Raw genomic sequence first — 144,179 nt, 5'->3', positions numbered from 1 at the left:
AAAAAAAAAAAAAATATATATATATATATATATATATATATATATATATATGCATGATAACAAATTAGTAGAGCTACTGGACCAATTTAAATACCTTGTTGGATATGTTTCTGTAGACTTGTTTCTTTAAAATGTAAATCAGCCAGGCGTGGTGGCACATGTTTGTAATCCCAGTATTTGGGAGGCTGAGATAGGAGAATCGCGGTTCTAGAACAGCCTCTGGTACTACTTAGGCTCTTTGCAAATCAGTGAGACCCTGTTTTAAAATAAAGAATAAAAAATAGGGCTGGGGGTGTAGCTCAGAAGTAGAATGCCCCTGGGTTCCATCCCCAGTACTAAAAAAAAAAAAAAAAAAAAAAAAAAAAAGTCAAATAAGTTATTTACTAATCAGGAAATTACACCAGGTACATTGGCAGGTTAGGGTTAATATTACTAAAAATGTATGATTCAAAGGAGCTCATTTTGGAGCAGACACACTTTTATTCTATCATTGCTTGCACACCTACATGAGGAACAGATATCAATGGCAGGTTCTATTACTTTGCAGTGTTTTTGTTTTGTTTTGTGGTTTTTTTGTTTATTTGTTTATTGGTGGGGTTTTTTTTTCTTTTTTTGGCTTTATGTCCCAAGTACATCAAAGGATCCAGTTGCTGCTAAGGTATTTCAGTGGTAAGATTCTGTCCTTTCTATATGCTGCTTCTCTCTCTCTCTCTCTCTCTCTCTCTCTCTCTCTCTCTCTCTCTCTCTCTCTCCTTCCCTCCCTCCCTCCCTCCCTCCCTCCCTCTCTCTCTCTCTCTCTCTCTCTCTCTCTCTCTCTCTCTCTCTCATGGTACTGGGGTTTGAACCCAAGAATGCTCTGAGCTATATGTTTTCATTTTTCATTTATTTTGAGACAGAGTCTCAGTAATTGCTCAGATTGGTCTCAAACTTGAAATTATCTTGCCTTAACCTCTCAATTTGCTGGGATTACAGACATGGACTGTCATCTTACATTTAAAAGCCGACATTTAGCATTCAATTGGCTTCTCTTTCTAACCTACCTAAAACTTCTTTGTTAGTTAAAAAATATACTAATATATAAATATCAAATTACAGAGCTTGGAACAGGCCCATCTGACTCACATACTCATCTTTATACTCCCATTTTTTAATCTTTTCAACAGGCACGTTAAGAGATTTCTTAGCCAAGCAAAGGTGGCATACACATGTAATCCCAGTACTTGAGAGGAGGATTTCAAGTTCAGCCACAGCAACTGAGAATCTCAGCAACTTAGCTAGACTCTGTTTCAAAAGAAAAGAAAAGAAAGCTGGATGTAGCTCTGAGGTAGAAGCCCCTGGGTTCAATCTCCAGACCTGAAGAAGAGAGAGGGGAGAGAGGGGCGAGGGGAGGAGAGAAAAGAGGAGAGAGAGAAAGAAAGGTCTTGAACAATATCTTACTTGAATTTAAATATAAGAATATCTTAAGCATTGATTAGGCTTTTGAAATACATTGAAGAATAGAAAGACAAGTGACCTGATTTTCCATGCATCTGTGTACTGGCTTCGTTTCAGGACTTCTGTCTAAAAGCATGTGTGCTGGCTCACATTCCCAGGAGCTCTCATCTAGCTCTTGTTGTTTTACTGGATCACTACTCAGAATAATACACACACACACACACACACACACACACACACACACGAGGGGGGGGAGGGGAGAGAGAGAGAGAGAGAGAGAGAGAGAGAGAGAGAGAGAGAGAGAGTTAGTTCTTGATTCAATAGCTGAAATTCCAACACTTTGGAGGCTGAGACAAGAGGATCACATGTTCCAAGCCAGCCTCGGGAATTTGGCAAGACCCTCAACAACTGAGTGAGATGTTTATTTTTTTTATAAAAAAGAAAAAAACTGGGGCTGAATCCCAGAGGCAAAATGCTCCTGGGTTTGATCCATAGTACAAGGAAATTATGTCACACAGAACAGGTGCCAAAATAATGATGCTCTTACCTGTAAACTCCTTTGGGGATTTCAAGATTTACTGTTACTGACCCATCACCCTTCCTATTACTCTTTTATGCCAAAAACTACAAAAAAAAAAAAAATACAGCACTCACAGGGAGAGAAGCTAATTGCCTCATTTTATTTTATTTTTATTTGCAGCATTAGGGATGGAACCCAGGGGAATTCTACCTATGAGCTACACCCCCAACCCTATTTTTTATTCTTTATTTTGAAACACGGTCTCGCTGAGTAGTAAAGGGTCTCACTAAGTAGCTGAGGCTGTCTGTGAACCCAGATCCTCTTGTCTCATCCTCCCAAATGCTGGGATTACAAGCATATGCCACTATATCCGGCTCTAATTGCCTTGTTTTATTTATTTATTTTTATTTATTTATTTATTTATTTATTTTTATTTATTTATTTTTGGTGGTACTGGGGTGGAACCCAGAGGCTTTCTACCTCCAGGCTATACTCCCAGACCTTTTTTACATTTTATTTGAAAACAAGGTCTCACTAAGTTGCTGAGAGCCTCACTAAGTAGCTGAGGCTGGCTTTGAACCTGTGTGATCCTCCTCTCTCAGCCTCCCAAGTGCGGGGATTTCAAGCGTGCGCCACCACCCCCGGCTTTAATTGCCTTGTTTTAAAGAAGAGGGTTGAAAGTTATATACTACAGTAAACTGAGATCATAAAAACAACTATTTTTCAGAGAATAGTAAAATTTAAGAACCCTAAACAATTTTTGTTGTAATGGAGATTGAATCCAGGGGCATTCTACCTCCAAGCTACACCCGCAGCCCTATTTTTTATTCTTTATTTTGAAACAGGGTCTTACTGAAATGCAGAGGACATCGGTAAGTAGCTCAGGCTGGCCATGAACCCTGATCCTTCTGTCTCAGTCTCCCAAAGGTGGGGATTACAAGCATGCACCACTGAGCCCAGCAAGAACCCTAAAATATTTGATGAGGACATAGTCTTACTTCTTTATTATCTTCTATTATCATAATCATGCAAGTTAATCATATTTATTTCTTTAAAAAAGTAGAAATATAGAAAGAAGCATAAAAATTCCTACAATTCCCCATAATTCTACCTCCTAAATAAAAACATTTATAGGGTATGTATGTGTTAATATAAACGTGTGTATATAGAATGCAATAAAGACATATGAAGGAATCATGTTATATAAATACATGTTATATAAATTGACTTTCTTAGCCAGGCATGGTGGCATATGCTTATAACCCCAGCATTTGGGAGGCTGAGACAGGAGGATCTGGGTTCACGGCCAGCCTCAGCTACTTAGTGAGGCCCTTTGCAGCTCAGTGAGACCCTGCTTGAAAATAAAAATAAATATTGGGCTGGGGGTGGGGGGTTAGCTTGAAGGTAGAATGACCCTGGGCTCCATCCCCAGTACTGCCAAAAAAAAAAATTGCCTTTTTAATTTAACAATGGATCAGAAAAACTGTTTAATCTCAGTAAATAAGTATTCACTATGTCATCATTTATGGTATATAATATTCTTTCATGTGGTTGTACCATAAGTTATTTAACTAATTTCTTATGATTGATTGATTGAGCTTTTCTAACTTCAGTAATAATCAATAATAATCAATTCTACAATAAACCTCCTTCACGCATTTTGTACGTGTCTGATTACATTTTGGGGTAAATTATCAGAATTGTGATTTATAAGTCAAAGGTAATGCTTGTTTTATTTATTTTGGTTTTGAAATAAATAAAACTCGAAATTCCAATCCCTATATAGATTTCTGTTCCACTCTCAATGTATGTATGCATGCATGTATATGTATGTATGTATGGTTTTGTTTTGCAGTACTGGCATTTGAACAACATGCTAAGCAAGGTGTTCTACATTCCCAGCCCTCTGCTAGTGATGTAAAAGAACTGTTTTTCTTGCTTGGTTTTGCCATCATTTGGAGATCATGTGGGGAGCCATTAAGGCCTTCCCCTAGATTAGTGTCTCTGATTCAGCTGACTGTCCTTCACCCAGAGTCAACAAGGTTTGGTGTTATGGAAAGTTCAACAAGGTTTGGGTAGAAGATCAGATGGTGATGGCACGAGGATACTGATTGACCTATCTGTAATGTATGTGCTTTGGATTGGTCCTTATTGTATTCCAGTGGTGGTAGCACGAGAATGTTGATTGACCTGTAGCTGTGTATAAATACCTCTGGAAAAACAAACCCAGCGTCGGCGTCGGCGCAATAAAGATGAGATTGATCCAGAAGTTGCGTTGGCCAGGAGTGTCGGCGCACTAGAGAATACTAACCCAGGCATAGTCGTCGACCCGTAGGAAATATTGACCCATGAACAGGGGTCGACCAGTAGACATAGTAGGCTGGCGGCTCCCCCACATTAGAATTAAAAATTCTCCATCCTTACGCCTCACTTCAGAACCCGAACTCTTGCTGGCTGGCTCCGGCAAGATCATTTACAGATATATAAAAAATAGGAATTTCCTGCCGGGTGTGGTGGCGCACGCTTGTAATCCCCGCACTTGGGAGGCAGAGACAGGAGGATTGCGCAGGTCCTAAGCCAGCCGCGCAGGCTGGCGTAGGAGACCCTGTTTCCAAATAAAAATGTAAAAATAGGTCTGGGAGTGTAGCCCGGAGGTAGAAGGGCTTCCAGGAACCCCATATACCACCAAAAAAAAAAAAAATAGGAATTTCCTGTCTGATAGGTAATAATTTACCTCCTTTTAACCCTCTCAGTATGCTTTGATTATCAATAGAACTGAATTGTTATGGGTTTTGTCCATTTGTATTTTTAATTGTATCTTAGATTTGTATTCGTATTTTATATTTGTGGTTTTGTCTTTACCTTTTTATTTTTTGTCTCCAACTAAATTGTTAGACCACTCTGTTATACAGGTTACTAGAACTTTCTCAAAAGTACTACAATCATTTTTTTCCAAGATAACCCAGATTCCAAGGCTCCCTAGTTTGAGTAGAGAGGAATCAAGTGTCCACATCATTGCCTTTGTGGTCTATCTCATGGCTTATGACTACCAGGATACAGGAACTCAGCATGTCTTTGATGCTCTTAAAGTATTCCCTCATGCATAAACCTCAGTGAGCACACAAACACAGCTGAAGTTTTCATAGGGAAGATGGAAAACAGGTTTTGCAAAACATACCTCACAGGAAAATCCCTTGTAGACATGTCTGTTCTTACTCATCCAGTTATATCTGGGGCTAGGATAAGGAATAGCTGACAAACAATTCAGTTCTTCTCCCCACCTTACTTCCTCAAACTTGCCTTGATTCTAAGCCAAACAAAGGGCCCTCCAGTTACCAGAAATTGCCCTCCTTAGAAGACAGTTAAGCAATCATCTCAACTTGTTTTGAACATGCCCTTTGGGAAACCATGCCCAACTCTGGTGGTTTATAGGAATATTCCTTCAGATGCTTTTGTTTTAAATCCCCAAAGTATTAACTCTTTTTACCTAGTTTATGAGTATTTTTGTCAATCTTATTCCAAGGTATTTTCTTTTTTATTGCGTCTGCAATTGGTAACTTACTCCACCATATTGTCTAACCAACTGTTCTTTAAATATAGGAAAAATATTGATTGTGATTTTTCTTCTTTTTTTTTTCTTTTTTGGTATAAAAGCAACTGACTTATCTCATTGTTTCTAATATCTTTTTACTGGGGAGGAGGAGAGTACTGGCGATTGAACCAGAGGCATTCTACCTCTGATTTTTAACCCCAGCCCTATTTTACTGTTTTCAAACAGGGTCTCACTAGGTTGCTGAGAGCTCCACTAAGCTGTTGAGGCTGGACTTAAACCTATGATCCTCCTGTATCAGCCTCCCCAGTACTGGGATTACAGGCATGTCCCATCACTCCTGGCTTTAATTAATTATTACTTGCAAATAATGACAGTCTTTGTCACTTAATGACATGGATACATTCTGAGAAATATGTTAGGGGATTCATCATTCTGCAAACATCAGAGTCTACTTTCACAAACTAAGATGGCTTTTACATCATTGGTGAAATAAATGTATGGGACCACCATCATATATGTGGTTTGACTTGACTAAAGTTTTGTTCTATGTAATATTACTGTAGTTGTGTCTCCTTTCATATATGTCCATACTTCTTATTTCTTCTTATGTCTAATTACAAGAGCCACTACTTCTAAACTAGAAATGCTATGCAAGTGTTGGCAGTGGAGGTACTTTGTTTTGTTTTGTTTTTGCAGGAGTAGGGATGGAACTCAGGGGCATTCTATCTCCAAGTTACACACCCAGCCCTAATTTTTAATCTTTATTTTGGAACAGGGTCTCACTAAGTTGCAGAGGGTCTCATTAAGTACCTGAGCTGGCCACAAACCTGCAATCCTCCTGTCTCAGCATCCAAAGTTCTAGTATCACGAGCATGCACTACCATGCCTGGCTTTAAGCCTATTTATTGAACATTTCAACAAGTTTTTGCTTTATCTTTCTACTTTTTAATATCTTCTTGGTTAGTGTTGCTCCCTATCCTAATCATTATTTATATTACTATTATGTAGATAATCACAATTTTTAAAAAATTCAAAATAATTTTGGAGCACTTTGATGTAAAAATTAAATCAAGTGCCACAAATTCTAAGGGTGCAGAATTCAGAATGACCTTAGTAAGTGATGCAAATTTTCATAGGTTTTTTTTTTTTTTCCAGCTAAAGAAGATGAGAAATTCCAGAGAGGTGGAGAAGACAGGCATCATACACCATCAATGTATGTAAGAAAACATCCCTCTTCTGTTTATAAGAAGTGTTATCTATATTTATATTTTATATGTTTATATTATATATTTTATATAATACATATTTAATTTTCTATTTATACAAAAATCTATATAAGGGTATATATCACATATATGATATATAGGAAAGAACCCCTTTTTTATTTATAAAAAGGATATCTATGAAGAAAGACAAATTGTTTAGCCAAATAGTAACTAGAACAAAAAATAGGAATTGTAATCTATATAAGAACTCAAACTTTAGTATAAAAATAGTTATACTGGTTTAAACAAAAATGAATACAAATTTTTGAAATCTTACTAAGTGAATAAAAAATTTACCAAAGCAGGAATTTGCTATAAGTATATTTTATTTTCTTTCCTGAAGAGCTTATTACAGTTTTAATTTATTTAAATATAGTAGTAAAAATTTCTGAAAATGGCTAACTAATGTCACTAGTGATCCATATTTTTAAGAAAGAGAGAGAAGCCGGGTGTAGTGGCACATGCTTCTAATTTCAGCATTTGGGAGGCTGAGACAGGAGGATCGCAGTTCAAGGACAGACTCAGCTACTACTTAGTGAGGCCTTGCAACTCAGTGAGACCTTGTTTCAAAATAAAGAATAAAATGATACTGGGGGGTATAGCTCAGTGGTAGAATGCCTCTGGGTTTCATCCCTAGTACTACAAAAAATAATAATAATAAATAAAAGACAGAGATGGAGATGGGAAAGTTGAGCAATTTTATTAAACTATAGAAAGGAAAGATGATTCAAAAGAAATGATAATTTAAAAGGAAAGACAAACAAGCAAAGTTCACATAAGGCCTTAAAATATCCTCCCAGAATGCCTCTAACATTATCACATTATCATCCCAAACTGCCCACTTCACATTGACCATTCTCAGAGGAAAGCACATCCTTCCTGTCACCCCCACACACACCTTCCACCCACTGTTCCTCTGGATATTTGTACTCCTCTTCAGACACAGGATTGTTCTCAATTAAAACATCTTAAACCAGGCATGGTGCTACATGCTTGTAATCCCAGTACTTGGGAGGCTGAGACAGGAGAATCAGGGTTCGTGGACAGCCTCAACTATTTAGTGAGGCCCTTTGCAACTCATTGAGACCCTGTTTCAAAATAAATAATATGAATTAGGGCTGAAGGTGTAGATCGGAGGTAGAATGCCCTGAGGTTCCATCCCCAGTACTGGAAAAAAAGAAGAAGAAGAAAAAAAAAACTTACACTGAGCACATCTGATTTAGCTTGGTTTGGCCAAAAAGTAGCATTTTTTAAAAACTCCCCAGATACCTGTAATATGCGCCCAGAATTGAGAACAGCTGATCTAGTTGTAATCCTTCATTTTGCTGATGAGACAGACCTGAGAGATGAAACCACTTGGGTGGGCGTGAAGGCAACACACTTAAGAGCAAGGGAGCTGACTCAACGCGCGATGTGGTTCACAAACTATTTTTGTAAAAGTGAGGACCAAAAACCTGCGATCCTGCAAATGAAACTGCGTGAATCATTATGGAAGCAATGACCTGGAAAGCAGGAGATGAGGGAGAACTGGTTTACTTAGGCAGCCACCGTAAGTAGATTAGCTGAACTGAAAATCAAGCAACTGTAAGCTTGACTTTCAAGTAGGACTGATGGAAGCCTTTTGAAGGAAACACATGCCTCCAATAAGCAGGCAAAGGAGCGATGAGTGGGGAGAATAAGTTGGCCACAAAAAAAAAAAAAAAAAAAAAAACGGAACTAGCTAAGACTCTATTACCCAGTCATGAGATTTATTTCTTTTTTTTTTTTTTTTTTTTTTTTTTTTGGTGGTACTGGGGTTCCTGGAAGCCCTTCTACCTCCGGGCTATACTCCCAGACCTATTTTTACATTTTTATTTGGAAACAGGGTCTCTTAAGCCAGCACAGCTGGCTTCGAACCTGCGCGATCCTCCTGTCTCTGCCTCCCAAGCGCAGGAATTACAAGCATGCGCCACCACGCCCAGCCAAGATTTATTTCTAAAGTAGACAAAGCTGGGCTTTACAGCAAATCTATCTACTTGTAGCTTCCTACCTGTGTAAATCTTACACTGGTAGTGAGCATGTATTTACAGCACTCTGCAAGCCATCCACTGGAGAAAGGAAATATAAAAAAAAAAAAAGACTTCAGGTTCAAAAGAACTGAGAATAGAAATTGCACTGGTGCAAGAGGTCAAATATTTCTAAGATTTATCTTGCAAATTTTGAGTGTTTAAAGAACTAAAATAGAGAAGATAGTGAAGGCAGGTCAAGGTAAGAGTTCAATTAATATTTACTGTCAGAAAAGACAAATGGCAAAAAAGAGTATGTTATCTCATATTTTTTTTTTACCAACAGCTTTATCTCTTTATTTTCTCTCCATGACAAATCTATTCCCAGATGGTATTTAGATTCCAAGACTTAAAAAAAAAATTACAGATGCTCCTCCACTAACAGTGAGATTCCTTCCCAGACAAACTTTTCATATGTTGAAAATATCATAAGTCAGAAATGCACCTAATGCACCTGACCTCCCAAACCTCGGAGCTGGGCAGCACAGTGGTCTGTACAGTGACAGTGTTTCCCTCATGCTCCTGGGTGGCTCCCTGGTGCTGCCCAGCATCACAAGGGAGAATCCTTCTACACATGGCTAGGCCAGAAAAAGATCAAAATTCAACATCTGCAGTATGGTTTCTACTGAATGCATACCTCTTTTGCACCATAATAATGCTGGCAAATTCTAAGTTGAACCATGCTTACCTGAGGGCCATTTGTAGAGTTTCGCCCAAGACCTACGGACATACATAGATAAGGAATGTACTCATTGGGCTTGCCAGCAGAGAACTCCAAGGATCTGATCTGCTGTTTTCCAAAAGACCTGAATTTCCTTCATGACAATTTCATCTTTCACCAAGACTGGAAGCCTTAGAACATCCTGGTGACACTGACTTTGGCTTGGCCCAAACCTACCGCTACCTGATGTCACCAAACCCTGAGGTCACTACACTCCAGTATCATGCTCCCAAAGTTCTTCAGCAGCACACCTATCCAACGCCGGCGGATGTCTTCCCAGCGATGTCTGCCAAAGCCTCTCTTCTCTGGAAACTCTGAAGTTAACCAGTGGGGAAAAATCTTTAACCTGACCACACTGCCTCCAGAGGATGATTGGAAATGTGTATCCATCCTGGACCCTTCCCCCAGCCCAGGGCCCTCTTCAGCACAGACAGTGGTACCCTAGCTTCTGCTTAAAATGCTGACTTTTCGACTCTGGGCCCCGGGCCAAACTGCGCGTAGCACACCAGACCCCTGGAGAAACGGGGCCCAGTAAGACGCTGGGTTCTGGGCAGGGGTCGTGTGCGGGGCACGCCAGCCGGGGCCTGGGTCGCGGGACGCTGGGCCCCCGGGCCCCAGGCCGAACTACGCGTAGCATGCCAGACTCCTGGAGAAACCGGGCCCAGTAAGACGCTGGGTTCTGGGCGGGGGTCGCGCGGGGCACACCAGCTGGGGCCCGGGTCTCGGGACTCCGGGCCAGGCTGGAACACGCGTAGCATGCCAGACCCCTGGAGAAACCGGACCCAGTACCCTGGGACCCGGGCGGGGGTCAGGCGAGGCACGCCAGCCAGGGCCCGGGTCACGAGACTCTGGGCCCCTGGCCGAAATGCGCGTAACACGCCAGACCCCTGGAGAAACCGGGCTCAGTACCCTGGGTTCCGGGCAGGGGTCGCGCGGAGCACGCCAGATGGGGCCCGGGTTGTGGGACCCTGGGTCCCAGGCGGAGTAGTGCAGATCACTCTGGACGCATGGGGAAACCGACAGGGTTACAGTGCTACTGAGTGCCTGATCCCACTACCTCCTCAAACCACATATACTGTCTTCTCTTATTAAAAAAAAAAAAAAGAAGAAAGAAAAGGAACAGAAAAAGAAAAAGAAAAATATCGGAGAGGAGGTAAGAAAGCCGTTATGGATGCCAGGACACTGGAGATGCAGACAAAACTTATCTAAATGCACTGGAACTTATGGAAAAATTCCCCGTGAAAGAGGACTGCTATTTCTCTATATTGTTAAGAATCTCGGACATCACCTGTAAGGAGAGAGTTTAGCGCAGACCAAGGAGAAAAGCGGTGTTGAAAGAGTTCTCCACGATGGTGGTGGAGACTTGTTTTCAGGAGAAGCAGAAACCAGATCCTACCAACCTTATTTTTTTGGAGAAATTACACCAAATGTCAAATGCTACCATCACGCATGCTTAGGAACACTGGACAACATTCAGAGTGGAAAAAGAGCCTGGGAAGGATTTGAAACGGTGGAGGCAGTGGCAATGCCAGTGGCCAGTACTCAGGGGAGGCAGACATCTGATACATTACACCTGGAACCTTTGAAATAATAACCACAGAGATAGTGATCGGAACCTGCTGAGGGGTTAGGCAGGCACCGGGGCCAGTGGCCGACATCGGAGCTTGCTGTGAGGCAAGGCCACTACTGAGGCCTCCGTGGCCTGGATTGGAGCCTGCCAAGGGGTTAGACCCATGCTGGGGCCAGCGAGGCCGGCATTGGAGCCTGCCATGAGGCAAGGCTGGTGCTGGGGCCTCCGAGGTCGGGTCCGGAACCTGCTGAGGGGTTAGGCCAGTGCTGGGGCCAGCGAGGCCGGCATCGGAGCCTGCCGTGAGGCAAGGCCAGTACTGGGGCCTCCGAGGCCGGGATCAGAGCTTGCCGAGGGGTTATGCCGGTGCTGGGGCCAGCAAGGCTGGCATCGGAGCCTGCCATGAGGCAAGGCCGGTTCTGGGGCCTCCCAGGCCGGGATAAGAGCCTGCCAAGGGGTTAGGCCGGTGCTGGGGCCAGCAAGGCCGGCACCAGAGGCTGTCATGAGGCAAGGATGGTACTGGGGCCTCCGAGGCCAGGATTTGAGCCTGCCAAAGGGTTAGACTGGAGCTGGGGCCAATGAGACCAGCATCGGAGCCTGTCGTGAGGCAAGGCCGGTACTGGGGCCTCCTAGGCTGGGATCGGAGCCTGCCTTGAGGCAAGGCCGGTACTGGGGCCTCCAAGGCCAGGATAAGAGCCTGCCGAGGGGTTAGGCCGGTGCTGGGGCCAGCGAGGCCAGCATCGGAGGCTGTCATGAGGCAAGGACGGTACTGGGGCCACCGAGGCCAGGATTTGAGCCTGCCAAAGGGTTAGACTGGAGCTGGGGCCAATGAGACCAGCATCGGAGCCTGTCATGAGGCAAGGCCGGTACTGGGGCCTCCAAGGCCAGGATAAGAGCCTGCCGAGGGGTTAGGCCGGTGCTGGGGCCTCCGAGGCCGGGATCGGAGTCTGCCTTGAGGCAAGGCCGGTATTGGTGCCTCCGAGGCTGGGATAAGAGCCTGCCAAGGGGTTAGGCCAGTGCTGGGGCCAGCGAGGCCGGCATCAGTGCCTGCCGTAAGGCAAGGCCGGTGCTGGAGCCTCCAAGGCCGGGATTGGAGCCTGCCTTGAGGCAAGGCCAGTACTGAGGCCTCCGAGGCCGGGATAAGAGCCTGCTGAGGGGTTAGGCCAGTGCTGGGGCCAGCGAGGCCGGCATCGGAGCCTGCCGTAAGGCAAGGCCGGTACTGGGGCCTCTGAGGCCAGGATAAGAGCCTGCCGAGGGGTTAGGCCAGTGCTGGGGTCAGCGAGGCTGGCATCGGAGCCTGCCGTGAGGCATGGCCGGTGCCTCCAAAGCCAGGATCGGAGCCTGCTGAGGGGTTAGGCCGGTGCTGGGGCCAGCGAGGCCGGCACTGAAGCCTGCCATGAGACAAGGCCGGTACTGGGGCCTCCGAGGCCGGGATTGGAGCCTGTCGAGGGGTTAGGCTGGAGCTGGGGCCAGTGAGGCCGGCATCGGAGCCTGCCGTGAGGCAAGGCCGGTGCTGAGGCCTCTGAGGCCAGGATCGGAGCCTACCTTGAGGCAAGGCCGGTACTGGGGCCTCTGAGGCCGGGATAACAGCCTGCCGAAGGGTTAGACCGGTGCTGGGGCCAGCAAGGCCAGCATCGGAGCCTGCCATGAGGCGAGGCCAGCATCGGAGCCTGCCATGAGGCATGGCCAGTGCTGGGGCCTCCTAGGCCGGGAACGGAACCTGCCGAGGGGTTAGGCCGGTGCTGGGGCCAACGAGGCCGGCATTGGAGCCTGCCGTGAGGCTAGGCCAGTGCTGGGGCCTACGAGGCCGGGATTGGAATCCTGCCAAGGGGTTAGGTCAGTGCAGGGGCCAATGGCCAGCATCGGAGCCTGCCGTGAGGCAAGGCCTCTCCTGCTGCCTCCAAGGCCGGGACCGAAGCCAGCTTAGGGGTTAGACTGGTGCAGGGGCCAGCGAGACCAGAACTGGGGCCTCCCATGAGGCAAGGCCGCTGCTTGAGCCAGCGAGGTCTGGATCAGTCCACTGAGTAGCCAGGCCACTACTGGGGCCATCAAGAGTGGGATCGGTACTTGCAACGCAGCATGCACAGAGAAATATCGCAGAAAATATAAATCAGATGCTTCTCTTAATCAGTAATAACTAGGAGGAAAGGGGCAACAGGAAGAGGTTGAGCTATAGAAAGGGCCCTATAGTGAAGCAACTAATATGACCAATCAGAGGGTATGTAATACTGGAGGACGGAGCCTCTTTAAAATGCAGGAGGTACATAAACAAATGTATCAAAGTAAATCACCAAAGAAGCATGGGATGGAGGGAGGGGGAGGGAATGGGATGGGGGCTGGAGGAGGGCTAATTGGATGATGTGTGCTTGTATATCCTCTCAAGTCGTGTACTCCAATGTGATTGATATATGACTACAATGCACCAATTTAAAAATAAATCAATTAATTAAAAAAAATTTTTTTAAATGCTGACTTTTCAATCCACACAGAGAATCTCTGCCCTCCTGGCCCCGAAACACTTTCATCCACACAGGGAAGGGGGTAGTCCCGAAGGGTCAATGGAGTGGCTGCTGCAGAAAAACTGAGAGGAGAGGAGCTGAGCTGCAGAGAAGAAACTGCCATTTCCTCTTGTTGGGCTTGTGTACAGGTGAGTGGAAAGGAGCCCACCAACACAGTGACCTCTGCCTTCCTCTCTGCTGCCTAGGAGACACCTCCTGCAGCTCTTCACAGAGAATGCCTCCTGGGCTCCCTCCCGCTCCTTTTGAGGCTTATTCTTGTCCAGCCTATCACTCCTCTCTGTGGGCTCTGTCCCCTCTCATCCCTCTCCCTGCAATGACATTGGAGTCCTTTATACAAGAAAACAAAACCAGACAAAGAAATATGATTTTTTGGGGGGGGGGTACTGGGGATGGAACCCAGGGACATTCTACCTCTGAGCTACACCCCCAGATTTTTTTTTTAATTATTCTTTATTTTGAAACAGGATCTCACTGAATTGCAAAGAGCCTCACTAAGTAGCTAAGGCTGTCTCTGAACCACGATCCCCCTATCTCAGCCTCCCAAATGCTGGTATTACAAGCGTGCGCCACCACGCCCGACTTGAATTTAAAAAAAAAATCAGAAAGGTTTAACTAAGAAAGAGAAAACTTAAATAAGTTAAAGATTTAAATGGAGTCTTATGAAGACGCCCTAGATAGAAATCTATAAAGAGCAAACTAGAATTAGTTGGTAGTTGTGATTATAGGGAAGCAGATTTGGGTTCCATATAAAAGGAACCCTTCTTTGTAAGTCATTTTGATTTGCAATTTATGTATAAGATTCTACTTATTTTTCAGGTAATAGAATAATGAATAAACAGAAATCTCAGTCTCCAAGAAAGATACTCTGCATCTGGAATGGAGACTGTGAAGTAAAAACAAAGAGAGTTGGGAAGGTGGAGATCACAGTGCACAGGGGAAGGGAAAGTCAAAGATACTGAATTTTAAACAGGCAATTTTAAGATCTTTTAAACTCAGTTTTAAATTATAAAAACAATTTCTATAAAGGAAATATGTTTATTATTAAAAATTCAAATATGTCAAAACATATCATGTGTAGTTTACCTACAAACCAATTCTCAGAGGTATCTGTAAGCAACTTAGCTTGTAACTTTTCCTAGCCTTCTGTTAGGAACCTGTTTCTCTGGTTCCTCTTCTATAAAATGAGTATAATAACACCTTCTTCATAGAGGTGTGATGAGAATAAAATAAATTTCCAACTCCATAAAGACAAGATTTTGTCTGATTCAGAGTTTCCCAGCCTCTGAACTATTGACATTTTAGGCTGAATTAACTCTTTGCTTTGCTTTGCTTGGTGTTCGGGAGGGGACTTGCTGTCCTGTACATTGTAGGATGTGCAAGGATATCTCCAACTTCCACCCACCAGATGTCAACAGGGAATCACACACACACACACACACACACACACACACACAGTCACAAGTCAGTATGTTTCCATAGTCAAATGTCCTGTCCCATGGGAGACAAACACGGGTTTAAATAGATTCCTAAATGAATATTGCCTAGCATAGTATGCAATAAATATTTTTAACTAAATGAAGGAAATTAATTAGTGTACATAAATCTCCTTGAACAGTATGCTCGTTGAGCATAGGAAGCCCCCAGTAAATGTGAGCAGTGTTTGTTTTTGTTGTTGCTGTTGTTTGTTTGTTTGTTGTGGTGCTGGGGATGGAACCTAGGGGCATTCTGCCTCTGAGCGACAACCCCAGCCCTATTTTTCTTTTATTCTTTGTTTTGAAACAGGGTCTCACTGAGTTGCAAAGGCCTCACTAAGTAGCTGAGGCTGGCTTCTATCCTGCACAGTCCTCCTGTCTCAGCCTCCCAAATGCTGGGATTACAAGCATGAGCCACCACACCCGGCTCTCTTATTCTTTATTTTGAAACAGGGTCTCACTGAATTGCAAAGGGCCTCACTAAGTAGTAGCTGAGGCTGTCTGCAAACGGTAATCCTTTTATCTCAGCCTCCGGAATGCTGGGATTACAAGGGTGCGCCACCACACCCAGCTTCAGTATTAGTTATTTTTTATGAAACCATTTTTCTACTAGAATATACTCCATATAACTATTTCCTCATAAGTGGGATCAAATTATGTATATTTCACTCCAATTGAAGAGTTTTCCCTAACAGTCTATCTTAGATGCCTTTTTGTGTCTCAACCACATTATATAACTCTATCCTGTTCATTTTTATGTTATAACATTATTCTACCTTATGGGATACATTATAGGATACCTCATGGGATCCATTATTCTACCTTATGGGATAATTATTCTACCTTATGGGATAATTCATTTATTCAGTTCACTGTTGATGTGTATTCAGGCTAATTCCAATTTGTTGCTATTATAAATAATACTGCAAAGAATATTTTCCATCAAGAATTATTAACAAGCCAGGCATAGTGACATATTCCTGTCATCTCAGTACTTGGGATACTGAGACAGTAGGATTGCAGGTTCAAAGCCAGCCTCTTGACAACTTAGCAAGACCCTGTTTCAAAAAAATAAAAAAGGCTGGGGTTGTAGCTAAGAGGTGTAATGCCCCTGAGTTTCATCCCCAGCACCTAAAAGGAAATAAAAGAATTATTAGTTAAGTAATAACAAAATTAGAGCTGTATGATGTATCCTGCCCTGTTTTGCAAAAGGATTCTGCATTAGTCAGGGTTCTCCAAAGAAACAGAACCAGTAGGATGCATGTGTGGATGTGTATATACATATGCATACAATATATAAAATAAATATAATGATATAATATGTTTGTTTTAAAGAATTGGCTCCTGTGATTATGAGGCTGACAAGTCCAGAATCTTCAGGGTAGACCAACAGGCTGAAGACATCTGCTACAAAATTCTCTCTTGCTCAGGGGGGATCAGTCTTTTGTTTTCTTTGGAGCCTTTAACTGATTGGAGGAGGCCCATCACTTTAAGGATCTGGTTTGCTCAAAGTCAAATACTGTAAATACTAATCTCACCCAAAAATATCCTCACCGAAAACATCCAGAATAATGTATGGCTACATATTAGGCAACCAGGGCCCAGCCAAGTGGACATGTAAAATTAAGCATCACAGATTCCTCATGAGCTGTAGAGAGTATCATCACTGGCAACCCAGGAGCAGAGCTGCCTGGCCACCTAAGCTGGCAACAGTTGAGATGAACCATGGGCTGCAGGGCACTGGCCTAGATGACTTCTATCTGCACATGGGGTTTGGAGTCCGAGTTCTGGTGATGCATTCTGGGGCTGGAGCTCTATGCCTCTCTTTGTCCCTCTAACTGTAGTTACAGATCAGAGTATTTCTGTGGTTTACACATCTACAAGAAGAGTTCTGTCTTCTTGGGGCTGCCAAGTAGTCAGCTGCCACCTCTTGGTGCCATTGCTGTGTCTGCCTCGAGCGACGAATAAAAGATGTGAAAAGCCTTTGTATAATTGTGAATGCCAATAAAATGTGACGCTTGTGCTCCTCTGGTCTATGAGTTAGATAAACCCTTAAAAACAAGTATATTATAATTATGGCTAAAACTAAATAAAAATGAGTGAAGACCTGAGTGGGTTTTTTATAGTTGGAAAGTACTGACTAAATTTTTGCCTCAATCTTGTAACATCTATTTATATGCATAGAGATTTGGGGGATTTTTTCCAGTTTCCCATCTGGGTTCTAGCTGTGTAAGAGTGCAGGGTGTGAGAGCTTTGCACAGGTTTGGTACTGTCCTAAGGTGACCTATTATTTCCTGTCTAAATTATCTCTGGAGCAAGGCACCCAGTATGCAAATAAAAATCATAAATAAGCAAACAAATAAGTAATTATCTACTTACACACTGAAGAATTAATGTAGCCTCTGCTTTGTAGCTTAGATCCCTTCCTTTTAAAATTAGCTAGTGTTCATGAGGTACATTTTGAAATTCAGCAAAGAGAAGAAATCTATTTAAAAGCACACCACTACAGTTTATTTTTAGTTGCCGCGTTTTAGCACCTAGGTATTAAAATAGGTAATGATAAGGAGCTAAGTGTAATCCATAATCCATCATCCTTTGCTCACTTCAAGAGGCCCCTCATTAGCCTTTCCATTAATTCTATCTTTTAGATCTTCCTAAACCAACGCCTATGCTAAATTACTACTCAAATTCAACCCTACATCTGCATTCTCTCTGTTCTAGTCAGAAAAGCCTACACACTTTTCTGTCTAGTCGTCATTTCTGCCTCACTCCGGAATCTGGCTAGAAGCCCTGGACTTTCTCAAACCTGATTGCTGGCAAGCGAATCCCCCATCAAACAGTTCTCTCACATGTCTATGTATTAAAAATAGCTAACTCACTCACACTTCTCCTTACTTACACTAAAGGACAGCTCCTGTGGCCCAGAGAAGGGAAAGCAGAGGAGAACAGTGTGGGAAGAAGTAATTTTCTTTTAAAACAATTTTCTCTTAATATATATATATATATATATATATATATATATATATGTGTGTGTGTGTGTGTGTGTGTGTTTACTATATATATATAATGTTTGCATGTATTTATAAATATATTTGAAGTACTGAGACTTGAACCCAGGGCTTTGTGCAAAATATACTTTTATTTTTAATTGACACATAGTAACTGTAAATAATTGTATACATAGGGTACAGTGTGACATTTGTATACATTTGCACAATGTATAATGCTCAGATCAAGGTAATTTGCATACCTATCACCTCACCACAAATCAGGTCTTTTGTGTTTTGAACATTCAAAATCCTTTCTACTGGCTATTTTGGAATATTCAATTATTGTTCAGGAGAAAGAGTTTCCTACTTTATATTGATGATGTATTTATCTCTTGTATTTCTCTTTCTTTCTTTCTTTCTTTCTTTCTTTCTTTCATTCTTTCTTTTTTTTTTTTTTTTTTTTTTTTTTTTGGCCATACTGGGGATGGAACCCAGATGCACATTCTGCCTTCAAGATACACTTCCAGTCCTATTTTTTATTCTTTATTTTGAAACAGGGTTTCACTAAGTTGTGCAGGGCCTCACTAACTAGCTGAGGCTGTCCACAAACCTGCAATCCTTCTGTCTCAGCCTCCCAAGTACTGGGATTACAAGCATATGGCACCACACCTGGCCATCCGTGGTATTTCCATCAGGAAACGCATCTGCAAGTGTTTTAATGTAAAATTGTCCTTTCTGCAGTGACTGCATAAGGAGGAACATTTTAAGTGTCTGGTATGGCTCATACCACACTGTTGTGTTTCTTCCTGGGTCACACTAGTATTTTAATAATGGTCATGGTTTCAAAAATGGCTTGTCTCAAATTCTTCTGACTTAGTGTTCTGAGGTGTACCTTTTATTCTTTTATTCCTTATTCAAGAAATTATTATTAAATGAGTACCTTCTGTGGTAGGCAGGGCTTCCTGTCTCCAGCTGGAAAGGGTACCATTCTCAACACAGCCTCTGGAGTTGAGCTCTAAACAGTGGGATGGAGGAATTCCCTGAAGTTATTTACCATAGGGTTAGAAAGCCATGTATAATGTGACCTGATGTCCCAGGCTTTTCAGGAGTGATTAATAAATATTTTCCAAAACAAAGAGATTATTGTGCATTTGTTATTCATTCATACCTGCGGGTGGTTCATTAATGAATAGCCCAGGTTTGTGTTTTTTCTTGGCCTTCATCTAGTGGCCTACCTCAATGTTCAGAAACTCTCTGTCTCCAACCTTGATATAAAAGTACACTTAGCAGCCAAATGTAAACAGAACAAGTAGGGACCCGAAACTAGCTATGACCTAAGTAATAAAGAGTTCTGAGTTTAGAATGAGGTTTCTGTATTGTAAATGTTGATAACTCTTATCATCAGAGGAATGAAGTCAAGCCCTGCACCCACACAGCTGACAATATGATCTTTGTCATCCACAAAAAGTGAAAATTAATTATAATAATCATTTCTTCTATTTTTAAATCAAACTATGACAATAGAAAAATTGCTTCTCTTTAATACCATCAAGACCGAAAGGTAATAAAATATAGTTGTTAGAAGCTTATTTATTATGCTTTTATAAAAATGTTCTCCTTTCTATAATAAAACTTTTTTTCTTAATAAGTAACCGATCTTTATCAAAAAAGTTTTTGTCCTGTTAAACATTTCTAAGACTTGAGGTAACTACTTATGTTAGTTGAACCAAAAAACACCTTGTGATTTGGATGGGAATAACTCCTTAAGCCGCGGAATTTATATAACCATGCCTTTTAACATCAATTAGGCAGGTTTTTATGTTTGCCCTACGTGTAATATGTATTAATGTCAGTTTGTAGGAGGAAATGACTTTCAACATTTTCACTAGTTTATATTTAGAAATCACTATTTCAAACAACCTTCACTAAGTACTTCTCCACACTGAATGCTGCACAAAGGCTCACTATAAGGATGAACAAAGTTTATCCACATTTTTTATACAATTACAATCTGGTACTTCAGACTAACATCTTATTCAAAAAAGTGATAAAAAAAAAAACAAAGCCCTCAGCAATTTAGATTCTGTTTCACAATTTAAAAAATAATAAAAATAAAAAGGGCTTGGGGTGTAGCTTGGGGGTAGAATGTCCCTGGGTTCAATTCCCAGTACTTCCCACTCCACCCCTCAAAAGCAAACAAACAGGAGATATAATCAGAGACCAAATGGAGTGCTTGGAGACTAAGAGAAGATGAACTCCAACTGGGGGACTTCTAAGTGTATATAGAGACCACCATGGATGTCAGAGGAGTGGGAAAACAAGGGGATGAAGGGATAAAGAGAGGCTTAAAATATGAAAAATGGAAGTCTGGGTGAGGAATTCAGACTTCTCCCATGAGGTCCTAGAACTTGGAGATAGCATGCTTAACTTGGAGTTTTCTCAGCAAGGTCTTCCAGTTTTTACAGGTTGCAATTGAAAGTGTTAAGGTATACGAAAATCACCTAGTAGCCTATCTTTGGTTACTAATCCTCTTGTTTATCCATTCCAGGAAGAGGGTGCTTCATTTCCAAGAAAATGGACTTTCTCACCTGCCAGTGTACCTTCACCTCTGTCACCTCTGTGGCTTTCCTCAGCTCTGCTACCAGCCAAGGATCACTCCTCTCTCTGCAGCTCTCAATCTATGAGCTTAGCATTTAGTTATGTGCTTATGTGTGTGTTATACACACACACACACGCACACACGCACACATAAATTTTTAAACTACGGGGAAAACATAGCATGTATTGGGCAGTGTGTGAGATAGAAAGTTAAAACCAAATCCGACAACTGATAATCAGGGAGTTAATAGTCTGTCTAAATCCTATCCATCTTCTGAGAGAACGTCACCAGGCCAGCAGCCTGGCTTATGAGGTTCTATGGCACTTTCAGAAATGTCACTGTTAATTACATTGATCTAAACTGCTTCCTGCAGTCATTCGTTTAAAAAATATATTATTTTAATTGTTTATTGCTATTTATCTTTTTACCAGTTAAATAATGTTCAAGTCCTTCAGAACAGCGATCCCATATAGCCTTTGTTTCTTATGTTAATAGCACTAGTTAAAATGTTTTGGTATTATAAATGTTCCATGTACTCAGCAAATACTTGGTTCTTTAAAAATTAGTTTTTGTAGTACCACCAAAAAAAATATTTGTTTGTGATAATAATACATTTTTAACATAATAGGCCAAAGCATTAAGATATAATAAGATATAATAAAATTTAATATTATTATATTAAAATTTAATATATATAATTTAATATTATTTAATATATAAATTTAATATATAATATATAAATATATTATATATATTTATATATAATATATATAATATATAATATAATATAATATATATAATATATAATATAATATATAATATATTATATTATAAATATAATTTATAATATATAAATTTAATATATAAATTTAATATATAAAATTTAATATTATTATAATAAAATTATTATAATAAGATATAATAAAATTTATTTCCCTAAGTAAGGGAACTTTATAAATTCATTGCTGCATGAATCATCATCATCATAATTATTATCATTATTACTATGCAATGCTGAGGCTCAAGCATAGGGCCTGGCATACACTCTGCAAGAGCCTTATCACTGAGCTATGCCTCCAACCCCTTGTTGCATAAATTATACCACCATAAAGCTGTTGTGAGAAAAATATCATGTTTCAGAAAAATATCTGTTTTCCATGAAGCTAGAAAAATATCAGTGGCTCATAAAATTAGAAACAATAATCTTTCAGAATAAAGGATAGAATTTTAAACTGAATAAACTACAATATCCTAATTTATTTTGCCTTTTATTTTATTTTATTTTATTTTGTGGCAGTGGGGATGGAACCCAGAGGAGGCATGCTACCTTTGGGCTACACCCTGGCCCTATTTTATTTTTTGTTTGGAAACAGGATGTCATTAGGTTCATCAGAGTCTCACTACTTGCTGAGGCTGTCCTTGAACCTTTGATCCTCCTGTCTCAGCCCGCAAGTACTGGGATATCAGATGTGTACCACCATGCCTGACTTAAATCTTTTAAGTAAACTATAGAAATTTTGGAGAAGATAAAATAAGAGGTGAGCCAGGCATGGTGGCACACATTTGTAATCCCAGTACTTGGGAGGCTGAGACTGAAGGGTTACAGCAAACCTCAGCTACTTAGTAAGGTCCTCCCCAACTTACCGAGACCCTATTTCAAAATAAAAAATAAAAATAGAGCTGGAGGAGTAGCTCAGAAATAGAAGGCTCCTGGATTCCATCCCCAGTACTGCAATAAGTAAATAAATAAATAGTTAAGAAAACCCACAAATATTGGGTGTGATGGTGCACAGTTGTAATCCCAGTACTTGGGAGGCTGAAACAGGAGGATTGCAGGTTCGCAGCCAGCCTCAGCTATTTAGCGAGGCCCTCTGCAACTCTGTGAGACCCTGTTTCTGAATAAAGAATTTAAAAATGGGGTAAGGGATGTAGCTCGGCGGTAAGATGCCACTGGGTTTTAACCCCCAGCACCGCCAAAAAAAATAAATAAAAATAAAATAAAATAAATATATAAAAACCAAAAAACCAACAACAACAAAAAAGAAAACATTTTCATACTTCTGAAGGGTCAGCTCAGCTCCCTAGAAAACTATTTGAGAACTTTCTTGCAACCGCATTTCTTCTACCCAATCCTCCTTTCTTTGCTCCTCAGTAAACTCTCTACACAGACGTGTTCATCTGAGTCCTCCAGAAAGTGGACTCGAGGCAGTAGGGTCTATGTCAGGGTTGGATGTAGAATGCCCTGAAGACCTCACATGCTGAGCTGGGGTTCAAGGTGTCATCGACTTATCTGGGCACTGTCTGGGCCTGGTAGGGTTTGGCTGGAGAAGCTGGTTGGTCCCTGGGGGTGAGGCTTGGGGATTATAGATGGTTCCTTTTCCCCTTCCTTGTGCTCTCTGTGCTCTGGCTTCCATGATGTGAGGAGCAGAGCCTGTGCACCCTCCCTCTGTCTTTTTCCCACTTACAGCCCTAAGCTCCAAACCCTGGCCTCACATGGATGGAGCCTGGAGTCTACAAAACACTGAGCAAAATAAATCTTTCTTCCTCTAAAATGTATGGTCAGGTTTTGGATTATACGGTGGCAATGCTGACTGAGACGGTATAACATGGATCAAATGACAGCAGTACAATATTGACAATCTCTAATGGTATTGTTATGGTTTGAATATGGGTGGTGTTCCCCAAAGCTCCCCAGGGTGGCACTATCGGAAGGCAGGGGAACCTTTACAAAGTGGAACCTAGTGAGAAGTTCTTAAGTCCTTGAGGGAGTGACCTTAAAAGGGACTGTAGGACCTTACCCACCCTCTCCTCTCTATTCCTGGCTGAGATGTAATATGCTGCACTCAACAGAGGCCCAAAGCAATGGGGTTGCCCATCTTGGACTTGAATTTCCAAACTGTGAGCTAAATAAACCTCTCTTAGCTTCATAAGCACCCTGTGTCATGTATTTTGTTATAATGACAGATTGCTGGCTCATACAGATACATAATGTTAACTAAACAACAACACTGCAGGGTGTGGTGGCACACACCTGTAATCCCAGTACTTGGGAGACTGAAACAGGAGAATCACAGGTTCACGGCCTGACTCAGCAACTTAGTAAGGCCCTCCCCAATTTATTGAGACTGTGTTTCAAATTTTTAAAAAACATGCACTTGTAATCCTAGCACTTGGGAGGCTGAGATAGGAGGAGCACCATTTGAAGCTACTTAGTGAAGCCCTTTGCAACTCAGTGAGACCCTGTTTCAAAATAAAGGATAAAAAAATAGGGCTGGGGGTATAGTTTGAAGGTAGAATGCCCCTGGGTTCAATCCCCAGTACCACAAAATCATTAATAATAATAATAATAATAATAATAATATAAAAATAAAGCTGAGGGTGTTGCTCAGTAGTAGAATGTCCTGGGTTCAATCCCCAGTAACACACACACACACACACACACACACACACACACACACACACGCGGCGCACAGCAACAATAGCAACCAAAGACAGTAGCATGTATAACCTTGAATCTCTTGCTAAGGAATATATATATATGTGTGAGGGGTGGTGCTGGGGATGGAACCCAGAGGCTTTCTACCTTCGGGCTATACTCCCATACCTATTTTCTATTTTATTTGGAAACAGGGTCTCACTAAGTTGCTGAGAGCCTCACTAAGGAGCTGAGGCTGGCTTCAAACCTGTGCAATCCTCCTGTCTCAGCCTCCTAAGTACTGGGATTACAAGCATGTGCCACCATGTCCAGCTAAAACACTTTTGGTTTTTTATTTTGTGTTTGTTTTTTGTTTTTTGTGGTCCTGAGGGTAGAACCCAGGGGCTTTTCTACCTCCGGGCTATACCCCCAGACCTATTTTTATACTTTATTTGGAAACAAGGTCTTACTAAGTTGTTGAGAGCCTCACTAAGTAGCTGAGGCTGCCTTCCAACCTGTGTGATCCTCCTGTCTCTGCCTCCCAAGCACTGGGATTACAAGCGTGCGATTTTAACCTGTGGAACTGTGGTTTCTAAAGCAGAGTTGTTACCAAATGATTCTTTCTCCTCAGTCCTCGAATACAGCAGTACCTCAATCTTTGCTCTTCTGCAAGGTAAGAATTCACACGCACACAAAGCAGGAATGGAGGAATATAAAAAGCTTACTTAAAGAAGTGATGGCATTGCACTGTGTAAAGAAGGCCATGATAAAAAGAAAAGGGGGGGTGCTTAATTCCAGAGAAAAATGACTGGAATGGGCTATTTTCTGAGTGGAAAATAGTGTGGAGTTTTCTACATGCGAAGTCTTATATCCCCTCTGGACACCTCCTTCCTCATGCATTTTTTACTTGGGGTGGTTGACTGCCTTTTCACATGTACCTTAAGTGCCTCCTTCCTTTCCCTAGGCGGGGGTTGCGGGGGTTGTCTCTGTCCACCCCTTTCCACAGGGAAGGGGTCCAGGTGGGGCTCTGCCGTGGGCTTGGCCTTCTGGTCTGGTATCTCTGCTCCAGGTCTGTGGCAACCTGCCCTATCTGCTCATCTCTAACTACCTGACAGAGGAGCCTAAGGAATGCTAGGGGTATAGGAAGAAACTACATTAACTATTTATGTTTTTACAAGTGTTTACTTTTGGTCTGTTTTTATAATATAGTTTATTAGCAAGATAGTACATCTATAGTTTTAAATATACACATATAAACACTTTGGCTTTAATTTTATTTTTTCTGGTTTTTTTTTTTTTTTTTTTTTTTTTTTTTTTTTGCATTACTGTACTGGAGATAGAACCCAGGGGCATTCCCAGCCCTATTTTTTATTCTTTATTTTGAAATGGTCTCACTGGGCTGCAAAGGGCCTCACTAAGAAGCTAAGCCTATCTAAGAACAGCCATCTTCCTGTCTCACCGGTTTTGTGTTTTATTTTTTTAACCCATACATGTATGCAATTAAAATTTGGACTCTATTGTGGACAATGGGAGAATCAATACGGTCTTTCTTTCTTTTGGAGAAAGATATGCTCAGGATATAAATTAGAATAGTTCCTCAGCTGGCAACCCTTAAGAATCACCTGGAAACTAACAGAAAAGACTGGCGATCAAACCACACCCCAGACTAATTACATCAACCCTTTGGGGTAAAAAGCAGCATCAGTAGTTTTCTTTTCTCCTGATGATTCTAACGTGTCAAGGTTAAGACCATCTAATGAGTTAAAACATAGCTTGATCTGAACTGGTCAATGAAATATTAAAGTTATTAATTAGCTCAAACTAGTAAAGTTATGGAGGGACAAAAGCTGAAGATTTATGAAGTGCTTCTTTTTTTTTTTTTTTGCAGGTCTGGGGATGGAACTCAGGGGCATTCGACCTCCAAGCTACACCCCTTGCCCTATTTTTTATTCTTTATATTTTTGAAACAGGGTCTCACTAAGTTGCAGAGGGCCACACTAACTAGCCGAGACTGTCTGCAAATTGCAATCCTCCAGTCTCCGTATTCCAAATGCTGGGACTACAAGCTTATGCCACCACCCCGGACTATGAAGTGCTTTTGAAAATAGAGTTGTCCTCTTCACCTTTTGTTTTTACTTCCTTGTGGAGTCTGGCAGTCATGTGACCCTCCAGGTGCTCTCGGTGGGAAGGAATGAGTAACTCGCTCATTAAAAGCCCTTGTACATAAGCCACTTTCTTATCTGCTGGAATTTGAGTGAGCTCCCTCAAGCCTCTAGGCTTGTTTTCCCAAGTTAACACAATAATAAAATGCACACAATAGCCCTCTTACTCTTCTTTTACGAGCTGATTATTTAATACTGATTAGCTTTGAAATGCAAATAGCCCTATCAAATAACAACTCCTTGCCTGGGCCTGGGCAAGGCTGCATTGGAGTGAAAATCAAAACCATTTTATGCAAAGACAAAATACACAGTCCAAAGGCCCCTAGGAGATCTCCAATATTCTCAGGCTTATTTGTAGGATATGAAATTCTTTGTACTCTCACAGATTACCTTTTCTCCTAAATTCTTGTTTCCATACTCCCAATAGGCTTTGACTTACTGTTAACCCTTCACTGACCATCAGCTGAACTTTCAAACCAAACACAATGTTTTCAGGATTGGTATTCACATCACGATATGACAATTGCCAGTCAATGCAAGAGGGAGTTTTTATCGTAGAATCCTATCTAGCCTATTACATTAGTACCATTACTTATTTTTCTTAAGCACAGAGTAGCAACCATAGAGCTGTGAAATACCTTAGATGTTACCTAATTCACTGCCTTAACCTCACAGATAAGCACACGGGCCTAGCATGCCTTTACTAGGTCAGTTGGACTGGTACAAACAGGGTTGGGTTGCTGAATAGTAAATTCCGGGTACGGTGGAAACTGAGCTGGCATTGGCAGATGGGTATCAAACTAGCTGGAGTTCCTGGCCTGAAATTCAAGGCTTGAAAGGAGCCAGAGGCTGACCAAGGCTAAGACAAGATACCAAGACTAGGACTGAGTTTTCAAGAGCATCAGGACTCTCTGAGACTGTGGTCAGGTACCAAGCCTAGGCAGGATCTACCAAGGACCTGGGAGCTGCTGGGTACCATTTGGCCTCAGGCAATCTGAAAAACTTGGTGCCACTCTGTGACATCCATGCAGAAAAGCAGGATAAAAAGCTCAGAGGGATAATGTGAAAAAGACCCATACTTAGGTTAGGAATGCAATGCTTGCTTCCAGTCATGGAAACACCATCCTATATTTCTTCTTAAAAATATCTATCATTAAGTCAGGCGCCTGTAGTGGGGAGCAACTAGTGGGGAGGCCAGGGCAGAAGGATCATTTGTGCAAAGGAGTCAGAGACCATCCTGAGCAACAGAACGATACCCCTTCTCAAAATAGAAAAAAAAAGATTAAAATGGAACAGGCATTCACGGACAGCCTCAGCTACTTAGTGAGGCCCTCTGCAACTTAGTGAGACCCTGTTTCAAAATAAAGAATAAAAAATAGGCCTAGTGGTGTAGCTCAGAGGTAGAATGCCCCTGGATTCCATCCCCAGTAACAAAAAAATATAAATAAATTAATTGATTAATTAATTTAATTAAATGGACCAGGCACTGTGGCTCATGTCCATATACCTGTAATCAGAAATCTAGAGCAGGAGGATTGAAAGTTTCAGGCCAGCCTGGGCAATTTAGTGAAACCTCATCTCAGACTAAAAATCATGAAAAGGGCCAGGGATGTAGCTAAGTGGTAAAGCAGTCCAGGTTCATCCGTACTACCATAAAAGCAAACAAAAAGATTAAAACTGTAAATTTTCTACTTCAGTAAATTTTCAGTTATATATTTGAAAATAAGAGGCCTGCCATTCGTTTGGTTAATCCAAAACATTTGAGACCAAGGATTCTCTGAAATAAGAGTTTATTGAGCTGTTAGCAATGCTAGCAAGAAAGGGATCAGGCCCTGGGACAAATTCCCTTATTATCAGCAGCCAGGCTAGATAACAGTCAGAAATGTGTCTGCTGGACCCAAGAGCCAAGAATATTTTCATAACAAAAGTCTGGGCAAAGAAGCTGGGCATGGTGGCACATACCTATAATCCCAATGTTTGAGACGGAAAGATGGCAGGTTCGAAGCCAGCCTCAGCAATTTAGCAAGACCCTCAGCAACTAAGTGGGACTCTGTCTCAAAATAAAAATAAATAAATAAATAAAAGTTGGGCATGGCGGCACATGCTTGTAATCCAAGTACTTGGGAGGTCGAGACAGGAGAATCACAGGTTCACAGTCATCCTCAGGAACTTAGTGAGACCCTGTTTCAAAATAACATAAAATAGTGCTGGGAATGTAGCTCAGAGAAAGAATACCCCTGATTTCAATCCCTAGTACACCATTAAATAAATAAATAAATAAATAAATAAATAAAATAATAGGGCTGGGGATATAGCTCAGACATAGAACATAGAATGCCCCTGGCTTCAATCCCTAGTTCCAAAAAAGGGGGGAGGGGTGGAGGAGGAAAGTGTAACTTGTTTACATTGAACTTATATTGACTACTGATAAGAAGGACAGGAAAACACAAAGTGGTGAAAGTTTTACCATAGGGCGCTTGTCCAGAAAATGTATAAGATTGGAGGCAGTGGCACTTGAGGGGAGTCCAGGGGTTTTAGAGGTTTTAACATACATCCTGGAAGGGGAACAGTTTCATGTTGGTGTTTTCCTTGCAGTTTTTTAACTAATTAACTTCCCTTTTTTTCCCCTCCTATCAACCTCTGCCCTTTTAAATTAAATTATATCTTCTGCCCTTTGAATATATTTCTCATATCCTCTTTTACTAAAAAACACTAAAAACTATCAAGAGATCTGTTATTAAGAAAATCTGTACTAGGCTGAAAATCTTGAGACAGTGAAATCACTGAGCAAACTTAGTGGATTTTTTTTTTTTTTTCCAGATGTAGTGGGTAGTCTAAGAGCACGACAGTAATTTTCAAAAAACAAGTTATCTCCCAGTTTCAAGTGAAAATGTTAGTTACCAGCAGTACTTTCTCCAAATAGCAAAGATCTCATAAATGTCTCATATTGTTTCTTTTTAAGTGTTTGAAATATGTAATAAAAACAGGGAAAACAGCCAAGCTTGGTGGCCTACACTTGTAATCCCAGTACTTGGGAGACTGACACACAGGAGGATTGCAGGTTCTCAGCCTCAGCTAGTGAGGCCCTCAACTACTTAGTGAGACTTTGTTCCAAAATAAAAAATAAAATAGAATGCCCTTTGATTCCATTCCCAGTACCACAGAAAGAAAAGAGAAGAAAAGAAAGAAAAAAGAAAGAAAGAAAGACAGGGAAACCTTTTGAAATTGTTGCTGTTTGTCATTTAATTGCATTATACGACCAAGGAAACTAAGGATTTGAGAGGTTAATTATTTCACCTAAGGTCACCTAGAGTATGGGTCTTATATTAGAACCTAATGCAATCAAACTCCAAATTCTCATTGTGAGCAATTGGCTTTTCATCTCCAAACATTTTCTTACTTCTAGCCATGTAGTAATTATAAATAATGGGGCTGGGATAGAGGAGAGGCATTGAGTAACACCCCCAAACTAACTATGAAGCGAATGCTTCTACACAGGGGGAGAGAGTCCTCATAAAGTCGGCCTGGAACTTTCCTCCAAAGTGGATCATCAAACACCCTCCCACTACACAGTGAAAGCCGAGTGAAAGATACTGTGCAAAGAGTATCATACCACATGCAAAGAGATAACTGTAGTAAATATAAAAAGAAGTATCTAGAAAAATTAACATGAGATAATGAAAACTCTAAGTGTTTCAGTCTGAACCATGAACCACTGTGGACAAAGAATTACACACAGTTTCTATAGTCAGCTCTGTCAAAAGTCAAAATATAATAATTTAGCTCAAAGGTCTATTTTAAATTATTTTATTTTATTTTTTTTTGTTGTTGTTGGTCTGGAGATGGAACCCAGGGGCATTACAACCTCCAAGCTACACCCCTTGCCCTATTTTTTATTCTTTATTTTGAAACCAGGTTTCACTAAGTTGCAAAGGGTCTCACGAAGTAGCTGAGGCTGTCCACAAACCCCAGTCCTCCAGTCTCAGCCTCCCAAATGCTAGGATTACAAGCGTGCGCCACCATGCCCAGCTAGGTCAAAGATCTTAACTGGCTTTATTTTACTCTAAAATGAGGTGATGCTGCATTCTGTAAAACTAAGTAAGTGTTCTTATGACCTGAGCAGAGGAGTTGGTTTTATTTTTAATTTAATTTAATTTTTTTAAAGTGGTACTGATTAAACCCTGAGAGTCTCTCTAAATTGCCGAGGCTGTCCTTGAACCTATAATCCTACTGTTTCAGCCTCCCAAGTACTGGGGTTACAGCCATGTGTTACTCTGTGCCTGGCTAGAAGGTTGGTTTTATAGACCAAAAATGGTCGAAGAGAGGAGAAACAAAAATCAAAAAGCAGATGGGTAACTTGAAGGTACAACAATAGCAAAAATAACTAATTGGGTAAATTTCCAGGGGCACATATCTATAATCCCAGTTTGGGGGAGGCTGAACTGGGTAGATCTTTGGTTTATGACCAACTCAGAAATTTAGAGAGACTCTTAGCAAACTAGTGAGATCCTGTTTCAACATAAAAATACAATAGGCCTGAGGGTATAGCTCAAAGGTAGAATGTCCCGAGGTTCAATCCTCAGTACCATGCACACACACAAATTCGGTAATTGGGTTGGTTACCTTTTTTTTGTCAAAGGATTAAGACAGAAGAAGATTCATACACTGTGCCAACTGAAACCGGCCTGTTTGGAAAATTTGGCTTTTATCCCTCCCCCTGCTTTCAAGGAAGTTCAGGTAAACAGGTTAGTTTTGGCTTGATGAAATGAATTTTTAGCCTGAGTAACTCCATTTTTCTTTTTAGCCTGTTTTTTTGGATAAAGCAGTTTAGTCCAAAACAATGGGCCCCTATAATTTTTATTTAATAACCCTGTGCTAGGAAACTCCCGGTCTGGCATGAAGCTGCATGGCACAGCCTGACACTAAGATTGGTATGGGTTTCGAAGGGATCCGAGCCAGGAGAGTAAAGATAATAATTTAACAGAGCTGTTTATCTTACTTTGAACTACAGGATTTTTCAAGATCTCACTGGGAAACTGTTAAGAGTCAATCCTCTCCTGCTTACATATAGTATAAGTGTCTTGCTTTTCATGTGTATCCGGAACTGCAAATATGTGCATATTTACACTTAGGGAAGTCCAGTCTACAGTCAAACTATGAGTAAAGGGGACCACATATTTGGCTTTTCCTAGATCTGCTCCATCTTCTGGTAACTCTGACATCCTCCTATTCTCACAAAGTTGTTTTAAGGAGAGACTAAGGTACATCTGATCTAGTTCTCACAACTGCACTTTTTTTTCTTCGATACTCCACTTCCCTGAAGTTTATTTTTTATATTTATTTATTTATTTATTTATTTATTTATTTTAGTGGTACTGGGGGTGGAACCCAGAGGCTTTCTACCTCCGGGCTATACTCCCAGACCTTTTTTATATTTTATTTGGAAACAGGGTCTCACTAAGTTGGTGAAAGCCTCACTAAGTAACTGAGGCTGGCTTCGAACCCGTGCGATCCTCCTGTCTCAGCCTCCCAAGCGCGGGGATTACAAGCGTGCGCCACCATGCCCGGCTCCTGAGGTTTAAATAAGACTGGTCACGTCCCCTCTGCAAGGGAGTCACCTCGATGCCGGTGTCTCCTGAAAATGCTGCCCGTGCTGTTGGACAAGCAGGGGAGCACCGTTTTGGAGCCAACATCTGACAATTAGGACAGCATGTTCTTTATCTGATCTGTGAAGTTAGACAGCTGGGGTTCAAATTCCAGTTTCATCATTCACTAGGTGTATTGATGCTGATGTAAGATTGTGTATTTATCATATAGGAAATTTAATCATTCTTACTTTGTAGGATTGAGGTAGTGATTAGATGACATAAGACATGCTAATTTCTTAGCCAATACTGAGTACTTATTATAAACTAAGCAATATAGTAATATTGCTGTTATTGCTAAAGCGCAAACAAATGAAGTCACTGTTAGTGTTCCAGGCAGTAAGTTGTGTTGTCCGTATCTACTTAGGTAATGGCAACATTTCAATTTACAACCTAGACTAGGCCAGAAAAGTATAAATAGGAGCTACACCTGGAAACTGTCTTCTGCACAGGCCCAGATGTGAACCATGTGGGACTCGACTCCATGTGACTCCATGGTGTCTCCACCGGTATCCAAGAGGTTTAATAAATTGTTCCAAGCCTATTAATTACATAATTCTAAACCACTGCTAATTTTTCTTTTTCACTTACCAATTAAAAAGTAAAGAAGCCAATGTAGTAGCACATGCTTATAATCCCAGGGATTAGGATGCTGAGACAAGAGGACCACAGGTTCACAGCCAGAGTCAGAAACTTAGTGAGACTCTGTTTCAAAATAAAAAATAAAATAGGACTAAGCAGGTTCAATCTCCAGTATCACAAAAAAGAAAAAAAAATGGGGAAAAGCCAGGCATGGTGGTACATGCCAGGTATGGTAGCATGCCCTGTTAGGGCTAGAGAAGCAGCTTGGAGGTAGAGTACCCTGGGTTCAACCTCCAGAAAAAAGAAATCAGGGATATTTATAAATTGTTAAGGTAAATAATAAAGTAAAATGTATCTCTTTTCAAATGGTGCCTCATGAGTCACATATAACCTACATTAAGAATTTCATGAGGCGGGCATGCTGGCACATGCTTGTAATCCCGGGTTTTGGGAAGCTGAGACAGTAGGTTCCAGGTTCTCAGGCAGCCTCAGCTCCTTAGTGAGGCCCTCTGCAATTTAGTGAAAACCTGTTTTAAAATAAAGAATAAAAAACCAGGCTGGGGTGTAGCTCAGAGGTTTAATGCCCCTAGGTTCAATTCCGGCCACCACACACACACACACACACACACACACACACACACAAAAAAAAAAAAAAAAGAAATTCACAAATTTCTCCAGGGAACTGGTTCTATGAACACAGGTGCATGTATGCATACAGGTCTATAAATAGATATGCCTGTTGCAATAGTGTTTGCATGTGCATAAAAAGAAATATTTTCTGTCTAGGGTAACTAAATTATTTTTTTCTGGTCCTAGGGATTGAACCCAATGAAATTTTACCACAGAGCTCCATTCTTTGTCCTTTTTATTTTGAGACAAAGTCTCCCTAAATTGTTGAGGCTGACCTCAAAATAGCAATTCTCCTACTTCATCCTTCTGAGTAGCTAGGATTAAAAGTGTGTGCCACCACACTCAGCCTAAATTATTATAATTTTGGAAAAATTTGAATTAAATATTTTTGTTATAATATGAAAAGATTTTAGAAGTAGTTTAGAAATGTCAAAGCAAGCTGCATGTGGTGGTGCACACTTGTAATACCACTTGGGAGGCTGAAACAGGAGGATTACAGGTTCTTAGCCAGACTCGGCTACTTAGTGAGACCCTGTTTCAAAACAAAAGAATAAAATAGAGCTGGGAGTATAGCTCAGAGGTGGAATGCCCCTGGGTTCCATCAGAGAGAGAGAGAGAGAGAGAGAGAGAGAGAGAGAGAGAGAGAGAGAGAAAGAGAGAGAGAGAGGAGAGAGAGAGAGAATATCCTGGAAATTCTGGAAGTATATACTAAAAATTACTGATGGAGGTATAATTGGCAAGAACATTTTCAGATATTTTAATTGAACACCTTGCTAACTTTGATTTTCACAAAATTATGAATGGACATAAAATGGAGAAAAGATAATTTAATGATATCTGTAATATTTAGGAATCAAAATTATACTTCAACTCTTTCCCTCCTGATGGTCTGAGGATATTTTAATATGACAAAATTTCATTCAAAGGATTTGGATATTCTCTAGGAGTTTATTGTAAAAATGATCAATGGCCATATAATCTTAGGAAGGCAAAAGTATTATAGACTAATGGTCATTTCCTTTTACTAAACCTGCACAGAGGTTGATGCCTCTGGATTCCTAGTGACAGATCACAACTGGTAGGGCTACATAGTATCTAAGGATCACCTGTTCCCTGGCCATGTTCTTGAGTAAAAAGGAAAAACAGCCCTTGTTTCCAATGTCTCAGCAATTAGATTATTGAAAGGTATATAGTTATTTAACATCATAGTATATTTTCTCATTTGGTAACAATAGAACAAAATAAAATGTCTTATGCTACTTTATATTATAAAACTGCTTAATGGAAACATTAATAAGTCAAGAATAATAAAATGTTTTTTTTAAAGCAAGAGAAATATATAAGTCCTAAAAAAAAAGAGGACCAAAACAACATGAGTACATTACTAATGAACTGACTTTAAGTGGCAAGGGACACAAATTAAACACAAATAAAAACTGTATTACTAAAAGAGATAATCATAACGAGAGCAGAATGAGGAAGTATTTAAAGAAGGGCTCATGGGTACAGAAGGTAATCCAAGAATAAATAGTATTCTCAAAGAAGAGAACCCAGCAAATGCAAAGAAAGTTTCATTTTCTTCAGAGATGAGAAATATCTCTGAAATGAACCATAGATAGAATCTGCATAACAAAATGTCACCTCCAATAAAATGTGATAAAAACATTCAACTCATGAACAAATGCATGAACAAATGCACGACTAGGTGTGAAAGACACTGCACCCTACATCCTGTGGCATGCTCTCTTGGACCACTCACTCTCGGTAAGACCACTGCTATGTAAAGGCCAACATGATAGGTCTCAACAAGAGAAATCTTTTGCCAACAGCCAGTGAGGAACAGCCTCCCTGCAGCATCCATGTCGAATGGGACATCTTGGAAGTAGAAACACTTCATCAACCCTAGAGATGACTGCAGCCCTATCCCAGAGACTAAATGCACAATAATGAGAGCGGAAGCTCAGGCACTCCCAGATTCCTGCTCCTCAGAAACTATGTACAATAATAAAGGTTTGTTGAGTCAAGTGGCTAAAATATCCAGTAATTTGTTTCACGGCAATACATAAAACAATCCTCAAAAAGGGAAATTATAGTGTGATCCAAAAATAATATACATTGTGTCACAAGAATAATATATTCTGACAGGATATTATTCAAGAATAAAAAACAGTCAATATTTTCATAGATGAAAATTGTTAAGCACTGCAAGATCCGTTAAAAAAAAATGCTGTACTTGTTAAGGGAAACCAGCCCCTGAAAGCACTAATCAAAACAAAGCATTCAGGAATGAGAAATTATGGCCGGGCGTGGTGGTGCTCCCCTGTAATCCCCAGTACTTGGGAGATTGAGATCAGAGGATCTGGAAGGTCGCAGGTTCCAGGTCAGCACAAGGTGACTTAGTGAGATCCTGTTTCAAAATAAAAATTTAAAAGTAGCTCAGAGATAGAATGCCCCCCACCAGGTCTAATCCTCAGTACCACAAAGAAAGGAAGGAGAAGAGAAAGGAGGGAGGGAGGAAGGGAAATGAGAAATTGTGGTGAAAGAAATTATTGATTTCATGAACTTCACTTGAAGAGATGATACTAAGCTACTCTGGAGGGTTTGATACAGACTGGAAAGCATATGTTAAAAATTGTATAATGTATAAGTAATACTAGTACAAATAATAAACTTGGGAAGATATGTGGACATACTACCGCTCTCAATCTTTTTCTAGAAAAATGTTAATTTATATATCTAAAACCCAATAATTGAAAAAAAAAAACACAACTCCAAACCTTTTGAATTTTTTACAGATTCATTGTTAGCTTAAGTGAAACTTTTTGGGAATTAGTTATCTCTTAGGTTCGATTTTGAATTTAAAAAATTCGTTTAGAACCAAGCATGATCACACACACTTATATTCCCAGTACTTGGGAGGCTGAGACAGGAGGATCGCAGATCGAAGACAACCTCAGCAAGTAGTGAGACATCAACCTAGCAAGATTCTGTTTCAAAATAAAAATTTTAAAAATAGGATGGTGCTATAGCTCAGAGGTAGAATGTCCCTGGGTTCAATTCCCAATACCACAAAAAAGTAAAAAAAAAAATAAATGTTTAATTTTACTTATTTTTTTTCTTCTATTGTATTATAAATTTGACTTTAATATTATAATTAGAAGTGGATTTGTATAAATTAATTTGTGGAGAAATTAATCTTTCACTTCTTTCTTACTCTTTGCACTGAAAAATATCTTCAGTAAAAGTCACAAGTGTGGTTCCTTAATGATATCACTTAAGGATTTTGCTTGCTTTCATTTATAATGTTTTTATAATAATAATTGAGTAATTTTTAGGAATATATAAGAGAAACACTGGAGGAATTGGCTTTTGTTTTTCTCAAAAATGGAGATAATAATAACTTTTCCTATAAGAATAAAAGGAAATAATATAAATAAAAACTTGGTAGTGCCAACAGGAGAAGAGACAACATCAGTATAAGTTAATTACCCAATTACTGACATTGTTATTTATAAAGCTCTGACTTTGACTTGAATATTTTCCATAAAATCCTCCCAAACTACATTCCTAACAGAAGTGTTGTTGACAGGTTTGTGGACCTGTAGATTATGATGGGTTCCAAGAGTGCTAAGAATACTGCCACAAAAAGCTGACTTGAAACAGAACCCACTTCCTGTTGTTCATGTATCATATTTGCCTCCTAAAGCTGTTATTTGGATTTGTTCCACTAAAACTCCTTTCTGTTCTTTGCTGTGGTATTCATTTTGGAAACAGGAATGTAGATAAGTAAAGAGGAGAGCTGACAGAATCCTTTGGCAAGTCACACTCTTAAAGTTAATCTGATATTAATGTTCTGGTTAATGAGTGCAAAACTGAGATTGTTTACAATTACACAGATAATTTCATGATCTGGTGATTTTTTTTCCCCAAAAAATGCATGGAAGAAACTAGAAGAAGAGAAAAAGTAGAAATAACTTTTGGTTGGTGTTTGACTCATTAAAAACAATAAAGACATAATTACTTTATAAGTGATTTTTTTTTTTGGTACCAGGGATTGAATTCAAGGGTATTCTTCCTCCAAGCTACAGCCCTAGTCCTGTTTATTTTTTGTTTTGAAATAGGGTGTCCATAGCTGCTGAGAGTCTCACTAAGATGCTGAAGCTGGCTTTGAACCTGTGATCCCCACGTCAGCCTCCTAAGTACAGGATTTATTATAACCATGTGCCACTATGCCTGGCTTTAAGTGATTTTATATCAATTCATTTTCACATTCTCATTGCAGTAAATATGTAAGTGTAATGGTCATCACTGAGATTTCTCATAATTTTGACCTATTGATAGTAATGATCTCAAGAATTAAAAATAAAATGCATTTCTATTCAATGTATACAAAATTTGATAATTAAAGCATACAAAGTATAGCATTTCATCAAAATATAGAAATTAAAATATTAAACACTTTAAAATTTTATATTTTTCAAAAAATGTTTTTCTTTTAAAATGTTCGAAGATTTATTGAAATTAAGGGCAAAATAAATGAGAATTAAATAACTCATAATTTTATGTCAGATTTATTGTTAAATGCTGAATCTAACTTCTTGAAAATAAAAATTATTAGTTTTTAAAATTAAAATGAGCGTAATTCTAGCACTCAGTGTCCATTTAGATGCCTACATAAAGAATCCTTATCCCATTATCAATAGGCCTAGACCTATATATGCATATTTGTGACTGATAGGAATTGTTCAGCCTCATGTGTCTCTGTTCTATATGCCATGTGATCCTTTTAGTTTTATTTTTGAGATGGGATCTTGCTATGCTGCTCAGGCTGGTCTCAAACTCACAGGCTCAAGTGATCCTCTCAGCCTCCCAGAAAGCTGGGACCCCAGGCACACCCACCGTGGCCAAATGAGATTCGCAGGTACCTTCGGAGGTAGTCAAACTGAAAACGTGGAGACAAGCAAGGAATAGAAGCTTCCACACATAGAAAATGGCCCTTCTGTTAAGCAAGGACTTAGTGCAACCATGGTACGTGCGGGGAGGGACTTGACCCTTTGTCCTTTTTCTTTGATGGGGTCCTCCCTGTTGTCCAGAGCCTCCCCACACTGGAAGGCAGCGTATTTCTGACATAGGCAATAGCATATCCTCAAACCTTCACATTTGGTAACAGTGACTTTTCACTTCACGGGCATCACATAGAGGATCAACTGTTTCCCTGGAGTCCTGAATGATTTTAGCCTGGGAAAGACCACGCAGGGTGATAAACCATTCAATGCCAGCATGTGCATCGCAATGACAAGGGCGCCCTTGCTCATCTTGCAATGCTTCTGTGATGTGTGTGGCTGACCACACTCACAGTGGGGGTCCCTCTTGCCCTGGGTTTGACAGTAGAAATACTATGGGGAAGTGAGTTTTCCTCCTGTCTTCAAAGTCTTTGTCCAGAGCACCCAAGCACACATTGCTGTTATTAGAATTGTTGATGCCAGATCCTTTAAAATTTGAAGTAGATCCTCAAGTGTGGGCATTTTGAGAGAGCCAGAATCCCAAGAGAGAGCTCTAAGAGCCAGTTCTGTCTTTATAACAGTTCAAAGAGGGAGGCCGGGACATAGGGGAGGAACTGCAGAACCAATTCCTCCCAGGCCCTCCTCCCTCAGTGCCCACATGACTTGCATCTGTGCTTTGCCTGGGACTGCCCTAGTCCAAACCTCAGGTAGAAAACTTGGGAAGCAGGAAGAGAAGTATTTGTCTAGCCTTTACTAGACGCCCCTGGGATTTCTGATAATAATCGTTTCCCTCAAATGCTCAATTTAGGAGCTGGCTTTCAACAAAATACCTCTCTTTATCTTTCTACCTTTTTATCTTCTAAAGATGAGTATAAGCCAGGCACAGTGGTACTCATCTGTAATCCCAGGACTTGGGAGGCTGAGACAGAAAGATCACAAGTTCAAGGACAGCCTCAGCAATATAGTGAGATTCTCAGCAACCTAGAGAGACCCTATTTAAAAATAAATAACATAATAAAAAACTAGGAGTGTAGCTCAGAAGTGGAATGCCCATGGATTCAATTCCCAATATAAAAAAATGAGTATAATTTTTTTAACACTTTTAGAAAGAGAAGATAAAGTTAATCAGTATTTTCATTTCTTGTATGTAAAGAAAGAATATGTAAAAAGAAAATTACTATTGCTTAGGATGTGACCTTTATGCAAACATATAATAGAAAAATTTACATTTTTTATTATCTATAACATTTTATTTTTCTGATTATAAAATTAATTCATACTCAATACAGGAAACTTGGAAATATATAAAAGCATTAGATAAAAATAAAAATCACCCACATTTATTTATCTAGATTTAAATCTGTTTATATTTTATTGTAAGACCTATAACTATTTTTTCAGCATCTATAGATGTGTATCACTTATTTAAAAACTGGGTTCTTTTTATTTATTTATTTATTTATTTATTTATTTTTAATGGTGCATTGTAATCATATATCACATTGGAATACAAGACTTGAGAGGATATACAAGCATACATCATCCAATTAGCCCTCATCCAGCCCTCATCTCATTCCCTCCCCCTCCCTGGTTCCCATGCATGTTTGGTGATTGATTTGATACATTTGTTTATGTACCTCCTGCGTTTTAAAGAGGCTCCATCCTCCCCTATTCCGTACCCTCTGATTGGTCACCTTAATTGCTTCACTATAGGGCCCTTTCTATAGCTCGACCTCTTCCTGTTGCCCCTTTCCTCCCAGTTATTGCTGATTAGGGGAAGCATCTGGTTTTTATTTTCTGCGATATTTCTCTGTGCGTGCCACGTTGCAAGTACTGATCCTACTCTTGACAGCCCCAGTAGTGGCCTGGCTTCCCGGTGGACTGATCCAGACCTTGCTGGCTCAAGCAGTGGCCTTGCCTCATGGGAAGCCCCGATTCTGGTCTCGCTGGCCGCGACACCTGCCTAACCCCTCGGCTGGCTCCGATCCCGGCCTCGGAGGCCACAGCACCAGCCTTGCCTCATGGCAGGCTCCGATCCCGGCCTTGGAGGCCTCAGTAGTGGCCTTGGCTCACGGCAGGCTCCAATGCCAGCTGCTGGCCCCGCACTGGCCTAACCCCTCGGCAAGCTCCGATCCCAGCCTCGGAGGCCCCGGCACTGGCCTTGCTTCGCGGCAGGCTCCAATGCTGGCCGCTGGCCCCGGCATCGGCCTAACCCTTCGGCAGGCTCCGATCCCGGCCTTAGAGGCCCCAAAAAACTGGGTTCTTAAGCCGGGCATATTGGCTTTTACTTGTAATCCCAGCATTTGGGAGGCTGAAACAGGAGGATCACACTTTACAGACAGCCTCAGCTATTTAGTGAGGTCCTTTGCAATTCAGTGAGACGCTGTTTTAAAATAAAGAATAAAAAATAGAGCTGGGGTGTCACTTAAAGGTAGAATGCCCTGCTTTCCATCCCCAGTACCACACAAACACACACACACACACACACACACAAAAAAAAAAAAAAATTGGGTTTTTGTTGGGCACAGTGGTTCATGCCTGTACTTGGGAAACTAAGAAGAATCACAAGTTTGAGGCTAATATAGGGTAATTTAGCAAGACTGTATTTCAAAATAAAAAATAAAAAGAGCTGAAGGTGTAGCTCAGAGGTAGAGTATTCCAGATTCAATGCTCATCACACCAAAACAAACAAACATACAAAACTTGTTTTTTTAGCACATTCCATTTTAAACTTTGATGCCTTCAATTACCATATAGTAATTTTTCATGTTAGTCAATATTCCTTTATAATCTTCTTTAGTGGCTGAAGAACATATCATAGAGTTATACTTTGTTTAATCAAATTTAATTTTAATTTTTTGCTTTACTATTATTTACTTCAAGCTAATTTCCAGAAGTAGACATCTGGAACAAAAATGTCTGTCCATGTTGCAGGTTCATGAAAACTACTGCAAATTATAATCAGCTACCGGTGCTGTTTCTTGCCCTCTACCCACTCTCATTGAATAACCTGTTCATTCCCCAGCTTCTGGAAATGCACAAGTGCCTGTTCACAGCATCTTCTGTCACAAGACAGAAATTTATACATGTTACAGATTTGGGGAATATGGTTTGGGGAAAATGTTCCCCCGGGACCCCTGCTAGGGTCCCTGACACAATTTCCCCCAACCCATAACAAAATCCAAAACGACCAAAACCAGAAAATTACTGTGAGTTCTTGTCCTAAGCTAAGAATAAATATGCATAGCTTGGACAGTTGCTGAAGTTTTAAAGAAGTTTATTAGAAAGATAGAAATACAGAAAATAGAAATACAGCTCCATGCCAAAATGGCATGGGAGGGTGACTCGAAATGAATACACCAAAGGGATCACACGTGGACTCAGCCTTTTATACCCATCACCTCCATCTTGTTCACGCAATCCTGAAGTAGTGAACATCCCTGTAAGGTACCTCCCCTTACCGTATAAGGTACCTCCCCCAACAAGGTGTGGCAAGGTGTCTCCTTTCATGAAGGTCGACCCCTCCTACCATTTAATGAGCTAGCTTATCTAATCATGTAGATCTGTCTTTAGATAAAGGCCTAGTTCTCCTCAACTAAGATCTGTCTTTAGATAGAGACAGGCCTAGTTCTCCTCTCCTATTGACTGGTTAATTACTTTTAGCTAGGTTAATTTACATTGGAATAGTTGCCTGCTTTTAGGCAGAAACCAAGTCCTTGCACAGATTTGCCCTTCACCCAATTTTTAAAATATATTAATAATCAGAGCCTTCTCAAATCTCCCTAGGCCATTCCCAATACTGGTACAATACACATATTTATAAAAATATATATATATGCAGGCTTCTTGAGTTCTTTACCTATTTTAAAACTTGGGTATTAGGTTTCTCGTTGGTGTTTTTTACATTGAAAAATAAAAATATAAGTATTAAGGCAATTCTCCTTTGTTATTATTAACAAACATTTTCCTAGTATGTCATTCTTAATTTAGAAGAAGGGTCTTACTAAATTGCAGAGGGCCTCACTAAGTAGCTGAAGCTGGCCACAGACGTGCAATCCTCCTGTCTCAGCCTCCCAAGTACTGGGATTACAAGGGTATACCACCATACCTGGCTTGTTTGACTTTTTTTTTTTTTTTTTGATGAACAGTTGTCAAGTCTATCAGCCATTTCCTTTACGCTTACGTTTTCTTCTTTTGGTTCTTTGAAATTATACAGCAAAGTTAACTTGATGAAAATTTATCCTGCACTCATGATGTATACACTTTTCCATAAGTATATATTACTCCAATAAAATTTATAAAAAATACTGAAAGTCTTTTCCAGCCTATATGCATTCTTCTGATTGGTGTTATTCCTGTTATTAACATTGTAATTATTTTGCAGCACCTGCTGCATATATAAATGTTGGTTGTTTGGGCTGTTCTCATTCACTGATTGTGACATTGCTTATCTTCCCTACCACCCTGAAATAGTTGAAATTCCTATACAAATTGATTGTAAATCCCTTCAAAATGTAAAAACAGCCCAGAGTGTCATGGGTCCTAGGGGCCCTTCCCTAGTACTGTCCTCTGAATCCACCATGGCATGGATGCCAAGGTCAAGCCTCCTGGTAGGAAAGGAAAAGCAGACCAGTGAACATGGCTATGTTCACTATGTACTCACTAAGTAGCTGAGGCTGTCGGAGAACCTGCTATCTTCCTGTCTCAGCGTCACAAATGCTGGGATTATGAACATGGGCCACCACGCTAGGCTCTATTTTTTATTTTGAAACTGTCTCATTCATTGCAGAGGGTCTCACTAATAGTTGAGGCTGGCCACAAACCTGTGATCCTCCTGTCTCAGCCTCCCAAGTACAGGAATTACAAGCATGCACCACCATGTTTGGCTTCAGGTTAGATTTTCAATCTCAGGTGTTGGCAGCCTCCTCAGTTTCCTCTCCATTCTCTCTCCTGGGCATTTTCTGTAATAAATCTCTAACACTTTGAATATCATCCTGGTATATACTTCTCTCTCTCTCTCTCTCTCCCTCTCTCTCTCTCCCTCCCTCCCTCCCTCTCTCCCTCTCTCCCTCTCATTAGCCATTAGCTTTCACTATTTGTGTGTGTGTGGGGGGGGGGTCTGGAGGATGGAACCCAGGGGCATTCAACCTCCGAGCTACATCCCCTGCCCTATTTTTTTATTCTTTATTTTGAAACCTTCTGAAACTGGGTCTCACTGAATTGCAGAGGGCCTCACTAAGTAGCTGAAGCTGTCTGCAAACCGCGATCTTCCGGTCTCAGCCTCCGGAATGCTGGGATTACAAGCATCCGCCACCACGCCCAGCTTATTTTTTAATTTAATATTTAATTTCTTTGTGTGGTACTGGGGATTGAATTTGTATTCTACTTCCAAGGAGTACTTCTAGTCCTGTTTTGTTTTTTAAATTTTGAAACAAGATCTCACTAGGTTGCTAAGAGTCTCTCTACATTGCTGAAGCTGTCCTCTAACCTGCAATCCTTCCGTCTCAGCCTCTCAAGTACTAGAATTACAAGCGTGAGCCATCATGTCTGGATAAATTATATTTATTTTTTAGATTTTTAATTAAATTCACTATTTTATTTATTTACTTACTTACTTACTTACTTACTTACTTACTTATTTGGTAGTGCTGGGGTTTCTGGAAGCCCTTCTACCTCCGGGCTATACTCCCAGACATATTTTTTATATTTTTATTTGGAAACAGCATCTCTTAAGCCAGCGCAGCTGGCTTCGAATCTGTACAATCCTCCTGTCTTCGCCTCCCAAGTGCGGGGATTACAAGCGTGCACCACCACACCCGGCTAAATTCATTTTAAATGGTACATAAAATTATATATATATTAATGGGACAACAATGATGTTTTGATATATGTACACATTGTATAGAGTTTAAATTAGTGTGTTTGTTGGTAGTACTGGTGATGGAATCCAGGAGTGCTCGCCCACTGAGCCCTTTTTTTACTCTTTTTACTTTTTTTTTTCTTTTTTTTATATATATATTTTTTTTCATTTTATTTTTTTTATTTTTTTAACAATTTTTTTATTGAACATAAATAGTATACATTTACACTATATTTGGTGCCCTCTCCCCCCCCGCCCCCATTTTCCCTTCCCCCCTCCCACCAATGGTTGTCCAGGTTAACCATATCTTATTCATAATTTTACACATGTTCAAGTGTAGACCCTTATTAATCAAGACCGGCCTTCCTCCTCTCCTATCTTACCATCTAAACTTAGCTAGTATTTCCCCTTCAATATCTGGAGACCCACTGGTATTCTTTGTGTTTCCTAGTTTGGGCATATTAGAGGAAACATATGTATCTTCTTCTTCTGTGCTTGGCTGATCTCACTTAACATTATGTTCTCCAGGGCTTTCCATCTTCTTTCAAATGATATAATTTTGTTCTTCTTTATGGCTGAATAGAATTCCATTGTGTGTATTTCCCACAGTTTTGCTATCCATTCATCTGTTGATGGTGATCTGGGTTGGTTCCATATTTTGGCTATTACAAATTGTGCTGCTATGAACATAGGTATGCATATGTTGCTGTATTTCTCTGAATTCAACCCCTTTGGAAAGATACCCAGGAGTGGTATAGCTGGGTCATATGGTGGATCTATTCCCACCTTTCTTAGGAATCTCCACACAGATCTCCATAGTGGTTGAACTAGTTTACATTCCCACCAACAGTGTAAAAGAGTTCCTCTTTCCCCACATCCTCGCCAGCATTTGTTGTTGTTTGATTTTTTTATGCTTGCTACTCTGACTGGGGTTAGATGGAATCTCAGTGTAGTTTTGATTTGCATCTCCCTGATGGCCAGTGATGAAGAACATCTTTTCATGTATCTATTAGCCCTTTGTATCTCTTCTTTTGTGAAGTGTCTATTTAGTTCATTTGCCCATTTCTTGATTGGGTTGTTTGTTTTGCTAGTGTAGAGTCTTTTGAGCTCTTTGTATACTCTGGATATTAGCCCCCTATCAGAATGGTGGCTGGTAAAGATCCTTTCCCATTCTGTAGGCTTCCTCTTTAGGTTATTGATAGTTTCCTTTGATGAGAAGAAACTTTTTAGTTTGATGTTATCCCACTTGTTTATTCTTGCTTTAATTTCCTGAGCTTTGGAGGTTTTGTTGAGAAAGTTACTGCCTGTGCCAATATGTTGTAGTGTTGAACCTATGTTCTCCTCTACTAGCTTCACAGTCTCAGGTCTAATTTCTAAGTCTTTGATCCATCTTGAGTTGATTCCTGTGTTTGGTGAGATATAGGGGTTTAGATTCATCTTTTTACAAATGGTTAGCCAGTTCTCCCAACACCACTTGTTGAAAAGGCTGTCTTTTCTCCAGCGTATGTGTTTGGCCCCTTTGTCAAAGATTAATTGACTAAAGATGTGTGGGTTTGTTTCTGTGTCTTCTATTCTAATCCACTGGTCAGTATATCTGTTTTTGTGCCAGTACCATGCTGTTTTTACTACTATTGCTCTATAGTATAGTTTGAAGTCTGGGATTGTAATGCCTCCTGCATGTTTCTTGTTATTGAGAATTGCTTTGGCTATTCTAGGTCTTTTCTTTCTCCATATGAAATTCATGATTGATTTTTCTAGGTCTCTGAAGAATGCCACTGGTATTTTAATGGGAATTGCATTGAACCTATAGATCAGTTTTGGCAGAATGGCCATTTTGATGATATTTATTCTGCCTATCCATGAGCACGGGAGATCTTTCCATCTTCCAAGGTCTTCCTCAATTTCTTTCTTTAATGTTTTATAGTTTTTGTTGTAGAGGTCTTTTACATCTTGGGTTAGGTTTATTCCTAGGTATTTTATTGGTTTTGAGGTTATAGTGAATGGAATTGTTGTTTTTATTTCTTTCATTGTGGATTCGTTGTTGGCATAAAGAAAAGCCACTGATTTCTTTAGGTTGATTTTATAACCTGCGACTTTGCTGAATTTGTCAATCAGGTCCAGAAGTCTTTTGGTTGAGTTCTTTGGGTCTTCCAGATAGAGGATCATGTCATCTGCGAATAAGGATAATTTTAATTCCTCTCTTCCTATGTGAATTCCTTTGATTTCCTTCTCTTGTCTGATTGCTGCAGCAAGAGTCTCAAGGACTATGTTGAAAAGGAGTGGTGATAGTGGGCATCCTTGTCTTGTTCCTGACTGTAGCGGAAATTCTTGCAGTTTTTTCCCATTCAATATAATGTTGGCTTTGGGTTTGCAGTATATTGCCTTAATGATGTTGAGATACTTTCCTTCTATCCCAATTTTTTGCAGTGTTTTTAACATAAATGGGTGTTGGATTTTGTCGAATGCTTTTTCAGCATCTATTGCTATGATGATGTGGTTTTTGTTCTTGATTCTATTTATGTGGTGAATAACATGTATTGATTTGCGTATGTTGAACCAGCCTTATTTTTCTGGGATGAAACCGACTTGGTCATGATGTATTATTCTCTTGATATAGTTTTGAATGCGTATAGCTAGTATTTTGTTTAGAATTTTTGCATCTATGTTCATTAAGGATATTGGTCTGTAATTTTCCTTTCTTGAAGTATCTTTATTTGGTTTGGGGATTAATGTGATACTGGCCTCATAGAAGGAATTTGGGAGAGTTCCATCTCTTTCAATTTCCCGGAACACGTTATGCAGTATTGGTATTAGTTGTTCACTGAAGGTTTTGTAAAATTCAGCTGGGAACCCATCTGGGCCTGGGCTTTTCTTTGGTGGAAGAATTTTTATTGCCATTTCTATTTCTTTGGTTGTTATTGGTTGGTTTAGGCTTGCTATGTCCTCTTGGCTAAGTGTAGGAAGATTAACTGTGCTTAGAAATCTATCAATTTCTTCCAGGTTTTCAAGTCTATTGGAGTATAAATTTTTAAAGTAGTTTCTGATAATATTTTGAATTTCTTCACTATCTGTGGTGATATCTCCTTTTTCATTTCTAATTTTGATAATTTGAGTTGATTCTCTTTTTCTTTTGATTAGGTTGGCCAGGGGTTTATCAATTCTATTAATCTTTTCAAAGAACCAACTTTTTGTTTTATTGATTCTCTGAATTGTTTTTTTGTTCTCTATTTCATTTATTTCTGCTCTAATTTTGATGATTTCTTGCCTTCTGCTGGCTTTGGGAGTAGACTGTTGCAGAATTTCTAGATCCTTGAGTTGTGTCATTAGGTTCTTTACTTGGTGGTTCTCCGTCCTTTTTATGTGGGCACTCAATGCAATAAACTTTCCTCTTAGTACTGCCTTCATGGTGTCCCATAGGTTTTGGTAGGTTGTGTCTCTGTTTTCGTTTGTTTCCATAAATTTCTTTATTTCTTCCCTAATTTCTGCTCTTACCCATTCGTCATTCAATAGAGTATCATTCATTCTCCATGAATTTGAATACTTTCTTTCAAGTTTCCTGTTGTTGATTTCTACTTTTATTCCGTTGTGATCTGAAAAGATGCAAGGAATTATATTACATTTTTTGAATTTGCTGGTATTTTCTTTGTGTCCCAGGATGTGATCAATTTTGGAGAAGGTTCCATGGGCTGCTGAGAAGAAAGTGTATTCTGTAGTTCCTGGTTGAAATACTCTGAAAATGTCTATTAGGTCCATTTGGTTTATGGTTTCCTTTAGTTCTAACACGTCTTTACTCAACTTTTGCCTTGAAGATCGGTCCAGTGGTGTGAGAGGCGTATTAAAGTCTCCCAGAATTATTGTATTTGGGTCTACTTGGGATCTTATGTCCAGAAGGGTTTGTTTTACAAATGTGGTTGCACCCATATTTGGGGCATAAATATTTACTATCATTATATCTTCTTGGTATATTGTTCCTTTTAGTAAAAGGAGGTGCCCTGATTTGTCTCTTTTGATGTGTTTTAGTTTAAAGTCTGTTTTGTTGGATATTAGGGTTGCTACCCCTGCTCTTTTTTGGTCACTGGTGGCATGGTATATCTTTTTCCATCCTTTCACCTTCAGCCTGTGAATGTCTTTGGCTGTGAGGTGTGTTTCTTGCAGACAGCATATATTTGGATTATGTTTCCTAATCCACATTGCCAGTCTATGTCTTTTGATTGGTGAGTTAAGTCCTTTGACATTAAGAGATATTATTGAAATATGATTTTTGTTTTCTGCCATTTTGTGTTTTGTCTACTCTTGGGTGGTGTGATCTTTCTTCTTTACTTAAGTGGCCCACTTATTAACTTCCTCTCTTCTCTGATTCTGAAGTCTGTTTCTTTTTTCTTCCTTATGGTTTATTTACTCTTTTTACTTTGAGGTTGAGTTTTCTTTTGAAATTGGGTTTTACTTAATTTTTACTTTGAGGTTGGGTTTTACTAAATTGCCCAGCTGGTCCAGAGTTTGTGATTCTCCTGCCTTGGCCTTCTGAGTTACTGGGATTACAGGTGTGCACCAGCATGCCTCTCTGATAATCAACAACTTCCTCCTCCTCCTCCTCCTCCTCCTCCTCCTCCTCCTCCTCCTCCTCCTCCTCTTCTTCTTCTTCTTCTTCTTCTTCTTCTTCTTCTTCTTCTTCTTCTTCTTCTCCTTCTCCTCCTCCTCCTTCTCCTCCTTCTTCTTTCTTCTCCTTCTCCTTCTCCTTTCCCTTCTCCTTCTCCTTCTTCTTGCAGTACTAGGGATGAAAGCTAGGGGCATTCTATCTCTGAGCTACACCCCCAGTCCTACTTTTTTATTCTTTATTTTGAAACAGGGTCTCACTGAGTTGCAAAAGACCTCAATAAGTAGCAGAAGCTGTCCGCAAACTACGATCCTCCTGTCTCAGCCTCCCGAATGCTGGGATTACAAGCGTGCACCACCACGCCCGGCTAACATCTATTCAATTTAAAGTCATATAATTGTACTACTTACTCAATAAACAAAATGTAAAATAAAATAGACTAGGAATTTTAGGTGACCTTACTGGCATCGAATCAGGGTTGACAATGCTGCAAATTTGGAAAGATGTTATTCTTTAGACTCTAAGCCTCTAACAGGTAGGGAATGCTTGGAAGTTATTGCCTTGAGGGACAGCCTTCAGGATGGGCAGATGATGAACACAATCCCAGCTTCTTACCCCTCGATGGACAATGCCAAGACCTTCTGTGCACAGTACGCCAGGCTCTCCCATGGGGCTGACCCCATATCCAGAGTCAACCTGCGCACACACATCCCCTTTACTCCTCCCCCCATATTTTTTCCCTATTCCCCTGCCTGTTCCTGAAATCACCTTCTAACCTGAACTCAAACTTGTACCTCAGGTTCAGCTTCTGAGAAAATTCAGCCCAAGTCAAGCTATTTTTCCCATTTGGTTCTCTAATCAATCATTTATTTTGACTATTAACTGGGTCATGTATAGTCAAACCAACCAATACCAAAATCAGAATGCCTGCCACATGGGCCCAGTTCTACAGCTGCCTTTGGACATACCCATCTTTTCCTTCACTGATCCCTCATCTAATGATAAAAAATACCCTACTGTGTCTTCATATTCTTCCCAATCCATAGCACGCTAGAGGTAGCTTATGGAGAAAATACATTACTCTTCCTCATACTTTAACCTGGAGCAAGGAATAAAATAAATTAAAAAAGAGCAAACGTGGGACACCATAGAGGTTAAATCTTTAACTGATCTCATTTATTGAATATCACAACCTACTTTGCTTGGTGTGTGTGTGTGTGTGTGTGTGTGTGTGTGTGTATTTGAACTTGATTTGAGATACTTGTTTCTGCCTGCACTTGGCGCTCTCCCTTCTTTAAGAGATTAATTGGAGTCTTAGTAGCTGTTACCAGAATTCAGACTCTGGAAACTGCAGGCATGTCATGTTGTATAGCAGATGGATTCTTACAGTTCCGCAGACAAAACCTAATTATCCCTTTTGAGTTGTCATCTGAGTTTCTATTTGAGTTGCCAATGTTTGTCCATTTGACTTTTCTCCTGTCCATTAAGCAATTTCACTGCATGATAGAGCATTGACACAGAGTTTCAGGAAGCCGGCAGCCATGTGTTGAGAGCAACATGGGATACACTGGGACCATTCACCTGAAGTCCATTTCTCTCCTTAAGCACGCAAGTAGGAAATACAGAATATTAGAATAGAGAACTCGAAAAAGATGTGGCCAGCACATCTACGGGACACAACCTAAAAAGTTCCTATCATGCCCCTAGAGTCCAACATATACACTGAGTGCATTTCTACATGGTTGAGGCAGAGTACTTAATCTCCATCTGAACTGCACAAGTATAAGAGGCTATAAATTGCAACCACCTAAATATTTTAATTAAGTGATTGCTAAATATGTTCAAATGTTCTTTCCTCATCTTTCTTGGGTTTCTGTGAAGGGTCACCTACCAGCTCTACCCTACCCAGCACCTCCTGCCCAATCTAAGGTTGTCTGACTCACTGGCATAACAAATTAATCTGCTTTTGGTGATAACTCCTACATTCCTCCCTCTACTTCTTTTTTTTAAAATTTTATTGGTACATTGTAGTCATTCATTCAGTACAAAATGGTAGAGATATACATGCACACATCACTCATTTAGCCCTTACCCAATTCCCACCCCACTCCCTCCCTCCGCTCTCCTTCCCATGTTTGGCTTAGTGAATAACTTTGATATGCTTATTAATGTACACCACGTATATTAAGGAATTTTCCTTTCCCCTCCACTCCCCCTCAGTTAGGTTGCCTTATTTGCTATCTATAGTTTCTCTTTCTTCATCTAGAGTTTCTTCTATGACCTATTTTCTCCTTTGCTTCTACATAATAGAAAGAGCATCCAATGTCTTTCTTTTTGTGACTAATCTCACTTAGCATAATGTTTTCCAGTTCCATACACTCTCCTGTAAAGTGACATAATTTTGTTCTCCTTTATGGCTGAGTTAAATTCCATTGTGTACATATCCCATAGTTTTGTAATCCACTCATCTGTTGATGGACATCTTGGCTGGTTCTATAGTTTGGCGATGATGAATTATACAGCTCTGAATATAGATGTTCATGCATTTGTTTGGTAGTTTGGTTTTTAGTCTTTTGGGTAGATACTCTGAAGTGGTACTGCTGGATCATATAGTAAGCTCGTATTCATTCTTCTGAGGATCCTCCATACCGTTTTCCAAAGTGATTGTACTAATTTGCAATCCCACCAACAATGTAGTCGAATTTCTACTTCTCCACATCCGATCACTTACAATTTCTTTCTGCCTTAGAAGTCCTTCTTTTATTTTCAGCACTGATTTCCTCTTACTGTAATCCTGAAAGCCAGAAGGTAACTTTGATTAGATGACCCACTCACAACCAATTTTTTAAATAGAGGCTACTTAGGTCTGGGAATCTGCTGCAGCGGCAGCTTCAAGTGCTTCCTGACCACATGGTTCAGGGACCTGCTGGCCCTTTGCTGTGGGGCAGGCCCCGGTCCCAGCCTCCCTGTGGGGTAGGTTCTGGTCTTGGCCCCGCCTCTACTTCTTAATTACTTAACAATAGCACAACTAGGAAAATAAAAGTAACAAAAACAAGAATAAAGTCAACCTATTTGTTTTTATATGCAATAAGGTTTATATAAAAGTAAAATAATAATAATTAATGATGACATAAATGATTTTTAATAAGGGTCAAATGTTCCAAGTACCTCCAATCTCCTCCCCCCCTTCCTCTGTCTCACTATGGTGCCCTGATTGGCCTCAAGCCATCTTCTTGCCTCATCCTCCTGAATATTGGAGACTATAGGCACATGTTAGTACAGCTGGCTTCAAATGCTTCTGAATAAAGACTAAGTTGTTTTTTGTGAGATTTTTGTTTTTGTTTGGTACTGGGGATTTAACCCAGGGAAATTTTTACCTCTGAGCTACACTCCTCTCCCTTTTTTTTTTTTTTTTTTTTTGCAGTACTGGGGATGGATCCAAGGGGCATTCTACCTCTGAGCTACACCCTCAGCCCTATTTTTTATTCTTTATTTTGAAACAGGGTCTCACTGAGTTACAAAGGGCCTTACTAAGTAGTATAACTGAGGCTGTCTGTGAACCATGATCCTCCTGTCTCAGCCTCCCAAATGCTGGGATTACAAGCATGTGCCACCACACCCGGCATCCCTTTTTACTTTTAACACAAGGTGTCACTAAGGTGTAAAGTGTTCATTAAGTTTCTGAGGCTGGCCACAAACCTACGATCCTTCTGTTTCAGCCTCTCAAGTACTGGGACTACAAACTTGTACCATCATGCTCAGCTAGACTTTTCTTTTTTTTTTTTTCCGGGGCTGGGGCTGGAACCCAGAGGCATTTGACCTCCAAACTACACCCCCTGCCCAATTTTTTATTCTTTATTTTGAAACAGGGTCTCACTGAGTTGCGAAGGACCTCACTAAGTAGCCGAGGCTGTCCAGGAACCACAATCCTCCGGTCTCAGCCTCCCGAATGCTGTGATTACCAGTGTGCGCCACTACACCCAGCTCAGCTAGGACTTTTAAATCTATAAAAGTAGGGACAGGTAAGATCACCTAGACAGAATGCCTATTTGCACAATAGTAGAGTTAATTCTTATCAAAAGTTGATAAGTTTCCTAGTCCTTTGCAGTCTGATTTGTGAGCTGGGACTATAGGTGTTCTCTACCAACAGCTCTAAATTGATTAAACATACCTACAGATATGTGTCCTAGCCAGGGAATCACCTGGTGTCCAAAGAATAGCATTTTCTTGCTCAATCCCAATGTTTCTGGGAATCCCTTTCCTTCTCCTTCCTTTTCTTCAGTACTGATTAAAAAAAAAAATACATATTGCATCACAACCAGCATCTATCCATGCTAGGTCAATTTCCTTATCTGCCAACATTCAGCAACTTAGCGAGGCACTCAACAACTTAGTGAGACCCTGTTTCCAAATAAGAAGTTTAAAAACTAGGTCTGAGAATGTAGCTCCTGGGTTCCATCCTTAGTAACACACACACACACACACACACACACACACACACACACAGATAAAAGACATTTCAACATGTCCTATCAGGTAAACTGCAGGCTAAATGGCTGTCTGTGGACTTTCTGTGGGAAATTTACCACATTGGGAACATGATTGGTCTGAGATGCATTAAGATTTACCACCAATATAAAACACCAACTCATTCCTCAAAGGAGTGTAATCTAGGTTCCAAAATCTGCCTCTCCAGCCAGGCCGTCTCTCTTTCTGGCATCTCCATTTGGATGTCCCCCAGGCACTGAAAACCCAACATTTGCTCTCCGCTAAACCTGCTTGTCTGCTATTCCCTGTTTAGTTAGTAGCACACTTACTTGCGTGCCCAAACCTAGAAACCCGAGACGACTCTGATTGTTTCCTGTTCCTCACTGCTCACATCCAACAGGGCTCAGTCTTCCTAGTCCTTCCTCCAGACTATCTTCCAAACCTCATTTGTTGCTGCAACTTCAGAGCAGACTACGCTCGCTTGTGTGACCCTAGCAAGAATTTCCTCACTGACCTCTTTGCTTTGGTTTCTCCCCATCAACCCTTGGCACTGCTTCTAGAGTTGTTGTTGTTGTTGTTGTTATTGTTGTCTATAACACAGATAATCCCCTGTTTAAAAGTGGGGATGGGGCGGGGTGGGGAAGAGGTGAAAAAGCAGCATGCTGTGGATTGTTCTTTGTGCTGAACCAGAAAGCCAGACTTACAAGAAAAGAGAGTCTTGCCTACTCTGTCACACTTGAGCACCTGGGCAGTGTAACTGAAGTTCTGCTGGCGGTAACTCTCCAGGAATCTCAAAAGTGAGCCCTTTCAATAAGGCCAGGGAGTACACAGCTTTAATGCACCCAGTCTTCTCTCCTCAGGTGCCCCAGAAAAGTCTACAATGAGTCCCTTCTCACTAGGTGCCAAAACAACACAAAGAGGCGTCTACCTCATGGATTCATGTGGGGACTCCTTCTCCAGAAATAACCCTCTGACTTTCCTGTCTAGTCTCAGCTTTCTGAAGGCCAGCGATGACTTTTGGATTAATTACAGGGGTTCTTCTTAAAGTTTTTCTGAGCTCTCCTCCTTTTACCATATTCTTAATTTGCTTCTTCTCAATTACTAGAATTGTAATGGTTTTAGTAAGGTGTGAAGTCCCTCTATACATTCTTTTATTCAAATATGTTACAATAACAATTTAGAATGCCAACCATTTTCTTCTAGATTATCATTTCAAGTTTCAAGTTGAAGTTTTAGTATTTGTGTTCAAATTCTTTTTTTTTTTTTTTTTTTTTTTTTTTTGGTGGTACTGGGGATGGAACCCTTCTACCTCTGGGCTACACTCCCAAACCTATTTTTATATTTTTTATTTGGAAGCAGGGTCTCTTAAGCCAGCGAGGCTGGCTTTGAACCTACACGATCCTCCTGTCTCCGTCTCCCAAGCGCGAGGATTACAAGCGTGCGCCACCACTCACGGTTTGTATTCAAATTCTAAAAGAACACTTTTCCTGATAGTGAACTCCTTCAACTAATATGTTCTGAGCCCATACTTAGCACCAAATGCTTAAACTGACATGCTCCCTGTCCTCACAAAGCCCACAGTTGGAGAAGCGAGACAGGCATTAATGAATAGCCAAATAACGAAGACATCCAAATATGAAATTGGACCTGCGGCAGGTGTTTTGAAGAGGAAGTACCCTGAAACTACAAACAAGACAGTTCCACCCATAGAATCTGCAACTTGCCCTTGAACAGCCTGTGGCCCCACGTCTATGCTTTAGCCATAATGCAGGAATCTGAGTCAATGAGGACATTAGTCTAAGTGCTTCTTGGAGAGGAACAGATGATCTGAAACGGAGAAGATGACTAGGCGATATTCACGAAGAAGGTCAAGTATCTGGACAGAGGGAACAGTATCTGTAGAGTGGCTGCAGTCACCACGGGAGATGGGCTTGGAAAAGTAGGTAGGTGCGATGCTCTTTAGAGCTAAAAATGATTATCTCTGTGGCACACGCAATTGAAACCCTTGAATATCTGTATGGGGAGGGAATGTGTGCTACTGACTACCTATAATTAAAGAAAGAGGGGAGTCAGGTGTGGTGGCACACACCTGTAATCCCAGTACTTGGAAGGCTGAGATAGGAGGATCTCAGGTTCAACACCAGCCTAGCAACTTAGTGAGATTCTTAGTAAGGTCTAGGCTAGGAGACCCTGTTTCAAAACAAAAATGGAAAAAAGAAAAGGGCTGGAGTATAGCTCAGAAGTAATGCCTCTGGGTTCAATCCCCTGTAAAACACACACACACACACACACACACACACACACACACACACACACAGTGGGGACTTATTTTGAATTCCATCTTTGACTCCTGAAAGGCCTGGTCAATACTTAACACCACCTCCAGTTTTGTAGTGATAATTTGAAGAACAATGAGTCATAATTGCCGAGTTCTTTGAACTCCTTGGATGAAAGATGTTTTACTGCCTATAAATGCAAAGCATTGTTATTATCAGACAGAAAGCAGTCTCCAGCCAAAAAGAAGCCAGCAAAATGTAAACTATTTGAGGCTCTGGACACTTCTGTAATATTTAAGTTTATAATCTAGGTATAAATTAAATGAGTTTAATGCTAGGTAAGCCAAGCATCTTTGATCTAGAGTGCTCAGAGCGCTATAAAAACATTAAATCATCTAGTCACAAAATGCCCTATGGGTGTGCAGGTCAAAAACACAGGACATTATAATTCTTTCTTTTAATTTTTTTTCTAAAGTTCACTACCAAGTTTACTATAAAATCCTGAAAAGTAGGTCTGGGGTATAGCTCAGTAGTAGAGCACATGCCTAGCATGTGCAAGGTCCTAGGTTCCATCCCTACGATGGGATGGAGCAAAATCTGACTAAAATCCTAGAAAGAAGACATAAGACCCTGGTTCATACTGCTAGTCTTACTTTTTTTTCATCCAAAGAAGAAAACAAAAACACTTCTGAGCTCAAATACAAACTACGAACATGAAGATGAGAAAGACATTACATAAAACAAGTAACAGACACAATTTTATATGTAGGTAAACTTCTCACCTCTTTCTTTGTTAAAAGGCAAATTTGGTACTTTGTGAAGTATTTAATATATAAGAAAGAAAGTAAATAAAAGGGACAGAAAATGACAACACCATAAAGATGAAACAGAAACAGGAATGGAGGAAAAATTTATGGGGTCACTTCTTTCTAATTCATTCAATGGAAACACTGAATATTATTGGCATCACCAGAACAATTTACATTAGGGTTAGAGGAAGAGACAAGCTGTGCTCAGAGCCAACTCATTTAGCACCTACGAAAATGCTTTTATTTATTTTAAAATCAGAAGAAATAAAAATATGATCCAGCCTGAATTAAGTGTGTGTGTGTGTGTGTGTGTGTGTGTGTGTGTGTGTGTGTGTGTGTTTTACTGGGAAATGAACCCAGGGGTATTCTGCCTCTGACCTATGACCCCAACCCTTTTTAATTTTTGTTTTTGAAACAGGGTCTTGCTAGGTTGCTGAGTCTTACAATGTTGCTGAGGGTACCCTCAAACCTGTAATCCTCCTATTTAACTTCCCAAGTACTGGGATTACAGGTGTGTGCCGCCATGTCTAGCACCTGTAGCTTTAGTCGTAAACAACAATTTTTAATTTTTTTTATAATTGGAAAGGCATGCAAAAGTAAAAGTACCTAAAAAAAAGTCCCCAAAAGTCAGAACATGACCATTCAAAATTGCCTTTAGAAATTTTTAGGAAATTAAGTATATCCCTAGTGTCTATCTAGATAGAGACTAAAGAATCCCATTAAACCAACTAAATACAATATTTTTAAAGTAATTTAATAAACAGAATAGAGCATGCTAAGTTAAAAAATACATTTGAAAAATGTGATTTGCTTTCTCTGTGTAGCTGATCTATAAGATATGGAAAGGATTGTTTCATTTAAAAGTCTGTAGAAGCTGGGATAGTGGTGCATACCTATCACCCCAGCTGCTCAGGAGGCTGAAACAGGAGGATTGCTCAGTTCAAGGTCAGCTTGGGCAAATCAGTGAGACCCTGTCTCAAAATAAAATTTAATAAAAGGCTGGGGAAATAGCTCAAACAATGCCCTGGGTTCAGTCTCTGTTTCTACAGGGAGAAAAACAAGAAAAAAGAAAAAAATATGTATATATGTGGCTCTTATAGAAGAGATGAGAATGATGATCCTTATTTAAGAATGTATACCTATTGTCCCTTCTTCACAACTATTTCTGATCCAAATTTACATTCCTGTGTAATGTGAGAACCTGCCAAAATTTTTTTTAAGATTTTCTGGGTTAGCGGTACCCCTAGGATCTTGGCAGATGCCAATACAAATCCTATCTCAATGAATCCACTTAAAACTCTGAAATAATTCACACAGATAAAGTTCTACAAACTCAATAAAAAAATTACAAAACACATAGGGAAAAAAGGGGGCAAGAATCTGTATAAAGAGCAAACACCAAAAAGCCACATAAAGCTTTCGGATGATATAATTATTGGACAGATTATATATTTCATGTTTACTATGCCTAAAGAAATAGAAGATATAATTGGAATTATGAGCAAGAAAATAGAAACCAAGTGGATGTGAAAAAAGAAAACATAGGCTGGGTTTGGTGGGATTTATCTGCAATCCCAGTACTTGGGGGGATGAGACCAAAGCATCGCAGATTTAAGGTAAGGCCAGCATCAGCAACTTAAGGAGACCCTGTTTCAAAAAAAATAAAAATAAAAATAAAATAGGGCTGAGGGTGTGACTCAGAAGTAAAATGACCCTGGATTCAACCCCAATACCTGCCTGTAAAAAAAACAATAAAACATATTGATTTACCTCCACTCCTCACAAACACTTTAAACCACAGTAAGTAAGCTGGGCATGGTGACCCATGTTCATAGTCTCATTACTTGGGAGGCTGAGAAAGGACTGCAAGTTGGAAGACAGCCTCAGCAATATAATAAGACTTTCAACAACATAGAGAAACTCTGCTTCAAAGCAAAAAATGAAAAATAAAGAAATAAAATTGGGCTGGGGGCTGTAGCTCAGAGGTAGAATGCAGGACTGTATTGTAGCTTGATAGTAGAGCTCTTGCCTGGCAGGCTTGAGGCTCCAGGTTTGACAACCCTCACTGGAAAAAAAAATGCAATAAATGGAGTTTTTCAAAAGGCCTCTAGACACCAGGACAAAAATTATATTAAGATTTGGGGGCCTGGAAAGCAGATAGATGAGAGTTTACTGGACTGAACACACTCAAGAAAAATGATTCTAAGACAGCAGTGGTCAAAATGAACATTCCAAGTATTAGGATTTGGTAGAACAGGATATCTGAGAGTGGGCTGAGGTGGGGCTAAAACCAGGGGGATTGGTTCAAAGCTAATGGAAAAAGAAGTTAAACATGTAGATTCCTTCTCTATCCCTTGTGCACTCTTGTCATGAGACTGGGGAGAGTTTATTCTATGGAGTGAGAAAAAGGGAGATCTTAGGGATGGGGATGTAGCTCAGTGGTAAAAATTCTGCCTACCATGAACAAGGAGCTGGGTTCAAACCCCAACACCACCGCAGGCAGGCAGGCAGGCAGGCATGCAGTCGGTCTTTGGACCAAAGGACATTAAGCGGGAGGCAGGGGCGGGTGGTGGTACCAAGTTGAATAGAGAAGTAAATGAAAGCTCATATACAGCGACTTAAACTGTACCAGTCCTTTCTCAGACGTCTTTCCAGAAAACTGGGTGCCTGTGTTTACATGTAAGTGCTGGAGATTGGAGATTAGTGGTCTTTTCAGAAAGTAATCATTTTGGAGTCCCTCCCAAAATGACCTAGTCTGAAGCCACAATAGAAAATACTGCCTACAAACCCAAGTGAACTTTTAGAATACTTATTTTTTTCTACCCTATTTTAACTGTTAAACAGAAAGCTATGGATTATCAGAAAATGAAGGAAACTAGTATGAAATGATAGAGACCAAAACAAAGAAGAAAATAATTAAATGAAACAATATTTTTAATAAGAATTTTTAAAGGCCATAAATAAATCCTTGATTTTGTTCTGTATATCATTTTTCTGCATTCATGTTGGAATCTAGCTTTAGAAATCTATTGGGACTAATTTGTAAATATTATATAAATGGTATAAAACTAAAAATGTATATATTTATAAATTCATGCTTGAGATAAATACATAGCTTTTGGATGGTATTAGTCCATGAAACCAATGTTCTTAGGATTGTGAATACAATATGTTAGCGAGAAACCTCTATTCCTCATTAAGAATAGTATTATTATTTTCCAGAAAATATGGAAATCAGCAGTGATGTGTATGACAGAATTTCTGCCCTCATATGCCTTCATACTCTAGGTTGGGGAGACATGAAAATCCTTTAATCCTTAAGTATAAGTTAACCTTTGAATGTGCTTGTAGAGTTTTAATCACCTGTGGGTGTGTTGACAGATACATGACTGCTGAGAAATGTGCGTAAGGATGCTTGCTTTATTAACTGCAGTGTATGTCTCTAATTACTACCTGCGTGCTGGACCTGGAATCACCTTTCTGCTGGTTTAGAGGCTATACAATATGGAGTGCTTGGTGCTTTACTAAGATAGGATAATTCAGTTAATGATTGTGTACTCTCTGCTAGCATGGATGGAGCATGCAAGATAACGACTAGTGTGAATGTTCCAGAATTAATGAGATTATCTTATTACAACTTCCAGAAGACATAATTTCCAAGCCAACAAAAGTCACGAAGCTATTTTTAGGTGCCACCAATAAGTTTCACCAAAATGCATAATTTTAGGTGTGGTTTATATGAAATATTAGTCACAACCCAAAGTCTAAGAACAACTTCTTATAACCTTTCAGACAAGTTCTTAAATAAGACAAACTTCTCCTGTTATGATTACTTATATCTCAGAATGATATACCTTTAAAAATTTGCATTCAGTAATCTAAAGATGAAAAACCTTCACTTTATAAAATTTACATTTAAAAAAGTATATTCTTGGAGCTTTGTGCAGTGGGATTGTAATCCCAATTCTTGGAAGGTTGAGACAGCAGGACCATAGATTTGTGACTTGTGGCCAGTATTGGCTACTTAGTGAGGCCCTCCAAAACTTAGAGAGACCTTGTTTTAAATAAAGAATAAAAAATAGGGCTGGGGGTGTAGCGTGAAGGTATAATGTCCCTGAATTCAATCCCCAGTACTGGGGGGGGGGGTATATTCTTGCTGGGGATGGTGGCATACCTTCTATGATCCCAGTACTTGGTAGCCTGAGACAAGAGTATCACAGATTTGAAATCAGATGCAGCAATTTAGCAAGACGCTCAGCAACCTATTGGGACCCATGTGAGATAAGCATCACTGTCCTGCCTCACCACCAGCCCAAAGTGATGGAGGCCGAGGGATCATTGATTAAAAGAAAAAAATAAAAAGGGCTGGGGGTATATCTCAGAGGTAGAATGCTTCTGGATTCAATCCCTACTACCCTCCCCACTACATACATTTATATTCTCAAAGATATATCTAGGTGGGTATGGTGGCCCATGCTTATAATCCCAGTACTTGGGAGGCTGAGAAAGGAGGTTTGCCAGCCAGCCTCAAGAACTTAGCAAGGCTCTTTGAAGTTTAGTGAGACCCTGTTTCAAAATAAAATAGGGCTGGGGGTGTAGCTCAGAGGTAGAATGTCCCCAGGTTCAACCCCCAGTATTATCTACCACCACCACTTGAAAAATAAAAAAGATGAAAAGATCATTTTGGCTCATGACTTCAGCGTGTTGAGTGTATGATCCCTTTGCCTTCATCACTTTGGGCTGGTGGTAAGGCAGGACAGCGATGCTCACCTCACCTCACATGGGCTGGGAAACGGAGAGAGAAGGGATAGGGTGAGGACAGAGGTTGGGTACCAGATGTACCTTCAAAGCCCCCTTAGTGACCTATAGGGTCCCACCTACTGAAGTTGTCACTTACAGTATCCCCAGCTGGGGCCTGAGCCTTGGACACAAGAGCCTTCTGGGGATATTCCAGACCTTGGCTATTGTTAGGGTCCGAGAGTCGCCCCCTTACCCAAATAACGAAGAACTCTCCAAGGATGTAAATCACACTCAGGGTTTATTGTGCTGCAGCTCTTACTGGCAAGCCAGTGGTCGGAACTCTTTCACAAGCCTGACTGTTGTTAAAGGAACTGTCCGAATGACTACCAGGGAGTGCCCTGGTCAAGCCAAAGTTCAGCCTTACTGACAGAAGGATGTGGTCAGAGCCGACCCAGAGCTCACTCCAGGGTCCAAATTTATAGCACCAGAAGGGAGTGGTTACACATGTCTAGGCCCGCCAAAATTAGGATACAACCAATCAAGTAAGAAGGTAAACAAGTACAACCAATGATTTTAAAAGCAAACACACACACACTTGAATCACAGCAAATGGTTTCACAGGACAGCCTTTCTACATCACCACCCGCCAAGGCATGTCTCTCTCTCTTAGGCTTGGTTACTATGGTAACCTTTAGCTCCGCCCATGAGGGCCAGGTGTTTTCTTATAGATAAGACTGTGGCGGGCTTAGAACTCACTTCCAAGAAAAATAGCTTTACTCTCTAAACCACTTTATAATATTCTTTATAATATTTTAAAAATATTTCTTTTTCTTTTTTTTTTTTTTTTGGTGGTACTGGGGTTCCTGGAAGCCCTTCTACCTCCGGGCTACACTCCCAGACCTATTTTTACATTTTTATTTGGAAACAGGGTCTCCTAAGCCAGCGCGCGGGGCTAGCTTCGAACCTGCGCGATCCTCCTGTTTCTGCCTCCCAAGCACGGGGATTACAAGCGTGCGCCACCACGCCCGGCAAAAAAATATTTCAAACTTTAAAGAAACAACTCCTAACATCAAAACAAGAATTTTTTTAAAAAGACAAGTCTAACCTTAAGACAATTTCTAACAGCAAACCAGGTTTTTAGATTAAAACAACTTTTAGCATTAAAGTAAATTAAAGCAAGCAGTTTTACAGAAGCCAGAACTTGAGCAGGCAGTTATTAGAAGCAGGAACTTACAAGTTTATTCTAACTAAATTCTAAATCCAAACATCTTAATTCTCAAAAACAACTCTTAACATTACTAACATTACTCCAACTTAATTCTATATCTTAACTCTATATCCTAATATCTTAATTCTATAAGGGGAGAGGGATTTTCCTAACTTAATTCTATAAAGGGAGGGGGATGTTTTTCACAGCATCCTTACAACTATAACGTGATTAGTAAGCCTTTAGATGTCAAATATTATATATCTTCAATAAATCCAGTAGCATTTCTATTTCCTCAATTAATAGAAAGCCCCTAGCCATTATTCATGTTGTCTTACATCTATACTTGGACACCTTTTAGGACAAGCCAGGATTCCACTCAAATTAAGTTAAATTTGCTAGTGTGAGACTCAGGCATTGGTAGAATATTTTAAGAAGTTCCTTCATTGTGTGTGAGTGTGTGTGTGCGCGTGCGTGCGCGCTGTTGGGTATTGAACTCAGAGACATCCTGAGCTATATCCCCAACCCTTTTTAAAATTTTATGTTTTGAAATAGGGTCTTGTGGCGCAGTCTTGTAATTTCCGCGCTTGGGAGGCAGGCAGAGACAGGAGGATCGCGCTGGTTCGGAGCCAGCCATGCTGGCTTAAGAGACCCTGTTTCCAAATAAAAAAAAAATATAAAATAGGTCTGGGAGTGTAGCCCGGAGGTAGAAGGGCTTCCAGGAACCCCAGTACCACCACCAAAAAAAAAAAAAAAAAAAAAAAAAAAGGGTCTTGTTAGGTTGCTGAGATTCTTGCTAAATTGCTGAGGCTGGTACTGAACCTGCGACCCACCCCTCTCACTCTTCCAAGTACTGGGATTCCACACGAGCGCCACCAGAGTCCGCTTTCACTTCATCTTAATGAGCACACTGGGTTCAACCACTGGGATGAATAGCTGTTGGGCAGTTTTGGTCTTCCTGATAACTAATTTATTTTCTCTGCTCTTTCTCCTTTCTGGTCCAATAAATACGAAGAATTTCCCAACATTATTTTGATTAGCTTCCACTTACTGAGTACTTACTACGTGCCTGGCACACTCATTTTTTATGCATTATCTCATCTAATTTTTTTTTCAATCCTCCAAGATAGGTGCCACTTCTAAATAGCGTGCCAACCTCAAGGGGGCTCATGCCCATGGGGGCTCAACACTGCTTCTTTATTCTAACTTCACTCCTGATATAGAGGGGTTTTACAACCCAGTCTGTCTGCAGTTGTAAATGAACGCTATCTGGTAAGAGCAATCAGAAACAAGCAGCAAAATGACTTAGAACGAGTGTGGAGGATATCAGGAGACCAAGTCCACACTGCAGGGTTGAGGAGATTTAACTATCCCTAATTCCCTGAAGCTTCCAGACCCCACCCTATGTAAGGACTTTAACTGCGTCCTCTCAGCCTCGCTTTTAAAGCTTCCTAGTCCTTATCGTCCGGGGCTAGAATAACCTGCAATGAAGAGGAAATCGGGTATTCCCCAGTTTACAGGTTTAGTCATTACTGGAACCAGGAGAAAAGCCTCCCCACCCTTATCAAAGACAAGACAACCAATGCCAGGGGCGGCCCAGCCTGCTTTCCTGCAGCAAATCCCAGAAGGTGGGGCTGAAGGCTGGAGGCCAGCAGCCCTCCCTGCGCAGGGGGGCGAGTTGGGTGGGTGCCCGCGGGCCGACGGCGTTAGACCCCTTAGGTTTGGAGAGAGGCGGGCGAGCTCAGTGGCGCCCGGCGCCCTACGGGAGGGCGTGGCTGCAGACTCCCGGGCGCGATCCGAGTGCACCAACACGGATCGAACCGCAGGGAGGAAAGCTGGGACTCCGGGTTGCCTTTGGGGACCGCAACCCGCCGACTGGGGCAGGGGCGCAGCGGCCGCCCGCAATGCGGGACCCGAGGGATCCCCTCCGGGCGGCGGCGCGAGGCGCGAGGAGCGCGGTTGCCGTGGCAACCCCACGCGGCGGGCGCTGCGGCCGGAAGTGACGCGGGTTCACCTGCCGAGCGGGGGCGGGAGCCGGCGCGGGTGCCGAGGTGCGGGCGCCGCCGCGAGCCAGACGGGAGCGCGCGAGGCGCGGGAGACCGGAGCCGAGCCCGAGCCGCGTACCTGCAGCCGCCGCCCGGGCCGGGCCGCACCATGGCGCTCCTGCTGCGCTTCGTGCTCCTGTGCGGAGTCGCGGGTGAGTGGGCGCCGCTCGGTGCGCGGCCCGGGGGCGCCCGCAGCCCGCGGCCACCCGGGAACAATGGGCGTGGGGGAGGGGGCGGCGCGGTCCGCGGGGCGGCGGCGGGTGGGCTCCCTGCACCCCGAGCTTTGCAGGGTGGGCGGCCACAGGAGGGACGGGGCGTCGGGCCGGGGAGGCTGGGGGGCTCGGGCGCGGCGCCTCCCGGGCTCCGGAGCACGCCCGGCCCCGGACGCCTGGCATTATTTGCCCTTGCCCGCGCCCGCGTGAGCCCCGGTGCCGTGCGGGTCCGGCGTCGCCCGGTTCCCCAGCTCTGGGCGCCGAGTTTTGAGGTGTCGAGTGGTCCAAGCCCGGGAGGCTGAATTACAAAGCCCATTATTCAATGGAGTGGTCCAGGCTACCTCTAGGAAAGAGGCGCGGAACGAACGCCAGCCTGGAGATTCTTCGTAGAAGAGGCCGGCTCCGACCCGAGGGTGGGGGGGATCGTGAAGCCGACCGTGGGAAATCAAAAGCAGGTGGCGACTGCAAAAATGCAGAATCGATTTCTGCGGTCCCAGGGCAAAGTGCAAGGGAGAATTTAGTAAGCCCCGGTTAGAGTTTGTAATGACTGGGTTCGTTTTAAAGATCAGATGTGGGTAACTTGTACAGGGCAGTGCCTAAAACATTCGCCAAGCCCGTTTTTCGGTTGCACCTTTACCCCCCCCCCGGGAGGGAAAAAAGGCATTTAAAATATGCGTGGACTATTAGAAGACATAAATATTTTGACAAGAAAACATCTGTTTACATGTAAGTGTTTTAACCCAGTGATCTTGTCAGACTAAGCACTTGCAGCATCTTACAACCGAGTAATTCGTTTTAAAAATAATTCTTAGGTGGGGCTCTAGGAGGCACACTTCAAGCACAAGCTTTCCGTAGGATTTTTGTTCTTTTTCCCCCCCTTTTTTTGCTAAGTGCTCAGCGGCAGGATCGGGTGACCCTGTCTGTGGGGATGGCTCTCTGCTTCCTGTTGAAATGTTAATTCTATTGTTGGACGCTAGAGCTGTGAGCATTACTCATGGGATCAACATTCTATTAACAAGTCTAATCTTCGATCTGAGGCTATAGCCCCACCTCCACCTTTTTTGGATACGTATCACTTAGGCTTGGCCGAAATTTCGAAAGTACATCTTCTAGAAAAGATGAAGGGTCACATAACCAGTTTACATTCTCACCTTTGTTTCGTTGAGGCCTAAACTGAAATCGAAGTTGAGAACCCAAGATCTGTGTTCTCTAGGAAAAGACGTTTGAGACCACATCTAAAGCAGAAAAGTGGAAGAGCATAAACTATGTAGAGGGATTTTTTTTTGGGGGGGGGGGGAGGAATCTTCACATAATTAGATTTAATCTGGTTTTCTGGAGTGCTTCACTGCCATAGGCAAAATCCCGATTAAAGATATTCTAATAAAAATATAGTCATCCTGCTCAGAAAATATGAATTAGGTTACAATGAACATGCATTAAACAAGTAATGTCATCAGTCAAACAAAACAAATACTTTGTTTCCAATTTTTCGGCTTAAGAAACAAATCAGAAACGATGTAATTGATGTATAGTTTTTTTAGTATTACTTTATATGTTCTGACCATTTTAGAAATACATTGGTCTGAACTCAAGTTCAGTGTTAACATGATTTAATTCTATATTGGCAAAACAAGGCTTGCATACTAAAAATTACGGTGCTAAAATGATTGCTGTCTCTCTAGATTTGCCTCTACAGATTTTTAAAGAGCTTTTTGGTATACTCTTAATGAGTTGCAGTTTGGACGCTTTGATTCCCTATTTAGAAGCAAGTCATACTCTTAGAAGCAGCAGTAGCATGGTGGCAGTAGCAATAGTGATAATATGCTTTTTTTTTTTTTTTTTGGTGGTACTAGGGATGTAACCCAGGGGCATTCTACCTCCAAGCTACACCCCCAGCCCTATTGTTTTATTTTTTATTTTGAAACTGGGTCTCACTGAGTTGCAAAGGGCGTAAGCAGTAGCTGAGGCTGTCCATGAACCGCGGTCCTCCTGTCTCAGCCTCCCAAATGCTATGCGTTTTCGTTTTGTTTTGTTTTGTTTTGGTGGTACTGGGGTTCCTGGAAGCCCTTCTTCCTTCGGGCTACACTCCCAGACCTATTTTATATTTTTGAAACAGGGTCTCTTACGCCAGCACGGCTGGCTTCGAACCTGCGCCATCCTCCTGTCTCCGCCTCCCAAGCGCGGGGATTACAAGCGTGCGCCACCACGCCCGGCAGCATTTTCTTTTTTAACAACTTTAGTAGACAGTGTTTGCAAGGGTATCTCTCTCTAAAATTGCAGTGTTTCTGTCATATGCTTTTTTTTTTCTTCCCATTTTAATCATGATAATTTTAAACCCTCATGTGAGTAGTTATTAAATGACAGATACTTTTCTAAGGAGGGTTTTACTTGTACTCAATTTATCAAGCAACCCTTGAGGGTGTTTATTATAATTGTTACTGTTGCACAAGTAGAGAAACTGAGGTATGGAGTAGTTATGTAACCTGACTTGCCAAGGTTGGGAATTTGCTGTTGTCAGCGCTCTTATCGCGATGCTATTATGCTTCTGAAACTGCCACCTTTCCTCTTTGATTATTCCTAATTGACACCCCAGTTTTTGCCACTGGTCACCTGTCATCTATTAAGAACCTGCTGTTGGCTTGAAGGCTTTTATTAGCATCTTAATTTCATGATCTTAGTTGAATACTTTGAGGTGCCCTTAGGACTCTAAGAGTCTTCAGGGCTTAGACTGGTGTTGGAGACGAATGTGGCTCATGCCCCGAAGCATCAGCATTACTGAAAGTTTGTTAAAGTAATGGGCTGCTCAATATAAATAGAACTAAAAAAAAGGTCTGGTCTCCCAAACACTTTGTTGGCCATTTGATGGTGGCTAAGCCATTGTACTCTATGTACTTTGATTACTTTATGTATCAAGAACAAGGATACAAGCCAGGCGTGGTGGAGCACACTTTTAATTCCAGCATTTGGGAGGCTGAGATGGGAGGATCATGATTCTAGGACATCCTCAGCTACTTAGGCCCTTTTCAACTCAGTGAGATCCTGTTTCAAAATAAAAGGGCTGGGTGTAGTTCAGAGGTAGAATGCCCCTGGGTTCCATCCCCAGTACCTAAAAAAAAAAAAAATAAGGATACAATAGAGGAGTTCAGGAAGATGTTGTCAAAGGATCATATTTTTGATGGGAGGAATAAGTTTAAGAGATCTATTGCTCGAGATGCTTATGATAGTTAATAATATATTGTACTGATAAAAATTCTGAAAGTAGGTTTTAAGTGTCTTCACAAAAAGTATGCAGTAACACGTATGTTAATTATTGTGATAACAGTGATTCCATAATGCTTTATATCTGTCCTCATTGTTCTGTTTTATACCCCTGCTTTCCATAATGATAACTCATGTGCCAAATGACCGTATCTCTTTGGAGCTGCTTGACATCTATTTTGGTTCTTTTCTCAGGTCAACCTCGTTGACCTGCCCTTCTCTGCTTCTATAATAGGCCCTTTAACTGTCAGCTTCCCCATGGTTTGGCCCATGGCCCTCTTCTCAGTCTCCATCTTAAACCTGGGTGACCTCATCTCTATCTATCTCTGTAACCTGCAAGTAGTTGCTGCTAAATGAAAAATATTTCTAAACAAATCAATCACTAAGCCAAACACGAGAAGGAGGGAGTGGGGAGGGAATGGTGTGGGAAATGGGGAAGGGCTAAATGAGTGATGTGTGCATGTGTGCCTCTGCCATCTTGTACCCCATTAAAATTTATGACCACATGATGCATCAATTTAAAAAATGAACATTTCTAGCTCAGCCCTCTTCTTTGGGTTGTGGGCTCCTATTTCCAACTGTACAGTTGCCCAACAGTCAGCTTCTACTAAGTACCTCAGGTTCCCAAATGAACTCATCTGTTAATTGATTGATGACCCAGTCAATTAGATATTTATGGCCTATGATGTACTATCCCCAGTGGTGGGCATCTCTACATGGTATATGACATTGTAAGTTGCAAACAGTATGATAGAACTTTCCTAGTAGATGGCACATTTTTATTTATTTTTTATTTTTTTATTTTTTTTTGCGGGTCTGGGGACGCAACCCAGGGGCATTTGACCTCTGAGCTACACCCCCTGCCCTATTTTTTATTCTTTATTTTGAAACAGGGTCTCACTGAGTTACAGAGGGCCTCACTAAGTAGCTGAGGCTGTCCGTGAACTGCGATCCTCCAGGTCTCAGCCTCCCGAATGTTGGGATTACAAGCGTGCGCCACCACGCCCGGCTTAGATGGCACATTTTTACAAAGGCATGGAGATCTAAAGGGTATGATGTGTCTTGGGAGTTGAGAAGTTCACTGCATGTAAAGCTTCTAATCAACACTGCTCAGACTTTTAGTGTGCATCTGAGTCACTCTTATAGGGATGCCTGGGGTGGGGTCTGAGATTTTTTTTATTTGAATAGGGTTCACATGATGTCATTTCTGACCTCATTTCATGTGGGCAAAGATCTAAACGCTATGTGCCTAGAGTTTCCTTGCAGATGATCAGTCCGTCAAGCTACGTCCCCTACCTACTCCATGGCTAAGAAGCTGCAGGTATGGAAGAAGTGAGGTTATGCACTGAGGTTTACTCTCTTTAAAAAGCAGTTCAACTGGGCGTGGTGGCGTACACTTGTAATCCTATTAATCCCAGTATTGGGGAGGCTGAGACAGGATGATTGCAATTTTTGGACAGCCTCAGCTACTTAGTGAGGACCTCTGCAGCTCAGTGAGATCCCCTTTCAAAATAAAGGATAAAAGAGCTGGGGATGTAGCTTGGAGGTTGAATGTCCCTGAGTTCCATCCCCAGTACTACCCCCCCCCCCCAAAAAAAAAAAAGCATTTCTGGAGGCAGGTAGAGCCACTAGCTCTAACAGGAGTCCATTTGGGATGCCCAGGACATAAGGCGGTTTTCTAGGAACACAGCAGAGCAAGGCTGGCTTTTTTTTTTTTTTTTGGTGCTGGAGAGTGAACCCAGGGGCATTATACCTCGGACCTAAACCCCTAGCCCTGTTTTATTCCTTATTTTGAAATAGGGTCTCACTAAATTGTGGGGTGCCTCACAAGTTGCTGAGGCTGGCTGTGAACCTGCTGTCCTCCTGTCTCAGCCTCCTAAGCACTGGGATTACAAGTATGTACCATCATCATGCTTGGCTCCCTACCTCCCCCCCTTTTTTTTTAAAGCTTTTCTTTTCTTTTCTTTTCTTTTCTTTTCTTTGTGTGTGTGTGTGTGTGTGTGTGTGTGTGTGTGTGTGTGTCTGGGGATGGAACCCAGGGGCATTTGACCTCCGAGCTACACCCCCTGCCCTAATTTTATATTCTTTATTTTTTGAAATCGGGTCTCACTGAGTTGCAGAGGGCCTCACTAAGTAGCTGAGGCTGTCCGTGAACCGTGATCCTCCAGGCCTCAGCCTCCCGAGTGCTGGGATTATAAGCGTGCGCCACCACACCTGGCTTTTGAAAGCTTTTCTGGGGAAGTGGAATGTGACGTGTGATTGCTGGGGTAAGTGGCAAGAAGAAAGTTGAAAAGCAATAAGATTTCTGACTCGACTGTCTGGTGATGTCATAAATAAATGCAATAAATAAAAGAAAAAAATGTCTTAAGGAGAAAACAGTGAACTTAGGTTTGGATGGGTAGTTTTGAGGTGCTTGAGAAGATGGGAAGTAAATACACATATACATATACACATACATACATATCTGGTAGGAAGATTTAAAAAAGACTAGGCCAGCCAGGCGTGGTGGCGCACGCTTGTAATCCCAGCATTCGGGAGGCTGAGACCTGAGGATCGCAGTTCACAGACAGCCTCAGCTACTTAGTGAGGCCCTCTGCAACTCAGTTAGACCCTGTTTCAAATAAAGAATAAAAAATAGGGCACAGGGTGTAGCTCGGAAGTCGAATGCCCCTGGGTTCCACCCCCAGACCCGCAATAAAATAAATAAATAAATAAAAAGGACTAGGCCTTGGGAGAGAAGGGAAGATTGACAGTGCAGAATTGGGAAACCACTGTTGATTGGTATCACCTGTGTGCAGCTAACACGGACACGTACATGCGGGTAGGACTAGAAAAGAAAGCGAAATGGGAGGTGATAAGACATTGACCTCTAAAAAAGCAGAAGATAACATGGCAGCAAGACGTGGGTGAGAGAGGATGTGGGAGAACCACAGGGCGAGGGCGTCCTAGGGACTGCTGGAGAAATGAGGCCAGTTCCGGAAGCTTTCCATTGCACAGGGAGGGCAGTTTCTGTAGTGGAGAGTGGAAAGCTGGATCTTGATAGGTCTCATGGGCATCCTGTTAGAGAAGAGTGCAACTGTACTTTGCACTTGCATGTGGTTTGACCGTGAGGCCTTTATGCCAGAGGGCAATAGTTTACCCTGCAGGTGAAAGGAGAAACCCACAGATAAGGCCTCCTAGCTTTCCTCGTCTAGACCGAGAGCCTTGCTCACTCCTCATTCTTCCCTGGAGCACCGCATTCCTCTGTCAGATTAGTTTCTGAATGTTTGCTTCTCTACGATGTCATTTCCACTGTCCCCTGTCCCATCAACTTTAAGCTTATTTATCCCTCCCTATATCCCTTCAGTCAGTAGTCCTCATTCAACACTGCCCTGTCTTTCCTCTCTTAAGATTTCTTGAAGGGGTTGCCTGCATTTACCAAAACTCCATTATTTTCCTTCATGTCAGTAATTCTTGTGTTGAAATCTGACTTTCGCCCCCTCTAGCGCTGTGAATCTGCTATTGCTGTAGACTGCTCTTACCCAGTGGGCACAGCACACCTTCAGCCCCTTTAGCCTGTCAGCATGAAGAGCTCTGCTGTACGGTCTCTCTCCATTCTTCATTTTCATGTGTGTGCTCAGTTTTTTTCTTGTAAATGCTGAGATTCATCCGTTTGTGGTTTCACTTGCCACCTTTGTGCTGATAGAATTTCTAGTTTCTCTGTCCCCAGCTTTTAGAATATCAAACCACCCATCTGACATCTCTGCTTAGACTTCCCACAGGCATCTCCAGCAGGACCTGTTTATTCAGGGTTCCTTCTCACACTACAGGGCATTTTCAGTCACCAGAATGTCCAGGCAGAAATGTGAGGGTATATGACTTGACTCTTCTTACTCTCCTACCTGCGCACATCCAGTTTTAAGATGCTGGTGCTCCTCCAGCCTCTACCCGTAATCTAGGTTATACCAATGTCTCTTAGGCTTGCTGGAACATCTTCAGAGTTGGCCTCTGATGGAGTGAACATTTCCCTATTCTCCAGTGTATCTCATTACTGCAGCATGTTCTAACACTTATCAAGCATGCCTTTATTGTAATCACTTCCTGCATTTCATGAGGGCAAAGATTATTTCCTTCATCTCCTGCATATGACACAGTAAGCCCATTTAATAAATGGGGATAAAATGACCTTAGAGCTTTATCTTACGTTCACCTATCTTGTATTTGTGTTTGTTTTGTGGTCCTGGGGATTGAATCCAGGAACGTTCTCTCTCTGAGCTACATTCTCAGCCCTATTTTATTTTGTTCATTTGGAAGCAGGGTCTCACTAAGTTGCTGACACTGGCTTCCAGCATCAGTCCTCTGTCTCGGCCTCCCAAATACTGGGATTATTAGGCATGCGCCAACACACCAGCTTGTCTTGTATTTTTAAAGAGAACAAATTTCATAATCTAGAGTAATAGTTGCTAGATGTTGGATTTAGATTGTTTCTATAGAATGAGGAAGTGGAATGTCAGCAGGTGTAACCTTTTCCAGCTGTGGTTTCCTGCTTTTTCTATGTATTTTCTTCATTGGTGCTGAAAACAAATGACAGGGTATGAAGAGTGTGGAGGGAAGTCAGCTTGTCTTGGTGAAGTGATCCATTCAGGAAGCTGTAACAGAGCACACGGTTTGGTTTGGTGGCATTTTGGGGCTCTCTTCAGTTTATATGCCTGTATGGTACTAAGGATTGAACCTAAGGGAGGTCTACCTCCAGGCTACACTCCAACCCTTTTTATTTGGAAACAGGGTCTTGCTAAATTATTGAATGCTGGCCTCGCATCTGTGATCCTTCTGTCTCAGCCTCCCAGGCCTGGCTTTTGGGGATGTATTATTCCTATTTCTCTGTAAATCTTTTAAAAGTTAAAAGGGTTTCTTTAGTAAGTGGCAACATGATGGTGGAATTAGCATTCTAAGGAGGATGATCTGGTAAGGTTTTATTTCTTCTGGGATTTTCCACTTTTCTGTAGCCTTTCTTCTCTCACCTTACTCGTTCTGCTTTAGACTAAGGAGTTAGGCAGATTAGGTCTTAACTTGAGTGAGCACTATTTGCATTTTATGTTAATTGGCAGCATGCTTGTGGAAGAAGACTTGTTTCCTGTTCTGTTGAAAAAAGGGAAGGTAGGAAAAGAGAGGGAAATTCAGTCTATTTTTAGGGTAGGTATGAGATCAGTGGCATGGTTCAGTGGGCTTTGGTATTTGGTAAGAAAAAGGATTAAGTTAAATTAGCTAATATGTAATGAGAAAATGCCAGCTTTCAAGAGAATTTGCAAGTGGATTGAGAGTGATTTTGATTTCATTTACTTCTAAGAAATAAAAGTATGTTTAGACTCCATGAAGAAACAGCGTAACTCATGCTGTGCTTACTTTTGCATCTTCTCTGTGGTGTAGGTTGAGTTTACACAGGACTCTTACAAGTTTATCCAATATAGGATGCTTTGGCTGCTCAGATAAAGTTCTCTCAAGGAATACTAAGGGACATTTAGGTAGTCAACCAGATTCACTGAGCCTTATGTTTATTAAATCTTTAGAGCCACCATCACTAACCCTCTTCGACCTTCACAAGTGAAGAATTGTTTTGAACTCTTGAACACTAGACAGTTTCCAAGAGAGGTTTCTCTAATGGACTAGTGTGTACAATATCAGGTCCCATACTTCTAGAATGAACTCTTCAAACTGACCTAGAGAAGTGAACATACCTTATTTCTCAAACACATTTTCACACATTTCATTTGAAGCCACTCTCTTATCAACCTTGGGGCAGAAAGGACATACATTAAAATTCTCATTGATAGGAGTCAGGTCCTAAAGCCAAGGTCTAAGACCAACATGTGGCAGTAGCCTGAAGCAGTGCTGTCCCATAGAAATGTAATGCAAGGCACATATTAATGTAACATTTTCTAGTAATCACATTAAAAGCCAGAAGGAAAAGGTAAAATTAATTTGAACATATTTTTCCATATGTAGTTAACTTTAAAACACTGAGATAATTTTTCTTCAGCTTGTAGTCTCTACCTTTCTAGTAGGTCTAGAACTTAGAGTTTAGTTCTATTATATTTATTCCTAGAACACTTGACCCCCAAAATCAGGAGTGTAATGTGCTATCAAAACAGTTTTGTCAAATAGAAATTGCCTTTGAAATTGTAATTAGATTTTACCTCTAAAATAATGATTTATATCAAATAATGATTTATATCACATAGTATTTCCTGTTACCAGTGAACTAATTAAATGCTCTTGTTTCTTTTTCTTTTTCTCTTTCTTTCTTTTTTTTTTGCAGTACTGGGGATGGAACCCAGGGGCATTCTACCTCCAAGCTACACCACTCGCCCTGTTTTTTTATTCTTTATTTTGAAACAGGGTCTCACTGAGTTGCAGAGGGCCTCACTAAGTAGCTGAGGCTGTCCACGAACCACGATCCTCTAGTCTTAGCCTCCCAAACTGGGATTACAAGTGTGCGCCACCACACCAGGCTCTTGTTTCTTACAATCATCAGAGGATTTGTTACACATGCACAGAGTTGTACTAGCTGCCCTTACTTAATAGTTATAGAGCATTCACATTTTAAATATGAGGGAGAAAAAATAAATATATGAATAGAGATGATATTTTAACTTGGCCACAAGGGAAATAAATGCATTTTGGAAAGGTGCAAAATAAGCAGGATATAGTGGCCCCTGGTAATGATTGTTGAGAAAATTTGAATTGTCTTTGGCATGTTAAAAAGAAATTGAAGCAATGAACTTAAGCATACATGTTCACAATAGGGATGCTTTATTTTTTAAACTGTAAGTAATCATTTGTTTACCGACTTCAGGATTTTCCATAAGGAGACATATTATTTACTCATTTTGCTGTTTCTTAGGTTTTATTATTTTCTGAGATTTCATCTTGATAAGATTAATTTTATCTGAGTGGTATTTTTGAGGGGGGCAAAATGTTACTTTTTTCTGCCTATGTTAATTAAAAAGGAAGAGAAGTGAGCTGAGGTTTTTATGGCAAGGAGGCAAAGGAAGATTTCCTAAAATAGAATGATACTTAACTGTTCTATGAAGGTGAGGAAAATAGTTGCCATGACAACTAGTCTGCCTTACCCATAATGCAAAGTACTCTATTTGCATTTTTCTTGTTAGAGTATGCTGAAATTAGCATCTGTATTAGAGACCTAGAGGGAGGTAATACACTATTTAGATGGTAAAGAATGACTAGAATTAATTTTGATAAGATTTGAAAGTTGAATGCTTCCCTCTGAGATTGTCTGCCTGAGGGGGAAACAGGGAAGGGTGAGGCTCAGTCCAGTTCATTAGGTGCTTGTAGAAAATCTGTCTGCATGTCTTACTGTAACTTCCTGCCCGGTTTCTCATTATAATTTACATTTCCCCGAGTCTTTGCTTCTAGGTTATATATTAGGCATTTCTTGTGAGCAACCTCAATCCCAGTGGAAGTTCCGGGGTAAAAAAAAAAAAAAAAATGTAACGTGTATTTATGGCAAGGTGTTTTAAGGGGTCTTCAGATGACAGAAATGAGTAAGACACCATTCCATATTCTTGGCAAGCTTAAGTCCAGAGGGAAGAGTCAGTTTTTCGCCCTGTTTTATTCTAAGTTACTGTCTTATGCCTTCTTTGTCATGGAAAGAAATAGAGGCTAGCAGGCACAGGTTCCTTTAATTCTTTTGTGCCCCAGTGTATAAACGTAACCATAACTGTACGATTGCTTATTTCTTTCCCCAGTCTTGTTTTTGTGATGCTGGGATTGAATCCTTGTCCTTACTCATGTTAGGCAAGTGTTCTGCCACTCAGCTACACCCCAGCCCCCTTTCCTCTAGATGTAATTAAAGGTGTCTTATTTCCTACTTACTAGGTTTCATTCTTCTCTGAGTTTTGATCCTTCTGTCTCTTGAGTGTTCTCTTTGTATTTTTCATTTTTCCTATTCTATCTTCCCTTTCCTGTTGTTGTTTTTTTTTTTGTTTTGTTTTGTTTTGTTTTGTCTTTTGTTTTCCCCCTCCAGTACTGGGGATTGAACTCCGGGCTTTGCTCATGCTAGACAAGCACTACCACTGAGGTATATCCCCAAACCTTTTAAAATAAGGTTATTTTGAGATAAGGTCTCAGTAGGTTGTCCAGGCTGGCCTTGGATTGTGCTCCTCCTTCCTTAGCCCCCTGAGTTGCTAGGATTAACCAGGCTGGGCTTAGCCTTTTGTTTTGATTTATACGTGGCCCATTGCTGGTTTCAGAATAACCTTTCCATGACCTCAGCTCATGTACAGTCTATTTTTCTCCTTTTCTTGAAGGCCAAGTTCCTCAAAGCAGCAGCCACTTCTGACTGCTCATGTCTCTTGACCATTGTAGTCAGGTATGGCACATTCCACCTCCACAAAGCCTTCTTAAGTCAGATTTGTCTTACCTAGGTCACCGATGGTTCTCTAATTGCCAAACCTAGGGGATTCATTTCAGTGTCATTTCTTTACATAACAAATTTTGAGCTTTTTTTTTTTTTTTCCTTTGTGGAAGGCTCTGCTAACTGTTAAGACTAAAAGATCAGTAAGACACTTCCTAGCATTCCTAACATAGGAGTTGGTATCATAGTAGGAGTGACATGCTTTTAAGATGACAGTGAATTGTCTTCTAGTTACTGTTTATTGAAGACAGAATAGTAGGTTGTACTGAGACTATTCTAAGAGCTTTGCAATGCCTTATTTTACTTAATCTCTACAATGAAGTAGGCATTATTACAGTTAATCTTTATTTTCAAGATGAAAGCTTTTAGTTATAAGGCTAGAAATTGCCTGTGGCCAAGCATTTAGTAAGTTGAATTTGAACCCAGTTCTGACTTTGGAAACCATGCTATCAATGTACAGAACTGCTCCTGCAAGTCGGGATACAATGTTTTAGAAATGTCTGCTTGTTGGGAGGTGGACTCAGAGAGCTACTAACACCATTGAGATGTGAGTGGGCGGCAAAGAAGAGATGATGTCAGAGAAAGGCATCTTGTTGGTTGATTGATTAGTGGTCAAAAATTAGAACACATTTAGGTCTGAAATACACACTTTAGTTCAACACCCTTAATTTATGTTTGAGCTCTAGAAGAGTTAACTTTTCCAAAATATGACATGAAGCTTTTGTGTGCGTGTGAAATGACAGCAAATTCTGTTTAATATTTATTTTTCTGCTAAAAAATCCCAACCATCCAAACTCTACCTCAGATGTTGCCTAGCAATTTAGTGTAGAAGAGGATTAGTGTAAATATTGGCCTTCCATACCAAGCTGGGTGGTGCAGTCCTGTAATCCCAGTTATTGGGAGGGTGAGACCAGGAAGATTGCAGGTTTAAGGCCAGAATAAGTTAATCTAGCAAAGACACTGTTCAAAATAAAAAATAAAAAGAGCTGGGGGTATAACTCAGAGTAGCATGCCCCTGGTTTCAGTCTGCAGTAACACACACACACACACACACGCACGCACGCACGCACGCACGCATATGCATGTGCACTAAAATGAAATTTCAGACCTTCTTTCATCATGGAGAATGGAATGGGGTTCTGTGTCTGGGGAGTTTGCTGACTGACACCAGGATGAGTGTGCCTGAGGAGTCGTCTGCCTGGATTTGTATATTGTTCCATTAGTAGCTGAGCGACCTCTGAGTTTGTTTCATTTTTGTAAAATGAAGACAATAGTAGTGCCCTTTTTATGGAGTTATGAGAATTGAAAAGTTAATATGTATAAGGTATTTTATATTTTATTTTATTTGTGGTACTGGGGATTGAACCCAGGGGCATTCTGCTACACCCCTAGTCCTATTTTTTATTTTTTATTTTGAAACAGGGTCTCACTGAATTGCAGAGGGCCTTACTAAGTAGCTGAGGCTGGCTGCGAACTGGGATCCACCTGTCTCAGCCTCCCAAAGGCTGGGATTTCAAGCTTGCGCCAGCATGCCCGGCTCTCTAAGGTATTCTAAAAAGTGTCTGGCTCTTCATAAGTACTCAGTCACTGTTAATTGGTATTTTTATTTTTTTATTTTTTGGTACTGGAGATGGAACTCAGGGGCATTCTATATCTGAGCTACAACCCCTACCCTATATTTTTATTCTTTTTTTTGAAACAGAGTCTTATTAAGTCGCTAAGGGCCTCACTAAGTAGCTGAGGCTGGCTGCGAACCAGGATCCTCTTGTCTCAGCCTCCCAAGTATTGGGATTACAAGTGTGCGCCACCATGCTCAGCTCTGTTACTTGTTATTTATTAAGATGATGGTTTTTCTATTTCAGCTAATTTCCTGAGCACCAACTTTTTGATTCTCATTGGGGCTGGGGAACCAGTAATTCATATTTTTAAAAAGTAGCGAGAAAAGCAAATAAATATTATTATGTCACTTCTCACTGTTATTAATTTTCTGACTATTTTCTTAGCTCTGAGCAGGTATTAATATTACATATATGGGAATTAAACCAGCAGTGTTTTCTTCTCTCCCCTAACAGTATTTAATGATCAAGTCAGAGTAGTTAATTTTGTTCACATATTTCAAGTACTTTTTTTTCCATTAAACAGGGAAACTCACAATTTAGGTGACTTTCAAATATTGCTAATTCCAAAACAACTTCCTGGTAAGAAGTAATTTGACATAGGTTGGTTGAAGGGGGAAAGGAAATGATTCAAACTGCATAGTGGTTGCCTTTATGTATGCACAGGTTTGAATATTTGTGACTTGCTAACCCAGGCATCTATGGTGTTTGTAGACAAATACATCTAAAATTGTGCTGCCTCTATCAGTTCCTTCAACATACTAATTCCTGATTTGTCAAATTTATTTCTTAGAATTGCTTTAGTCAATCGTTTTTCACTGGTGTGTTTTGATTATTAATGTTGATAAAGTCTATAATCTGAACTCAGCAGTAGTATTGATGTGGCCTCTCTTCAACATAGTAGCTCTTGGCCGGGCATAGTGATGCCCATCTATAATGCCAGTACTTGGGAGGTTGAGATAAGGAGAACCACAGGTTCAAGGCCAGCCTTAGCAACTTTGGGAATCTGTTTCAAAAGAAAAAAATTAAAAGTGCTGAAGGTGTAGCTCCAAAGTAGTACAGATACTACTCCAAGGTAGTACAGAGGAGTGAGCAGTTGACACTATTTTGGGGAGCATGGAAACCTCAGGGAGGAGGTGACAGATAAGATGTCTTCTGGTGAACTGCCATAGAGGTGTTCTTGATTGGGGAAGGTGAAGCAAAGAAAAAAAAAGGGGGGGGACCTTTTAGAGTGTTCTATTAGTTCTTTCTTTGATTTGTTTCTTCTGGGAAACTTTCCGTAGACCTGAATAGTTTCTCTATTCTGTTTACAGCTTTAATAGAGAAAGTAATTAATTTATTTTCACTATATATATATATATATATATATATATATATATATTTTTTTTTTTTTTTTTTTTTTTTGCGGTACTGGGGATGGAAACCAAGGACATTCTATATCTGAGCTACAACTGCCAGCCCTATTTTTTTATTCTTTATTTTGAAACAGGGTCTCACTGAGTTGCAAAGGGCTTCACTAAGTTGTAGCTGAGACTGTCCAAGAACCGTGATCCTCCTGTCTCAGCCAAGTGTGTGCCACCACGCCCAGCCTCCTCTACTGTTTTGAAATGTACCATAATTCATCTCTAGTGGACCATCTGTTTCACTTCTCTTATTTGAAAGCGTGTGTGCCTGTAAGCTTTGCTTTTCTCTCTTCTTTTTTCTACATATATCAACATTACTATCCGCTTACCTCTAGACATCCAAAGTTGTTTGATCGCAATTTTATTCTGTTGTAGCAGATGCTTTCTTGATTGTTCGTATCTCAAATCAGGTTGTATAAGAATCAGGTTGCTTGTCTCATAACTCATAGCCTTCTTTGCACCAGGTGAAAAGCTGTCACCTGTCACTGCTTGAATTCTACACAACGTAATCATTAAGATCCCTACACATAAGTTGTCACTGGTCATACTTCACATTTAGTATCTTGCTAGGATAGGTGAATACACAGAAAGTAATATTTCTGAACATTCCTTTTGTTTTCTTTTATCGTGATAGAACAAAGAAAATCTTCATCCCTTCAGCAAATGTTTGTTGATTTCTCCCTGAGTGCTTGGAATTTTGTCATGCCAGAAGAAACCAGTGGTGATTGAGACCATCATGGTCTCTGCCTTCAAAGTCAAATGTGAAATAGTAGCTAGGGCTGTAGAGGACTTTGTGTCAGGACACAGAGTTCAGCAGTGAGATCAATACTTGTGATGACCATTATTATCAGCCTGAGGAGTACACAAATGACCCTTGGTTAGTCCATGTATGGGCACAAGGCGTGCTTTCTGGAAAAAGTGACTGAATGGAGATCATAGCAGTAGGAGTTAGCCTAAAGGACGGGATAGGCAGAGTATTGGTATCTTTAAGTGTGGGAGTGTTCTTTGGGGAGAGAAAATGTAACATACAGTGGGAATGGGAAGTAGGAGGAAACCAAAGGTGGATGGTGTCTGATCATAAAGGGCATTGAAGGAGATTAAAGTGTCTCAATCAGTGTGGAGCCACCAGAGGTTTTCAAATATGGCAGGGGCATCTCTTTTTAAAAATTCTGCAAAGAACATGCTGCAGTATGGACTCTAGGTTTGAATGAGAAAGAGTGGATACAGGAAAGCCAGTTAGCGGGCTACATTCAGACCATGTTTAGAGATGATAGTGGACTGGATATAGATTAAAATGGAAGCAGAATTAATAGGACATAATACTTGTTGGCAAGCAGGAGCGTTCTCCCTTTGAGTTACATCCCTAGCCCTATTTTATTTTTGTTTTCAAACAAGAGCCTTGTTAGGTTGCTGACAGGCTCTTGCTCAGTTGCTGAGGCTAGCTTTGAAGCTGTAATCCTGCTGTCTCATTCTGAGTGTGGTATGTGCTGGGTTACAGGTCTGTGCCACCACACCTGGCTGAAACTACGGGGCCGGGAGGCTGAGACAGGGGGATCGATAGCTAGGTAGGGAGAGCTTTAGTGTCTTCTCTACCAGTTCTGTCAGTTAAGGACCCCACCCTTCTGACGTCATTTAACCTCTATCACCTTAAAGGTCATCCTCCCTTTTTTCTCTTTCTTTCTGGGTGTGGTACTAGGGATTGAATTTGGAGTTCTCTGCCACTGAGGTACATTTCCATCCCTTGTTATTTTTTTATTTTTTGGTATCAGGGATTTAACCTAGGGGCATTCTACCTCTGAGCTACACCCACAGCCCTTTTTCCTTTTTATTTCGAAATAAGATCTTGCTAAGTCTCAGCCTCCCAAATTACTGGGATTATAGAGTTCCACCACTGTGCCTAGTACTGTATCTTTTGAATCAGGAGGCATGCTCTGCCCATTTGTTCTTTTTTATTTTTTTATTTTTTTGCGGATCTGGAGATGGAGCCCAGGGGCATTTGACCTCTGAGCTACACCCCCTGCCCTAGTTTTTATTCTTTATTTTGAAACAGGGTCTCACTAAGTTGCAGAGGACTTCACTAAGTAGCTGAGGCTGTCCACGAACCATGATCCTCTAGTCTCAGCCTCCCGAATGCTGGGATTACAAGCGTGCGCCACCACGCCTGGCTGCCCATTTGTTTTGAAGGTAACTTTAAAAAAAATTTTTTTTTTATTTTTTGTGGTACTGGGGGTGGAACCCAGGGGGTTCTACCTCTGGGCTACACTCTCAGACCTATTTTCTATTTTATTTGGAAACAGGGTCTCAATAAGTTGCTGAAAGCCTCACTAAGTAGCTGAGGCTGGCTTCGAACCTGCGCAGTCCTCCTGCCTCAGCTTCCCAAGTACTGGGATTACAAGCGTGTGTCACCATAACTGGCTATCCTGAGCACTTTTCTAATATTCCATGATTGTAAGATTGTCAGGATTCCTACTATTTTAAGATTGCTGGAAGGAAAAAAAAAATCACTGAAGTCCATCCAGGTAACTGGCAAGTAGCCGAAATGTGTGGAAATCAAAGCATATTGTCTGTGCAAAATATTGCCTCCCTTCCAGAGGAGTGGCTCCTTCTCTCTTCTCCAGTTACACTTTACTCTTACGGTAGAAACAGATCTCTTAAGGCCATAGTAGAAGGTGGCATCAAGGCTAAAAAGTTTTTTTTTAATGATCTCAGGCCACTTTGATGCTCAACTAGAAGTCAGACTGGACAGCAGAGAATTGCTAATGATCCAAATGTTTTGGTAATTGGAGATTAAAAAAAACAAGCAGAAAACTGGGAGATGTTATTTCAATCAGTGCCAATGTGGGTTGTAATTCAGGTTTTTTATTTATGTACTCCAGTGCTGAGCAGCTTTTTATTTTGTTATTTTTTATTTTTGGCACTGGTGATTGAGCCCAGGGACATTCTAACTCTGAGCTATGTAGACCCCTTTTCTATCCCCAGCCCCTTTAAAAATATTCTGAAACAGCCAGGCGTGGTGGCGCTTGGGAGGCGGAGACAGTAGGATCACGTAGTTTCGAAGCCAGCCTCTCTGGCTTAAGAGACCCTGTTTCCAAATAAAAATATAAAATATGTCTGGGAGTGTAGCCCAGAGGTAGAAGGGTCTCCAGGAACCCCAGTACCACCACCACACACACACACACAAAAATCTTGTGAAACAGTCTCACTAAGTTGCAGAGGCTGGCCTTGAACCTGCAACGCTCTTATCTCAGCCTCCCAATTTTGGGGATTACATGTCAGTGTACCCAGCCAGTATTGAGCACTTATTAACTGGACTTTGTGGCTTAATAATGGGTCACCTCTTTCATTCCATTCTGAATATGAATTTGATTGTATATGATCTGATAATTGATTAGGTTTTCAAGCCATGTATGAACCTACAAACTGTTTGCAAGTCACTTAATTTGCTGCATAAATAAAATTGGGCAGCATTAGGAAAGAATCCGCAGAAACACTGCAGGGGACCAGGTGTCTGCCTTTTGTCTTATACAAATTGTGACCGCTGCACACTTCGGCACTTGAAAAAATTTTATCTTGAGAAAAGAGACCTTTCAGTGTTGCTAGGAAACTCAACAACTGTTTTGCACAATCTTGAGATTTCAATTAATTTTTAGTGCCAAACAAGAACAGTTGAATATTTTAAACAATATTTTAAGAAAGAAATACTGAAAGTATTTCTAAAAATCTGTTCAGCTTTTCTTAACCAATATAGTTGTCTCTCAGTGTCTGAGGGAGGGCCCCTCACAGATTCTCAAATTCACAGATGCTCAAGTTCTATATATAAAATGATATAGTACTTGAATAAAACCAAAGCACATCATCTAATAGACTTTTAATCATCTCTAGGTTACTTAGTAACCTAATACATTGCAGATAGTTTTTATACTGTATTGTTTAGGGCGTAAAGAAAAGAAAAAATCTGTGTATTTTCAGTACTGATGCAATTGTTTTTTTGTTTGTTTTTTTGTTTTTTTGTACTGGGGATTGAATCCAGGGGCATTCTATCTCTTGAGTTACACCTCTAGCCCTGCTTTATTTTGAAACAGTGTCTCACTAAGTTCCTGAGGGCCTCTAAATTGACAAGGCTGGCTGTGAACCTGTAATACTTTTGTTTTAGCCTCCCAAATCCTAGAATTACAGGTGTGTGCCATCATTCCAAGCTCAGATACAGTTTTTACAAAATATTTTTGATTCAAGGTTGGTTGAATTTGTGGATCCAATACTCATAAATATGGAGGACCGACCACCTGTATACAAATAAAAACAAATTGAGGCCGGGCATGGTGGCACATGCTTTAATCCCAGCATTTGGGAGCCTGAGACAGGAGGATCGTGGTTTGCAGCAGCCTCAGCTACTTAGTGAGGCATTTTGCAACTCAGTGATATCCTGTTTTTAAAGAAAGAATAAAAATTAGGGCTAAAGGTGTAACTCAGAGGTAGAATGCCCTGTGTTCCATCCCCAGTACTACACACACACACAGATACACACACAAAAAATTTGGATAAAGCAGTTATGGGCATTTGTCTTTTTTGAAACCTCAGTTCTCAAAAATAATTGTTAAAAGTTTCTTATCTGTTATTTATTTATTTTATTGATGCATTGTAGCTATACATCTTAGTGGGATACAAGATTGTATCTATTTTTACCAATCATTTGTATATACTCTTATGGTTTGGATCTGGAGTGTCCCCCAAAGTCTCATGTGTTAAAGGCTTGTCCCCAGCCTGTGGTGCTTTTAGAAGGTGGTGGAAACATGAGGAGGTAGAGCCTAATGGAAGGAAGTTTTGTCACTGGAGGTGTGTGTGCCTTGAAGAACATAGATCCAGCCCATTCTTCTCTTCATTTCCTGGCCAAAATGATGTGAGCAGTTTTGCTCCACCAAGCCATTCCCTGCTGTGATGTTTTGTCTCCCTATGGGCCCAAAGTCTCAAGGGCAAGCAATCATGGACCTCCGAAATCATGAGAATATTCCCCCCTCCCCCTCTCTTTTTTGTGGTACTAGAGATTGAACCCAGGGGTATTGTACCTCTGAGCTATACTCCTAGTTCTATTTTATTTTTATTTTGAAACACGGATTTGCTAAGTTGCGTAGGGCTTCACAGGTTGCTGAGGCTGGCCATGAACCTGTCTACTGTCTCAGCCTACCAAGTACTGGGATTATAAGCATGTGCCACCATGTGTGCCTATTTTCTTCTTTTAAACTATCTCAGGTAAAGCCGGCATGGTGGCGCACGCTTGTAATCCCAGCAATCTGGAGGCTGAGAGACCTGGTTTCAAAATAAAGAAAAAATAGGGCAGGGGGTGTAGCTCAGAGGTCGAATGCCCTTGGGTTCTATCCCCAGACCCCCCCCCCAACACACACACACAAAAAAAACTAAGGTAGTTTGTAATAGCAAAGGAAAAGTGGCTAGTATGCATTATTATTGTTATATTATTATTATTATTATTATTATTATTATTATTATTATTTGGTGGTACTGGTGGTAGAACCCAGAGGCTTTCTACTTCTGAGTTATACTCCCAGACCTATTTTATATTTTATTTGGAAACGGGGTCTCACTAAGTTGCTGAGAGCCTCACTAAATAGCTGAGACTGGCTTCAAACCTGTGGGATCCTCCTGTCTCAGCCTCCCTAGCACAGGGATTACAAGCGTGCGCCACCACACCCAGCTGCATAAAATTTTTAAGGCAGTCTTTGAAAATAAAAGCTTTTTTTTAATCAAACAAAAAATAATGAAAGATAGGATGAAAACTAATTTGTATTTTATTCTGGTGACTTTGTGTAGTATTAAGTACTGAAAATGTGAATTATGGCTTGGAAGTTTTTACACAATTATATGTCTAGTTGATGTCATTTAAAATTTTTATTTGAGTTCTACAAAATGAATATAATACATCCTAACCATGAAGTTTTAATTTATATTTTTAGCAATTTTCCATTCTTATTTAAATAGTTTTTCCTCCATGGTTTTGGGCTCTGTCTTGATTCATTTTGAAATGGAATTTCTATTCTAGATTGTACTTAGATTATCCTCCTCTTTCTTGGTACATACACTCTTAATAACCAGACATATACAGGCAGCAAATTCTATTTGCTATATAAAAGAGACATTTGAAATAGCAGGAATTTCTTCTATCAGATTGGTACATTTTTATTTTTTTTACATTTCTAAAATTAATCAAAATTTTAATCCAGTTACCAGTTCTTTTCTACTATGTGTAAGGAACTACACCGAGATGTAGAGTTTTCCCTGATTTATTCCAGCTTTAATGGAGCTACTGACTTAATAGTAAATTGGAAATACACATTAAAAGGTTCAATAAATATCAGGTAGTATGAGAAGAAAATGAGTTCTTCAATATCTATGAGATATGACAAAGTTCTGGATGATACCAAAGTTCACTTCACCATACAATTTATAAAGGAAAATAATCCAAGGTAGTAGTGTTAAGTATCAAGTAGGTACCCGGGCATGGTGGCGCACACTTGTAATCCCTGTACTTGGGAGGCTAAGACAGGAGGATCGTACAGGTTCGAAGTCAACCTCCGCAGCTTAGTGATGCTTTCAGCAACTTAGTGAGACCCTGTTTTCAAATAAAATATAAAATAGGTCTGGGAGTATAGCCCGGAGGTAGAAAGCCCCTTGGTCTCATCCCCAGCACCATACACACAAAATAAGTATCAAGTAGGTAATGTAGATATTGTGAAGAAGTGTGAGTATTAGAAGAAAGGGCAGAAATATTGTTGTCAGGTGGAGAGGAGACGAATGCTTTAGTAAATGATGTGGGAATGAAACTGGCTTTATTAGAAATAATACAAAGCATTTAGTCAGAAGTTTAAATATTTATTTAGGAGAAGCACTTGCAATTACACACAAATATGAGGTCATATACTTTAAATAAGATACATGGACATGAAATGGAGGTGAGTAAAAGAGGCTTTGGGGGAAGTAGTCAGGTCTGAATCTAGTGGGTCGGCGTAGTGTATCATCAGTCTTCGCTGTGTAGCAAACCACCCTTAGTTTGAGAGGGTGGACACACAGGCTCCATTCTTCTGTGCATTGCCAGGCTAGACAAGGCTGAGGTTGAAGTTCTAGGCTCAGTCATGGCTGCACACAGCTGACTTGGCTAGGTGTCTAGGTGGACTTGGTTAGGAGGACTTGTCTAGGTGGACTGGGTAACTACGCAGTGAGCAGTTGAGCTGTTGGTCAGACACCTTGGGTCCTTCCCACATAGGTGCCAGAGCTCCAAGGAGGCAGGAATGGGTGCAGCAAGGGCTCTGCAGGAGCGGATGTGGAACTGCACAGCAACACACTTGCCGTGTTCTATTGGTCGAAGCAAGGCCAGCCTCAGATCTAATCAAGAAGGTTTTGAGAGTTTGTTAGTCTTTAATCTATTGGAGGAGTGCCCTTACATGGATATCTTAGGATAGCCAGGCACAGGGGACACACACCTGTGTCCAGTATTTAGGAGTTTGAAACAGGAGGATCCCAGGTTTGAGGCCAGCTTCAACAACTTGACGAGAACCTCAGAAACTTAGCGAGACCTTGTTCAAAATAAGGGCTGAGGATGGACCTTGGAAGTAGAACACACCTGGGTTCAATCCCTAGTACAAAAAAAAAAAAAAAAAGGAAAAAAAAAAGAAAGAAAGAAAGAAAAGAAAAAAGAAAAAGGAAAAAAAAAGAAAGAAAAATTAAGATGGTGCCTAAAAGTGGTCCTAAATGTACTCTGGATTTTCTTTAGTTCTTAGTCTTTAACTTCAACTTTACTAATATTTTTATATTTCATTTTTTGAATGTTAACCTTATTTTATGGCTAACAGTTTGTTAGAATTTATTATTTGAAAAAACAGTATGAACATAGTCAATTATGGAGAGTTAAAGGACATTCCCCCTCCTGCCAGGTGTTGGAGATTGAACCCAGGGATGTTCTGCTGCTGAATTCTACCTCCAGCCCTTTTTTATTTTGAGATAGGGTTTTGCTAAGTTTCCTAGTCTGTCCTTGAACCTTGGTATCCTTCTACTTCATCCTCTTGAGTAGCTGGGATTACTGGTATTCACCATTGTGCCTAGCTGATTTTCTTAATTTTGCTCTAATTTGATTATGGTGGGAGCAGAAGGAGGGGAGGAGATGAGGAAAGAGAGAGGGAGGGCCAGATTCTACACCAAAAAAATTTTTTTTTTTTTTTTTTTGGTGGTACTGGGGGTGGAACCCAGAGGCTTTCTACTTCCGGGCTATACTTCCAGACCTTTATTATATTTTATTTGGAAACAGGGTCTCACTAAGTTGCTGAGAGCCTCACTAAGTAGCTGAGGCTGGCTTCGAACCCGTGTGATCCTCCTGTCTCAGCCTCCCAAGCGTGGGGATTACAAGCATGCACCACCACGCCCGGCTTTACAACAAAATTTTAATGCCTCAGGTCTCTCCCAGATTTTTACACATCTGCAGATGTCATCATCAGGATGTGGCTGTCCAAGTGGTAGAGCTGCTTCTAACAGTGAATGTTGAAATTTTTAGTTCTGCATATATTAGGTATTGAATTTATATTTTAGTTCTGCATCCATTAGGTAATGAATTTATTTAAGGTAATATTAGGTTATTATAAAAAAACCCACAGATGTGACAATTAGTGATGTGCATGCTTGCATATTGTAAATAGTAAAAAAAAAAGTATTATGTGAAGTCTATAGGCTAAATTTATGTTTTAAGTGAAGATGACTTAAGCTTTTTAGTTTTATTTATTATTATTATTTATATTTTTGGTGGTACTGGGGTTCCTGGAAACCCTTTTACCTCCGGGCTACACTCCCAGACCTATTTTATATTTTTATTTGGAAACAGGGTCTCTTAAGCCAGCGTGGGCTGGCTTTGAACCTGCGGGATCCTCCTGTCTCTGCCTCCCAAGCGTGGGGATTACAAGCGTGCGCCACCACGCCCGGCTACACTTTTTGTTTTTTATTTTTACTTTTTGCAGTACTAGGGATTGAACCCAGGGACATTCTGCCTCCGAGCTACACACCCAGCCCTATTTTTTTGTCTTTTATTTTGAGACAGGGTCTCACTAAGTTGCTGAGAGCCTCAGTAAGTAGCTGAGGCTGACCAGGAACTTGCAATCCTCCTGTCTCAGGCTCCCAAGTACTGGGATTACAAGTGTGTGCCACCATGCGCGGCTACGCTTTTTATTTAAAGAAAAGTATTGACCAGGTTTATCCTAGGTGAAAATTGATAAGTATTTAATTGCTTTCCTTTTGAAAAAACATAAAATGTGAATTGATTAGTGTGTAATTTTCTCTTTGATCAAGAATAGAAGCATTTTGCTTATAGTTTATTTATATATATATAAAACAAAATCTTATATAAATAAGAGCTACCAACATTATTACAGTATACTATTAGTAAGGAGGAGACTTTCTGAGTTCTTTTTCAGTTTATAGACTAAGACATCTCTTTAAGTCATTTGAAGAAAATTTGTGGGAATTTTGTTTGGAGCTCAGGATCTTTTATTCGACATGCTTTCTCAATGTCATTCAGGATTAATTTTCTAAATGGAAGTTTTATAGAATACAAGTTTTGGAAGAAGTTATGGGATTTTATGGTATCTTTTTAAAAATAACACAATAAACAGGATGGGTGACTTTTCCAGAAGGGAAATAGGAAGTGATAAACAATAAGAAATAGCTTCATGATAATATTAAGGCCCACTGCTTTATAAATTAAAAACACAGTCATAAGCCGGGGGTGGTGGTACATACTTATAATCCCGCACTTGGGAGGCCGAGACAGGAGGATTCATAGGTTTGAAGCCAGCCTTAGCTACTTAGTGAGGCTCAGCAACTTAGTGAGACCCTGTTTCCAAATAAAATATAAAAAAATAAGTCTGGGAGTGTAGCCCAGAGGTAGAAATCCCCTGGGTTCCATCCCAGTACCACACACACACACACACACACACAAAAAAAAAAACAAAACCAAAAACACAGTCATGCATTATCTAATGATTATAGATTCTTTCTAAGAAATGAATCCTTAGGTGACTTTGTCATTGTACAGAATGCACTTGAGCGAATGTAGATGACACCCCACTGCATACCTAAGCTATATGGTACAGCCTATCGCTCCTGGCTACAAATCTATACTGCATGATACTGAATACTACTGTAGGCAGTTATAATGCAGTGTGTATCTTAACATACCTAAACATAGGAAAGGTTCGTTCAAATACTAGGCAATAGGAATTTTTCAGCTATGTTGTAATCTTTTGGGACTAGGATCAGATATGCAGTCTGCTTTTAAATAAAACATAGTTATGCGGTACATAACTATATATGAATCAGCAGTGTTTCCTTTTTGAATTGTCCTCATCAAAGTTTGTTACTTTGAAGTATTTAAGCATTTAGTAAAAGCTACAGAATCAAGCTTAATAAAAATTTCAAGTTAAAGAAGCCTCTGCAAAACATGTGTCAGAATTGATTGGCATGTGCCTCACAGACAGTGAATTCTCAGCATGCTCATGACAGTGTGGCGAATGTGGATTGATGTAGCATGACTTGGTATGACACAACTGACACTTTTCAGAGACTAGCTAAATGCATAAATATGGTTTCAAACACCGCTGAGCTATAGAACTCCTCTGCCAGTAGAAGCGTAAATTTTATAAGATGTTAGGTAATTCAAATGCTTTTAAAGGGAATTATGTGGAATCAGACGGCATTAGTGGTATCATCCCATTTTTATAAAGGCACCGCTGAATTTGAGCCCTGTGTCTCTCCCATCCGTTTGCTGCCCTGAATGGCTACAGGGTCATGTGTCAGAGTAACAGTAGATGCTTAGACTCATGTACATATATCTTCCTACAGATTTCGCCAGAAGTTTAAGTATCACTACTCCTGAACAGTTGATTGAAAAAGCCAAAGGAGAGACTGCCTATTTGCCATGCAAATTTACTCTTAGTCCTGAAGACCAGGGACCACTGGACATTGAGTGGCTGCTATCACCAGCTGATAATCAGAAGGTGGATCAAGTGGTGAGTCTGATCAGAGTGCTTACTGGACGGTGGATGTCTGTGCATCACTTGTGCTCCTCACAAGATGGAGTACAGGGAGCTGTGAAGAAACCCTCGACTGCTCAGGCTTGGTCTAGGGGAGGGAGGCAGTTACACATGGAAACTGAGGGCACATATGCAATGGAGTCAAATGGATAATAAGTGACTCAAGGTTATAGGTTACAGACTAAGACAGAGCCACTAGATTTCCTAGAGAAGCCTTCAGAGAAAAAGGGGAACCAACGAAAATTCTAGAAATCTGGATTTGAAAGCCTATGGCATGAGGCAGGGAGTAGTGGAGAGGTACCTGGGGCAGGTATGAGAGCAAGGCAAGAGTGCGCAGTGTGATGTGGACAGCCGGAAACCATTTTGCCAAAGGTTAGATTCGAATTTTTAATTTTTGCTGTTATCAGTAGAAAGGTCATAAGGTGTAATGCAGTTATATATTCCTCTTTCTATCTCAACTGAACCCGGTGCGTCAGGATTTCTAGGCACCACACCCAGCTCTGTACAGTACATTTCTTGAGGCAAATGAAGTCTTCATATAGAAAAACATCTATAATCATACATTAAAAAGTGTAAAAATATTATAATATTTGTAACCAACATAGTAAGAGCCAAATGTGTAGAAAACTTTGAGAGCCAAAAGATAGCACACTAAAAAAGTAGACTTGACCAGTAATCCCACTTCTAAGTACAGGTCACATTTTGCCTTTTAAGTATTTCACTTTATTTAGAATATTGTATGTTGGCTTCCTCTAACATATTTCATTTTAAAAATCAATATGAATAAGTCTTATTAGACTGAGAAGAAGAAAACAAATTCAGATTTTTAGCAGAATGCAGTGATAGGTGTTTTTAGAAAGAAAATTATGTTTTTACTTTCCATATAAAAGAAGGGACTATTAAAAATAAAAAATAATAAAAAAATAAGATTCTTTCACTTAATGATTGAATTAGTACAGTTAATATTTTGGGTAAGTTCAGTCAGTTTGCCTGTGATGTGTTTGTGTGTGAGGGAAATAATTGATATGTTCTCCTAAGTTGTCAGTGACTAGGGTCATGCCCTCCAGTGACTTACCTCTGCCCTGATTCTGTTATCAGAACTTCCTTCTCTCTCCCTGTGAAAAAGGAATTCAGCCTGACTCATTCTCTCTGCTCAGCCCAGATACCACTTTCAACCCTCTCTCCCTCTTACTTCCCCTGTCTCTCTCGGTACTAGTGGCCAGCACCCTGAGCCCAGCTCCTCACTGCCGGGCTGCAGGTCCCTTGCCCATGCAGCCCCCATCCCACTGGAGCCCAGGGCTCTGATCCCGTGGCAAAGCCAGGAGAGTATGATCTTGAATGCATCTTGTCTGTCTGCATGAGATGCTTGAGATGGAGCCAGTGGCAAGGTCTGTGTAGACTGAGAAGCACAGCATGCTGGAATCTGTCATGTGTGGGAGTGGGAGGCAGACCCCGAGTTTTCCAGGCTGAGTGGGAGGAACAGCTCTGCTGTCTGTAGGATTTGTGAGCTAAGTGTGGAATGTCTCTTTCTAGGTTGAAGATCTACTCTCAAACCTAAAACATAGTAAAATCAGACCAAAGAAAGGTAGAAGGCCAGGGAGAGATTGATGCAGAAGAAGGTGCTTATATAGAATTTCAGCTGCATTCTATGATTGCTAAACCCCTTATTTTGGTATATTTAAGCTAGCAGACAGTGGTTAAGGACTAGGAATTAGAGGCCTGGGCTGGAGAAATTTTCCTACTCCCTATGTGGTCACTTCAGTCAGCAGTTATTGTGTTCTATGTATTGGGCAGAGTTTTATATACTTTAATTGTTCAGTCATTCATTGCTGAACATAAAGGAGACATTCTGAGAACTGTGTCCTTAGATGATTTTGCCATTAGTGACTGTTGTAGAGGGTGTTTACATTAGTTTAAGATGGTTATGAAATAATCTTATAGGATCCCTATTGTATTCATGTGGTCTGGGTTGACTGGAACATTGCTATGTGGTGTGTAACTATATATGTTTATATAAGACTTAAAATGATACTCCTAGATTTTTTTTTTTTTTTCTATTTGGTCCTAGGGTTCAATCTCAAGTCCTTAGCCTTAAAGTAAGAATTATGTTACATATTAAAGGAGGGAAAAGGCTTACAGATTTAGAGGAACATGCTCAGGGTCACACACCTGACAATAGACACAGCTGAGATTTGAACCCAGTTCTCTATGACTTTCATACCTCTATTTTTTTTTTAATCTGTTAATCTGTTGTACTATTCTTTTCTGCCTCCCATGTTCCAAAAATCCATTATTTTCTCAAGTGTAAAATAGGAACAGATATACCTGCTCTCCCAAGGTTGTAATGAGAGGTCAGTGAGGTATTTTATGCACTTTGTCAGCTTTAAGCTTTTGCAGGGTTGTAAAGAGGAATCAGTGTAGACCTAGAATTGCCTGATACATGTTTGTTAGTTCTCCATTTCTTAACTACTATTCATAACCCTCTCATGGAGAAGTACTAAAATAGCTTGTACTTAGCTTAGCAGGAACACATCTTGTTTGCCAGGTCCTTCTTCAAAGACTACTAAAGTGTATGTGTAGCAGAATGAAGTCTTGAAAGTATACTGGCAAGCTTGAACACCCTGGCCTGTCACAGCGAATGGGCTGTAATACAAAGGAAACTAGAGCAGCTTCATTTGTGGAGCTCCCTGTTGCTGCTGTGAACTGGGTGTGGCAAGATGGAGCAAATAAAGTAATGGTTCCAGGGTACAGAGCAAGTCACCTGTGGGACCTTCCAACTGCTGTTTGTATTTACTTAGCAAACTGATATTGGGTGCATTCAGTTGCAGACACTTAATTTAAGATCTTAACTTGATCAGGAATGGGGCCAGTGTGATGGTGTGGGTGAAAATACAGATAGGAATCCAAGTCTTTCTACTCAAAAGGCCTACAGAATAAGTTTGGGAAAAGGATATTTGGGGGATTACTTGATTCTACTCTATTTCCCATCTCCCACAAATGATTTTTAGAGACTGTATTTTTTTTCCTGATTATTATTTGAATTTGGCAGCACTCTTTTGGCCCTTGATTCTCATATGACCAGAATAAGGGATTCATTAATGAATGAGAAGAAAATTATGAAATGTTTTAAATCAATTTTAGAGATTGTTTTAGATGACCACCACAGTTCTCCTCCAAGCCAAATTTAACTCAGATTTTACTTTCTTCCTAAATAAAGCTTCAGCGACTATCATCAAGCCTTCAGTGGTCTCTTAGAAAACTCAGTGGAATAGGAAGTGATCTTTGCTTTAGTCACAGAAGATTCTTTGAAAGAGCTTTTTACCCTGGGGACACATATCTTAAGAGGCTTATTTTATGATTTATATATGTATTAGCATCTAGAACCCGCAAGTGGCTTTATCTGAGTTCTAAGACAAAAAAATATTGTCCTTTTTTTTTTGTAAAACTCCACAGAAAAATTATGAGCCTTTTTCTGGGAAGAGGACAGAATGTATTTGATTTATACACTTAATTTACATACCACAGCCTTGGAAGCTGTTGAAAAATAGAATGAACAAATCTGCATCCTTGTCCAGTCTCACTAAATCTCTTCCTGGTTTGGGACTATTTTATGTCATTGTGTTGGTCTTATTTTCCCCATTTAAGATGGGAGCAAGGGCACTATACTAGGGATCCCCCTGGCCGCTTTCTGTGTTCCTATTCTGTGGTTTGGATAGTTGTAGGTTGCCTCTTCATAGCGTTTTCTTCTTTTTCAGTTGGAGTCTGCAGTACTGTGTGTATCCAGAGATTTAATGAGACAAATGTTTTATTCTGTTTGTTCTCTTATCTTATTTTGGTGTGCTTTTAGATTATTCTGTATTCTGGAGACAAAATTTATGACGACTACTATCAAGAACTGAAAGGAAGAGTACATTTTACAAATAATGATCTCAAATCCGGTGATGCATCAATAAATGTAACCAATTTACAGTTATCAGATATTGGGACATATCAGTGTAAAGTGAAGAAAGCCCCTGGTGTTGCAAATAAGAAATTTCAGCTGACAGTTCTTGGTAAGTTATTTCAAGTATTTGAACTCCTTCTAATGTCCTCAAATAGCATAAAACATAAAGTCCTTATTTTTGGGTGGGGAAACTAAGAGGTATTATGCATATTTGTGGAAAATCTGAGTTGAAAAATAAGCAAAGGAGTGTTGGGCAGAGGTAGAAATTTGGAGTATTGTATATGAGCAGGAGGGAGTATAGGTTTATCACTGTCGAAATGCAGACAGAGGCCCAGTCCCCCAGCCTCACAGTGTTTGAGAAGTGGGTGGACTGTTAAAAGTCTCCACCCTCCTGAAGGACTTAATGCAGTTCCCAGGAATAGTGGATTAGTTCTTAGGAGAGGGGTTGTTACAAAGTGGGTCAGCTCTTTTGCCCAATCCCTTCTACCATGGGTCCCCTACTAGGAGCCTAGTAGATGCTGATGCATGGTCTTGGAATTCCAGAAGTGTGAGCTAAATAAACCTTTTCTTAAAATAGTAGATTACCGCTGGGCGTGGTGGCGCACGCTTGTAATTCCCGCGTTCGGGAGGCTGAGACAGGAGGATCGTGCAGGTTCGAAGCCAGCCTCAGCTGCTTAGTGAGGTTCTCAGCAACTTAGTGAGACCCTGTTTACAAATAAAAATATAAAATGGGTCTGGGAGTATAGTCCAGAGGTAGAAAGCCTCTGGGTTCCACCCCCAGTACCACCAAAAAATAAAAATAAAAAATAATAATAGTAGATTACCTAGCCTTGGGTATTTTATTGTAGCAACAGAAGAAGAAGAAAAAAAGATAAAGACAGTCCGTAAGCTAGAAGTTAGGTGAACTGTGGTTTTGCTTTGTCCTTAGAATTTGCCATGAGAATTAATAGAATCGATTCATTTCCTCAGCCCTTAGTCTACTATTTTGAATCAGAGATCTTATTAGGTCTATTTAGATCTCTTTTTTTAAAGTTCAAACTTATTTGAATATACTTTAAGCTTTAACCTTTATTATTCAAGGAATAAATGAGATTTCTTTGAATAATTGGAATATGAAGATGAGAGGAGAAGAGTGTGGTAGAAGGAATGTTGAATTGCTTGAGTAAACCTTTGGACATCAGGGAGTTGTTTGACATCCCTGGCATCATTTTTCATCCTTCAAGTTGAGGGGATTTGGACAGTTTATAGGCTATCTTATAACTTTATGTTATTTAAGAAGGAGATAAGTAGCCAGGCATGGATGGCTATAATCCCTGTATTTGGAGGCAGAGACAGGGGAATTGCAGGTTCAAGGCCAGTCTCATCAATTTAGACACTGTTTCAAAATATAAAAGGTTGGGAGTATAACCCAAAGGTTGGATACCCCTGAGCTCAATCAAAAAGGAGAAGAATAAACTGCTTTGTAAACTGTTAAAACCTGTTGAGGTTATTATCTTTGTCTAGGTTCTAATAGTGATAAAGTGCCTAAGCATTCTTCATCTTTTCAAATTGATAAACTGAAAATTATGTGTATGGATGAACTATAAAATTTCATCCATATACTTATAAATATATCTTATACTGTTAGACATAAGTATAGCTAGTTATGATTATATTATTATACCTGTAGTTCATAAATATACTTGTAATTATATTCTAAAACCTTATTTTGGTAGACTTTACACAAATTTATAGCGGCTGCTGTGTAGAAAAACACAGCTGTCCAACTCTCTTTTTTTTCAGTACTGGATAGAACCCAGAAGCATTTTAACTCTGAACTACACCCCCAGCCCTATGTTTTATTCTTTATTTTGAAACAGGGTCTAAGTAGTAGCTGAGGCTGTCTGTGAGCCCCAATCCTTCTGTGTCAGCCTCCCAAATGCTGGGATTACAAGCATGAGCCACCATGCCCGGCTCTTCCTTTTATGGCAGGAATCTCCTACACTGTGATCTAAGGTCTCATGTCTTGGAGAACATTTGAGGAACCATTTTTTATGGAAATGTTGACTGCTAAAATTGCTTAGCATACCCCAGGAAATAATTACTCCAGGACATGTTGTCGCATATCAAATTTTACCACTTTTGTTTTAAAGAATTGGGTAGGGGTAAGATAGGGAGAAGTAAGTAGTTCAGTGCTCTGGGCCAGAGTCTTTGAATATCAGTTCTTTTCTTTCTTTCTTTTTTTTTTCTTTTCTTTTCTTTTTTTTTGTGATACTGGGGATGGAACCCCAGGGGCATTCTACCTCTGAGCCACACCCCCAGCCCTTTCTTTCTTTTCTTTCTTTCTTTCTTTCTTTCTTTCTTTCTTTCTTTCTTTCTTTCTTTCTTTCTTTCTTTCTTTCTTTCTTTCTTTCTTTTGGTGGTACTGGAGATGGAACCCTTCTACCTCCAGGCTACACTCCCATACCTATTTTATATTTTATTTGGAAACGGTCTCTTAAGGCTGTCTCCGCCTCCCAAGCGCAGGGATTACAAGCGTGAGCCACCATGCCCCACTGAATATCAGTTGTTTTCAAAAGAATGACGATCAAAGCAGACAGATACTAGGATCAAGAATGCAGATTTGTTTTCTCATCCCAGTGTTACCTTAAGAGGTTGACTTGGTTGGTAAGGCATGTCTGCTGGCGGTCTCACTGAGTGGGCATCTGAGGGGCCATGGTAACAAACATTCTAGATGAAATGGTTCTAGTTAAAATGCTTCCTGTGGTGTGAATTAGGTGAACCTAAATAAGGAAGAAGGAACCAGAAATATGCCAACACTGGAAATCCTAGCTTTCTGTGTCCATATTGTGCAAACATGGAGCCCTTTGTTTAATACATGTGTAAGAAGGTGAAAGTTTCTTTCAACAACTGGTCTGAGCTGGTCTTATCTCAGACCCAGAAATACATGAGGTTATAATTCTGACTATACCTTCTTTCAGTGGTTCTCTCCAGAAAGTAATGAGAATGGAATTACAACTAGTCATGATATACTAAGCAAATTGTACTTGGTTAGCAGGATTGTTTTGTGGAACCCCTGTCTAATGGGGCAGGTACACTGGGAGGAATGGGATTTGCACATATTCTCAGAAGAGTTGTGGATACACATGTTAGCATGTGGGGTGTGTGTGTGTGTTACTAAATTCTGTGGGACCAGAATCTGGGGATATTTGCACATCCCAGCTGAAGAGACGATTATAGCATCAGGCAGGAGGTATCCTAAGAGGAACCAGGGTGGGGCCATGGGGACGGCACCCAGGATGGCCAGGCACACTCGAGGCAGCTGTGATTTCCGGGCAGTCGTGGTGGCCCTTGTTGGTATTAGACCTCCAGCTCAACATCTAATTCCTCAGCATGGGTAAGTGGGAAGTGCTGACACAGCTTTTATTAGCTGTGTGGCATATTACCATAGCCAAGTAAGCCTTGAATTCAGACAGGGAAGGGAAAAGGGGATGAGCTGGGGGTGAGAGGAGAAGGAAGTGACCACTGAAGAGAAATCGAGATGACTAATGCTCTCGTCAAGTGAGGCTGTCACAGAGCCAGGGAAGAACGTGTAGCTCTTTATTCCAGATTTTCACAAGAGTCATGGCCACTGCTGGGAGAAAACACCAGAATTGTTTTCTCTTGAAAGTAAGACTTTGAAGGAAGTATCTCTGTTAGCTATGCTGACAAATTCTACCTGCATTTTCCTGGGAGAGAGAAGATGGAGTGCCCTCGAGGGGCCCAGCTAAGTGGTAGTCCAGTGCAGCTCACTTGCCTCCTGGCAGTGTCTCTGCCCGGTACTTTGTTCTCAGAGAGCTGCCACCATGGCAGTCACGGGGTAACAGCTGAACCCTGCATGCTGTATGGCCACCAACCCAGATGATTTGCTATCTCCATTGCTAGAACCCACACTGCTCTGATAGATGCACTGGAAACTCCTATGTTTGCAGCCCGGGAAAGAAGTCGATGTGGGTAATGATAAAGGAATTGAGAGAAGGTTAATATTTTCTCTTCTCATGCCACCAAATCTCCTCCTGGAGCTCAGAAAGGACTGATTACAGAGACCTTTTTATCAGAGTTGTTTTGAAGAGTACAGCATGCATGACTGATGGTCTTCCGGGTGTGTGCAGTGCCCTCAAACTGCACCATGCTGCCAGAACACAGTGGCAATAGCTTGTGTGGTGGCTCAGTCAGTTCTGACTCTAGTCCTGGGGGCTTCTTAAGCAACTGGTACAGGGCAGGTACAGTGATTGGTACAGGGCGCATACCCATGTGCAATCTTTAAATTTTGAAATGATTTTATTTTGTAGGGAAGTTACCATATTAGGGATTTTCTGAGAATGTACACATTGAATTTCTCTCAATGTTAACATCTTACAGAATCATATTGCAGTTATCAAAAATCAAGAAATTAACACTGGTATAATACTATTTAAATATAGACCTGATTTGAATTTTAGAGTTTCTCACCGAAGTCCTTTTTGTTCTAAGGTGAAGTCTAGAATCAACGTTGCATTTATGTCTTTAATTTCCAGTCATGTCAAGGATACATGATGACGTCTTATTGTTAATCACTTGGTTTACGCTTTATCTGACAAGTCACTGTTTTCCCCTCTATAATCATCTATATTTATATATCTTGAGGTAAATACCACGTGACTGCAGATATCCTCTTCTCTTTACTTTTGACTATTGATTTTAGCATCTAAGCATGGCTTTTGCCTGGACTCGTGGGTATTTTTTAAATTTTTTATTTTTTTGTGGTACTAGAGACTGAATCCAGAGTACATTCTTCAATTGAACTGCTTCCCCAGCCCTTTGCTAATGTTTAAAATTTTGAGATAGCAGCTTGCTAACTTTCTGAGGCTAGCCTCAAACTTGCAGTCCTCCTGCCTCAGCCACCTGAGTTGCTGGGATTATTGATGTGCCTCATATGCCTGGAAAGTTAGGGTGTCTTTGAACCAAGCAGAAATAGCATTCATCTTTGGAAGGAGTAATGATAAAAGTATATGTTCTGTAGGGGAATTTAGAATGTATTTCTTGTAAACTAAGGTAGGCCACTGCCATGGAAGGCTGATGACATAATACATGTATGAATGCACAGCATTGCTAGACTGTTAGGCTCTGCTGGCCAAGTACAGCTTGATGTCCTGCACCTGCATCTAGAATGGACCGTTGGTTCATGGGTCCTCCCTCACTCATGCTGATGGTCGTGAAGGCAAATGTTCTGAGGACAGTGGCCAGGTATTCTATAAACTCTGTTCAAAGAAACACATAAGGTATAAGACATTGTTCCCTTTGTAGTTTTTCCTCTTCCGTTCCAGCAAAAAATGTCATGAATCAAGAATTAACCCTCTCTCTGGTGTAATGGTTAGGGTTTGGCATATAAAAGATTTGTTCTTTCTTCTCCACTGGAAAGCAGTTGGGCTACTTCAAGTGGCGCTCAGAAACTGGTGTTTGTTTGTTTGTTTGTTTGTTTGTTTGTTTATTGCGGGTCTGGGGATGGAACCCAGGGGCATTTGACCTCCGAGCTACACCCCCTGCCCAATTTTTGGTAGCCACAGGAAGTCCTGGAACCAATCCTCCTATCCCCGTAGGTACCAAGTGATTATTGTATATATGCATTTGTTAAGAGTGATCATCTTATTTGACTAACGGTGTTGATTTTATCGTATGAATGTTCCTTTTTAAGGATTAGGTTCAGCATTATGGTATGAAATGTCAAGCTGTTGATTCAGGTTTGGAGTGAGTTGCAGGTAATGGTTTGTAGCTACTTTAAATAGTTATCCAGGGAGATCTCTAGAACATAAACTCTTCTTTACCTTTTATAACACTGTTCTCTTGATGGCTTTTAATTACTGTAACTATAGAATGTTATATATCCTGTATACTAAGTGAGTTGTTCCTATCATCAGCATAGTTGGTCATAAGTTGGGGTAATGGCACGTAGAGAGATATGACATAGCTCCTACTCCCAGGGGCTACATTTCAGGCTTGTAAAAGAGTTGGTAAGGAAGGCAGGGGTCTTTCTCAAGTCTCAGATGGTCTAGTCTGCCTTGTTTGCATTTTTTCATAAGTGCCCTGTGGAATGGAGGCCTCTGATCTGCACCGGAGACACCTTGGCAAACCTCCTATGCAGTGGCTGCTTACCTGAGTTTATTCCTACCTGTTTTGTGTTTGACAAAGTTGAGCAAACTGTATTGATAACCTGTTGTGATATTTCATTCTTTTGTTAGTTCTGAACCCACGACAAACAGTTAAGCCATGATTGTATGTTATGACGTGATCTTTATAAAAAAATAAATTCCATTTTCTAGTATAAAGTTGTAACATATTTTCTATTTTTAGTTAAGCCTTCTGGTACAAGATGTTTCGTTGATGGGTCGGAAGAAATTGGAAATGACTTTAAACTAAAATGTGAACCAAAAGAAGGCTCGCTTCCATTACGTTATGAATGGCAAAAATTGTCTGACTCCCAGAAATTGCCCACATCATGGTTAGCAGGTACTGCTGATGATCAAATTGTACTATGTGTGCCAATGGTTTGGGCTTAAATTTAGCAGTATTTGTATGTATTAATTTCCTTTTCTACACAGAACAATTAAAATTTTTGTGGAAATTATTCAATGCTTTATAATGACAGCTTAGTGTCATATAACTGAAGAAATATTTAGGTAATAAAATATTCTTTAATATTTTTATTCCTTACTTTGGTGGATTTTTTTAATTGATGGCAGATACTGAGGTTCATAAGTTATTTTTCGTGGCTGAGGTCTAGCAAGAGCTGAACCTGGAATGTTGTATCTGGATTCATGTTGGTGCCTCAGTGAACTCAAAAGTTCAGATTGGCCGAGTTTAATCTCTTACCTGTTTATTACAATCAAACTATTAGTCAAGCTGATTACCAAGTTCTACCTTCCTGCTATCCCCCATCTGCTCTTCAGTATGTTTTCTCTCTGCCTTTCTTTTCTTCAAACTAGAGGCCAAACTGGATGATCCCTCTGACTTTCTTTTGTATGTTTCCCTTTCATCTGGGACTATAAAATAGGTCTTGCAAATTTTCCTGCTGCATGAAAGAGCCTTTATGGAATGAGATGTTTTTATAATCAGTTGTGGCTGAAAATGGGTTTGCAGCTGCTTTGCAGTGGATCAGCCCCCCTCGCTTTAGCTGAGGCTCTGCGGCTGGGGACCAGGGTTACCCTTGCCAGGCTAGTAGGGACATGGGGCATGACTGAATTCTAGAGACGTGCATGCGGCTGGCTCTGTGGCGTTTTGTTTGCACCCAGCATCATCTGTCTTCCTTTTGACTTGACTGTCAAACGTGGTAGGATTGAACTTTATTAAAAACGGAGAGCAATTCATACTGTAGACATAAATTCGCTAAGGGCTGCGGGTGTAGCTCAGCGGTAGAGTGCTTGCCTAGCATGTGTGAAGCTCTGGGTTCTATCCCAGCGTCACTAAATTAATAAAGTTTGCTTTTTTTTCTCCTCTCCCATAGACATGACTTCACCTGTTATATCTGTAAAAAATGCCACTTCTGAGTACTCTGGGACATACAGCTGTACGGTCACAAACAGAGTAGGCTCTGATCAGTGCCTGCTGCGCCTAGACGTTGTTCCTCGTAAGTATCTTTCTGCAGCCTCCTTTAAAGTCTGCAGGGGTGTGTTGAGGGTATGGGGATGCTTTGATTAGAACACTCTGTGGCTTGGTTATTATCATGGAGAAAAATATGCTACATTACATATTATATTAATAAAACCTTCATTGTAATGATGTAAAAAGGCAAGAGTTGTCAAAAAAAACTCTTGTACAGTATTAGCTATTATAAGCTATGTAGATTAGAACTTTTTTTTTTGGCAATTCTGGGGATTAAACCCAGTGGTCCCACTAAGCTACATCCTCAGTTTCATTCATTCATTTATTTATGTATTCATTCATTCATTCATTCATTCATTCATTCATTCATTGTGTTACTGAACATTGAACCCAGAGGTGTTTTACTGTGGAGCAGTCCTCTTTCTTCCTTTCCCTCCTTCCCTCCCTTCCTCCCTCCCTCTTTCTTTCTCTTTCTTTCTTTCTTTCTTTCTTTCTTTCTTTCTTTCTTTCTTTCTTCTTTCTTTCTTTCTCCTTCCACAAGATCTCACTAAGTTGTCCAGGCTGGCCTTGAACTTGCGATTCTCCTGCCTCAGCCTTCTGAATGGCTGAAGTTACAGGTTACAGATATAGGCCACTGCACCCAAACAGAATATTCTTATATGCTAACAAAGATTGTTTTGAATGTCAAATTCTCTTAATCTAGTTTTATACTTTATGTGCTGGAAATACAGAATTTCCAGAAGAAAATTATTTTCACAGGTTTTTTCTGCTGGATCACAAATGACTAATTTGTTTCTTAAAGTTAATTTATACAATGAGCCAGTCTATTAGCATATATCCTACTTTCAGTATCAGTAGATATTTTTTTAAATTCTAATGACTGTTTCTTATTAACATCTTATTCTAGCCTCGAATAGAGCTGGAACAATTGCGGGAGCTATCATAGGAACTTTGCTTGCTCTAGTGCTCATCAGTCTTATTGTCTTTTGCTGTCGTAAAAAGCGCAGAGAAGAAAAATATGAGAAGGAAGTTCACCATGATATCAGGTAATTAAGTGAAATTGGAATTAGCATATACCAAATATGTTTTGTCTGTAGAGCACCAGTTCACTTAAGCTTCTGAAACATATGGTGTTCTCCTGTGGAAATTGGTAAAAGCTCTGGCTCCTCACAGCATTTACCTTCAGTTACAAGTGCACAGGTCCAGTGCCATTCCCAAATTTTCTTGTACTTCATTTTGAAGACTATTGTAAAATGATTATCTCAAGACTGCCTTATACTGTAACCTGGCAGAGATGAAATTTTCAAAATAAAATGAAGCAATTATTGAGGATTTAAAATAAAAATCTGTGTAAAGTGACATGAGTAGTTTGTAGACTTCTTGGTAGTATAATTTTATTTTTCTTATTCTAAACCAGTAGATTTTAACTAGGATTGCACATAGGATTATAGAGCTTAAAAATTATGACATATAGTTTAACATTTGGGGTATTGACATTCAATGGGTCTGGTGTAGGTTCTGAGCACTTGTATTTTTTTTTTTTTTTTTCGGGTCAGGGGATGGAACCCAGGGGCATTTGACCTCCGAGCTATACCCCCTGTCCTGTTTTTTATTCTTTATTTTGAAACTGGGTCTCACTGAGTTGCAGAAGGCCTCACTAAGTAGCTGAGTCTGTCTGCAAACTGCGATCTTCCAGGTCACAGCTTCCTGAATGCTGGGATTACAAGCGTGCACCACCACGCCCAGCTTGAGCACTTGTATTTTTAAAATCAATAAAGGTTACTCAGATACATGGTTTTTGTTTGTGCTTTGTGTGAAAATTCTTAAGCCTACAGTCCCAGTTGTTGCAAACTTAATCTGCAAAGTTTTCAACTGAAGTCTTAGATGACTTTTATAGCTTAAAAAATCAGAATTTTTAATAGATTTTTTTTCTATTTTGGGGATAGAAATATAGAACTCTTTAGGGATTAGTACCTTCTCAACTAGAAAGTGTTTTATGATAGTAACTAGATATCTTCATTATGGATACTATAATATAAAACTATCTGAAATTTAATCCTCCTAAGACAACATTATAAAAGCTTATGTAAAAACCATGTTTCATTATATGGGAAGTTGTGCACTGTTTAATTAGAATGATTAATTGAGGGCATATGTACAGTTCCTGATATTATGCCTTGCTCTGCTTGCTTTTCTGTGACATACACTCACTTGTATGTACTTCGTACTTATGTTGAGGCCCTTATCCCTGATTTGTATTTACATACTGGTAGGTTTTCAGAAACTTGTTTATTTAACTTGTACTGGGGACTTGGCTTTTCAGGGAAGATGTTCCTCCTCCAAAGAGCCGCACGTCCACTGCCAGAAGCTATATCGGCAGCAATCACTCATCCCTGGGTTCCATGTCTCCTTCCAACATGGAAGGCTATTCCAAGACTCAGTATAACCAAGTACCGAGTGAAGACTTTGAACGTGCTCCTCAGAGTCCGACTCTCCCACCTGCTAAGGTAGCTGCCCCTAATCTAAGTCGAATGGGAGCGGTTCCTGTGATGATTCCGGCACAGAGCAAGGATGGGTCCATAGTATAGAGGCTCCTACCTCTTCTTTTTCTCTGTGCTGCTTTTCTTTTGATATCTGGAAACCTAATCTGGTCTAAATTTTGTTACCAACCTCAAAGTACTTCAAAAAGAAATTAACCAGAAACCGTAAGAAGCATGCCACACAAAGTTGGGTTTGGTTATATTGAAACGATAAAGATAAATCCACCATCTAGGAAAGATGAATTTTCTTTTGAGAGGTTCATTTTAAAGGCATCTGAGTATTAATACCTAAGTAAGATGTAGCACTTTGAATCATAGGTGAAGAAATTTGTGAACTTACCTGTATACCAAGCTGATACTTGAATAATCTGAAAGTGGTACCTTGTAATTTCTACCATTATTTTTAGTTTGTCTTACTTGTTTTTAAGATCCAACCATGTCCCTCAAATTAGTAGAGAAACATTGATAGCAAAAATACTTAAGTGTATTTGTACTTGTTTTTTATAAAGCCTCTTTGGAAACTCTAAAGGTATTTGGAATATTTCCAATACCAGAAAACACTACAGTGTTTTAAAAATGACTAGTTTTACTGCTAAGTAAGTCATTCATAAACCTTGCCTATAAATGATTTCTTATATATTTAATGGGTATACTGCCACAGGAAGCAGGGACATAGTAACTTCTTTTTACACTAAAGAGGCATCTCTGGGGTCCAGATGAGACGGTTGCTTTAGCTCCCTATAGAGGTGGCACCGTGGGTGCAGTGGTAGAGACAGAGCGGGGTGACAGATGACCTGACAGGTTGAGGCCTGTGCTGCAGAACAGTGGCCAGCTAGACCCAGAGGGAGTATTTCATAGTTTCTGAACACTGGCTCTCCACTTTAGGTGATATTTTTTCTAATAAGAAAATATTATAACTCATATATTATTTGATAGTTATAGATGAGAATTCCCTAAATGTTGATTCTAAATTCAATTTTTTTTTTTCTGATTTGGCTGGTTTTTTGGGGGGTGGGTTGGGAAAAAAAGAGGGGATGGTGTTGCCTATTATATGTTCTAGAAACATACGAACCTAAACTCACCCTCTTGGATGCAGTTCCTTGAGGGTGTTGCATCATAGACTCAGTGATCAAATGCATTTTACAAAAGTCAGCATCCTCCATCTGTTCTGCATTGTGGACTTGAGAGGATGTATAGTTTTGTGTGTGGCCAAACTTGTCACTGTGTGTTTCCAGCAAATCAAGTTGAGCTCTGAAAGTTTGAGTCTTAGTTTTTGTGTAAGTGACTTATTCTTGAAAAGAAAAGAAAAAAGGAGTAAAGGGAATACTCCTACCTGCCAAATGTGTTAAATACTGTTTTAGTAGAAGAAAGTGGGTTTATCGTATTTCCCTTAAGACTGTGAGGGAGTGTGGATATATATAGTAGAATGAGCCAACTGTTTCTTTATAGTAAATAAGGTCTGTAATAAATTATTTCATTAGCTCTAAAGCCTTTTCCCTAGATTTTAGTAGGGAGTTGGTTTCTGTTAATCTCTTCGGGTGCTGTGGTGGTAAATGCTACATTATGAATTAATGTTGGCATGTATTTACAGTTAGGCAGAGTATTGTGTATACTTTTTAATGGTAAACTGAAGCTGAATGTCTGCATAATGGAGTAGTGTACAGTTTTACATATTTGGAAGCATATGTAAATGAGGGTTTTAACCTTACATAAAGATACTTTTTAAACTTGTGTTAACATTTTCATCTGTGCCTTTTTCAGTAATTTAATTTCTGTTATGACTTTCTGGTGCCTATGAGCTAGCTATCACCTACCTGAAAGGTGCTTAGAGGTGAAGGTACTGTTTCTAAAAACACATCACTGTGACACATTTCTATCTCATATTTTCAATATTGTTTCTTCTCTGTTCTTTTTTTGTATAATTTAATTGATTATGTTATTCATAACAATTTAAAAATCTTAACATTCTTAACACTCTTCGACTGTGTTTCTGGCTTTATAACAGTAGCCATTTTGAATACCAGTTGTTTAGCTTATTTTATAAAGATTCTACAAGAATAAAACAAAACAAAGTTTAATAATAAAAACATTATGATCTATCCTGAATTTCAAGTGATGAAGAGTATGCTGTCAATCAAAATAGACCTTACTGTGGATAGTAGGCTTTGTAGGGTTTTCCTTCCATTAGACTCCATATTTATCTAAGTTTGACTCTAAGTGAATCAGAATTTCTTCCTGGAAGCATTTAATTTGAGATCCATACCAACTGTAATCTTAAAAAACAGGCTTAGATAGACTCACTTGAGTAACCTGAGCAGACCTAGTTGGGGAATGAGGTTTTAGAGGACAAGGCTAGTTGAGGCTTATTGTTTCCATTTACTCTCATTATGAATTTCACTTGATCCAAGGGTCAGATAGTACTAATAATTTTCCAGATAATTCTCACTGATAAATTTTAGTTGAGCCAGAGATCAACACTCAAATTCTGGACCTATTACTTATAATGATCAAATAGATTGATGAAAAATATTAAAAATTATAATTTAATAATAAAAAAATTTAAAGCTAATATTATTGGTCAAGGACAGTTCTATATTTTCTAAGCAAAACTGTTTAATTCTACTTTATATCTGGGAGACTTTGTACCGTCTTTTGAAGTTACATAATTTGAAGAGAAATGACACTGGATTATATGATTCTGTATTTTGAACATGGAGTAGTATACAGGTTTTTTTTTTTTTTCTTATTGGCAATCTTATTAATATTTCTCTCCTAGAAAGCCTCCTAGTCCTACGACCCCAACAGGTCTGTTACTGAAAATACTGACCATTTATTTTTAGAAAAAGTATTTTCTTTAGATTTAAGTTGTCTGCCAAGAACTCATTACAGTGGAAACACAGCCTAAGTGTGTGGTAGGTAAGTTAATTGAAAACATCCTAGTCCATGTAAATTATGGACATAAAGAAATACCTGATTTCTATTAAAAAGATAATTTAAGACATTTAAGATTGAATCCTGGGAATTTGGAGCAAGTAAAATGGCAAGTAAACATTTTGATTGAGTATAAGAACAATTCATTGCATGAAGTTGGCTATCAAATTCTGTAATATGTGGCTTATTAAAATAACTATTCTCAGTCTCTTTTTTTGTGTGTGTGTGCAGCATGTAAATTTGAAGTTATGTGAATGTTTATAGTTTTTTTTTTTTTTTTCTAATTTTTGTTTCAACAGTGTTTAGGGCTTTCAGATGCCTTATTCCAGTATGCACAGAAAAAGTCCGTATTTTGTGTGGTTAATGCTTTGACAGGTCATGTATGGAGTAGTTTGTAGAAAATGTTGGCACAATTTTAACTTTACAGTGGCTTGTGACATTATATATTATATATATGTACATATATCTTTGTATGTTTAGTAGTGTGAATGTTCTGGGCAAGTTTTAATATTTCAAATGTCTTTGGATATTCTAGCAATAAAAGCAACATGTTCTGCAATAGAATTTCCTACTTGTTTACCTACTTTGACACTAAAGTAGTCCAAAATTAAGCACAAACTCCTTTTATAAATGTTATAAGAGCAAGGGAAGAAGAGTAAATAAATTTGTGAATTGTGGTTTTGTTTATTTCTCTTTAGGAAAGGTTGATCACTTATCATATGTATGGTAAAATGTTTCTAGTTAAAATCAAGTGATAAAAATATTTCTCCTGTTTTATAATTTAAGAATATACTGAATAACAGTTGGGTTTGGTCTTAGTCATAGATACTAAAGTACCTGTCAAAGAGAAGAGCTTTCTGTTTTCTTCTCACTTGTTCAGTGATACGTGTTTAGAGAACCACAATTCACCAGTGTGCTTATTCTTGTCCCTAACTGTGAATTTTAGTGGTAAATACAACTTGTACTACTGAGAAAACTATTTTGACACTTCACATTTACAAAATAGAGTACTGGTAGTATCCGTTTCAGATTTTGTATTTAAATTTTCTGGCTTACATATCCAATGGTGCACATTTTGAAATTTCTGAGAACAAAATTTGTTTAAAACAACAAGAACTTGCTCTTAGTTTTGTGACCTTGTGTACTTTTGAAATAAAATCAAGAAAGCAGTTCTCTGCCTTGTGGTGTGGCTTTATTGTGCCTTTTCAAAAATGTTTACTGAAACTTCAGTATGTTATTCCTTCTTGCTTTCCTGCATTGAGGTTTCCTTTTTTTCTTCCCTGTGCCAACCCTTAAACAGGAAGAATAATGATTGTGATAACCATACAGCAACGAAAACACATCAAATACACAAATGTTTTCCAATCACGGTGTATTATAAAATAGTAAATATAGTAATATTTGATGTAGAACCTCCCAAAGATCTTTTATTTTTTAGCATTATGGTTCATTCCTGCTGCTTTAACAAAATATCTTAGACTGGGTAATTTACAAACAACAGAATTTTTCCTCCCTTGTGGTAATGGAAATTGAACCCAGAAGAATATTACCTCTGTGTTAAGCCCTCAGCCCCTTAAAAAAATTTTTTTTTCTTTTGAAATAAGGTCTTTCTAGGTTGCTGAGCGTCTTGCTAAGTTTGTTGAAGCTGATCTTTTTTTTTTTTTTAATGTAGTGCCAAGGATTGAACTTAGAAGTGTTCTACCTCTGAGCCACACCCACAGCCCTATTTTATTTATTTATTTTATTTTTGAAACAGGTTCTCACTAAGTTGTGAAGGGCCTGAAAAAGTTGCTGAAGCTGGCCACAAACCTGCAATCCTCCTATCTCAGCCTCCCAAGTACTAGGATTACAGGCACGTGCCGCACCAGCCTTGTTTTCTGAGATGGGGTTTCTTTTTTTTTTGCGGGTCTGAGGATGGAACCCAGGGGCATTTGACCTCTGAGATACAGCCCCTGCCCTATTTTTTATTCTTTATTTTGAAACTGGGTCTCACTGAGTTGCAGAGGGCCTCACAAAGCAGCTGAGGCTGTCCACAAACCGCGATCCTCCGGTCTCAGCCTCCTGAATGCTGGCTTAACAGCGTGCGCCACCAGGCCCGGCTGAGATGGGGTTTTATGTTTCCCAGGCTGATATGGAACTTTTGCCTCAGCCTCCTGAGTAGCCAGGGCTACAAGCGTGTTCCACCCCGCTCCACTTCACAATAGAAGTGTATTGCTCATAGTTCTGGAGCCTGGGATTCAAGATCAAGCCACCCACAGACTCTGTCTGGTGAGGGAGTTGCCCTCTGCTTCACAAATTGATGTTTCCTTAAGCTAAAGGGGCAAGGAAGCTTGCTAAAGCCTCATATAAGAATATAAATTCCAGTCTTGGAGCCCTTGTGACTTGATCACTTGATTTGTTTTGTTTGTGGTACTGGGGATTGAACCCAGGGGTTCTACCTCCAAGCTATACCTCAGCCCTACTTACTTACTTACTTACTTAACTTAACTTATTTATTTTGCAGTACCGGGGATGGAACCCAGAGGCATTCTACCTCTGAGCTACATCCCCAGCCCTATTATTATTTTGAAACAGAGTTTCATTGAGTTGCAAAGGGTCTTACTAAGTAGCTGAGGCTATTTACAAACCTAGATCCTCCTGTCTCAGCCTCTCAATGCTGGAATTACAAGCCCGTGCCAACATGCCCAGCTTCTATTTTGCATTATTTATTTTGAAACAGGGTCTCACTAAGCTGCAGAGGGCCTCAGTAAGTAGCTGAGGCTGGCTGCAAACCTGCAATCCTGTCTCAGCTTCTCAAATATTGGGACTACAAGCCTATGTCGCCATACCCAGCTGGGTACAAGGTTTTTGGATGGAACAATTTAGAAAATTGAGGTGGGAAAGATGGGATTAGCAAATTTGAAAGTAGAAAAGAGTCCTGTTTTTAGACATGCATCATTTAAAATGCCTTTTAGAATCTAGGCAAGATGAGGGTTGGCAGGTGAATTACAAACTTGGAATGCAGAACATTGGGTAGTCATAAGCATTAAGATGGATTTTAAAACAGGAATTAATGAAATCACATGGCAGAAATTTGAGAGAGAAGTAAAGGCAGAAATTGGAGCCTTGGTCCTTCCAATGTGTAGAAGTTAAAAAACTAGTTTTGAGTTTGTATGCATATATTTTTCTGTTACTCTATACCCCAATAGGAAGCAAAATTACAATGCACCAAATAATAATAATAATGATAATCCCACTTCTTGTGTACGAGGGATTGAACCCAGGGACATTTTATCTCCAAGCTATACATCCAGCCCTTTTATTTATTCTTTATTTTGAAACAGGGTCTCCATAAGTTGCAGAGGTCCTCACTAAGCAGCTGAGGCTGGCAGCGAACCTGTGATCCTCCTGTCTCAGCTTCCCTAGTACTGGGATTACAAGCGTGTGCCATCACGCCCAGCTAAACTCCCAGTTTTGAATATTCTTTGAGTTTAAGGAGTTTATTAGAATACGAAAGCAGAGATGTTGAATAAGTAGATGGGCATATCTGAAATGTGAGAGAGGACTGGACTGGAAGTAAGAGGTTGGGATTCATAAGCATGTAAATTTTGGAGATTATTAAAGACAAATGACCAAACCCTAGACACTTCAATTTACCAGGAAACAGGGAAATATATATGTTTGTGTGTGCGTGTGTGTTAGAGTTGCTGCTGGGGTAGAGGGTCCATCTGTCAACGAGTGGGAAAGGTAGAATTTTGGGCAACTTTAGATAAACTGCCTGATTGCATGCATCTGCTGCCAGGAAGGCTTTTCTGTCATTTTGAGGAGTTTCTACTCAATTTTAGAATTAAAAACAAATGTTTGGGAAATGTTGCATAGGGAGGGAGAAAGAAAAACACCCAATAGGGTTTCTTTGATTGAACAAATTTAACTTGCTAGGAGTGCATTTAGGGTATTCAGCACTGGGAGACAAGGACATTCTTCAAGACTTCAGATGGCCCCACCTCAAAATGACTTTGGTAGGTAGCCTGTCCTGGTTCCTTCCTATGCTACTACCAGCTGGATGACCCTGGAAGAACCACTTTAATCTCTCTACTCTTAACTTTGCCAATGAAATAGGGTAATAGTTTCTGCCTTATAGAATTGTGATGGAATTGATAAGTTAATATGTGTTGAACACCTGGTCAGTGCTAATTGAATGTTATTAGCACCATCATGATTATTGCTGTATTATAATAGTAATGTTTTATATAATTAATATAGGATAAGGATAAGGTTACTATATCCCAGTATTCTCAGGACAATGGCTTTATGTCTGTTACCTATTTGTAGTTATTAATAGCAATAAATCTTTTGCTGTCAAAGTGTCTTGGAGAGGAAAATTTATGGTTACCCAGCCTTTGGGATTTATAGAGTACCTTAAAAGTAGAGCCTTGGTATTAGGTACTTAATGTGAAAAAAGAAATTACTCTTTTCACACCGTCTCTGTTGCTGTTTAATCAAAAGCAGGTCTAATATAGCCAAATACAGTTAAAAATCTCCATTATGATGTGGGCGTGTTGGTGCACACCTGTAATCCCAATACTTTGGAGACTGAGACAGGAAGATCACAGGTTCAGAGACAGTAGGATAGCAGGTTCAGAGTCAGGAAATCACAGGTTTGGAGTCAGCCTCAGCAGCTTAGTGAGGCTCTCGGCAACTTAGTGAGACCCTGTTTCCAATATTTCACCTAAATGACATCACCAAAGTCTTTGGTTTCTCTTTTACATACATACACACTTTTTTTTTTTTTTTTGTACTGAGAATTGAACCCAGGGACATTCTACTCCTGAGCTACACCCTTAGTCTTTTTTTTTTTAATGTTGAAACGGGATTTTGCTGAGTTGCAGAGGGTCTCACTAAATTTCTGAGGCTATCCTCAAACCTGCAAGTACTGGGATTACAGCCAGGCACTGTGGTGTAGCCCAGAGGTCGATGGCCCCTGGGTTTTAATCCCAGTACCCCTACATACACAAAGTTTCCATTATGTTTAGATTACATCACTTATTTTTTAAATGTTCTTTTTTACTTGATATTGGATCATAAAAATCTTACTGATTGTTACAAGAATTTTATACATGTCCTTTAATTTTAATTTTATTTATTTTTGTGGTGCTGGGGATTGAACCCAGGGCCTTTTACATGTTGGGTTACAATGGGCCACATCCTCAGTTTGTATATAATCATTTTAATGGACCGTGATGTTTGAAGTAATGTTTCATGATTCATCATTTTATTTTTGAACTTAGAAATTATTCCCAATCTTCCATTGATGTAATAGTCCATTCTCAGAGTCGTTCCCATTCATTTGAGTCACTTTTGAGCATAGATATTAAAATAATGGGATAAGAACAAATGATATAGTGGAGTTGAAGGGAAACTATTTCTCACATGCCAGACCATTTCTTGAGCTACTTTTTTGTTTACACATGATCTGTACACAGCAATTTAAGAAACCTGTTAAAGGGGAAAGTAGTCCCCTCTCCCCATTGTGATAAGAACACTTAATATGAGATCTATCCTCTTATACTTTGGAGTGTACAGTATTGTTAATTATAGGCACAGTGTTGTACAGCTGATCTTTAGAAAGTAATGATCTTATATAACTGAAACTTTTTAACTTGTAGAATAGCTATTCCCCATTACCCCTCTCCCCAGTCCCTGGCAACCACCATTCTATTCTCAATTTCTGTGTGTTTCACTAATTTATATCACTGATAAGTGATATCATACAATACTTGTCCTGTGACTGGCTTATTTCACTTAGTGTAATGTCCTCCAGGTTTATCGACAGTTACATATGGCAGGACTTTTTAAAAGTCTGAATAAGACTGTAGTATTATGTACTACATTTCTTTATCCATGCATCCATCTATTAACCTTTAGATTATTCCCACATCTTTGCTATTGTGAATAATGCTACAATAAACAGAAACACAAATATCTCTTGAGATGTTGATTTTTTTATTTCAGTTTTTTGGATAAAGACTCAGAAGTGAGCTTGCTTGATCGAATGGTAGTTTTGTTTTTAATTTTTGTAGGATCCTCCATTTTTTGTTCCATAACATCTGCACCAGTTTACATTTCCAAGAGTATATAAGATTTCTATGATCAGGTAGATTCTTCTTTCTTCCTAAAGTGGTCCATAACCTCTTTGTGTCTTCCTGAGGCTAGATGCTTCCAAATCCTCCATAAACAGTAGAAAATATCTTACTTGTTATCTTTTGGTCAACACTTGTTATCTTTTGGTTTTGTGTGTGTGTTTTCCCAGTGGTGGGTGGTGCTGGGGATTGTATCCAGGGATGTTATACCACTTAGCTACCTCCTAGCCCTTTCCATTTTGAAACACAGGGTCCTGCGGAGTTACTGCACTGGCCTCAAACTTGTGATCTTCCTGGCTCTGCCTGTGTGTGTGTGTGTGTGTGTGTGTGTGTGTGTGTGTGTGTGTGTGTGTTTAAATAAAAGTCATCCTAACAAGTGTGAGGTGGTAAATTCTAGACTTTTTAAGTCAAAGGCCATAGGTTAAATCCACAGGAGCAATGAAATAACTGGTAAGGGGAGTGCAGAGTGAGATGAAAACCCAAGCCAGCACCCTGGGCACAAAAGAACAGAAAAGAAGTTAAGGATACTGTTGTTCATGACAGACCAGTTCCAGTGGGAAGGTCCTCGGAGTGCTGAGGAGGTTTGGGTCATAAATTTGTTAGTCTGGCCTAGTCAGGGCATGGTACATTTTGCTAGCTTAGTAAAAAATGTGTTTGTCTAATGGCATGATTTCTTTTATTCCTGCTCTGTTTTACAATAAACAGAAACCACCTTTCCTATTCATTTTCTACTGTTTTGGGAGAATTTGGAAGTATCTAGCCTCAGGAAGACATGAAGAGGTTATGGACCACTTTAGGAAGAAAGAGAATCTACCTGATTATAGAAGCAAATAGATGGCCATTTGACTCACATTCCCTATGTTTTAGAGGAGGATTGATTAAAACTAGCACTTCAAGACTAATTTCTTAAAACATTATGTCCACACTTGCTCTAAAGCTTTACTAGACAACCTCCAATCTAAAATTCAAACTTCATCTTGGCTTTTTTACACTTTTACATCTGACCATCCACTAGGATACTTACTCTACCTTACTCTTGCATATACATGTATGTACTGATTTTCCTTTATAAATTTTTGTAAACTTGATTTTTTTAAATTTTTGTGGTACTGAGGATTGAACCCAGGGGCATTCTACCTCCAAGCTACACACCCAGCCCTATTTTATTTTTATTCTTTACTTTGAAACAGGGTCTCACTGAGTTGCAAAGAGCCTACTATGTAGCTGAGGCTGTCCACGAATCCGCAATCCTCAGCCTCCCAAATGCTGGGATTACAAGCATGCACCACCAGGCCTGGCCTTGGTTTTTAACTTAACAATTCTGATTATTCTGCATCCACTTATATATGTTATTTATCAACATAAAACACCTTTTCAAAACTATCGTATTACATTAGAGTAATGTACTATAATCAGTTTTCCATTGATGGCTGTTTAGATTAATCTCATCTGCTGGGCGTGGTGGTGCATGACTGTAATTCCAGAAACTCGGGAGACTGAGGTGAGAAGAACCACCTCAGCAGCTCAGCAAGATGCTTCAGCTCAGTGGTAGAGCACCTCTGGGTTTGATGCACAGTACTTCAAATAAAATATTAATCCTGTCCTTTGATGATGAGTAAAGCTATTGTCTGTATATCTATGTCACCTTGCATATGTATAAATATAGCTAAAATTAAATATCTAAAGGGGAGGTGCTGAATATTTTGATAGTGAAGTTGCCTAAAGTGTTACAGCAACTTGTACTTTCAGTGAATGTATGGTTACTTCCACCAGCAAATCTTTACCAATACTCTTATCTAACTTTCTGATCTTTCTCCTCTCAGGAGCCAATGATATCATGATTTAAAATTCTACCTATTTGTTCACTTGGACCTCTTTTCCTGTATTTAAAAGCCATTTGTGTTTTGAGAACTGTTTTGCCCTTTTCTGACTATGTCCTTCCTAAATCCCATGACTAGAGAAGCCATCTTCAAACCATTCGGGCTCAACCTAATTTCCTCCTCCTTAATATTATATCCTCAAAGGAGCTGAGGGTCTTTCTCTAAGCAGATGTCAAGTTTTTCAAAGGTGAAGGCATTATTACATACACATAACAGATTCTCGGTAATCTTTGTTGATGCTAATAATTGTAACAGCCTTGGCTATGTTCATATAAAGCCACTGACAACATTATCCCCATCACAGTGAGTTTCTCATTTATATTTGGCTGGATATTTTGCTCAAAAAAGTTTTGTAGACTCAGCACAAACTAAACAAATGAAGGAAATGAGTTTTCTTACACTTGAGAAGTCAAGATACAGCAAGGCTCCATGCTGGGTCAGCTGTCACACACTATTCCAAGTTGAATGTTGGCTGCTGGCACTGTGCTCTTCTAATGTTGCTAAGTAGGACATTTTTCCTCTCACATAGCCCCAGAACTGTCAACAATAAGAACATTTCTAGGGGACAGTAGAATGACCTAGCAATTTGGGGAGGACATAGCATTATAGATACCATTAATTGCAATTTGCAAACTGTTGGAAAATCTTATTTCTACAACAGTCACCAGAGCTTTGATTTACATTTCTTGTAATGTTATGGGTAAAAGATATGTGATAAAATTAGGTGAGGATTTACTTCGCAGTTCAAGTTTTGAAAAAAAGAGCAATGTCCATAGGCTATTTCAAATGTTAAAAAGTCTTTTTTTTTTTTTTTTTTTTTTTACTAGCTAAGCATTTGACACTAATCTCAGAGGCTGAGACAGACAGGAGGCTTGCAGGTCTGAGGCTATTCTCAGCATTCATTTAACATTTTGAATTTATAATCATTAAAACAGGTGTGTTCCACCATGCCCACTCATGCCCCTTTATATTGTGGTACTAGAAAAGGATCCATTATGGCCAAAAGTTAGAGCTTTCAGGCTTGCATAAATAAAAACCACTTAGTCCAGGCTTTTGTGTGCAATCAACGTGGATGGAAAAGGTTTATGATTATCTATGTTCTAAGATAAGTGGATGGATTCAGTTACAAGCAGTAAGTATAATGGTCAAGAGTCTAAAATCTGGAGTTAGAGATGCAAATCCTGGTTTAGTCACTGAGCAAATAAAGAAGCAACTGTTCATGAATATACATGAGATAAAGTGCCTAGCAGAGCACCAACCTGGTGTTGTGCATTACTAGATTTTGCTTATTAAAGATGTAGTTTTATCTTATTTATGTTGATCAATGATAAGAATATGAAGATAGTCTTCTAAGGGAAAAGAGTGTAGTAGCACTGAATGGTTAAATTTCACATCGTTGTGTCATCCTGCATCCATATTGCTTTGTGAACTCTCACATGGTTCCTAATTTATTTGGACATTGTATTCTTAAGAGCTGGCAAATATGAAAGTTAAAAGTCCTGCTTTCAAGATGATAAAGCAAAAATAGTTAAGAGAAAATTCTTATTAAATGAAAGATGGCATTTTAGAGGTAGTTGGATTTTAAACCCAGTATAAAGAAGTTGAAATATTTAGGACAAGAAACAGAAATATCCCTACATAACGCTTTAAGTTTCCAGTTCAGTCCTGACAAAACCAAGATCCAGAGAAGTTTTGATTTCCCATGTCTCATAGTTAGGTACAGAATCCAGGTCTCCTGATTCCTAGTCTACACTTCTAGGAACTCAAGTTCTTGGCACCATCCCTGAGAGAACTTAACAAGAAAGAAAGGAAGTTCAGATGAGTGTGAGGTTCCCTCACGCTCCTCACAGCTCCCCTGGGCAACACCAGCCCAGGAGAGGGCCCGTAGAAGGCCAGCTCAGATGGCCCTCCTGACCAGTGTCCACTGTTCTGTATGAAACACAGTTGCTGCTGCACCCGGGGCATTAGGGGCTCACTTGACAAGAGTGAGCTTTGTTTGGTAACACTTGCTTACAATTGTTATACTTGCTTTGATTATATAATTTAAACAAATAGTAAACTATATTAAATATACTAAAGACAACATATCTGAGGAAAATAAAAAATCTGACTTTGGGGTTTACACCGTAGCTCAGAGAAGAAACACTTACCTAGCATGCTCAAGGTCCTAGGTTTAGTCCTCAGCACCACATACACACACACACACACATCTTATTCTAAATTGCATATTTTCCATGTTCCAGTTAGATTAGACAAAGTTCAAAACTTTAAAATCCACTTTTTTCTTGTTATTTTTACAGTGCCAGAGGTCAAACACTGGGCTCTGCACAGAGGAGGGGAGCCCTCTACTGTAACTCCTCACCCTCACTTTCATTTTCTTTCTTTTTTTTTTTTGGTGGTGGTCCTGGGGTTCCTGGAAACCCTTCTACCTCTAGGCTATACTCCTAGACCTATTTTATATTTTTACTTGGAAACAGGGTGTCTTAAGCCAGCAAGTCTGGCTTTGAACCTGCGCGATCCTCCTGTCTCCGCCTCCCAAGCGCAGGGATCACAAGCATGTGCCACCATGCCTGACTCGCTTTCATTTTTAACAAGTACATTTTATTACTACCTCAAGATGCAAAAACTACATGCTTTACCCCAGTGTTGTCTAGGGAAATAATCACACTGTTTTTCTGTTGAATTTTACAGCTTTTGAATTAATTTAACTTTAAAAGTGTATTGTCTATAAATTTTTTATGTGTAAATTTTTAAAGTTGGTAGTTCTAAGATTAACTTGCACTTCCTTCTTCTTTCTTTTTTGGGGATTGAACTCAGGGAGTTTCTGCCTCCAGGGTACATCCTTAGCCCTTTTTATTTTTTATGTTGAAACAGGGTCTCACTAATTTGCTGTGAGAACCTTGCTAAATTGCTGAGCTGGTCTTTAACCTACAATCCTCCCATCTAAGCCTCCCAAGTACTGGGATTGCAATCATAGGCCACCATGCTTGGCTTGTGTCTTTATTTCTGGACATTAAAGAAATAATCCTCACCATCACCACCACCACAGTTGGACAGATTGAAATTCCTTATGAAAAGACATTTCCAAAATAGGTTTCTGGCTTAGTATCTAATTATATATATTAAATAAAGGCATGTACATGTGAACAGTATAAAACAATTAAAAATCACGCTTTAAACTGGGTATGGTGGGGCATACTTGTAATCCCAGTACTTGGGAGGCAAAGACAGGAGGATCACAGTTTCAAGGACAGATTCAGCAATGCATAGTGAGACTCTCAGCAAGCTAGTGAGACCCTGTTTCAAAACCAAAAATAAGAGATGAGGGTATTAGCTCAAGTGGAATGTCCCAGAGTTCAAGCTCCGATAACACACACACACACACACACACACACACACACACCCCATGTTTCATCAAAAAAATCAGTGCCATAGGGAAATATCCCATATTTTCAAATTATGATAATAAAATATGTATTTTTCATATTTTAAAAGTATAGGACCGTAGAAGTGAAAACTTCTCTTCTAAAATATTTATAGTAGCTATATCTACTAGAGGGATGATAGGTGATTTTGATTACCTTTGTGCTTTTTAGATTTTTTTTCCTAAGTAAACAGAAAAAAATATATATATTTTTGTGGGTCTGGGGATGGAACCCAGGGCACTTGACCTCCAAACTACACCTTCTGTCCTATTTTTTATTCTTTATTTTGAAACAAGGTCTCACTAACTTGTGGAGGGCCTAAGTAGCTGAGGCTGTCTACGAACCACAATCCTCCAGTCTCAGCCTCCTGAATGCTGGGATTACAAGCGTGTGCCACCATACCTGGCAAATATTTATGATATATAATGATTATGGGATACTTAGAATTTTCCATTACCAATGGTAATTTCTACATGTAAAACTATTGGAAAAGCAGTAAGTACTTTGAACTACAATCACTGTTTTTCATATAGACATTATTATTTTTTCCTTTTTTTTAAACTTTCATTGGTGCATTGTGGTCTCACATCATAATGTAGTAAGAGTACATATAACACTTGGTGAGCTTCCTCTGGCTTCTTCCCCTTCCCCAGACATGATATTGAGATTGGCATTCGTAATTTCACATAAGTACATAACATCAGTGGAAGTGTTTCCTTCATTAATTCACCTTATCCTATACCACTTCCAGCGCTTCACTGGGATTTCTCCTCCATTATCTGAAGTCCAACCTGTCTGCATTACTTCCTAGCTTCCTCATGATTTTTCAATCCAGCCTTATCTTTGAAGTTGGAAAAAAGTATCGGATGCCCTCTTGTGGCCAGTAATTTTATAGATTTTTTTCCCCCTCTGCTTCCCTTCCATCTTGCACTAGGAATTGAAGCCAAGGGTGTTTTATCTATGACCTACACCCCCAGCCCTATTTTATTTTGAAACAGGTTCTTAACAAGTTAGTGAGACTGGCCTGGAACCTGCAATTCTACTGTCTCAAGTTTCTCAAGTACTGGGATTACAGGCGTGTGCCACCATGTCAGGCTATTTTACTGCTTTCTAAATGACAATAATGTTCACAAACTATTATTAATAATTTAAAGGCCACCCTTACTAACAATTTAAGAACTATATTCACAACCCGATAGCTCCTAAAACTATGTGTCCTAGAGTCCAGTGCTTGTCTTAGAGCAACTGGAACAATTTACTTGAATTTTCAATTAGCTCATCTGGTAAAGATTATACCAGAACATACACAGGTTTAACACAAAATGGAAATCACTTTGCTGGATAAAAGTTTTTTTTTAATCTATGTATACATATGAACTAGAGTAGTAACATTATCCTGTGACAAATGTAGGTAGATTCTATTGTTGTTGCAGTAATGGGAATTGAACCCAGGGGTGTACTCCAAGAGCCACATCCTAGCCCTTTTTATTTTTTGAGGCAGAATCTTGATAAGCTGCCCAGAGGGGCTTTGAAATTTCAATCCTCCTGTTTTATCCTTCCCACTGGGGTTACAGTCATTTGCCACACAGCCTGGCTATTATACTTGTTTTTAATACTTATTTTCACATACTATGCACCTTATATAAGCATAATTACTATTTGATACTCACCAGGTACTGCAGTGACTTACATTAATCATCTCTGAAAAATTTAAGGTGTGTTATTATCTTCACCTTTTGCACTCTTCTCATAAAATATTGATACCATACCATTCACTCTTTTACTGTTTCTACATAATGATAATAATCTGATGGTAATCTTTTACTATTGCAAATGCTTCAATAAAGCATTCTTAAACATCAACTTTTCTATATCTGTGAAAGTATTTCTATAGGCTATTATCAGTGATGTGTAGTATTTGCTAAAAAACAAATTGCTTTAAAAAAAAAAGGTTTCTTTAGCTCTCCAGTTAGAAAATAATACTCATTTAAAAATATGAAGATTAAAGTTTAATAAGAAAAATAAAATTGCCTGCACTTGTTCCCTTTCCCCTGCTTCTGAAGACTACTGCCAACAATTTTATATTTACTTTTCAGACAATACCTTTCTAAACTTAACATTTTCATTTTCCTACTTGAAATATTTTGTTCTCTGTCATTATAAATTGATCTGTTTTCTATGGCTACATGGTATTTTCCAGTATTTCCTTGAATAAATGTTAGAATTTTATTGTTCATCTCTTGGTTTACTTGAATCTTTGCCATTTTTGCAATAAACAATTTACATAGCGAATAGCTCCCTCATTTGAGAACATCTGTAGATAAATTACAAGTACAATTGCTTGATCAAAAAATGTTCACTTGAAGCTGGGCGTGGTGGCGCACGTTTGTAAGCCCAGTATTTGGGAGGCGGAGAAAGGAGGATCACAGTTCCTGGACAGCCTCAGCTACTTAGGCCCTTTAAATTCAGTGAAATCCTGTTTCAAAATAAAAAATAGGGCTAGGTGTGTGGCTAGGTGTGTAGGTAGGAGGTAGAATACCATGGATTCAATCACCAACACTACAAAAAAAATGTACACTTCAGAAAGTTATGACTGGGTCCGGGCCTCTGGCGCCCACCCTGGGTGGGTGGGCAGGTGCTGGCGGGGCACCCCTAGGCGACCCCTTCTTCACCTGGAAGGACCCTGTGGTTCGGTCTTGCCCTGACCCTGGGCTGGTGGGCAGGCGCTGGCGGGGCACCCCTAGGCGACCCCTTCTTCACCTGGATGGACCCTGTGGTTCGGTCTTGCCCTGACCCTGGGCTGGTGGGCAGGCGCTGGCGGGGCACCCCTAGGCACCCCCCTCCCCACCCGGAAGGACCCTGTGGTCCTGGCCCCGACCCTGGGCGGGTGGGCAGGCGCTGGCCGGGACACCCTTTGGCGACACCCCTTCCACCCGGAAGGACCCTGTGGTCCCGGCCCCTGGCCCCGACCTTGGGCGGGTGGGCAGGCGCTGGTGGGGCACCCCTAGGCGACCCCCTCTCCACCCGGAAGGACCCTGTGGTCCGGGCCTCTGGCGCCGACCCTGGGCGGGTGGGCAGGCGCTGGCAGGGCAACCTTCAGCGACCCCCTTTCCACCCAGAAGGACCCTGTGGTCCGGGCCTCTGGTCCCGACCCTGGGTGCCTGCCCACCCTGGGTGCCTGGGCAGGCGCTGGTGGGGCACCCTTTGGCAACCCCCTCTCCACCCGGAAGGACCCTGTGGTCGGGGCCTCTGGCCCCAACCCTGGGCGGGTGGGCAGGCGCAGGTAGGGCACCCCTAGGCAACCTCCTTTCCACTCGGAAGGACCCTGTAAAAAAGGAAAAGAAAAAGAAAAAAGGAAAATATCGGAGAGGGGTCAAGGAGGCCATGGCAAATGCCAGGATACTGGAGATGCAGACAAAACTTATCCAAATGAACTGGAATTATTGGAAAAATTCCCCGCTAAGGAGACTGCTTCTTCTCTACATTGTTAAGAATCTTGGACATCACCTGTATGGAGAGAGACTTTAGCAGAGACCAAAGAGAAAGGTGGTGCTGAAAGCGGTCTCCGCGTTGGCGGTGGAGACTTCTATTCAGGAGAAGCAGAAATCGGATCCTACCAACCTTATTTTTTTTTGGAGAAATTACACCAAAGGTTGAATGCTACCGTCTCGCATGCTTAGGAACAACTGGACAACTCTGGAAAGAGCTTGGGAAAGATTTGAAATGGTGGAGGCAGTGGCAGTTGCAGTGGCCAGTACTCAGGGGAGGCAGAGATCTGATGCATTATACCTGGAACCTTTGAAGGAATGACCCCAGAGGCAGAATGCTACCACCACGCACCCTCAAGAACGTGGGACAAATGGTTGGGCGAAGAGGGTGCTCGGATTAGAGCCTGCCAAGGGGTGACCCCGGCGACGGACACAGCAAAACTGGGATCGGAGCCTGCCGTGAGGCAAGGCCGGTGCTGGGGCCAATGTCTGGCATAGGAGCCAGCTGTGAGGCAAGGCCGCCACTCGGGCCTCCGAGGCCAGGATCAGAGCCTGCTGAGGGATTAGGCCAGTGCCGGGGCCAGTGGCCGGCATCGGAGCCTTCTGTGAGGCAAGGCTGCTATTGAGGCCTCCGAGGCCAGGATTGGAGCCTGCCAAGGGGTTAGGCCGGTGCTGGAGCTAGCGAGGCTGGCATCCGAGCCTGTCGTGAAACAAGGCCGGTGCTGGGGCCTCCGAGGCCGGGATGGGAGCCAGCTGAGGGGTTAGGCCAGTTCTGGGCCAGCGAGACCAGAATCAGGGCCTCCCATGAGGCAAGGCTGCTGCTTGAGCCAGCAAGGTCTGGATCAGTCCACCAGGTAGCCAGGCCACAACTGGGGCCATCAAGAATGGGATCGGTATTTGCAACGTGGCATGCACAGAGAAATATCACAGAAAATTAAAACCAGATGCTTCCCCTAATCAGCAATAACTAGGAGGAAAGGGGCAACAGGAAGTGGTTGAGCTATAGAAAGGGCCCTATAGTGAAGCAATTAAGGTGACCAATCAGAGGGTATGGAATAGGGGAGGATGAATCCTCTTTAAAACGCAGGAGGTACATAAACATATGTATCAAAGTTAATCACCAAATGAGCATGGGATCGAGAGAGGGGGTCGAGGGAGGGGGAGGGAATGGGATGGGGACTGGATGAGGGCTAATTGGATGATGTGTGCTTGTATATCCTCTCAAGTCTTGTATTCCAATGTGATGTATGATTACAATGCACCAATAAAAATAAATTAAAAAATAAAGAAAGTTATGACTGCCCTTCATAAAGGTTATATACCACTAGGTGTGGCAGTGCATGCCTGTAATCCCAGTATTTGGGAGTACAAAACAGGATGATCCCAGATTCCAGGCCATCATCAACAAATTAATGAGATGCTGTTTCAAAATAAAAAGGTCTGAAGGCGTGGCTTGGAGGTAGATTGCCCTTAGCCTCGATGCCCAGTACCAAAAAGAAAAAAGTTTCATACCTTTAATGTCTAGTAAATACTGAGTATGAGCCGGGCGTGTTGGTGTATGCTTGTAATCCCTGAGCTTGGGAGGTGGAGACAGGAGGATCGTGCAGGTTCAAAGCCAGCAGCGCTGGCTTGTAGCTGGGAGATAGAAGGGTTTCCAGGAACCCCAGTACCACCAAAAAAAAAAAAAAAAAAAAAAAAAAAAAAAAAACTGAGTATGACTACCTTCCCACAAACCCTCAGCAACAATGGGCACTATTATTTTTTAAATGTTTAATACACAAAAAGTACATATCTGTGCTATTTGGGGGGGGTACCATGTGTTATACTGTATATTTAAACACTAGATATTAATCACAAGTGCCTAAATAATTAACTATTTTAACTTGCACTGAATTACTAATAAAGTTGATATTTACTGGCCATGAAGCTAAAATTAGGTACAGAAATGATATAGTAAATCTTTAACGTGTATAGAAATGCTTTCCCATTATACTTTATTACTTTATATAAGTATGTATACACATAAATAACATGATTTAATTTTTTTAGCCATACTATGACTAAATTTGTTATTTTCAAGTCCTATGAAATTTAAGGAAAAGTCTCCCATGATTATGTTTCCAATAATTAGGAAAGTCCTTTCTATATATAGCTAACTATCCCTTTTATGAGGGCAAAAACAAGTTCAATACTTTTGTTTATGCTGATTGTGCTTTAGAAATATCAAAAATTCTAATTGCAGTGATATAACTGCTCCAAGTATTAATGCTCTGCATAATGGTTGAATGCCACCACCCCCCTTTCTTGTTGAGTCTCATCTTGCTTTGTTGCCCAGACTGATCTCAAACTCAAGGAATTTTCCCATCTCAACCTCCCATGTAGTGGAGTCTATAGGCTTGTTCTACAATGCCCAGATGTGTTTCCATTTTGGCCTTATGTTATTCCTAAAATTATATGTGAAGTCAAAGAACAAATGAACATGGAGGATAACCTAATGTTATTAAAGGTGATGTTTTTTGCATTGAATAAAGTGTACACACATTAAATAAAAATTGCATGAACCTTTTCCTATAACTTCTGCTTGCCTGAAAACTTCCCAATGAGAGGTAAGGTCCTATACTCTATATTATTAGGGGTATTTTTGTGTTTTCTTAATAGCCTCACAGTGTTATTGCTTCACCCACTGCCATACAAATTCTTGCAAGTACACCGAAAAACTTGGCATGAGGAGTATTAATATTGTAAACAACACTAAATTACCAAATATATAAGAAAAATAAGTTAGACTGTAATAAACTTGTGCATTACTACTATTATACCAATTCTCTGTTATCTTTCTCCTTGACCAAACCTTGGTACTGTTCACTTTCCCATCTCAGTCCTTGACCACTGGGCTATACTATCTATTGCAATTTGACTTATAGTTCAACTTCCTTTCCAAAAATATCTGAGTAGTTTGTAATAAGAGAACTCTGTTAAGGGCTCACTATTGACTAATATGGGCACATTAACATCTCAAAGTCTTATTTAATATGACCTTTACAGATAACATCCTCATAAGTTTCAAGAGTTGTTAAATTCTAGGTACCAAACTGAACCTGGTATCAAGGAACCATGGATGATCAACTTTTCAAAAACAACCAGCTTGTTTAAGTCATGTCTTAAATTCTTTAGCTTTCAATAATGTTTGTCTCCTTGGGGATTGAACCTAGAGGTGTTCTACCACTGAGCTACATCCTCATCTTTTAATTTTTAAAGAGAAGTTCTCACTAAATTGCTGAGGCTGGCCTTGCACTCCTCCTGCCTCGACTTCCTGAGTAGCTAGGATTACAGGCATGTACTACCACTGCCAGTTGATCTTGGTCATTTCTAACACCTATGAGAATAAACTGGGATAATACACCTATTCCTCACTGAGTTGTTATGAAGAGTAAAGATATTATTGGCACATAACCCCCACCCTGTTTACTATTACCTATAAAATGAGCAGAATGGCTATCTGTGAAGTAAAATGTACATGGTTTTTTCTCCTCTCAATCATAAAATAATCACAAATCTGATAGCTGAGTATAAGCCCACATAAACTCATTTAGTTTGGCATCAGTTTAACAAGTTAGATACTTTGAGATATATATACACTAAAGAAACAGAAATAAGCACTCAGTATTGATGCAATATCTTACCAAATTTATACTTTTTATACATCAATGTCCAAGTTTAACCTTTAAAATTTAGAGCTTTACAGTTATGATTTCAAATATAAAATAAACTGGAGAATTAAACTATCTTCATTGTTCAGTCACAAACCATTCCTACTTTAAACAGCATGAAATAGTTTTCAAGCTGGAATCACACAACCATGTTGTTTTTATTTATAGTCCTGTAGTTGTATAGGAAGATAAACATTATTTCAGGGTATTAATTTCCACTAAAATGGAGTTTGGCTCATTACAGGGATTATAGCAAGAAGACTGGAAATTGCAGGCCAGTTTGGGAAACTTTGTGAGAGCCTGTCCCAAAAGAAAAAGGGCTGGGAATGCAGCTTAGCAGTAGAACACTTGTCTAGTATGTGTGTGACTCTTAATTCAATCTATAGTACCTTAAAAAAGTAAAAGGAGATAGGGGCAATTGGCATGTCTTTTACCCCATGCTTACTAGAATTTAAGACCCAACTGCTTGCCGATTGATTTGTCATTAAGAGATTAGAAACATTATGTTGATGAAAGCTTTATTGTATTGCCTTTGATTTAAATAAACATAAAAACAAGGTAGAGGACAGGTAGTCAATAAAGGGCAGAATCATGTAGTCATATCCAAAAGTAGCATTTTCCCTACTGGGCCATGATTTTTGTCAGCACTAAATAATTTTGGAGATCTTAAAGTAATGTATAAAGAATTGTCTGGTTAACTTCATGTTTGGCCCAAAAAAACTACTTCCCTTCTTGGCACTATTATATTTTCCCAAAAAGATTATTCCTATAACATAATCAGATTAACAAAAGAAATGCTATATACTCAAGCTCATAATAAAAATATTTGAAACTTTCCAAATATAAACCAACTGCCCAAATTCTATCATTATCACTATCAAATTCTCTAGGACCTATGAGGGAGCACTGCAATGATTTTGACAGCTAAACATGTTTTACATGTTAAAAGTAATTTTCCTTGTGATGTCAATTGGTAGTAGAAAAGATTATAGGAAAAAAGATATGGTTTGGAAATGTTACAAGTTGTTTACAGCTTGAGTACATTAACAAGCTGAGAAATGTCTCTACGGGTTAAAAATGAGTTTTCTAATGAAGCTGCATTATAAATTCCACTATTTATAAACATTATAAATTTCACTATTAAAACTGACTGTACTTTCATACCATTGAGCTATACTTTTATAACTTTGTCCTTTTTTGTATTCTACATATCGACAGAATTTATTTTTAAAATAATGACAAAATTTTTGGAATAGATAAGGCCATAAAATGAGTATTAGCTAGATGAAGTTATCTTTATAAGTCAAATAATACTAAAAAATTTAAAGATAAGGGTTATGGGTAAAGTATTACTGATTGTAGTTCTAAAAATTTACCTTTGGAAAAAAATATCCAAACTCTTAAAGATGTGTCTCTTTTTTCTTTTTGTAGTTCAAGTATGCTTACAAGACTGATGGCATTACAGTGGTATGAATAGAAGGACTACTGAAGAATCTGAAGTACTGTACTATTTGGCTTTATTTTAGTCCCCTAGAGTAAAGACAAAAATTTTTTGAAAAACAGCACAAGGCACAAGAATGGCTATAAGAACAATTCTGGTTTATATAAAGCAATAAGACATGTAAGGCCTATCAAAATTACTACAGGCCAAATTCTTGCTTAGAAAAATCCTATGTATGGTGACTTTGATAGTTAAAATATATTTATATAAAATATATTTATATTTCAATTAGCTACCATTAACAAACTTTAATCTTTTTAAATGCCTATTTTTATATGTGGTCCTTGTATGGTTAATAAAAGTTGATTTTTTAAAGGAAAAGTTGAAATTTTTATTTTTTTCTTTGTTATTTAGTTAAATACAGTGAGGTAAAGTAATCCTTCTGCTCTTTCCCCTTTTCCTTTTCTACGCAGAGAACAAAAACACGCAGTGCCATGCCTCAAACTACTTTTTATTTGCAACTACATGATTTCACGTAATTCTTCTAAATAACAATGACATAAAATAGATTTCCTCATGTATAAATAACTTACATACTTTCCATAAAGTAAATGCTCAAAGGTGCTAGAACAGACCATCCACTCCTACAGTGTTTTCTTATCCAACAGAGTTGATGCACAATATAAATACTCAAGTCCAATATTAAAAACTCAGGCACTTGACTAACTTTAATAAAGTTTCTCAAACTATATCAATATATCTAAAGTGCATATATATATATATTTTTAAGAAAGATTATTCTCAATAACTTCTCTATAAAAATAAGTTTGATGGTTTGGATCCATCTAACTTTACTACTGAGTATGAACTTTCAATTCTGAATGAAAAGTAAGGTATAATATACCTTTCTCTTAACGTGACACCAACAGAATCAAAAGGAGCTAGTGAGGTGTTAACATGTGAGGATTAATCCAGTGATTCCGATCACAATGCATTCCAGGAGGAGGTACCCATGTCACTGGAATTGGGCGATATGATTTATTTTTCCTTCCCTGATTTGGATAACCAAATGGAACAGGAGGAGGGTAGTGATTCTGATGGCCATTCCCTCGATACATTCCTGGTTTTTTTCTAGGCATAGGGTGCCACACTGGAAGAGGCGGGAATATCAGTTCTGAAATCTGTAGAAAAGAAAGCATTAAGTTAATTTAAAGGAAAAATCAAGTCGTGTGTTCAGAAAAAAACTAGGTGATCTTTCACATTTCTTGTTAAAGACAAAAATAACTCACCGAAAACCCTAAAATTAGGTCTAAGTGGCAGTCTTCTTATCATTAAGTCTAATATGTTAAAAATATCATTAATAGAGGATCAATGCTTTCTGAAGAAATAAGCTAAAACACACATAAGACAACTTCAACCAGAAAAGAAAAAATTCTGAACAAATAGAAGCGTGTGTGTGTGCATGTGCATGCGTGTATGTGTATAGGCTTGTATGTTTTAGACCAGTGGTTTTCATAGCTAGTTAAACAAGGAGTCACTTAGTGACCTTTAAACATAAAACATTCATGCTCCATCTCTGATCTACTAAATAATAAAATCTTAGGAACAGGTAAGGTATTTTAACAGAGTTTTCCAGATCAGTCTGTTATAGCTAGGTTAGTGTTGCGAAAAAAAAAGTCTTAGATTTTCATCTCGTCAGTCAGATAGGCACACGGAGTTAACATTATTAATATTCTTATCAGCAGTTTAGGACCTCCTCTGCTCAGAACACTGTACCTTGGGAGTTTCAAATTTCTCTGATCTCCAGTCTGCTCTTCCAAGTGTATATCTTTTTATTAATTATATTCTGTATAGTATTGCATTCATTATAGAAAATTGAAAAGGTATAAAAGGGTAGAGTGGTTAAGTCCATACTCATTGAACTACAGCACCCAATTTTTTTCAGTAACAACTGACCAGCCCCCCAAGTACTAATTAATTTTGGGGGTATACTTGAAGAGATATTCTATGTAGGCACTGTGAGCATATCTATGTACTTCTTTTAAAACACACATACCACCAGGTGTGGTGGCGCATGCTTGTAATCCCCATGCTTGGGAGGCAGATACAGGAGGATCACACAGGTTTGAAGCCAGCCATGCTGGCTTAAGAGACCCTGTTTCCAAATTCTAAAAAGTATAAAAATAGGTCTGGGAGTGTAGCCCGGAGGTAGAAGGGTTTCCAGGAACCCCAGTACCATCAGAAACAAACAAACAAACAAAAACACATACCATTCTGTAGTCTACTTTTTTTGCACTTGGCTCTACAGACATATACTCTCATTTTCTTGGTACAATACTTAAGAGTAGAATTGCTGGTTAATAGGATAGATGCCTATTTGCCTTTAAAAGTGTTTTAAAAGTGGCTGTACTATTTTACACTCCTATCAACAACTTATAAAATCTAGTTGCTTTAAATCCTTGCCAAAATTTAGTACTGTTAGACTTAATTAGGAAGAAATAATGTTTTATTATGGTTTTAATTTTATATTTCCCTGATGACAAATAAGATCAAGCATCTTTTCATGTGCTTATTGGGAATTTACATAATTTTTTTCCTTTTTTTTTGTGTGTGTACGTGGTACTAGGAATTGAACCTCGGGGCATTATGCCTCTGAGCTATACTGCTGGCCTTATTTTTTTTATTTTGAAACACGGTCTCATTGATTTGAGGAGGGCCTCACTAAGTTGCTGCAGCTGGTCGTGCATCTGTGATTCTTGTCTTAGTCTCCCAAGTACTGGGATTACAGGCATGTGCCACCATACTTGGCTCTACAAAACCTCTTTAATACAGTGTTTATCTACAACTTTTGCCCCCCAAATACTGGGATTGAACCTAGAGGCACTCTATCCCTGGGCTATATCCCCAGTCCTTTTTAATTTATTTTGAAATAGGGCTTTGCTAAATTGCCCAGTCTAGTCTTGAATTTGCAATCCTCCTGACTTAGCTCCTTAAGTTGATGAAATTCCAGTCATGTGCTACTGTCCCATTGGAATTATTCAGTATTTTTAATTGGGTCTTTTATTAATAATTTATAGGAGTGATTTTTAAGGTACATTCTAGAAACAAGTCCTTTGAAAATATACATATGAAGAGACTATTTTGTCTGTCTACACCATTCTTTTTTGTAATGCTTTCTTTTCTTTCCTGTACTAGGGAATGAACCCAGGGGAATTCTACCTCTGAGCCAGTCACCTAGCTATATTTTATTTTTTAATTTGAAACAAAGTCTCATTAAGTGGCTGAGGCTGGTCTCAAACCTTTAATTCTCCTATCCCAGCCCTCCAAGTACTGAGATTACAGGTGTATGTTACCATGCCTGACTGAAGCAAAAATATTATTTTTAATTTTGAAAGTTCAATATCTGAGTTATTTTCCCCTTTGTGTCTTTTATGGCTTCTGGAAGAAACCTTTGCTTATTATGAAATTAAAGATACTCATATTTTCTTCTAAAAGCACTGAGGATTAGCTTTCATGCTTACGTCTATCATCCATATCAAAATAGTTTTTGTGCATGTATGACACCAGAGATCAGATATTTTTTCTTCTGTATAGATTATCCAATTGTTTCAGTACCAATTCTTGAATTCTTTCACCACTTAAATTGGTTTGGCCCTTAAATGTGTTTGGTGAGTAGAGATTAACTGTATACACACGGCTTTATTCTTGACTTTATATTCTGTTCCACTGATGATGTTGAATATCTTTAAATCATTAGTACATTGTATCAATGAATGTAATAATTTTATATTAGTATTAAGTCCTACAATTTGATTTTCCTTTTTAAAATCTTTTTCTATTTGTCACTTTCTAGAAAAAGCCCTTTGGGGTTTCTATTAATACTGAGTTAATCTTTGGTTCTTAATTTGTAGAGAGCTGACTCTAGGAGCAACTTTCAGAAACACTGCAGAACAAAGACCCCAAGCTAGGAATTTTTTGTCTTTACGCGATAACCTCATTTAAAGCTCTTCGCAATGCCAGATTCAAGATTTTAAAAATAGGAAGAATAATGTGGGCTACTTAGCTGGTTTCAACAGTGCACAACTACAAACTCAACAACTTGGGAGGCTGAGGCAAGAGGATCAAAAGTTCAAGGCCAGCCTGTACAACTTAGTGAGACCCGGTCTCAAAATAAAATAAAATTTAAAAGAAGGTTTGAGGATGTAGCTGAGTGTAGAGCACCCCTGGCTTCAGCTTCCAATTCTATAAAGTGGTATAATTATATTAGCCTTCTACATAAAGACTTATAATATGAATGTTTCTCTGCTATAAAATGTTTTGTCCAAGAAGTATTTTTCTGAAGCATGTAAAAGGCACCTAGATTTCCCATGCCTTTCTGTTATCCTAACAGTCTTTCATGAAGGGGGAGAATAATTTGAAACTTAATTTGCAAAGACTCATAATATTAAGGGCCAATTTACTTAAAAACAATTATCAGCAATCAAATCATTTTGAGACTTATATTCTTGCTTGAATAACAACAAATTATGAAGTAAAACTGTAACACATTTGAATGAATTACAGAAAATTCAATAAAGGTAATTTGTGGTACATAATATACCATACAGAGAAAAATAATACCCAGAATATTTATGGCAAATGTTTTAAAAATAATCCTGGAGCTGGATGTGGTGGCACACACCTTACATCCCAGTATTTGGGAGGCTGAGACAGAAGGATCATGGGTTCAAAACTAGCTTCAGTAACTTAGTGAGGCTCTTAGCAACCTAGCAAAGACTCTGATTCCAAATAGGAAATAAAATTGGGCTGGGGATATAATTTGGAGGTTGAATGTCTCTGGGTTCACTCCTAGTACCATGGGAGGAAGAGAAGGAAAAGGTCCAAAGAAAGGGAGCCAGGGGAAAGCTTACCAGTTGCTGTGTATATATATGTCACTACCACTATGAATCACATTATGATGTAAGACTATAATGCACCTAGATAAAAGTATATAAAAATAGTTACCTATAAAAAAGATCCTGCAAATATATTTCTCTATCTATCCAGGATATGTCTCTGGAAGACAACCAAAACAAAACAAAAAACCCCAGTAATGAATACTTCTGTAGAAACACACAGGACTGTTGGTTGAAAAGAGAGGAAGGAATTATTATACTCTCTTGTACTATTTCAAGTTCTATAAAGTAGATGCATGTTAAAGTGTGTGTGTGTGTGTGTGTGTGTGTGTGTGTGTGTGTGTGTGTGTGTACAGTATGATAATCTTCAGAACTAATCTTTCTCCTAATCCTAGGAGGAATAATTCAACAATCCAAGAGAGAAATAAAAAATTAAGTTGAGCCGGGTGTGGTGGCGCACACCTGTAATCCCTGTGCTTGAGAGGCTGAGACAGGAGATCGTGCGGGTTTGAAGCCAGCCTCAGCTAGCTTAAGAGACCCTGTTTCCATATAAAATATAAAATAGGTCTGGGAGTATAGCCCGGAGATAGAAAGCCCCTGGATTCCATCCTCAGTAACACACACACACACAAAAAAAAAATTAAGTTGACTTGAAAGACTATTCGTTATATAGATATATGCTGAATTTAAAAGTTTAGTTTCTCATACTCAAAACTCCAATACTCTGCTTCTTACATAGGTCTAAATTTTCATTTTAGTTCATCAAATTCTTCCATAAATCTGGCATGTTAAATTATGATTAATTAATGCAAATTAATAAAATTAGGTATGTTTCAAAACTCAAAATAAGTACATACACAGAATGAAGTTCAATTTTAAAGATGTCTATAAATTTTTTTTTGATTAAAAAAGTTTTTTTCAGTTGGGCTCTCTGGTGCATGCTTATAATCCCAATACTTGTGAGGCTGAGACAGGATTGCAGGTTCTAGGCCAGCCTCAGCTACTTAGTGAGGCACTCCACAACTTAGACCCTGTTTCAAAATAAAGAATTAAAAATAGGGGTGAGGTGTAGTGCAGAGGTAGAATGTCCCTGGCTTCAAACCTCAGTACCAATGGGGAAGAAAAAAGGTTTTCGACTAGGCATGGTGTGCTCCTGTCAAACCAGGACTTGGGAGGCTAAAGAGGAGGATTTCAGGTTTGAGGCCAGTTTCAGCAACTGAGCAAGACCATGTTTCAAAATAAAAAATAAAAAAGGCTGGGATGTAGATCACAGGTAGAATGCCTCTGGGTGCAATGCCCGGTAGCACAAAAACAAAACCAAAAACATTGAAAAAAACAAAAAACAAAAAACAACAAAAAGCTTGTGCTGCATATTATTTGGTCAAGATTTTTAAAAAGTGTATTAAATATTCTATTATGCGTATACAAATAAAAACATGTGAATCTAAATAAATGCATGCTATCTATGCAACTCTTCAACTGTTAAAGCTCATAAAAATTAATCAAAAAAGAATTTAGTGAAGTTTTATTTTATAATGAAAAGAAAAAGAAAGTAAACCCAAAAGTACAGATTGGAAGTGTTAAAAACTAAGAAGTCAAATGGCTAGTTTTAACTAAAATGAGGAATTTAAAAATATCAGGCATGTTCTATTTTCATGACTTTCTGTTTTGGGGAAAAGGAACCTGTCTTAAAATATATTTATCCTAGTTATTGAGTAGTAAAAACAGACCTTTAAAAAAGTGACTCAGGATGACAATTTACATTTCAAAAGAATCAGCTTCCTTAGTGTGGGAAAGGCGAGAACTGAGATTCAGAATGTAAAATCAGAGATCTTGGATAACACAAACATTACCACCTGGAGCATCCAGGCAAGTCCTGCTAATTTTTTTTAATACCAGGCTGTTTCATGGTTACCTGGTACACAGGGCTTGGGGTTGCAGTCACTGAATTGGGTTTCACTTCTACTTCCTTCATTGTGTCTTCATCTGAAGAAGAGGATCCCGAATGATAATCAGAGGTAACCTTATCAAGGGCCCTGGTAACTTTCTTGGAGATCTCATCCTTGTTCTCATCCTCATTTTCAAAGCTGGCAACAATGAATGCATTGTTTTTCTCTCCATACCTAAGTGTATACAGAAATGTAAAAGTCTTGAAGTCACATCAATAAAGCAAGAAATTGTCCATGGAAACAATTCAACAGGTCTGGATATACAATTATTTCAAGATAGTAAAGGAACCATCTCAGACCTGGACCCTACACATTTAATATCCTAACCCTACTCCATACTAGCAAGCATGCCATAATTTCCTTTGTTTGGTCTACTGAAGTACAGGAAAAGGAAAAATGATCCTATTTTCTTTCTTTTCTGCAGGTACCTAACCAAAACAAAATAAGTGAAAATGTTTAAAACATCAACAAGAAATCCACTGTTTTGATTACATTTTTGTATTTATCAATAAAATTGTCTGTACTGTAAAATTTTCTAATATACTTCTAAATGACCACTGTAATGTATAGCCTAGTAATTCAAGCAACAAACCAACTAGATATTTCCTCTAACATTTACTTTTACCATGACTAAATTGAAAAGTGACCTGTGATTTCATGTTCATATTGACAAAAATAAAAGCCAGCCAACTCTGTGTTCAAAGAAAGACAGGCTTGTTGAAGAAAATAAAGGAGTTTTGCTTGAAATTATTTTGCCTACTTAGAGATTTCTAGGAGAGCTGCAAAACATTTTCTAAACTTCAATATAGAAATACTAATTGTCAAAGTGTAACCTTGGGTGTTAGTTACTTTAGAAAAAAGGAAAACAAGTCTTGTGATGGTAGAAAATGCATGCAAGCCCGGTGTGGTGGTGCATGCTTGTAATCTCAGCATTTGGGAGGTGGAGACCAGAGGATAGCAGTTAGCAGATAGCCTCAGCTACTTAGTGAGGCCCTTTGCAACTCAGTGAGACTCTGTTTCAAAATAAAGACCCTGGGTTCCAACCCCAGTTCCACAAAACAAAACAAAACAAAACCCCCAAAAAACAAAACCATGCAAAAATGCACAATAAAGCCACATTTTTACTCAAAGGACAAAGGAAAAAACCCACAAGTCTATTTAAATGGACCACACAATGTAAGCATTATGAAACATTTTCTAATAAGTGAGAACAAAGGAAATTATTAAGCAGTTTATATAACATAAAGTTAAAAACAGTGATTTTATGCTTGAAGAAAGCTTAAAACAAATGACTGCAAGTGGAAATGTCACATATTTGATTAAGTAGAGAAAGAAGGATTAACTGCAGTCAATTCAGTCTAAGATAATTCTTGCATCAAATTATTATTATTATTGTTATTATTATTATATTGTGGTACTGGGGATGTAACCCAGGGGCATTCTACCTCTGAGCTACACCTCCCAGCCCTATTTTTTTTATTCTTTATTTTGAAACAGGGACTCGCTAAGTACCTGAGGCTGTCCCTGAACCGCAATCCTCCCGTTTCAGCCTCCCACGTTCTAGGATTACCAGCTAATATCAAATTAATTTTGAATCATGATGACTACCTGGTAAGGTAAAGGCCTACCTGCCAGAAAGTCTGTGAAAGTTTATGTCTTAATTAAGTAGCTCACAGGTAACTTCTGTTTCTTTAGATAGTTGTGCTATCTTCTACTTCCAGATAGACTGAATGAAGCCATCAAAACTATCTAAATATGGTGTATGACTCTTTTTTTCTATTATTTTACAGTTTATCTCACAGATGGAGATTATTACAGGCTGGTGGAAAGAGCACTTAACTACTTTCTTGTTCTGGCTCTGCCACTAACTAGCTCTGTGATCAGAGGCAAATCAATCTCCTCATGCCTTAAGTTTCCTATATGTTAGATGAAGATATTGGAGCTGTCTTAATACTTGATCTTCAACTAGCAATTCTTAGTATAAAATCGTTACAGGTCAGTCTAAGCAACTTAGACCCTGTTTTAAAATAAAAAGTGGCTGAGGGTACAGCTTGGGGGTAGAATGCCTTTGAGTTTAATCCCTAGTATCAAGAAACAAACCAAAACCAAGAAACAAAACCACCCACTTCTCAATAAGTCAACGTCTTCCATTAACTTACATCAATCACCTTTACTCAACTGCTAATGCATCTTTCTTTTAGGGGTTCTGATAGTTCTATTAGCAGTGAGGGAGAAAAAAGCCCTACACCACAACCAATTATTAGCAAAAATTTTAATCATGTATAAAATTATTATTGCTACTGAATATAAAGATTTTCTTAAATTAACAAAGTGAAAGCATAGTAGTGCTTTTGTTATCTGGAATTATCAAGTAATAAAGTATCTACTTAAGTAGTATGTCCATTAAACCAAACCTTTGATCTTCATACATAAGCCAGCCTCAGCTACTTAGTGAGGCTTTCAGCAACTTAGACCCTGTTTCCAAATAAAATATAAAAAAGGTCTGGGAGTATAGTCCGGAAGTAGAAAGCCTCTGGGTCCCACCCCCAGTACCACACACACACACACAAAGATTTATTTTAAAAATTTAAAATAAATATATCCAGCCAGGTGTGGTGGCACACGCTTGTAGCTTGTAATCTCCCTGCTTGGGAGACAGAGACAGGAGGATCACGCAGGTTCGAAGCCAGACTTGCTGGCTTAAGAGACCCTGTTTCCAAATAAAAAAAGTATAAAATAGGTCTGGAGTGTAGCCTGGAGGTAGAAGGGTTTCCAGGAACCCCAGTACCACCAAAAAAAAAAAAAAGTTATATATATATCTCCAAAATGTTCCTATTAGTTACTTGACTTCAATATTCTTAAATATAAAAATGCTTCCCTGATGACTTGGGATCAATAAATATATTAAATATTAACTATTTGACTAATATGTTTGTACCTATTTTTTAGCTTTTTTTGTCAGACAATGTGACTTTTTGTAGCTTTATGACTACTATGAGTAACCTTTCAAATGTTTCTTCAAATATTTTAGAGGCTAAGAAACTACACAACTAACTTGACCTATGTGTTAAGTCTCAATTAAGTTTCATGCACAAGTCAAAAAAGTAAACAACTTTGTGATAGTTCTTGTAAACTAGTCTTTTGCAAGGTCCATGGCTGAAGTCTCCACAGTCTTACACCAACCCAAGGTGAGTCTTTCATTAGTCTTCGAATCAAAAATGTCTGAATATCTCAGATTTAAACTTGAGATGGCTTTCTCTTCATTTTTCTACCGGAGGTATTGAAATCTTTATCTCCATAAACCTCTACCTCCTTGGTTTCCAAAACAAGCTTATACCAACTGATAGCAAATTAGGTAATCATCTCCAGGGGTATTCCTGGTAAAATTTAGTGGATGAAAAACCATGTATTTTTAGTACTACACATAAAACTTTAGTATCTCAAAACCAAAGAGAAACATCCTTCAGGTACAATCATAGAAAAATTACTGAAGGGGTTCCATGCCTCTGGTTCATCCTGTTTTTCCTCCCAGAAGTATATTCTTTCCACTGTCACCTACTCACCCTCAAATCATCTTTCCCCTTTCATATTATCTACTCAGTAGTCTTCCTTGATCCCCCAGAAGAGTCCAAAACTTTGTGTCACCTACCATTGCACTTTGTCCAACTTGTATTTTGTTATATTAGAGACTGAACTTAGGACTTCACATTATATCACTGAACTACATTCCCAGCCCTTTACTCACTCCCTTCCTTCCTTCCTTCCTTCCTTCCTTCCTTCCTTCCTTCTTTTTTTCTTAATTTTGAGATGGAGTCTTAGCTAAACTGCCTAGGTTGGCCTCGAGCTTGTGATCCTCTGCCTCATTCTCCTAAGTAGTGAGATTACAGGCATCCCTCATTGTGTTCAGCTACATATTTCTATTACAGCACAAATCAGACTATGTTGTTATTTGCTTGTCCTTTTCTTCCATTATACTCTCAACCATGTAAAAGCAGATGCTGCTTTCATTTTTTTAAACTCTCACCATTAAGAGTGACTACCCCACAGTATTTTACTAATGAATGCAGTTGAAGCAGACGTCATACCTTTTACAATACTATGAAATGAAATGAGAGTAATTTCTATTATGAAAACAAAACTTTGAAAACATCCCTCAGTCACTTGAAAACCTGAATAGGGGAGGGAAGTATAATAGAGACAGAGACTAATCAAAAGTTATTATCCAGTATTATTAGGAGTTAGCTTCTTTCTTAACTTGAAGGGAAAGTATACCACCAATGAAATATAATAACTGACTTAAAGTAGTCTGAGTGTCTTTAGTTCTACTTCTTGGTCTACAATAAAATCCTTGGCAACGCTTTAAAAAAAAAAAAAGGGCTGCAGTACCAAAAACACGCAAACACACATACCCACTATTCCTGCCACAAAGATACATAGGCGGGCCTTACATGAAAGAATTTGGTAAACTGTCATCAAACTTGAGAACTCACCGACAGCACACCTCACATGGATCCACCCAGAGTGTAAGTTCCTTTGGTAAGCCCAGGTCACTGTACAAGATACAGCTGTTCTCACAGGCTTTCAGTACATCAGGATCAACTCTCTGAAACTTATTGACACGAATGCATCTACAACAAAGTGGAATTACATTTATGACTTTAATTGAATCTTAACAATAAATTTTATCAATATTTGCCAAAGTGATTAATAATAGTAAGATACCCTGATGGAAAACCTAAGAGCATATTTATATAGATAAATAACAAATGCAAACTGCAGGCTAGGAGGCAGCAACAAGACTGCCAAGTCTGGAAAAAAGAAGGCACCTTTTATGTGCTCAAAATAATCACTACAACTGGTTCTCCCTCAGTTTACCCATAAACTGACTACACATGTATAATAAATAAGCACAGGAATGAAAGTAATATTACTTAGAACTACAAAGGTAAAAGTTTTTGTGTGCCAAATTCCTATACAACAAAATCTGTAACTTTTTACCTAAAGAACTCAACCAGAGTTTTAAGTGATATTTGGAGATTCTTGTTCTAAGTTTTAATTTGCTATTAACTTCTTTAAACATCCCAGATAACAAATAAGTATTTAAAAAAAGGTGCTCTTTGCCTTACCTATAACTGTTTTAAAAATATATAATTAGTCAAGGACATAGAGCCATTCATATTATATACTTAGGATTAAAATATAATCCTGGATGTTACTGGTCTTTCATATAATTTGTTATACAAGTTTTCTTTTTTAAAAAAGTTGCCAAATTAAGTGAAAAATTATCTAAACCAATAAAGCCTGTTTTATTTCTTTTAATCTAAGAAATATCACATCTGCCAATGGAATGTTTAAAGACAGCTAAGAAAACAAATGCAAAAATTTACATTAAAACAAACATCCAGCTGAGCGTGGTGGTGCACACTTGGAATCCCTGCGCTTGGGAGGCTGAGACAGGAGGATCGCACAGGTTCAAAGCCAGCCTCAGCTACTTAGTGAGACCTACTTAGTGAGACCCTGTTTCCAAATAAAATATAAAATAGGCCTGGGTAAAATAAAACAAAACAAAACAAAAACAACAACAACATTCAGCCAGGCGTAGTGGTGCACATCAGCAATCCCAGTACTTGGGAGGCTGAGACAGGAGGGTTGCAGGCTCAAGGCCAGCGTTGGCAACTTAGTGAAGCTCTTAGCAACTTAGTGATGCCATTTCCAAATAAAAAATAAAATGGAGCTGGGGATGTAGCTTAGCGATAGAACATTGGTGGGTTCAATCCCCTGCACCCTCTTCCCCTATAAACATTCTAGCTGGTTGTGGTGGCACATGCCTGTATCCCAGTACTCAGGAGCAGGGATAGAAGGATCTTAGGTTAGAGGCAAGCCTCAAGAATCCAGAAAGACCCTGTTTTTTTTTTTTTTTTTTTAAAAAAAGGGGAGATGAAAGGAAGGAATGACAGTATAGCTCAGAAGAAGGTCCCTGGGTTCAAATCCTCCCAAAATACTCCATAAACAAAAAATAAGCATTCTTAAGTAAAAAATGATGGCCACAAAGGAAAGTATTTATTAACTATAACCAAAAATCAATCAAAAGAATCTCAGTGCTAATACTAATCCTAGTACATATTTATTGGGTGAGTTTAGGTAAATAATTTCACCTCTTCCTCAAACTTGAAACTATATAGTGTTATAGATTAATTAACAAGTATTAATTAAGCTGTAAAATACAATGCTATTAAGAAAAGTGAAACTTTCTAAAAAAGTTAAATTGTCTTATTAGTTGGTTTCAATTTTTATCAAAAATAAAGTTCTCATTAGTAAGAGCTAATAATGTTTCTAAAACATAACTGAATGTTTATATATAATAAGCAGTTTCCTAAATGTTTTACATATATTAACTCTTAATTCTCACAATTACTTCATGAGTTAAATACTACCTTAACTACTATAAGAAAAAAAGGCAGAGTTTGAATAACTTTCCAACATCACAAAACTAACAGTGATAAAGACTTTAACTCAAGCTATCAAATACCAAAGTCCACATTACTTAACAATACATGGGTCTGGGGGAGGAGGGTGTAACTCAGTGATATAGTACTTGAGGCCCTGTGTTCAATTCTCAGCACTGGCTATCAACAACAAGCACAGTATCTTATTCTGTCTACATATACCTTAATATCATTAAAAATATATAGCAGTTCAGAGTGAAAATATTGTTTTATAGTATGTAAGAAGCTGCTTGGTCCTTTTTATGAGACCTAAGCTACAGATGCTGTATAAAGTAATTCAAAAGTCTGATGTGCCCCAGCGTCAAAAGCAGCTCTTCAGGATGAAGAGCTGTATCTTACTCACATAAGAGTGATGTAGGCTCTAAGCTTAAAAATTATATGCAAATATAGATGCTTAAACAGACTTTAACAAATTTAGATATACACACACACTCACTCACTTTTCTGTGGCACTGGCAATTGAATGTAGGGCCTCACACATGCAAGCATTTTACTACTGGGCTACATTCCCATCCCTTTTAAAATACTGATACAGGGTCTTGCTAAGCTGCCCAGGCTATTCTCAAACTTTCCTACTTCAACCTCCAAGGTAGCTAGTATTATAGGTATTTATCACCACACTCTGTTAGATACTTAATATATTTTTTGCATATTTTTACTCTCTATAGTGACAACATATCCACCAACTACTCTTTATTTTTTTGTGTGTGGTACTGGGGGTGGAACCAAGGGGCTTTCCACCTCCAGGCTATACTCCCAGACCTATTTTATATTTTATTTGGAAACAGGGTCTCACTAAGTTGCTGAGAGCCTTACTAAGTAGCTTAGGCTGGCTTCGAACCTGTGTGATCCTCCTGTCTCAGCCTCCTAAGCACGAGGATTACAAGTGTGCACCACCATGCCCCGCACTAACTACTTTTTAAACACAAGATTTTGTTACAAAAAAGTCTACCATTTAATATTGTTCAGTTTAGTGCTTTCCTATTTTTTGTAATTACAAAGTGCAAGACACATCCATATTCATAAATATTTGCATTTCTCATTACACTTCCAAAATAGATTCTTAGAGACATAATGTTTAAAAGACATGAGTATTTTTACAGATCTTAATAATACCAAATTACCCTCTATAAGTATCTTATTTGTATATATTCCATTTTGGAAGAAAAATGCTTCAATCTACTCTATAGACAAAAGAGACTTTAATAACTCTGGCTAACCTTGTATTTCTTTTTATAATATTAATGACCCACCATGAAGTAAAATATCTACTTCAAAGACAGCTTTAAAATGACTCATTGATACTTTTGATCACTTGCCAATTTAATACTGTTTGACTTTTTTCTCAAGTTTTAGAATTAATGGAAATGAAACTGTTTACTTGACAGTGCCTCTTTTTGCAGTAATAGTACAAGTGGCTTGGCACTTCCAAGAGCCTTCATCCAATGTCAATTAGATCATTCCAAAAAGTTCACAAAAGCTATTCACTATATCAGAAATGTAGATGTGCAGTAGAAAGTTAAAAAAATCAAGTAAGAAAATTTTTAAAAATGACCTGACCCTACATTAAAATCCATGTTTCTATCTTAATCTATCACATTTTCTAATTCACTAAGAAACATCTTTTGATATATATGAAGAAAATACACCAATTATCTTGGTTCTTTTCTTGTCAATAGAGCATTAGCTCATTTGGTTTTTAGCAAATGAGAAATAAATCATATTTTCACCTCCATGTAGATTCCTTGAATACTCCTACACTTTTCAAAGTTTAGTTAGACAGGAAGTACTTTTCATACCAAAGCACAGAGGTGCTGATTTGTGGAAGAAACTTTAGGAACAGCAATGGGCACAAATAAAAGAGAATCTCTGTAGTTGTCACTATAGTCACAACTGTTCTACTTTTATTTTTTGTGGCAACATCCACAAATGTGGAAAACTTTGACAGCTAAGTTTAGGAGGAGATTCTCAGCCCAGGTTCTGAGCAGCCATATAAATACTAAGGAGTGAACATGCCAGGTCATGTTTTGTAGGAGCCTTTTCTTTACTTCAAACTGTAAATGTAACATAAACCAGAGTACAAAAAGCTCCAAGTAAGAATTTTCTTCCTGCCCAGCCAAGGAAGAAGTCTGCAAAAAACTCATGAGAATTTGTAATTAAACTTGAGTTTAAGTCCTAGAGTCAGTATTTACAAATTATAGACCATAGGTAAGTTACCTTCATCTACAATATATATACTTCCACTAAAAAGAATTATATATAAGTGAGATTATTCCTATTACTGTCAAAAACCTATCAGGCACCTAATAATCCTAGTTATTCTCCATGTATCTTCTTTTCCTTCAATAAAACATGCTACATATAATTTATTTTTAGACACCAGACTCATTTCCTTCAATTCTTACTGTGCCCATTTATGACTGATAAGGTGTCCTCTAGAATTGTGAAAAACCCTAAAGTACCTATGATACACAGACAAATGTACTCAGCCAGGACCTGTACTATAATCAAAAGAGACTAACTCCTATGAGCCTGTAGCACTGGCCTCCCAAATCTAGGCAGTGGGAGTCCACCAATAAATAATGATAAAATAAGTAAGAAGAAAATACCTTGACACCTCAGATATTGCCTGTATTTTGCAGATAAAATTATTAAGGCATGGTTAGGACAACCTTCAGTCCTCTGGCATTGCACCCATTTCAGGAGTTGATTTGTCTCTTCACTTAGTCCAAGCCAACTTTTTAATCTAATTTTTACCTGTAGGCCTGTCCTTTTGATGGTTTTTCTGGATACCAGTGATTTTTATATTTTTCCTGAAGTATTAGCGTCAATTTCTCAGCAAATCTCTCAACTGCCTCTTTTTTCAATTTATCATGTTTTCGAACTAGCCTTGTGAAAAAGAAGACAACGGCAGCAATTTCATTCTTCATTTTTCCCTGTAAAGATAAAACAGATTTTCTCAAAAAAATATAAAAACTGAAAGATAAGACTCTGCAAAAATTCTTCCTCACAGCTTTGTTTCCACCTTCCAATTTTAATTTGATTCATTAGCTCATATCTAGAGTAGAGAACAATCACTAGCTTATGTTTATACCATCAAGAGTTTATTATAAAACACTATTTCACAATTTTATCACTTAGCCTTTTGAATTTGGCAAAGAGAACACAATGAAATGTTCTTTTTGACTGAGCCAGGCATGGTGGCACACACTCGTAATCCCAGTACTTGGGAGGCTGAGACAGGAGGATTGCGTAGGTTAGAAGCCAGCCCTGGCTACTTACTGAGGCTCTCAGCCACTCAGTGAGACCCTGTTTCCAAGTATAGAATAAAAAATAGGGCTGGGGGTGTAGCTCAGAGGTAGAATGCCTCTGGGTTCCATCCTCAGTACCACCAAAAAAAAAAAAAAAGTTCTTGTTGACTAAAACTAAGAAAATCATTATAATAAATGCTATTATAGATGTTTTATTAAACAAGTCAATATTTACTATAATTAAAATTTAATTTTTTTTGTGAAATGATTTGAGCTTTAAAACACACAAGAAGGTGTGTTTTAACATCTAGTATAGTAGAACTATTTTGGATGTTTTGCAGTACCTAAAAAGGTTAAACAAAGATTGCATTATCCAATAAT

At 39.5% G+C, this 144,179-nt stretch overlaps 2 protein-coding genes across 5 annotated transcripts; one reads left to right on the top strand and one right to left on the bottom strand.

Annotated features, from left to right (window-relative positions):
- Window positions 1–64,250: 64,250 nt before the first annotated feature.
- On the top strand, window positions 64,251–127,229 carry CXADR (CXADR cell adhesion molecule; the record flags this gene model as incomplete). Of its 4 annotated transcripts, XM_080696699.1 has the most annotated exons (8): window positions 64,251–64,293; window positions 89,934–90,100; window positions 93,972–94,176; window positions 100,416–100,571; window positions 101,566–101,688; window positions 102,571–102,709; window positions 103,987–104,170; window positions 127,188–127,229. In XM_080696699.1, 8 exons carry the CDS (start codon window positions 64,251–64,253, stop codon window positions 127,227–127,229), a joined length of 1,059 nt encoding a protein of 352 aa, XP_080552825.1. The 4 variants fall into 4 exon arrangements, with proteins under 4 accessions (XP_080552825.1, XP_080552824.1, XP_080552826.1 ...); XM_080696698.1 differs by lacking the exon at window positions 127,188–127,229 and having other exon boundaries at window positions 103,987–104,251; XM_080696700.1 differs by lacking the exons at window positions 101,566–101,688; window positions 102,571–102,709; window positions 127,188–127,229 and having other exon boundaries at window positions 103,987–104,174.
- Window positions 127,230–128,138: 909 nt separating this feature from the next.
- BTG3 (BTG anti-proliferation factor 3) lies at window positions 128,139–143,477 on the bottom strand (the record flags this gene model as incomplete). The annotated part of the gene is made up of 4 exons (XM_080695717.1): window positions 128,139–128,378; window positions 134,008–134,215; window positions 138,532–138,669; window positions 143,305–143,477. The coding sequence occupies 4 exons, from the start codon at window positions 143,475–143,477 to the stop codon at window positions 128,139–128,141; spliced, it is 759 nt and encodes a 252-aa protein (XP_080551843.1).
- Window positions 143,478–144,179: the final 702 nt, after the last annotated feature.

This window comes from Muscardinus avellanarius (assembly GCF_963383645.1).
Source record: "Muscardinus avellanarius genome assembly, chromosome: 5".
Taxonomy (NCBI): Eukaryota; Metazoa; Chordata; class Mammalia; order Rodentia; family Gliridae; genus Muscardinus; species Muscardinus avellanarius.
Note: the sequence above shows the minus strand (reverse complement) of the source record. Positions and strands in the feature narration are given on the sequence as shown.